The sequence below is a fragment of the Cydia splendana genome, chromosome 1, assembly GCF_910591565.1.
Source record: "Cydia splendana chromosome 1, ilCydSple1.2, whole genome shotgun sequence".
NCBI lineage: Eukaryota > Metazoa > Arthropoda > Insecta > Lepidoptera > Tortricidae > Cydia > Cydia splendana.
The window spans coordinates 25,856,588-25,965,770 of NC_085960.1; the positions used below are offsets into that span (position 1 = coordinate 25,856,588).

At 37.4% G+C, this 109,183-nt stretch overlaps 4 protein-coding genes and 1 long non-coding RNA gene across 6 annotated transcripts; 2 read left to right on the forward strand and 3 right to left on the reverse strand.

The window, feature by feature from the left end:
- Positions 1-1,241: 1,241 nt before the first annotated feature.
- On the reverse strand, positions 1,242-19,402 carry LOC134792293 (pancreatic triacylglycerol lipase-like). Its single transcript, XM_063763566.1, has 7 exons — positions 19,257-19,402; positions 18,360-18,405; positions 7,047-7,314; positions 6,409-6,557; positions 5,504-5,730; positions 2,208-2,364; positions 1,242-1,749 (listed from the first exon to the last, which is right to left on the reverse strand). The coding sequence occupies exons 1-7, from the start codon at positions 19,300-19,302 to the stop codon at positions 1,611-1,613; spliced, it is 1,032 nt and encodes a 343-aa protein (XP_063619636.1). The 5' UTR covers positions 19,303-19,402; the 3' UTR covers positions 1,242-1,610.
- Positions 19,403-24,207: 4,805 nt separating this feature from the next.
- Positions 24,208-79,070, reverse strand: LOC134792320 (serine/threonine-protein phosphatase 6 regulatory ankyrin repeat subunit B). The gene is made up of 19 exons (XM_063763592.1): positions 78,449-79,070; positions 63,713-63,814; positions 57,994-58,095; positions 57,538-57,654; positions 55,758-55,850; positions 35,191-35,404; positions 34,918-35,114; positions 33,926-34,024; positions 33,700-33,844; positions 33,436-33,593; positions 32,124-33,351; positions 31,833-32,032; positions 31,215-31,751; positions 30,911-31,117; positions 30,118-30,808; positions 28,292-28,512; positions 26,805-26,933; positions 25,776-25,911; positions 24,208-24,434 (listed from the first exon to the last, which is right to left on the reverse strand). The coding sequence occupies exons 1-19, from the start codon at positions 78,779-78,781 to the stop codon at positions 24,211-24,213; spliced, it is 5,133 nt and encodes a 1,710-aa protein (XP_063619662.1). The 5' UTR covers positions 78,782-79,070; the 3' UTR covers positions 24,208-24,210.
- Positions 44,063-45,486, reverse strand: LOC134792328 (uncharacterized). The gene is made up of 4 exons (XR_010144406.1): positions 45,361-45,486; positions 44,908-44,998; positions 44,588-44,671; positions 44,063-44,156 (listed from the first exon to the last, which is right to left on the reverse strand). It is a non-coding gene; the product is annotated as an uncharacterized LOC134792328 (long non-coding RNA).
- Positions 79,071-84,471: 5,401 nt separating the features above from the next.
- LOC134797297 (medium-chain acyl-CoA ligase ACSF2, mitochondrial) lies at positions 84,472-100,962 on the forward strand. 2 transcript variants are annotated; one of them, XM_063769528.1, is made up of 13 exons: positions 84,472-84,682; positions 85,406-85,583; positions 85,825-85,953; positions 87,083-87,303; positions 87,544-87,656; positions 90,270-90,376; positions 90,749-90,876; positions 91,210-91,375; positions 91,502-91,615; positions 91,977-92,119; positions 92,722-92,863; positions 93,142-94,650; positions 95,672-95,811. In XM_063769528.1, the coding sequence occupies exons 1-12, from the start codon at positions 84,624-84,626 to the stop codon at positions 93,367-93,369; spliced, it is 1,728 nt and encodes a 575-aa protein (XP_063625598.1). In that variant the 5' UTR covers positions 84,472-84,623; the 3' UTR covers positions 93,370-94,650; positions 95,672-95,811. The 2 variants fall into 2 exon arrangements, with proteins under 2 accessions (XP_063625598.1, XP_063625603.1); XM_063769533.1 differs by lacking the exons at positions 84,472-84,682; positions 85,406-85,583; positions 85,825-85,953; ... (6 more) ...; positions 91,977-92,119; positions 92,722-92,863 and adding exons at positions 96,367-96,495; positions 96,981-97,198; positions 97,281-97,393; ... (5 more) ...; positions 99,896-100,037; positions 100,650-100,962 and having other exon boundaries at positions 93,453-94,650; positions 95,672-95,837.
- Positions 100,963-103,080: 2,118 nt separating this feature from the next.
- On the forward strand, positions 103,081-108,508 carry LOC134792335 (cytochrome P450 4C1-like). The gene is made up of 9 exons (XM_063763606.1): positions 103,081-103,472; positions 104,044-104,156; positions 104,329-104,419; positions 104,580-104,765; positions 104,858-105,225; positions 105,360-105,428; positions 105,514-105,685; positions 105,841-106,011; positions 107,950-108,508. Exons 1-9 carry the CDS (start codon positions 103,319-103,321, stop codon positions 108,120-108,122), a joined length of 1,497 nt encoding a protein of 498 aa, XP_063619676.1. The 5' UTR covers positions 103,081-103,318; the 3' UTR covers positions 108,123-108,508.
- Positions 108,509-109,183: the final 675 nt, after the last annotated feature.

A 109,183-nucleotide genomic window follows, 5' to 3' on the forward strand; every position in this document is an offset into this window, starting at 1 on the left:
AACTAGTCGGTTCTGGTTCGCTGTTTGTTTTTCGGTGATCGCCGCGCCTTTACGGGTCGGCCACGATATTGCGCGACTGGCAGCGGCGGCGGTGGCAACCATAGGTTGGAGCGAGACACAGCGATCGGACCTTTCGTTCCCACATATGGTTGTCGCCGCCGCAGTCGTGGCCGGGCCGTTAAACTGCTAGGACTCCGCGGACAGGGTGTTGCCTAGTTAAGCTGGCCGCAGACGTCCGGAATTTTCCATACAGAATGACATGTGCAATGTGCAAGCGAGACAGCGCAATGGATTTGTAGAGCGACGTCCCGTTCCCACCTGTCATTCCGTACCTACTGAAACCGAATGAAAATTCCGTTCGTCTGCAGCCAGAGTTTAAATTAGTTTTAACTGAAATTATTTTTTGAGCTGTAATTAATTCTAGTTCTCGTGTATTGAGGGAAAACGTGTTTAACTCAAACGGGTATTTACGGTAACATATAAATATGTTATGTCGTAGTTGTAATGTAATAGCAATTTCTATTTGTAATGTAATTTATTTGGATTATCATATTATGTTGCCAAAATTTAAAAATATTTCTAGCCTTAATTTAGCTGTAGGTATATTGTACTATATTGTAAATAGTAAAGATTTATTAAATGAAAACAACTTTTTACGTATTATTTTGTATTTATTAATATTCCTAGATTTGATACAGTAACTTTTAACATTACAAAATATGTATAAAAACTAGTTTATTGTCAGAAATAAGATAACATTTTACATATTTTGTTCAACATCAACATCATGATTGGGTACCATGAATTGATAAGCAAAGCACCTCGTCAATAGGGTATTATACTGTATTTAAAATAAATTATTTTACACCATGCATGAAATAAAGCACCACATAATTATAAGAACAACACAGATAGGAGTTATTTTTAAACACAAGTTCTATTTAATAAATCGGACCGTGACGTCACGATGTAATGTTTCATATAAATTCCATATTAGCAACACATTTTGACAGTTCTAAAAAAGTAACTGATTTGACTAGTAGGAAAATACCCTATTGGAAATTAAAACCACTCTTGAAGCTTCACTTTTCGATACGTTAGCAAATATTTACGTTACATCCCGTCGTAATAAACTATCGAACTGCAATATTAAGTGAATTTGCCACTCTATTTAAAACAGCAGTTGGGATTGGCAAAAACGAAGTCCATTTATAGGAGCATGTAAGAGAGTAGGTATATGACACCTAGGCCTAAATCTGCCTAAATCGGAATTATTAACTTGACATCGGCACTGCAAGCTTTTAACACCTATGATGATACCCTTATGAACAGTTCACATACACTCTATTATCAATACTTTATTATCAGCCAGTCTGTGCGACCTCAATACTCACTGTATTTTGATGAATTGGCTAATATAATCCGATTCAGGATCCGGATCTGTATACACCTGCGTTTTTGTTGCACTAAGGTTTACAAATTGTCAGTTAACCGTGGGGACACTGGTACATCACTAGCACTAGAAAACGGGCTTACTATCACGTATAAAGTAATCTAGTCATATAATAATAGGCAGTCCTTCGAGTTGTCTGCACTGTGTTGGCGACGTATCACCTGAGGTACTTGAGCAGGCGGGTGAGGGTCGAGCTCCGTCGTCTCCTCGTCTGGTTGTCGTCGGGAATGAGGCCCTGAGGCCCCATGCTGTAGGGCGATGTTGGCCCTGTGGTTAGGAAATAGTCGCCCGAGGCACTGCAAACACAGGAAGTTTGTTACCAAACTGAAGGTTTATCGGATAGTCTGGAATACCTAATCAGCACAAATCAATGATAAACGAAACAAACGCCCATGATAAATGGCCTTAAAAGCTACCGATTTTACCCCCATTTCTACGAGTATGTGCTGTTTCGGAGAAATCGGCAAAATTTGGTTCCATATATTGATACTCATCAGAACCGAAACTATTAGTTTCCGCTGAACATACTTGGGGATAGTAAATCTGTAGCTCTTAAGGTCCCTTTAACCTTGGCCTTCGTTAGCGTTTACTGAAAGCGACACTGTTTATAAAATCGGTGGTTTGTTGCGATCAATAAAAGATTTAGGCAAGTTAGTATGACACGCTAGTCGTTTCCATTTTAGGTATCATACGAATTCCTGTCTATATATACTACTATGTAATGGTTATGTTAAAGTTAAGGTTGTCCTCTCACCGCGTGTTGACCAAGTCTCCCATGTAAATGGTGTGAGCGGAGCGAGCGTGGTGCCTTGCCCAGGTGTCGTAATCCGGCGCGAACGCGCTCGGGAAGGCCGTGGGCGATTGTATCGACTCCACGAACAGCCGCCAGGAGCGGTCGTGACTGCACAGGTCTGGAATGTGCCATTATCAGGTTATCACTTATCGATCGATGTTTATATTTTATACTCTTTAAAGTAAGAATCACGAGCCAAATCTGTCTAGTGGAATCTGATACCTGAGGTTTAATTTTTTGAGGAAAATCTCTTTCTTATGGACGATAAACTCTAGGTGTGCGTGTGTAGTTTGCTCCACATGCCTACTTGTTTCGTGCTTCAACTAATTATAGCTCCCAAACATGGCTATTACCATTCAGCTAATAGGCCACGTGGCTAGGTTGAGATGTTTAGATGCTTATTTGTATGTAATAAATATATGTTACGGTAAACCAGAGTGCTACCGTTAAACACTGAAAGTGGCTAATTGCTATATTACAATCTAAAATACCGGTGTCAAAAGTTTTAAATATTTTTGCAACTCGTTTATCACTTATAAAGTAATCTAGTCATATAATAATAGGCAGTCCTTCGAGTTGTCTGCACTGTGTTGGCGACGTATCACCTGAGGTACTTGAGCAGGCGATTGTAAGTTGCAAAAAACTTTAGTCAAATAACATGGAAAAAAATCTGTACTTATTATAATTAAATTTTGACAAGGTACATGTAAAAAATTAAAGAACCTTACTAATGTACGATTATGCGTGTAAACAACCGCCTCCTTTCTGCATCCGGCAGTTAGGAATCAAATCCTTTGATTGTGGGTAAAATTTCTTCTTTAGATAGACTTAAATACCAAATATTATATGAGCCAAGCGTAGTGCTGTCTGGTTTAAGTGCCCATGTTCTGCAAAGCATAGGTTCAACAATATTCTATTTTCAACAATAAGTATCTGGGTGAATCAACTTTTGCTTGTCACTTGTTGCCAGAGTTACAGTCACCGGGTATCTCTCTAAACCCCTGTTTGCTATTTAAAATAACCAAATATACATTTTATATCAGTAATAAGCGTCTTTTCTTTAGTAGAACGTAGTAGGGGAGAGTGGGGCACAATAGATCACTTTTTTCAGTTAGGTATTGTAAAAGAACTACTACTGTTACCCTTAATTACACTATTCACCACTCTCCCCTATAACATTTCTTCTAACAAATAACAAACTATGATACTATTGTCGCCTGGCTGACGGGACAGAATAAGAAAAAAAAAGTTGATCCACCCATCTACTGATTAACTTTAGGTCTTCCTGCTGTTTAAGTATCAGCAGCTAACAACGAGACAATACAATTACCTATACATACAATTTAGCCGGAATAATTTAGCATCCATCACCTTCTTATGAAGCATTCCTCTGATTCCTGCCAGTTAATGACACTGGGTCGTTCACCGGGTCGGGCGTCGAATGCGAAATATAAAGTTTCCAAGCAGTCGACATAGTTTGCAAGCTACCAGAGTGATTTCGCCATTATACGTTACGGTTATAGTTATGGTTCCTGCTGAAAATTAATAGACGAACCGGCATTTGCCCAATAATAATAAAAAAATCTAGTATTACACTTGTAAATCCCCATATAGCCAATCTGCATTGCAACATATTTAAGCTCGACGCCCGCAAATTTATGTCAGCATTCCTAAAAGCGAAGCTTAGGCGCGTTTGTGGTTTAGTGAACTTACTACGCTGAGATATCGTACGCATCTTTTGCATCCGTGTCATGTTCTGAATTTGCTCGGAGGTCAGATAATATTCGGCGAACTCAGAGTTATTATCGTCAAGAAACTCTGAAAACGTAATTGTGTAATGTCAGGATATCTGCTCGAGTTTATGTACATCCACGTAGATAGCCAGGAAGTAGCCATATATTTGATGAATTCATTTAGGTATACATCATACATACGTGGGAACAATAATCCAATTATATAAATTAGGCACACAGGTACTTTTTTATCACAGGCTTAAAGTTGGCGTATTTATATAAATGATTTCTAAAACACGATTAATTTGCGTGGCATTGCATAGATAAAGGACTCTTCTGCGAGTACATCGTAAAGAGACTTGCAGATGTAAAGGTGCCGAGCAGAGGGCTGAATAAATGTACCAATTTTCTAATATTTCATGGCACGGTCCACCCACGGGAAGAAAAACACAGCTGCATGTTGAATTAAGAACAGTGTTCTGACACGGAAACGGGTGTCATGGATTTGCTACTCGATAATTTTATCAGTAGCTCTACGTACCTATTGCATATTAATTGTGGTTATTAAATACGTCAGGATTATTAAGCAAAAGTTTTGAATTCATTAAATTGCTAGTAATTAATGGACCCTCGTATTACTACTGAATGTAACTGGAGTTTGTACTTTATAAGTATTACTTCGTGACTAATATTAGAGTAGGTACCATCGCTCCGCTCCGCGATTGTTGCGCCATTTAGGGTTCTTGCTAAATTGGTTGTTCAATACTTACGCTACAGAATTTCCAATTTAGCAAGAACCCTAAATGGCATAACAATCCCGTGTGGTGACTGTACATTTATAATGTAGGTACTATGTGTGCTTTACTTTTATAAGTAGATACCTACTGGAGTAAATTTGTAATTGCAGTTGCCTCTTGTTGCGATTTGAAATAATCGCTTGGTCACGATTATGATATAGACTGCATTACCCCTTACTGGTTGGACGTTTCTGATGGAACATTGATTTCGTACCGTAAATCTATCAATTTTGATGCGTATCCATTTTACGAATAACAGCAATTATGTTGACGTTGCCCATTAAAGGGTAAAGTACTACAATTACTTGGTTTCAATGTGTTGCAATAAAATTGGCTCTCGCCTCTGTATCTTCACACTGCGGATGAGGCAGCACGAAGCAGCTGCATCTAGTACATTTGGACATGGTTATTGTATTTTATAACGATTTTACCTACTGGTTACTTCATGTCGCAGAGGAGTATTTCTAGGAAAGGTGACCCGTACATTCCTTATTTCTTCTTCTTTACCTATTGTAAAATCCTTTCCTCGTTAGGCTTTAGTTATTTACGATACAAGTGCGAAATATAGGAAATTCGCAACGAGTGGCGAATTTTAAAACACGACCGAAGGGCCATATGTACTGTGAAACGTTGCACGATAAACGTGATGCGAATAGATAATTCGCATCTCGTAAATAGCTATATGGTGATATGGTGGCAGTGGTCGTATAGGTAGAGTTGTGAATACCTTCCGGGTTGAACATGTCAAAGTCCCCATTGGGGCAGCCGGGCTGCGTGCCGCCGCTGCCCGCGTAGTTGGGCCAGAAGTCGACGGTGCCGGCGGAGGTGGTGGTGCCGTAGCCGCCGGGGTCGCTGTGGATGATGTCCACGAAGCGCGCGCACTTGCGGTCCAGCCCGGCGCGCACGCCCAGCGAGCCCTCGAACAGAGCCCGTGCTGGATCTAAACCTGTGATTCTGGATGCGGCAAGTTGTATTACAGTACAGAATTACTAGCCCAAGTGAGTCCTAACAGAAAACCTGGATGAGGCACTTGAACTCTTGAAGTAAGCAATTCGTAACTTTAGGTTTCATTGACATCGGTTGAGTTGAGTTAGACCAATAAAAGTCTGCAACGATGTTTATAGGAGTCGCAGTGAAAATGTTATTTTATACGTCATAATTTCATAGAAGTTTGACGTTTAAAATAACACTTGCACTGCGTGTGCTATCAAAATCGTTGCAGACTTGTCTTGGTCTAACTATAAATATTTTTTACGTGGCAGCCACAGAACATGAATGCTTGGTTTTCAAAATACGTTTAACTTAGGCCGAACCAACTGACCAAGGATAATGATAAAAAATAAGTACCTAAGCAATAGGTACTTAGTTATTTATTCCGGAAACAAACATCACGTTTAACATACGTTATTTGTAACCTTAAAAGAGCAAGGACAATGACTGCAACTCAAGTTTCGTTACGCGTGACAAGAAAACAGTCTTAAAATAAAATAATCATTAGCAGTAGATAGGCACACATGTGAAGAAAACTGTTTTGTTCAGTCTTGAAATAAACCGCCGCTCTGAATAACAATTAGTAGTTTTGTTCGTGAGAATCGTGAGTCAAGTAAATTATGTCATACGGTTACCAGTTACCTTGCGACAACGTGGCCGTTTTCTCTGGCCCGCCTGCCAGCGTACCCCATCACGTGGGCACCCAAGGAATGTCCTAGGAGATGTAGTCGTGTCGTATTCATCCCAGCTCGGGCCAACATTGTAAGAGCTTCTCCCAAATCGTCACCAACCTGGTCGAAAATAATTTAATTGCAGAACCTGTTATACTTACACGTTTCCTACATTACATGCAACTTATTGCATAAAACATTGCCGAAATACAGCCTAACACACTGGTTTATTACGTGTAATTGCATCCTTCTCACCGATTCTTTTTTATTATCCAAGCATGAATTGGATGATAAAACGTCAAAAACCCAACCGCCGCGGTATCTACATGGCTAGTTATTTGGTCTAAATATTGTTGACATTCAATAAATATAGAAAATATACACATGCACATTGTTAGTAGCGACCCTGAAAGTTCATAAAGCGTTCATAATAGCTCTTACAAGACTTTTTATACCCATACCTAACGAAATGGAGACGCTAATCAATTAAAAGAGATAGACGATTTATTCTATCGATAACCGCGAGCTTCATTCGCCCAGATAACATGATGAAGATGATTAAACGGTGCCATAATTTTCTGTGTTCAACATATGTAGGTCGTTACTTACAATTTTTGCATTAGGAACTGCCGAAAATACGTAAGTCATTGGCAGACCAAGAATTCCGACGTCAGCTTCCTTCTCCCAATCAAGGAGAATCACGTTCCTCTTTTTGGTGGCTAAGTAGGCCGAGAGGACGGCGGTAGTAGCCGGTCCCCCCACCTTGCCTCTGTAGCCGAATGTGAACACGATGGTCGGGTGGGCATGGTTGATGCATGTTGAATTAACCAGGAGTTGGGGTTTAGTCAATGGAACCACTTCGAAGTTATCAAGCGTTCTGAAAAGTGAAATGTACTTGGTCAATCTTACGTAAACAATATATCTAGACTAGACTACCTATAAAGGAAGCATTGACCTCATGCAAGCATTGATCTTAGGCAATTCTATTTTTAATGCGTAACTAACAAAATTTAATTAACAGACTTATAAGAGCTACAGATGTAATTTGATTTTACATATTTTGCCTACGGGTTTCTATTCTTACGTGACATTAGTATTTTTTTTTACAGGTAAATTAAAATCAATATTGTTTCATTAGTTACGAAAAAACATAGTTGTACTCGATTCTTTATAAAACTCCGTAAAAATGCAAATGGCTCTTTCAAAATTGGGTTAATTCAAGTCACTATTCCCCATACCTCGAGGTCAAGCCGTTAGGTATGGCCATATTAGTATGGTTCGCTCAAGAACTACTCCTCTGTGCTCGCTGACCCGACGGGAACACGGCCACGTACAGTAGGTACACGTAATGCATTGCATTGTTAGCTACTTATATTTTAGGTTATCACCTACATACAGGTCGGACGGGTTCTTTAACACACATTCCTGATATGTGGACTTATGTCTTAAGTAGTTATTACGAGTTTGTGCTGTTACTTGTATCATCGTACGCGAGGCATGAAATGACACAGTTGCACTTGACTTCTCTTCGTAGCATATTATGCATAAAAATAACTTTAAGTAGGTATGTGCTGTTTTTACATACAAGAGATCCCTAGGTAGCACAAAAAATACCCAGGAAATATGCGGATCTTTAAATGCTTTTAATATTATATTTGGCTGTGTTCAGATAAAAAGTAATAAAAACCGAAAAACTATTCAATTTACAAACGAACAAGAGTTCCCCTATTGATTTTTTTTTATTCCGGTGTGTGAAAATTTTAAGCCACGTTTCTCTATCAAGAATATCCATGAAATATAATAGAATATCCAATAAATCACATCTGCATTAAAAAAACTATAATGTGCCTATAATTTGTGTAATAGCTACAGGTGAGATTCGATTACAAAGACAAATGATCAATATATATGGATTGAGGCAATTGGGCTGGCGCGGTGTGACGGTCAGGGCTGTCACAACGCTTAGCGACCACTTTTCCACGGACGCATCAGCTTAGTCTGACGTGTAGTTGTTACGGACCACCAGATCAAGTTATGCTCGTCTAGGTACTCATAGTCGAGGCAAAACATTATGTCAAGTAGATAGCTTAATGTCGTAAGCCTGGTCTACTTACTAACAAATATGTAATGATTCTGTAATGTAAGTTTATTATTGTAAAGTTAAGTTAATAAATGGTAATAATAGATGTAGTTGTATTGTAACTTTAAAACGCAAATATTAAACGCGGCACGATAATATGTAAGTACACAATGATAAAGGATTTATTTACTACTCGTGATTTCCCATAAATATTAACCAATAAGTCAAAGTTTACTTGCAGGCATCCGATTGCCAACAACTCGTCCTACCTGTTCGCATACCGTTTCTTACTTTGGATTCATTGACTTCAATTCGGGAGTACCTATAGACCTATACTTACTGTCTCTGCACCGTGCCTTTTGCAAGGGTCCTGCGTTGTTAATCAAGATATCTCGTTTGGTTTGTCAAAGTTAGTTGGCGCGTTTGACATAAGTAGGTACCTAGGTACATTTCTGATTTTCAACTCTTTCGGACAGCGGATAAAGCTGCCTAACCTTTCTAATTACCTAGTGTTATGCGACAGTATGACTGGCAATTGGCATCCATTGCCAATTGTGCTAACCCTGATGGTAATTTTTGGACCCATACCTATCTGTCCTGTTAACCAGTTTTAATTAAAGTTATTCCGTGGGGTCATACTAATAATGAACCCTTAGGTTGCCGAGATTAATCTAGCTATGAATAAGTTTTAGCTTATTATAGGTAGCTTTCAATGTTTGATTATAATTTATCACATGAGAAACGTATCGTGAGAGTGATGTATCCCAAGTGGGTTCACGCTAAAACACCAATAGAGCGAATAATGACTAGAAAATGCGTTTCATAAGATCGTGATTAAAACAAAAAGCCTTGGACAATTGCAGTGGACCCGTGTTTGTACGAGTATTGGCAATTGCCTCTTCCGCTCTAGACATTCAGAAATAATTAAAACGTTGGTTACGTCAGGATGCGCAGGTAAACGACAGAATTACCAAATCCTGCTTCCTATAGTTTCATTATTGGACTCTTAATTATACCTACTTATAAATATTATTAATATTGGCGTTGTGCGTGCGTGGTAAAGCCCGTCACAGACGGAGCGATAATATACAGGGCGTCCCACGGTTATGCCACATGGAGGGAAAGTACCTCGAATAGATGGAACATTTTACTGAAAGAAGACATTATTTTAATTTAAAAAACAATTTAAACTGCATTCATAGATTTTTAAATAAGTACATGGTTGAACCGGGAATCGAACCCGCTACACGAGAAAAAAAAATACCCTGTAGCTTTATCATACCGATCGAAAGGCTTCATTATAAGGATTATTTTTTGCTAAATAACATAGTGTCAGAAATAAAAGGAAGACTATAGCCGTGGGACGCTAAACGTAAGATACCGAAATATATCTTAAAGTATACTATAGCTAAAAACCACAAACGACAACGATTCCAAACAAAATATATATCGCTTTCTGTCTAGTGTAATATACCGAGCTGTGACATCTTAAGGTATCTAAAGATGCCTTGCTATAAGATATCGTAACATACCAAAATATATCTATATATAGCTTCGTGTGTGGACTCCATCAAATAGTACGTAAAATAAATCGTAAGATGCCTTGCTATAAGATATCTTTTGGTGTATCATCGTTCCGTCTGTGACGGGCTTAAAGGTGTTCCCCATCACCAGGTCAAGTTTACCCTATGGTTGCAATGACATTGGTATAACAGAATAAATATAATTAATGTCAAATTATAAATCGACCATACCTGTGGAAGTTGCTGAAATTCGTTCCACAAGTACCTATAAAAAGCTGATTAGAGTTGCTAAGACTACTCTCGAAGTCACCTCAGATAGAAATGTAGACCAAAATAGATAGGTACGTTAACATTTCTACATCGTTAACTTGTTGTCGAAATCATTCGCTCACTAATTTATTTATTTACTTATATTATTTATATATGTAATATGATATCTATGCAACTGTAAATAATTTAAAGGAGAAAAAACCCCTTCGGCCGCGTACGCAACCGGAGCTTCGTAACCAGTTGCGATCGAATACTTTTTCGGTCTTGTACGAAACCGATTGCGATCAAAAACTATTTTCTTCTCATACGTAACCAGTTACGATCGAACATTTTTTGTTTTTGTACGAAACCTCTCGACCGTTCGTAAAACCAGCAAAGACTTTCTTATTATAAATTTTAATGTACTAATAATGCACACGTTATACAGGTAATTAAGCCCGTTTAAGCTAACTCTGCACCGTGTTTGACGATGTTTCACATAAACTAACCTTTATACTAGATTAATTTTAGACATATGTAACTTTTTATATTTACATAACCAATTATGTTTACATTTACCTAGACCAAAAATCGGTAATAGTACGTTATTGTTGGGCGAGGCTCGGAAGTAGCTACTTGAGCGCCATTCATTTATTACGTAAGACGATTTAGGGGGGAAGGGGGTCGAAAAATCGCATTTTTTCTTACAAGGGGGAGGGAGGGGGTTTTCATAGTTCTTACGTAAGATAATAAAGATGCGATTTTTTTAATTTCTATGCAATGATGACGTTTAAAATAATACTTCCATAATATATGCTATCAAACACGGTGCAGAGTTAGCTTAAACGGGCTTAATTACCTGTATAACGTGTGCATTATTAGTACATTAAAGTTTATAATAAGAAAGTCTTTGCTGGTTTCATGAACGGTCGAGAGGTTTCGTACAAAAACAAAAAATGTTCGATCGTTACTGGTTACGTATGAGAAGAAAATAGTTTTTGATCGCAACCGGTTCCGTACAAGACCGAAAAAGTTTTCGATCGCAACTGGTTACGAAGCTCCAGTTGCGTACGCGGCCGAAGGGGAAAAAACACTTTCTAGTCTTCATTACTGGTTGCCTGATACCTAATTAAGTAGATTAATATCTGATGGGTACCTATAACATTTTATCAAGACGAATGTCACGATTAGGCGTCACTAACCCGGTTTCACCGAAATCGAAAAAACCGGAAAACCCGGGTTTACAGCCAATTGCCAAAACCGGGTTTTCACTTTAATAAAACCGGCTTTTTCGAGTTTTTCGATTTTACAGTTTTGTAAACATAGTTTAATTATTTAGAAGATCAAATTAAAAAAACAATACATCATAAGTACTAATTGTATAAATGAACAGCTTTTTAGTCTCCAACGTTATATCTATTTGCCCAGTTTTGCAGATAGGCTGCTTAGGTGCTCCTTGAAGTTAAGGCTTCAATCCAGGATGCTTCGGAGATATTTAGGAAGGAAGTTGTGTCGGAGAAGATTGCCCCTGAATTTTACTCTCAGCTCCTTGTTGGCTAGTTTGTTGCATTGGTGAAAGCAGAACACCTCGGTCTTGGAAGTGCTGGGGCACAAACGCTACTGAGAGAAATAGTCATCTAATAGATCCAGCTCCTTTTCCAGGCTATTTAGTTCCATTTCCAAGCTGTCTTTTTGTGTCACAAGGGGCAGGTCATCAGCATAAGCAAACTTCCGCGATGTGGTGTTAGGCAGGATACGACTCAACCATCGGTATTTTCAGACCTATGACAACCAATACTAGGCGGTGTTGAGAGTGTGGAAAATCCGCTAGCATGTACAGCTCGGCGGCCACTGGGGTACCGTCTATTGCTCTTGTTGTGAAGACTAGGTCCGGGTGGTGGTCACTTCTTCGTCGAGCTGATTTGAACGTTCCTTTGCCTTTGTGAGAGACGACTAAAACAGTGTTGTTCCTGTCTGCCCAGTCTATGATCGCCTCCTCGTTGGCGTCAGATTTCCTATATCCCCAGCTGGTATGGTGGCTATTCAAATCTCTAATGTAAAGGGATGGGTGTTCCAAGTAAGGAAGGCGTGGAGTAGGCCAGCAGCTACGTGGAGGCTTATATATGCTGCATATCCGCGTTTTGCCGATTTGAATAATCGTGGTGGCGATGTTTTTGCCATCGATGTTATTTGAAATCACGTTGACCAGGGCAGTAAGAGAAGACCGGCCGTATGTCGAAGTTCTATATTAATTGTTTATGGTATAATGCCGCTCTACCAAATCAAATCCCGGTATTTTACCTCGTTTAGCGAGCTGGGCATCATCAGCGGTGTATTTCCAGAAGGAGGACTATGTCAAATAATAGGTTGCTTATTGCTTAGGCATTCCGTTTTAGAATTGCTGCTTAGTTCAAAACTTTATTGATGGATTTGGATTGATTTATTGATATGGTTTTGGTAAAGATAAATTGGTAAATAGAAATGTCGTGGAAGACTATGTCAAAGCATTGATCCTAAAAATACTTGCTTATTTTACAAATTATACGTAAAATCGAAATCACCGAAAAAACCGGAAACCCAGTTTTGCAGTTACACAAAAACCGAAAAACCGGTTTTCTTAATTACGCTTGTGATTATTAAACCGTTTGTGACCCCTAGTCACGATTGTATTCAGCCTGCCCGGCTTGATGGACACAGCATGCAATAGAGTCTGATATTAGGTACACGTACAGGTAGGTTCCCAGTGAGAGATATACCATCTTTACCTGCGCACTTCTCCCAAAATAATCTAAGAATGGTCTATCTGTATAATAGTAAAATCAAAATATTCACATAAAATACAATAGGTACATAGATAGGTACGGCCAGGTAACATTTAGAAGTTTCGGTTACGGCATAAACATTCAGCCGCGCCGGCGCGAAACTTACAACATTGTCATCGGAAATGTTAGTCCCAAAAATCACGAAAGTACCAGGCTTTTACTTTTAAAATCCCGGTTCTTTGCTTGGCTCTAAATTCCAGGAATTCCCGGTAGTTTCGGTTCCGGTATGCCCCGGGAGCCAACCCTAATAGATACTTTTGCCAACACTGATTTTCATTGGCTTGCAAAATTGATAACTGGGTTTGATTATCGTATAGAAATAATAACGGTGTACCATTTATATTTCATTAAATTGTCAAAAGGGACTCCTTTACATCCGTTTTCGGAAAAAAGATTACAAACATGCATGAGTAAATAAAATACGTGTAGGTTAGCTTGTTTAATTTGAAGTATAAGATAACAAATAGACCAGTCTTGAGGTGCGTGCGCAGGCTAGGGATGCCAAACGGACTATTATAATCTTAATATATGTGTAACACTATCACTGGCAAAAAAATATTATCTGGCGGGTGTTTGAATCAAATAAATTCAAGAAAAAAACAATCCTTGAATCAAATAAACTTTGCACATTTAGAGGATAAAATATAACTTTTCCCATTGATTTCAAAGATTAAAACCCTCTCCGAGCGTGAAATTGAAGTTTTTTTTCTATGGATTGCAATAAGTTCTAACATTAATTTAAAGTTTCACCTTTTTATAGAAAATATTTATTTAAAAGAATTGGTAACCCTAGCACTAGCGCCGCATGTTTATCAACAAACCTGCAAAGAAAGCGGGGCCACCCGATTACGATCCTCGGCCGCGTGCGTTGTATTACGTATAACTCAAGGTGCTCTAATGGTCCACTTTGGTAACCTAAACTGAACTTGTCATAGCACCATAAATTTTCCCAAGTTTCCTTACCTACGTAACGTTGCCTATTCTAAAATCTTTATGCCTTGACGCATTTAAAAGTAGCAGGATGTGTCTAACAAAATAAGAGGCTAGCGCAAAATAGTAGTTATTATATTGAACGATAACATTTACCTACACATTTTTATCAAGGGTAAATGCCATGACAAAAATTACACGGAATCTAGACAGACTAATTATTTGCGAGGGCAGGCTACAAGCAAAACCTTGAACGGTTAAAGTTGACTCGATAGAAAAAATCACTAAAACATGTCTAATTTTCAATTATTTTTAATTGTACAGCAATATAATTTTAGTACAAAGTAGCCAGTACTAGGGTTTCTGCTTTCTCGACCTTTTTTTTTATTTCTCGAGGCACGGGAATTCTCGAACACGATTTCTCGAGTTTCTCGAGTATCTCGAGAAATTATGAAAGTTTAAAAAAACACTGTTTTTTTTTGGCTTTATTGCAAGTTAGACTCATAGGAGTCGTAGGTTAGATCAAAAATCAAACAAATGGTAATTTTATTGTTACTACAAATGATCAAAAATTCAACAACAAACAAGAAAAACTATAGGTGCAGGCATGCGCGCCGGCGCAGCGATGTGATATCCTTTAGTGTATTTCATTAGATATTTTTATTTAACAAAATGTATACAAACCGCAATATAGTATTTTATTAGGCAATTAATTTAACTCGATGTTATCACATCGAGTTAAATTAATTGCTTACAGAAGTTTTACTACGTAATATTAATACTTACTCAACTTAACAATGAAGCTGGCAAAATTGAGCTATTTTGCTAATAGGATAATACTTATATCGAAATGATTAGATTTATCATAAGGTATCTAGTTTTGTAATACAGTGAAACCTGGTTAATTGGCACCTGGATAAATGGAAAACCTCAATAATTGCAACCAAAAGTCCGGTCCCGGTCCCTTGAGACCAAAACGCCTCTATAATTGAAATTTTGGAACCTCTATAATTGCAATTTAGATTTTAGTGCTTTTCGTAATTTTGCCTCTGTAATTGACCATATCGCAACTAAGACCTCTATAATTGACACTGTGTTAAAAAAATCCGTTATTTTTGTTCTTTTTTTTACCTCTATTATTGAAACGAGTCTTACTTATTACCTCTGTAATTGAAATGTAGTTGTAGACAGCAGAAACAATATTTTAATAGCAATGATCATTTTATTTATATCTTCATCCAGAATTCAATTTATTTATTGGGTATCTATCACAGCCTGTAGTAAGTGAAATAGTTTTGTTGTTAAAAACAAAGTATGCTTTTTACATTCTAATAAAACTTTCTTCTACAATTCAATGGAATTTTTTAAACCCAAATTATTAATAAGAAAATAAAGTAGTAATTAATGTAGTGTAAAAGTGCAAGTATTGACAGAAGCTATATATATATAGTTTATAGACTAGAAACCCAGAACGTAAGCGTGTAAATCTACTTTCGATGGTTATTTGCACCTCTATAAAAGAAATTTGTCATAACGCAACCTCTATTAATGAAAACCTCTATAATTGACACAACGATTTTTTTAACCTCGTTAATTGACACGACCTGCATAAATGAAAAACCTGGTTAATTTACAAAAAATGGCCGGTCCCTTGAGATTGCAATTATCCAGGTTCCACTGTATTTGTTATTAAATGGTCCCATAATTAGTTTTTTTAGCATTATATATAAGATAAGCAGTTCGCCTGACGTCTCTTTTTATTGAAAAACTTATGAATAATATGTCACGGCAAATATGTAACAATTATTAATCATATACGATCATTTACATTAACGATTTCTTTAATAGCGTTAATAGCGTTTTTCAATAAAAAGACACTAAGATTGTTTACCTTTTTTCTAATGATAAAAAAAAACGAAGTATAGTTATGAACCTAAAACGAGACGAATTATTTACACACAATAGTAGTTCAAAAGTTTCAAAACATGAAAATCAGCTGAAGCCAGAACGATAGGCAACGGATCAAGGCAGTTTTTTATTTAATTGGTTAACTAATAAATGTTTGAAGTACTTACCGGAAAATGTAAAAAAAAAACGTTGTTTACATTTATTTAACTACCCAAAAAATACACTATAGACACATCAAGTGTTATACGCGTTTTCTTTTTATTTATGACAAGAGATTTATTTCTCGAGTTCTCGAGGCATTGAGTATTTTTTTCCCGCCTCGCCGAAAGACAAATTTCTCGAGATTTCTCGCCTCGAGAATTCTCGAGGAGAAACCCTAGCCAGTACAGATGTAGTGCATAATTGTTTCCATCGTATTTTCCGGGAAACGTTCGTATTTGTCATACTATTTCAGTCAAATTCAGTACTTTTTGTACCGAGACTGACTGAAATAGGAAGACACGTTCGTACGTTTCCGTGAAAATACGATCGATAATAATTATTCACTACATCTGTAATATAGTCGAGGGATTTGAGTAGCAAAATTTTAAACCGAAGTATACTTTCAGAGTTATTGGGGTGAAACGTTAATAAAACCCGCGCGATCGCCAAATGTACCGTCGCAAGTTTCGCGCTGTGCGCCACTTATTTTGTTCCTTTCTAATTTTCTGGCTTTAGCCCCCATTCGCACGGGACGCGCGTTAAAAAAGCGCTTGAATCTGTCTGCACTCTAAATTCGATTTAACGACCAAGGCTTAAAGTCGAAAATCCAACAACGTTTGATAAAAAGCGCCACCGTTGTCGTGTGAATACATATATGGTTATCCATTTGTGTCATTCAAACGCTTTTTTAACGCGCGTTTAAAAAGCTGCGCGGCGAACGGGGCCTTACGTCCCTTTTTAAAACCAACCTTTGACATTTCTTTAAAAGCAGATTTAATAGCAATCAGCAAAATACGAATTTAGATTTCTATGGTATGATTGATGATGAATGATTATTATTTGGTCGAAGACTTTGTAAGATGAAAACATGACTAGAAAAAAATGAATAAGTAGTAATATTCTAAGCTTGTTTATTCCTTATACCTTTACTACTACGGTATACGTAGGTACCTTAATCTATTTTTAGTAGTTTTTTGTTAAATTGATTTGAATACCTTACGAGCTTAGCAATTTGATAGACGTGATTGACATTGATTGATTGATTGTAATATACAATGGCACAGTAAATCAAAGTATAATAAGCTTTGTACATACATATATTCAAGATCAAGAGCTTTAGCCATTAACATTTTTTTAATTCTTTGTTTTTTAACAAGATAAGCTAGTGTAGAAGTAATAAATTGAATTATATTTTGATAAGTAGCGCAAAATGTATGTTGTTTGTATTTATTTTTCTAACGCTGTGACTTAAACACAACTAGCAACTGACAAGTAGTTAATACATACTTTCCTATTTTCAAAATTACTTAACGGTTCAACTTTGGGGAGCAACGTCGAAGTCGAATACGAGTAGGTAACATAAATATGTGTTTTCTTTTTTTCTTACGTGACCGAAACCTTGATCTCACCGAAATATTTATAAATGACATGATTATATGACAACTCTGTTTGGAAATGTATTCAGCATCGATTATATTTGTGTATCACCTACTAGTATAGGTATTATGTAACTGTCTGTTATATGTTATTATGTTATTATGTTTCTTCAGTAAATGAGTTTAACGTTAATTATATAGTATAGCTAAGCTATATAACAACATTAATCGTTTGCGTGGAGTGTATGTGGGGTCAAAATAGTTTTAATGCAATTAAATACACCACAATATTGCGGTTCTTGAAAAAATCGCAATTATTCTGAGTGATTACATACTAATATCCAATACATTTACAAAAAAATACTTAAATGAAGAAAATACAACTAGTAGTAACTGGTATGTAGAACAAATTTAAGAAGTAGAGTCGTATGTATTTTTATACCTACATATAGTCATTCTATTTTTATTACAAAAAAAAACACACATTTCTTGAATGAAAACTACCCTTTGTCCTTCCCCGGGACTCAAACTATCTCTATACCAAATTTCAACTAAATCGTGCACCAGCGCCGGTGCTACACCGCGCGGGCGGGACAGTTCCTATTGACAAAGTTTGTTGTGCAGTTGTTGTTAAGTCCCCGAATCAATATCTGGATTACGAATTGGCATCTGTTGGTGATTCTTGATATTTATATCACGTCGGTGGCAAACAAGCATACGTCCGCCTGATGGTAAGCAGTCACTGTAGGCTATGGACGCCCGCAACGCGTTACATGCTCAATATTATATTGGTGTAACTCTGTACTGTACTCGTAGGTATAAAATATACTTACCCCTTGTAACAGCGTAACCAAGCCGCTTGCGTGCTATGAAAAATACCTGCAAGGTGGAGGGAATTATAACATTTATGACTTACAGTTTAGCTAATTGGGTACTTATACAGAAACTACAGCGGAGTAAATACCTATTCCTATAAAAAAGTTTATTACTTTATGGCTATTCTTTTTTACATAAAAGTTATGCATTAGATCCAAATCGTTTTTTACATAATCACAAAAATATATCAAGTCCAATTATGATTTTTATTTCTATGCAGTAGGTACTAATTGAAAATTACCTACTCATGAAATAAATGCACATTTTTTGTATTTATGGTTTCAAATGAATATTACCTAAAATATTTTAAGAGACGTCAAACAATTGTAAAACGTTTTCACTGTCTGAAATTCACTTATACGTATTGTTTATATGTTTCGACTGTCTGTTTTTTGTCAATATAGTTTAATAAATCATAAATATCATAATATTTTTTTAGTTAGTTATTCGTTTATAACTTTCGTTAATTTTAACTATTTATTTAGACACGTTGTTGGAGTTTTGCATAGCCCAGTTTTGGTTAGGATTCGGTATAATTTTCTGCTATATTTATTACGATGAACGAACGAGTTATGAATGTTAAGATTTGAATTTCCCATAATAATGTTTTAATTAATCATAAAACTGTTCATAAACATATTCTTACTTTAATTATTTTTCCTAAACTTAGTTTTAATAGTGACAACCTTTGGTATGTATGTATGTAAGTTCAGGTACAAAATAAATGCATAAATCAAATGCCGGCACAACTAAGTTGCCCAATTAGTTTTTCAGAAATTATTATCGACTATATCATCACTAACACCATAACCTGAAAATCAACCCTACGTGACAGAAAATAAATAAAAATGTACCTATAAAAAGTAATAATATTTTCCAGTGGCACTTTTCACTACACATTTTGTTTTGTTGACACTGTACGGGGGTCGTGTGGCGCGGGCCGTGCGCACGTTTAGCAGCGTCTGCGCACCCTACTGATATGAAACGACGCAGCGAGCTCACGAATGTATTTTCATTTGCATTTTTGCATTCTTCATTATTTCTTCCTTTCTTATATTGTGTGTCAAAGTTAGTTTAAATATGGATGGGTGCGCATGAACGGTTTATATTAAATAATTACTAATATATATGTAGATGTAGCACTTATTTTAATTATCCTTAGTTAAAAGTAGGAAAATAAAATACCTACATTATTGTTGAAATTAATGAATGTGTGTGTTTCTGTGTTTATAACTATTCAAAAGTGCTGCTTCAAAATTTTATTAGTGGTTATGTACGTTCACATTTAATAGTGGGCACCCTGTGGCCTGTAGTGGTTATCTATTATGGGCTCGTACTTTTGAGTTTGACAATTATATAAATTGGATAATATTCTTTTGGTTTCACGCAACGATAATGGCTACGGACGTAAATGTTTTTTTTGTATTACCTATCTTTAGCTCCTATTATACCGGGTGTGGCCTGTAACATGAGCAAAAAAATTTACTGTAAGCTGTACTCCTCATACTGACCAACATTTGTTCAGCGACTTTTAAATATAACTCGTGGTTTGATTTTTAATACACTTTAAAGTATAGACGCAATGTATTGCGAATTTTGTTATGTTTAAGGCGTGACAAGTGACAATAAGCAACGTCAATCACAATGATATGGCGTGGCGATGGCGTCCATTGAAGATAATATTTATTTTGTATGAAAAATAGGAAGTCTAAACACTTCATAATTTTTAAAAGTTGTTGAACAAAAGTGTCACCGTTTGAGGAGTACAATCTATGTTTTAATTATTTGCTCGATTTCAGGGCACACCCGGTATAATAGAAATATTCTAAGTCAGATATAGAAGAGACCTTAACGCATGGTTAGGTGCCACTCTTCAAAGGCCGATGTTGTTCAGAAAAAGTAAAGGTTATGTTGAGGATAACTTTGTTTGTAGGTTTTTTTTTTACATAAAATATTTAGACTAGACCTTTTCTGTAACACTACTTCCGTCATTATCCCGTACAATATTGGCATTGGGAGTTAATAGAAAATATCCCCATCAAACACGTAAAATTAAGATTATTACCTAATACCTATGTTTTAAACTCCAGAATATTTTTTGACAAGAATTTCATGTTCGATAATAGTTATTTGCTTTACAAGGGGGCAAAGTTGTTGTTTAACCGCTCGTGCTAATATTGATACCCGAGCAAGCGAAAGATTCCAAAATTGAATTCGAAAAATGGAATCTTGAGCGTTGCGAGGGTTTCAAAACACGAGGGTTAAATAAAATTTGCCCCCGAGTGAAACACAAAATGTTTTACCACACCAACCCAAAGTAAATATTAAATGTAAAATATGAAACAAAATCAAACCAAATCAAATTAAAATGCATGTTATTAAATATTATCATATCATCCAAAATCATCATTTAAAAGTCAATTCTACCAGCAAACATAAGAAAATAACTCAAAATTTGCATTTGATTACTTTGCCTCACATATGAATTACTGATAGCAAAGTGCAACTATCCGTTTTTTAAGTGCAAAGTAAGCCTTTCCGAGCTGGTGTGGTGAAAAATATTTTATTGCTCACTGTACTTTTCTTTAAACAGTCAACAACTAGGTACTCAATGAGATGATTTTAACAAACTCAAGCTCAATATGATTTCGTTGTTTTATCACTTAGTTTATATGACCAATTTCGGTCTCTACTATTAGATCAGCTCGAAGGCATGATAATATTGCATTGACAGCGGCCGGGCTTTCATATATATATAATAAATTTGAACGATAATATTGTTCTAGTACTTATAGCTTCCAAGATTTGACCCACAACTACCTACGTACTAAATAACACGAGGAGTAAAAGCTTTTAAAAAGGACGGTAATATGTACGGGACGGTAATAGATGTAGAATTATTTCTCTCTTTATATTATTAAAGAATGCAAGGTTGTCAAAATAATCAAGTGCTTTTTAAGTTCGTAGCAGTTAATTCGTTCGACCGTGCACAGCCATGTCTACCGACCTTACTTGCATAGACACGCACAGTCCCACACCGCAATGTGCATAACGTAGGAAGGAAGTATGTTCACATTAAAAAATATGATCGTCTGTGGGTTATTCCGTACATGAACGTATTTTTTATTTATTCTACCTTCAGCTACAGTGAACCATTTGCTATTGGAAATAAAAGCAATCGCTGATTTATCGATGAAGTTAACAATATTATAGCGTTTGGAAAACATGCTCGGGTATGGAATTTCTGGCAGACGGATTCGTACCCATAATAAACCTCGTATACGACCCTAGTATGTAATTTTAAGATCGCACAGTGATCAATATAAGGTTTGCTTGATCTTTCAACTCTAAAAGAGGTATATATAAATGTAACCATGTCAATGAACTACAAAAATACCTCGTTGTAAACCTGTTTAAATTTACTCTTCCGTTATTGATTCCTAATGAACGAAAAGTAGTGTGACTACTTGTAAAAACACAAATTAAAATATTTTCATAAGAAATGAATTTAATTTTTTCTTAGAATAAAACTAATGCGTTGCTTCAGACATATAAAAAGTCACACATTATAAAATAGAAATCGTGATTCCCCTAATTCATAATTGGGAAATACATAGATGTACATAATAATATATAGAAAACAAATATGTACCTATACAATAAAAGAAACAATACAAATACACAAATGCACAACACGTTTATTTACAAAAATATGATTAGGTTTCTAAAAGAACAAATAGGACAAGTTTAATTGGTTTAATTATCTATCTCTACTTTATTACAATACAATATCTACTTACTTACTTAATTAGATGGAAAAATATTATTTTCACTATCACAAACATTCGGTCCATATTAAAAGTATCTTATTATATAAGTAATTTTAAACAAACTTAACTATAAATGTTAAAGGTAAAATACTAACTTATTTACTTATTGCTTTAAATCTCGACTATTATTATTCAGAAATCTAAAAGTTAAAAAAGTTATTGTACAAAATGTTAAAAACTAAGATTATTTTTATATCTACCATGCATTTTATATTTACAATAACGTAGATTAGATAACCTAGTGCTTGACACTGTACCAATAGTTGCCACCTTTAACTTTAATTCTTAAGAAATTAGATGTGGTAAACATGTTCTTGACAACTGGAATTAGGCACCTGTCCGACTGCGGAAGAAATCGACTTGCGATGGACTATTTTCGCACGAAAAAAGGACATGTAGATTTAGATCCCATGCGAATAAAATACATGTTATTTGTTTTAATCGTTAGACTGTGTACACTTCGTATACAACCAAAATATTTAATAGCAGAAAATACTCAATCGCAAAGAAAAAAACATTTAAGTCATTTCATTTCTCACTACTCGTTGGCATCGGCACGCTTGGCTGTCAAACACTAGGATGTTTATCTTATATCTATTCTTGTTATTAAATTATTTTGCTGCCACCGCAAAAAGAAATTTGCGGTTTTGATTTACACTGGTGAAAACATAAGTATCTAGGATGCGGTATCTTCAATTTTGGGTCATGTATTAGATATTAACGACGGGTATTAGTAGACAGATATCTATATTTTTCATTAGGTGATTACATTATTAGTTCCCATTTCCATGTAATACATATGACGAAGTCATGATTTTTTGATTTTTGTTTGCGATTAATTATACAAACTATTAATTTGAGTTCCCTTTTAAATTTTAAGTTCGTAATTTTTCGGCTCTATTACCTACAATGTGTAACCGATATAGATGCTATAATTTTACATGGTTTCGTAGCGATTACTTTTGCACAATAAAAGGGTCAGAATATATAAGAATGATCCGCATACAGCAGCATGGCGCTAAATCTTTTTTAGAATAGTCCATTACACCAATTTAAAATATCCAATGGAGATCAGAAAATGCACCAATCTTTATGCAAGTTCAAGTGCCTTTACATACTAAATGCACAAAAAATAATTGTTGCAATAACATATTGCGAAAAATTCGGCCCGCATTCACACTTGAGTGGGGCACCCTTGACATTGGTCGCGGTGATTGTGAATTTGCCGAGGTTGACGATGCACGATAAATAGGTAGTCAATGAAAACAAAGAATAGGTAGTAATGAAAACACATTACGACGAGTTTTAGGCTAAAATGTAACAAGTAAAAGTAAATTGAATAAAAAATCGCTTCGGTATCAACCTAATTCTCATAACTTTCATACAGGCTGTTTTTGTTTTGTCTGACCATACTGTGAAGGGTGAATATGTAGGTTATACTGAACAACTTTTTTATGGGGCCAACCCCGAAATCGCGAAAAATAATCAGCTGTTTCATAGAAAACATTAACACATGGTTAGCAGAAATTTGACCTCATAGTAAAAGTTGTTCAGTAGGTATGTTTCATAACAAAAACACCCTGAATGTAGGTACAGTTAGTAAATATGAAACTTATGATTTCTTCATATTATATGATTTGTATGTAGTACAAGACATGGACTGTATAAAAGAGTTACTTTTAAATACCTATATTGAAAATTAAGTAATGTCCATTCCATGAGTCTAGAAGTCAAGCGATCTTACCGCCATTATAAAAGGCGACCCAGACGCCGTCCAACCAATTCAAACTGTAATAAAAAATGAAGAACTTGAAAAAATTAAGAATAGTGTTCACGTTATAAAGTGTTCCACCAAACTCCTGGTCAGATCCCGACACTTCGCCCACGATTGCTTGCCGCGCAGGCCACTTCGTGGTAAAGGTGGACGTGACAAATTTATCATATTTATAAACGCAATCCTCACTATTTTCCTTTGACTTCAAGGCGGAGCCCCTACATTGTTGGGGACTATTTCTGACGTGTTGTCGGCCTCCTCCAAGTCGGTATCCTTAAGTACTGGCTCCTCGGGCTCGTCGCGCATGAGCGCGCGGTACTTCTTCGCTATGATTTCCCAGTCCACGACGTTTTCTATTCTCGTCATGTTGTTGAAGCTCATCTGGGAACCCAGTGGGCTCAGGTGCACCACTGAGAGACGTGTAGAGTCTAGAAGTGTAAATTACAATATGCGTTTTATGATTTTTTTATAGGTGGAAGATAGGTAGGAGGTATATTAAAAAAATATACAGGTAAGTATGTTATTGAGCGTTCTTCTGAGAAGTCTTGTAAAACGATAATAGGGTTTTGGTATCTTTTTTTCTCGAGGCACGAGAATTTTCGACCAGAAATTCTCGGTTTCTCGAATATTTCGAGTAATTTGGAAAATATTAAAATAAAGTAACGGTTTTTTTTGCTGTATTGTATATGCAATATTACAAATTAGACTTATAGATGAAATCAATGAAATCAAATCTTATTCAGTAAACATTGCATTTTTAAAGTTTGAGTTTCAATACTACCTATACGGTCATTCTGTCGATGTTGGTTTATAATTTTGACAGCTTTGTATTTTTTGATGCAGTTAGTCCTTTTTGGGGTTCCGTCAGGCGTCAGTCAACTAGGAACCGGTATAGTCAAAAGTGCCTCGCCTCGAGAATTCTCGAGCAGAAACCCTAGACAATATACTCGTAATAAGCTTACATGCATTTTAACAGTCCACCAATTTGAATGTTGAGCGACTTTGTACCTTGCTATAGTGTCAATGACTTGTCCTCTCGGTTTTCATATGAATTATAATTGCGACAAGATACAAAGTGGCCCAGAAATCAAATTGATTGACTGGTTCATGTATATAATTACGATTTTTTCCCAGAAGGATGGGCAGAGATCACAGACCTGATACACATCGTTCACATCACTCATGCATTATCGTCGAGTTGAGATGCTGTAGACCTGACCTTTCCTTAGAATTTCTCCGGTTTGATGGCAAAATATTACCGCTAACAATAAATAGCGGTTATAGAATACTTTTTGAATTAAAAAAGGTACTAGAACTGTAGAGTAAGACCTACATAAAACCTAATATTGACTTACTTGAACTTTGCCACTTAAAGAACATTTTTAGGGTTCCGTACCCAAAGGGTAAAACGGGACCCTATTACTAAGACTCCGCTGTCCGTCCGTCCGTCCGTCCGTCCGTCCGTCTGTCTGTCACCAGGCTGTATCTCACGAACCGTGATAGCTAGACAGTTAAAATTTTCACAGATGATGTATTTCTGTTGCCGCTATAACAACAAATACTAAAACCAGAATAAAATAAAGATTTAAGTGGGGCTCCCATACAACAAACGTGATTTTTGACCGAAGTTAAGCAACGTCGGGCGGGGTCAGTACTTGGATGGGTGACCGTTTTTTTTTTTGCCGTTTTTTGCATTATGGTACGGAACCCTTCGTGCGCGAGTCCGACTCGCACTTGCCCGGTTTTTTTTATTTGCTAGCTTGATTTACCTTTGGGCACAACTTGTCCCCTCTTCACCTTGGACAGCCACTTGGCACCGGCCTTGGTCCTCGCGCTCATCTGGTCCTGCCTCTGCAATCCAATCATATGCACCAGGCTTGGACGCTTCTTCTTTGCTATGCGACCCTGTGCAATGGTATTAATGGAGCGTCACTAGGTGGCGTGCGAGTGCATATAATTGTTAATCAAAATATAGGTATAAAGTAACGATGGTTAATGATCAAAAATAATAATTTGATCATCGAACGGACGACTGATTTGTGCGAGTGGCATCTGACTATACATAGGCAATGCGTGAGTGCCATAAACGTCCCGTTAGTGACGATTGTTTTCAAACAAAGGATTTTGCCAATTGAATTATTCATCCGTTCATTAAAAATAAAATCTCGTGTTCTCATCCATATAAGAACAAAAGAGCCAATGTGTTGTGGATATCTTCAAAGTTTTCTGTAGTCAACATGGGGACTTCATGGTTCGTCTATGTAAGTACTCTAAGTACGGCAGTGATGATGTAGTGTACATAGTGATTCTACGAGTTGATTTTCAGCTACTTAAGTAATTTATTTGCATTTAGATCATAATGCAATTTGACTGCTTGTAACTTTAAGTGATACTAATGTAAATTGCATTTCCCGAAAGACGATCAATTTTTCTGTTGTAAGCGTGATCATTAAATATTCGTTATTAATAAGTTTAAATACAATTAAGAATTCTCCCGACATATAGTTCGGTGTAATACCCGTCTTTGAAGTATGATGCATGATGTAACAAAGTAATACTTGTATTATTTGCAGCGGGAGTTAAATAAAGATTAGACATTCTTTAAACCAATGTGCAAAGGGTGTTTTTATTTAAATCTCAATGTGGGCTATTTGCACAATGGTGGCAACGCCTTTTTAGCCGAAGTTGTCACCGCTTCAAATAAATTATATATGTTAGACGCGTCCTACCTCTATACGCTTTCATATCCTTACACATCGCCTCAATAAATGTGTAAATAATTGAAGAATAATAGGAACCTTGCACTTTTGGATGAGCCACATGAGCCAGGTGGTGACGAGGTTGAGCGGCGACGGGGCGGTGGTTGTGCGGTGCATGTTGCGGATCAGCTTCGACAACCCGTACTTCCACTCGATGTCTGACTGAGCCTGTAAGCCACCCACGGCTACGTTATCAATTCTTATCATTAGGTAACATTATTGACAATGTGCAGAAAACTGTACTTAGCCGATTCTAGTCGGTTTTTGGTTTGGGATTTGGGACTCGATCTTTTGTCATACGAAGTCGAGGCCTTGGTTATTTTAAAAAGATGCCTACATTTGGTGCCTCGAAAAGATTTAATCTGAGATTAGACGAAACTTTTTAAAAATACCTCAGTGATTTTCATGCATGCATTACGTGTTTAGAATTTTCATTAAATTTTAACCATAATAGTTGGAATTACCTTTTTAATATATTAATAACGGTGAATGTTTAAAACCATGCGCAATAAAAACATGAAGGATTTTTTTTTAAATCATTATGTATTACTTAATCAATATTAAATTTCGTTACCAATTTGCAGACTGGTATCAATTTATAAAGGTGTTATTTTATTAGACTGAGTTCAATAAATAAAATATATTTGACTGTAATATACAGTAGGTACCCGGCGATAAAATATTGCACATCGGTCTGGGAAGGGTCTCGGTTAATTTCGGCTTCGTAGAGCCTTGTCACACTTTGTCACACAATGCCTATGTGACATTTGTCATAAGATGATATGTTATCGATTTGACATAAACGTGCGTAAACTGATAAAGTCTATAAAGTGCAGTATTTATTTGATACGAAATGACACCTAATAAATACGATTGATGGACGGTCGCCAGTGTTCGGGAATCGTCGTAAACAGCCAATTGTCTCTTTCCAAAGACCGGCAATACAATATTTATCACCTTTTACCGCTCATATGTATTTGCCAAACCACACGGTTCTAGCTTCTGTAGTAAGTATATAAATGAAACTTATTAAGTTTTATAACAATTTACTTACTATAGGAGCTCGAGAGCCATGTTTTTGACCTATACTAGATTCTCATTGATAGCATAAGCTTAATTTATTTTTCCAATAAAAATAATAAATTCTAATCTAAGTAAACTTGAAGAAAGATTATTTCTTTCTTTCGACATAGTTTATGTTTAACTTATTTAATCTAAGTTGTATAACTATGCTGTATCTAATACAGCTGCATCGAAAGTTTTAGCTATCAATGATATCCATCATTTATATCTATGTGTCGGTTTAGTATTAAAAAAATTGAATGTAGATTATGAGGTTATAATTATGTTCGGTCAGAGAAGTGCGAAAACACGTGTAGTAATACCTATGTATGCGTATGGCATAGGTAATTATTTATAACAGTTTAATTTATTTAGCCAAATTTATAGTTAGATTCATTGTTAAGTTATGGCATGTCAATTCGTAATGCATAAAGTATACGTGATTTGTATCCCACGGACGTTACCTGAATACGCTGGTACGTATCTGACATCATAGCGATGAGCAGATTGATCAGCACGACCACGGACACCAGCATGTAGATCCCGAACACTATTTTGAAGAGATAGTTGGTCCAGAGCGGCTGCACGTTGCTGTCGTTGCGGTGCACGCGCGTCTGCTCCGTCGTCGTCTGGCCGAACACCGCGAAGAACAGCAGCTCGAACGAGAATATTGGATTCATGGTCACTGTGAACAAATGTACACGCGAGGTGACATACGTAGTTACCTGGATGCGCTGATAAGTGTCCGACATCATCGCAATGAGGAGCGTGACCAACACCACTACCGACATCAGCAAGTATCCTCCAAACACGAACTTGAACAGGTTCTGGCTCCACAGGGGCCGCAGGGCTGAGACGTAGTTCAGGTCCGACAAGGTGAGCTGGCCGAAAAGGGCGAAGAACAATTTCTCGAACGCCTCGATCGCCGACAATGACGCTAGAAGACAATACTCAAATGGGCCACGTTTCTTTCGGTTCTACTCAAACATCAAGACACGAATAGGTTAGGTTGATGCAACGCTCGGTGATATTGTTCTAGAGCCGTTCCTTGTGAAACAGAAAATGAAGTAAAACATCACTTACTAAAATAGAAAATAACACATTCGGCAACTTTGGTTTGAGCTAACACATAGGGCTGTGAGGGATCTTGGATAAAATCTTTAAATGATCGTGTAGGAGATAGGATGGGGCTCACTGATACTTTGGTTTTAAATAATGAAAGAAAATCTATAAATTTTGAAAGGTATAACTTGTGCGATGAATGATATGATTAGAATAGAAACTATTTTAGGCTTAGTCATTACGATGTCAGTGTCAATTAGTATTAATTTTGAGTCATTGCATCAATCTATCCCGTCCCTCTACTTCAGCTAGGTGTCACAGACATGGACAGCGTGCGCGCCCGGCGCCACATTGAGGACAATCAGCCAAACATATCCGAAACATAAAAGTGCCTCAAGAGCCAAGACACTGGTGTAAAGTAAACGCAGGACATAAGCCAGCCACGGCATGCGCAAAAAAACTTGCTCCATCAAATGCGTGAGGTCGGCCACTCATTCCACTAAATCTAGAGTTGTGACGCGCAATGCATGTTCTGTGTCGACATTAATAAGGTACATACGAGTAGGTACTAAACGTTTTCATAAAGCGCGCGCATAGCTCAAGTGAAGCAGAATATGCATTGTTTACGGGGTCTTAACAATTAGGTACAAGACAATCTAAACCACTTCGCTGCCATAACTCATATCGCATTTGTAAATTCACGACGATATAAATTATAGAAAACGGTATTTTGTATATTACAGTTCCTAACACATTCCACATGAGGTGTTTGTATAGCAGCACAATAATCTAACAAAACAAAAATATTTTACATTTATTTCATTCAACGATGATAACATTCTCGATGTGATATAACATTAAAGCTTTTAAGCGGATGCATGGGTCATTAGAAAATAAATAAAATAAGCACATCGAGATAATATGCGATCATCGTATGAAAGTAAAACATGTAGACTGACTCTGGTCTCTAACTCGGACTTACGTCCCGTCGGCTGCCCCTGTTTCCTCCGGTATGATTCCCCGGGCAGTGGGTATGTCCATTGTTCATCATTTGTTTGTCGTTTGGTTCGAAGATTAACATCTATCATGTAATTTGTATTAATAACAATAGATACATAATTTAATCACACCACTTTCGGACATTCCAACTTAACTACAGTATAATAAAAAAACATATATCTAAAAATGATTATGAGTTTATTAAATGATGTAATAGATTCACACTCACCGTCGGAAAACAGTTTCCTCCGAGCCGTTCTTGCAATTTTTGCGTCCTCTGGTTTGACAATATTCCTGAATGGCTGGTTTAACGCGACGATATGCATCGAGAAACCAAATACAAATATCGCTAACACTGCGAGAAACCTTCCCAAGTCTTTCATGAGATCACCGATGATAATGGCCCATGGCCCGAACAAATGATGGAATGACAAGAAATCCAGGATTTGAACACAAGCTAGTAAAAATGATAAGGCGAAACACTGATTTCTACAGTACATTAGAGTTGGCCAGTATTTTTTTTCGACAAATATCCAGCCCACGACATGCGCGGCTACCCCTATCATACCCAACATTAATACTGCTATTTTAATCCACCCTAAGCCTGATTTGTCACTGGGGTTAGTTAGCTCGAACAAAAGAAGACCACTCAACCAGATGAGCAGCATCCACTCGTACCATCTCGGTACTAAACTTTCCCTAAATATAGAGTTATAAATGGGCGTAATTGCCACTAAAGCTAACAATATCATGAGGTAAATGTGAGAAGTCAAATATGACATGAACTTAATAATTGGAACCTTATTGTATTTTAAAATTGGAAGAGAAAACACCATCCAAACAGGTGGACAGATTATAAATGCGAAAAAAAGGAACATAATTTTGATGCCAGTCCATTTGAGGCTCCCTCTCCAGAGTTCCTGAAACAATACAGATGTATAATTATAGTAGTAATATATTCATGGTTTTCTTGAGTAAGCATAATGTTCTTTGTAACTTAGAAAAAGTTACCTATATTTTACCTGCAGATATCTTTGAACAACTGTGTGAGCAATGACTTCTTTTTGTTCATTCTCAATGAGAACATCGAGGAATTCGATGTTTCGGTTGTCGGTGGCGGTGAGGATGTGCCCGGCGGAGTCCGCGCCCGCCGCGAGCGCCAGCAGCTCGGTAGCCATCGCCTCGCATTGTTTTCCCGCGGCGATGAGGTCTTTGGCACGTTCCTTTTCCTGTTACGGACACACAATGCATGTTAAATACTTGATGCTATCTGCACGTATCTAACTACACTATGCCAAGGTCCCCAGGTACAAACAATGACATTACCTTAGTAGATAAATTAATGTAGATGTTGGATAACTTAGCGGCGGTATCAACGGGCGCTGGTGAAACTAGCACGAATTCCTCTATTGGTAGATTGTTGTGATTTTTTGAGCACACCATGAGGTTGTAAACGAATCGTTTGTCGTCCATTAAAGATTGTGTGTCATGCTCTTTGTGTAACAGGTACTCAAGGACGTCGTTGTGATTTTCAGATGCGGCGAACCATATAGGTGCACAATTTAGATTCGTTTCACTTTTAGGTGATGCCCCAGATTCGCATAGAAGTTTGACAACGTTGAGGTGGCCGGCTTTCGCTGCACAGTGTAATGGTGTCCAACCGTTTTTATCTGTTGCATTGATTTCTGCGCCCTGGCCGAGTAACACCTCAACCATCTGGTAATGTCCATGGGTAGAAGCTATATGCAACCCAGTTTTTCCATGCCGATCTGTGCTTTGTAGTAACTCCGCCGATCTACTGAGTAAAAGACCGACGATCGACATATGCCCACCGAAGCATGCAAGATGGAGTGGATTATAGCCCTGAAAAGATTTTCGACACGTGTTTTATTTACTTATAATATTATTTTAATCAACAATAAAACGATAAACATTGACACTGACATTTTCTGTACTAGCGGCGTCCACTTGCACTCCCGCCGAGTTGAGTAGTAATCGCACAACGTTTTCGTTGCCGTTGTAGGCCGCCAGGTGAAGTGGAGTCAGGCCGGACTCGGATCCTAGTACGGGAACAAGGGATACACCGGTTGGGGCTTCCGACTTTACAGTCCCCGGGACATAGGACAGCAGCTCGCGGACGGTTTCTGTGAAAAACAATAATTGATACTTATCATATAGCACAAGCTGCATGGTTCTAGTACATTTTGCAATATTTTAAAAAACAAAACTAAGTACCAGCTTGTCCGTAATACGCTGCTATGTGTAATGGAGTAAGGCCTAGCTTTTTACTCGATATCTTCAAAGTGTTTGTTGACCTCATAACATCTAATACATTAGTATGTCCATGTTCAGCAGCTAAATGTACAGCGGTGAGGCCTGCTCTGTTCTCATCGGTACAAGATGCACCCGCTCTTACGAGGACTCGGACCACGTCTGCATGCCCTCCCTCTGCTGCCAACTGCAGCGGAGTAGAGTCGTTCAATTTATTACGAGCGGAAATAACACCAGTCCGATCGAACTTCATGAGTTCTTCAATCACTTTCACTGAACCTTGAATAGCAGCTATATGTGCGCATGTATTTCCGTCCTTTGTAGTGGCCATTACTAGGTTTGGATGTTGCTGTAAAAATAACTGCACGACCTCTGAATAATTGTTTTGTGCAGCGGCATGTATAGGTTTCTGACCTAATTCATCAGTAGCATCGATATTTGCCCCGAGCTCTAACAAAAGCTTACAAACTTCTATTTGTCCGCTAGCCGCCGCTAGATGTAACGGCGTTTGCTTTTTTAGTGTAAGCACATCTATCATGGCGTTATGGTCTCGTATTAAAAATTTCACTAAGTGCGCGTACCCATTCATTGCTGCCAAGTGCAGTGCCGTTCTTCCGTTTCTGGCTTTAGAATTGATAAAGGCTTTATTGGTTAAAAGTGCATCACAGACTTGTAAATAACCGTGTTCAGCTGCTAAGTGCAAAGCAGATCGCCCTTCTACGTCGAATACATCTACCCTGGCATGGTTGGATAATAGCGTACTGACCAGTTCCATATGTCCTTTATGGCATGCTATGAGAAGCGGCGTCCAACCAACAGAGTTTTGTTTGTTAAGAGCTCTACCAACGTCAGCAGCTGACATATGTGTTATCATTTCTGTCATCACATCATTATTTCCCGCAATTGCACAAAAGTGAAATGCCGTTTCATGATTATGTTTTGTTATAAGGGTTACATCAGCTCCATTTTCTATGAGGCATTTGACAACTTCTCTGTCAGCTGCGGGAATTTTTACTTCTTCTTTTTTGATTTTGCAAGCGTAGTGAAGTGCGCTGGCTCCATCATCATCTACGGCGTCCAAGTATGAAGTCGCGACGCTTTCGCCTTTATGTTCCTTCACAAACTCTATGAGGTGGCGTACGACGTACGGTTGACAACTTCTGCAGGCCATGTGAAGAGGCGTTTCTCCAGTCTGAAAGTAATTCATAATGTTGTCATTTCTTGTTCAATATTTTAATGTCAGCATAATAAAAGTAGCAACACTAATAAGTCTTGCCTTAGTCTTCTTTAACGGGTCTCCTCCATCTTCTAATAAAAGTACTAAAGTTGCCAAATTTCCATATCTAGCTGCCACGTGAACCGGTGTCATTCCATCCTCGGTTGCTTTGTTTGGCCCGGCTCCAGACTTTAAAAGCATCAATGCGCACTTATCACCTGAAAATTTGTATTAAAATGTAATATGTATTAATGTCTCAACCATTACCATCAATCATTATGTATCTTACTAACTATATCTACAAGAACCACAACACTAGTATACCTTCAGGTATTCTAGCAGCAATGTGTAAGGGCGTTTCTCGCTGCTTCCCTCCTCTAATGTGAACGTCAGCTCCATAACCGAGTAAGGTCTCCACCACAGCAGGTTTGCAGGATTCCACCGCTATGTGGAGAGCCGTATAGTTATCCTACACATTGGAAATGGTAAGCATATAATATTTATATTTAATGAAATATTTAGATAAACATTGTAAAAGTATGTATCTTACATTAGTGGTCACGTCCACGCTTTCCCCCTTTTGCAGGAGGGTGTTGATGATTCCAACATGTCCATAGCGTGCCGCTGTGTGTATGCTGCGGGCTCCATCCTGTAAAATCCAAATAAGGATATTCGGTTAGCGCAGTTGGTTATCAAAACCGTCGTTTTGCATGACTTCTTTGTCTTATTCGTCTTATTTTTGGTTATTCATCGTATTGTATACTAGCTTCTAGCTTGTTGTAGCTTGTAGGCGCTGGTGGCCTAGCGGTAAGAGCGTGCGACTTTCAATCCGGAGATCGCGGGTTCAAACCCCGGTTCGTACCAAATAATTTTTTGGAACTATGCGAAATATCATTTGATATTTATCAGTCCGGACTAATCCCAATAAGGTCTAGTTTACCCTCTGGGTTGGAAGGTCAGATGGCAGTCGCTTTCGTAAAAACTAGTGCCTACGCAAATTCTCGGGATTAGTTGTCAAGCGGATCCCACCCCCAGGCTCCCATGAGCCGTGGCAAAATGCCGGGATAACGCGAGGATAAATGATGAATGAATGTATACTAGCTACTGCCCGCGCCTTCATCTGCGTGAGATTATGATGATAATTGATAAAGACTATCCTATATGATATATAGATTAGATGTCCTTTCTCGTAAATAATTTATGTATGGAAATGATAGCTTTTCGTTTCGTTTTCTGAAATCGATTGACAACGTGGCTACGCCTCCAGACGGCCCAGACCCTTTAATGTAAAGAGGTCAGGCAGCAGCAGGACAGGCAGGCAGGCAGACAGACAGACAGACAGACAGACAGGGTTACTTCGCATAAATAATATTAGTAGGGATTCACAGAATTCAAAATTAAGTCACAAATTACAGATTTGCTTACCGTTTGTATTTAATATAATACATGTAATTGCGGGTTAAAATAGAAAAACGCATCTAACTGATTTGCAAGACCGAAGTGATAAAGTTTTGCACGGAATACTAATAAAAATCATCAAACCTTGTTAGGCATATGGAGATAGACTCCTTTCTTGAAGAGCATCATAGCGCAGTCGGCGTGGCCATTTAGGGAAGCGATGTGCATGAGCGTGCTGCCATCCTTTGTGCGCTCGAAGATAGACGCCTTGAACTTGTCCGCCAGCAGCTCGATGATGGCCGCGTGCCCGTTCTCCGCCGCCAAGTGCATCGGAGTCCGGTCTGCAATTGATAGGGTTTCATTGTTTTAGTTCAAGCTTCTAAGATGTTGAAGACAGTTTAAAGTTGCAAAATTTACCTTCATTATCAGCAATGGCTGCATTAGCCCTGACTCCGTAGAAGTACTTGACGAGCGGCTCGTCGCCCTCGGCGGCGGAGATGTGCAGCGCCGTCATGCCGGCCTCGTTGGTGGCGTCGATGGCGGCGCCGTAGTCGACGAGGATGCGCGCCATGTCGACGTCGCGTCGGCGCGCTGCCAGGTGCAACGCCGTGTCGCCGGCGGGCGTCGATGCCTGACAATATACCATCCAGCTTTATTGTAAGTAGGTACCTACGCGAAATACAGATCACGGATGTTTCCTAATAATGTGCCAGAAATACATGTACCTAATTCGTTCATCGAAATCAATTAAATCGCAGAAGTTTCATATTAATATTAATTTCGCTTGATACTGTTCCGAGTGGCTGAGTTAATCGAATAATGTAAATTTCAGCGTTCGATTGTGTAGCGTGCTAATTGATGTTTTCGCTAATTTATCGATTTAAATTCGATTTAAAACTATTTGATTGTTATTGTAGGCAGGAATAAAAAATAGCTATAATTGGTGTAAAAATACAAACTGAAATAACGTCATATACGAAGAAAAAGTAACCGAGGGCTTATTGCTATCGGAGCAGGTGTCTCTTGAAATTAACACAAATTTTTAAATTAAGTAGGTAGGTAGGTACTTTCAAAAAGTAATTTGTTTATACTAATTGTTGTAATAGAATAGGTATTGGTGTGTAGCTTATAGCTCAGCTTATTTTTGCGATTTGTGTTTTTATTGCGTTTAGTATACTCGTAATTTGCTCAACTTACTAATAAAAAAAACGGCCAAGTGCGAGTCGGACTCGCGTTCCAAGGATTCCGCACCTACAGTAAGTCCGACTGACGCTTGACTGCACATTTCTAATAGGTTTTCCAAATTTTTTGTCTATTTTATTAAATAACTTCTAACCTATTTATTTTAAAATTATAAAAAAATATATTTAAAATTCTCAAAATGAGCTCTTTCATTTGATATATAACACGATATAGTTGGAAAAACTTTATTTTTTAACTTTCTCATTTAGCCCCCAAAAGTAGCCCCCATGTTTGAAATTCATTTGTTTATGTTAATACATGTCCGTCTTTGGGTCACTAATTTAATTTACATATGTGTACCTAATTTCAACAATTGGTCTAGTAGTTTCCGAGAAAATAAGCTGTGACAGACGGACAGACAGACGCATGAGTGATCCTATAACGGTTCCGTTTTTTCCCTTGAGGAACGGAACCCTAACAACCAGGATAATAAAAGTATTTTAAAAAAGCTATGCAAACCTACCGCCTTTGCAGTGATTCGTGACACGAACATGTACGGGCTCAAAAGTGTTCGTACTTAAAGTGCAAGAATATTGATTGTGAGTATTGTGACCTTAAGCATATGCAGGCGTTAATGCAAAGCGTAGGCAAAGAACAAGTACCTTCCTAGAAAAAACATCTACAAGAAGTACCGACCGCAATAGGTAATATTTTTATTGACCTTATATGCAGATGTGGAATTATATCTCAATATGTTTCTGTTGCTATTTTTTATGAGTTGTTATCGGTCTTTCATACGGGCACAACACAAAAAATACACTTTGAATAAGACAATAATAACTACAAGAGCAATTTACGCAGCGTAATTAAATTGTAATAAATACCCATTCCTGAAATTAGGGGATGCACACTCAAACGAACTTAACAGTAAATTGTATAAGATAACTAAGTAAATAAAAAAAAAATATACGCGTCGACTTGAGAACCTCCTCCGTTTTTTTTTTCGTCGGTTGAAAAATAGTTACCTAGGTAGGTAGGAACTGTGACTAGTCGTATGCCTATTGCCTAGTATTAACCACCTTTTTCATTGAAACACAGAAAATAAAAGGAAATACCTTGTAAAACTAAAGACCTCTTCAGTCGCATATTTCATTCATGATTCCATCGAATATTCTAACAGTTGAAACTTGAAGCAATTCCATGGTAATCCATAATAGGTATCACGTGTCTTTCTTTCTTTTTTATCTTTATTTTAACTTAGAAATAAACAAAATAAACCCTCAGGAAATAATCAACAACAAATTAGTATTGACGTTGACAATAAAACTGTCATCAGTTAACATCAGTGACAGCTCAACGTTCCGTTACGCTGATGCTCTAGTACAATTTCGAAACATAAAATCTAAAAATTCATCAGATAAATAAAAATATTAAAATAATTAATTCTCTAAATTCCGGATGTCTTAAATAATATATTTGATACTAATAAACATAAAATACTTCAATACAGGGACGTTTTTCAGAAATAAACTTAAAATATCTCAAAGTAAAATAATGCTTACAAATTCGTACGCGATGAGTTTTCGAACGTTCCCTTTTATCGTAATTTAGTCTACTCCAACTGACTACTCGACTATTGCCTATGAATGTGTGCGTAGATGTCATTAAAAATAGCTCCGTCTTTCTCTAAACTGCGTGAGTAAAAAGGACATGATTTATATTCTGAAGTAAGCAATAGTGAATCTTAATATTTAAGACATATGGTTTAGTAACCTGGAACTTATGATCTTTCTTCTTGAATCGAACCTTGTTACACGCCACGAGGTTAATGACATCTTCCTCAGTTCTGGTATCCTGGTACTTTTGGTAAACGTTTGTCTCAATAAGACACCAGTTGTTGGTTATCCGCCCGAGGCAAACGACCTCTTCTGCAATTCTGGCATCCTGGTACTTTTGGAATAGTGTTTATGCCATTATGTCGCCGTTATGTCGCCATTCAGTCGCCATTCAGTCGCCGTTATGTCGCCATTCAGTCGCCGTTCAGTCGCCATTCAGTCGCCGTTATGTCGCCATTCAGTCGCCACTCAGTCGCCATTCAGTCGCCATTCAGTCGCCATTCAGTCGCCATTCAGTCGCCACTCAGTCGCCACTCAGTCGCCGCTCAGTCGCCATTCAGTCGCCACTCAGTCGCCACTCAGTCGCCAGTATCTTTGTTTTGATTCAGTCGCCTCTCAGTCGCCATTCAGTCGCCGTTATGTCGCCATTCAGTCGCCGTTCAGTCGCCATTCAGTCGCCGTTATGTCGCCATTCAGTCGCCACTCAGTCGCCATTCAGTCGCCATTCAGTCGCCATTCAGTCGCCATTCAGTCGCCACTCAGTCGCCACTCAGTCGCCGCTCAGCCGCCATTCAGTTGCCGCTCAGTCGCCATTCAGTCGCCACTCAGTCGCCACTCAGTCGCCACTCAGTCGCCAGTATCTTTGTTTTGATTCAGTCGCCTCTCAGTCGCCATTCAGTCGCCGTTATGTCGCCATTCAGTCGCCGTTCAGTCGCCATTCAGTCGCCATTCAGTCGCCATTCAGTCGCCACTCAGTCGCCACTCAGTCGCCGCTCAGTCGCCATTCAGTCGCCGCTCAGTCGCCATTCAGTCGCCACTCAGTCGCCACTCAGTCGCCAGTATCTTTGTTTTGATTCAGTCGCCTCTCAGTCGCCATTCAGTCGCCGTTATGTCGCCATTCAGTCGCCGTTCAGTCGCCATTCAGTCGCCGTTATGTCGCCATTCAGTCGCCATTCAGTCACCATTCAGTCGCCACTCAGTCGCCATTCAGTCGCCATTCAGTCGCCATTCAGTCGCCACTCAGTCGCCGCTCAGTCGCCATTCAGTCGCCGCTCAGTCGCCATTCAGTCGCCACTCAGTCGCCACTCAGTCGCCAGTATGTTTGTTTTGATTCAGTTGCCTTTCAGTCGCCATTCAGTCGCCGTTATGTCGCCATTCAGTCGCCACTCAGTCGCCATTCAGTCGCCATTCAGTCGCCACTCAGTCGCCATTCAGTCGCCATTCAGTCGCCACTCAGTCGCCATTCAGTCGCCATTCAGTCGCCACTCAGTCGCCATTCAGTCGCCATTCAGTCGCCATTCAGTCGCCACTCAGTCGCCACTCAGTCGCCGCTCAGTCGCCATTCAGTCGCCATTCAGTCGCCACTCAGTCGCCACTCAGTCGCCAGTATCTTTGTTTTGATTCAGTCGCCTCTCAGTCGCCATTCAGTCGCCGTTATGTCGCCATTCAGTCGCCGTTCAGTCGCCATTCAGTCGCCGTTATGTCGCCATTCAGTCGCCACTCAGTCGCCATTCAGTCGCCATTCAGTCGCCACTCAGTCGCCATTCAGTCGCCATTCAGTCGCCACTCAGTCGCCGCTCAGTCGCCGCTCAGTCGCCGCTCAGTCGCCGCTCAGTCGCCGCTCAGTCGCCGTTATGTCGCCGTTATGTCGCCATTCAGTCGCCATAGTAAAAGGTATAAAAGGCCGGTGCGGAGCGTTGGGAGGGGCATTCATTCTTCGACCGGGCTAGCAGTGACTCTGGTTTTCGGGTGTAACGTAGTGCGGGGAAGTGAAGTTTCTCCGCGACTTTTTCTGTTTGTTTTTACTTGGAATTATCCTAGTGAATTTAAACTTAGAATTTGTGTCTGTGCTTGGTTTTGCGGGGATTTTAATCGTCGTAACGCTAAGTTTAGACTGTTGTGGAGATTCTTTACTGCCATGTGTGGGTTTTTAGTTATTGTGAAGTTTTCTCTACGCTGTGTGTTCTAAGTGCCGTCATGTTATGCAGGGACAATGTCAATGCATAGCCGGGGCTAGGAATAGTGTCTGTGTTTGGTTTTGCGGGAAGAAATTCTCGTAACGTTAAATATAGATGACAGTGTTTAGGGGAATTTCACTTTTCTGTTGAGTTAGTTTAATTTAGTGATAACTTAGTTATTTTAGTGTTTTTCTATGGGGTATTTTTGCTATTTTAAAAGCCAGATCATTGTTTGGACTGACAGTTTGTCCAGCTAAACATTCACTCCGCCTAACGGTGCCAAAGGATTGGATGGTTAGGAGTCTATTGCTCCAAGTTTGAGAGGACTTGGCGTCTCTTTTATATCAACATAAGAGACGAATTATCTCACTAGTCTCAAGGCCCAGCTGTTTAGATGGATGTGGGGACGTCACGTGCGCGTCATCCGGAGTAATCTGGGCCCACTGAAGTCGACAGTAATTGAGACTAGGTCTCCTATTAAATTTATTTATATATTTCGGTGCTCCGGTTCATGCTAGTGCTGGTTGCGGGGACAGACTTCTGTCGTGACTGATATTACACTTAGTCTTTGTTGTGGCAGAGTTTCCCTCGTGATTAGTGCGTGTGTGTGCTAGGGTACTGATCCACTTATATACACGGAATAGGGCGACTTATTCTTATCCACCATGCCCGCGGGCGATAAGGAGGGAGTCAAATACACTGGCCTGTAGGTTGCCTTATCGGTCTCGCCTGCCGAACTTTACAGCCTCTCGTAGGGACTACACTTGCGTATATTACAAAGCATTAGGTCGATGGTAAGAACGAACTATGCTTTGAATATACTAGATTAGGGACAAAGGGTAGGATTAGGGTAGAATCACACACTTGTTTGATGTCTATTAACGTTCTTTTTTAGTTAGGGTCTATAAATTTGAAATGGTTGATATATATTTATCTTTAAGGGTTTTAAAATATGGTTTCTTAATCCTAAAATATGTGTGTTTAAAAGGTAAAGAGTTTAACTGCCTAAATCTTTCTAATTTCTAATTTATATGGGGAAAGAACTAATGTTTCTATAAAATTTTATTTCTATTTTTCATTTCTGGTTGTCTGGTGTAGGGACGAGGTACTGAGTAATATAATCAGGTAATACATACAACAACATACAACATAATTTCTTAATTATCAATCTGGATTTAGGAACGCAGACTATTCTGGGATTGAAGAACGGTTTGCTTTAGGGAACCTTTGTCAGGCAAGAGCAGTACAAAGCATACATTGAGTGAATACTCAATTTCGGCTTCGATTAAATATAATAGTTAACAAATAAACTCGGTGCTTCGTTTATGCATCTAGAAAACCAGGAATTCTGTCTAGATTATCAGTTTTGGGGAATGGGATTAAGGGATTAGCATCCCTAGCTTTTGAATATAAAAAAGATAAGTAATTATGATGATTGATGGATACTTTGACACTTCTTTTCATCATCATCAAGGTGCGCTTAAGTTACGAAGTGTTGGTCATAGCCCGTCTGGCTAAACTGGTAGGGTAGGTGTTCCGATTGATACTTGCAAATCGGACTAAGAGCTTCCAGACCTGCATCGGGCATACGGAGTAGCACGTGTGATTAAATTACACATCGTTTAGAAGATGATAGTTAAGTATAATTAACCTAGAAATGCTAGGGCGTAAAAGAGCTTATCTCAGGAGTGCTGCTTCTATGTTATCCCGGAAGCTTAATAGGTGTGGCAGGATTTTACCAACAACATTTTTATATATTTATATCATCATATATGCTGTAATACTTAAATACATCATAGTAAATTTACACCATCATTTACGTTGCACTAATAAATTCTGAATAATTTTCTATTTCTCTGAATAATTTTCTTTAGGTTATTTCTTACTTCCATAAATAATTATATTTATTACCATAAATATCTGTTCTCAAAATCTAGGTAATAATAAATAAAGTCAGAGTCCAAAATTTAGCTGATACTCATTAAAGAATTTGAGGTTACCGCGGTTCACTTCAAGGGGTCCTAACCACTAGCTAGACGATCACATGGCCATATTTTAAGGGTAAATCTAAAGGGGGTGTTTATATTATGGGTAAGTTAAGTAAGTAAATAAGGGGGGAGTTACATTTTGGTGAAACCGTGACGCAGGATGTAGTTTACCTGGGTTACTACGGTTCTTCAAGGTATATGTATGTAAAAGTAGCCTTCCAGGCTACATTTTGCTGGCGTGAAATGGAATGGGTACACTTGATTTTGGACTCTGTTTTTATTATGGTTTAAATAAAAGTCATAAAGCATTCATTTTATTATTCAATAGTTATTATGTACACGTAGAAAAGTCTTATATAAAAGTCATGAAACATTAAGTTTATTATTCAATAGTTACTATGTACGCAAAGAAAAATTATTACTATTCCACTGTAGTAAGGGTTATCTATCCGCAGACGAAAAGAACGTAATTATATCAGTCGGCTTATTTATTAAAACGCTAACTATGTACAATTACTGATAACTTGTGCGTAGCTGCTGAGACCTCAGCAGGGGTATGCACTTATGCAGCCAACCAAGCATTAATCTTCTCCTAACATTTAAAAACGATTAGTAATTTGCATCTCGGATATCAAGATTCTACGTTGACACATCGTTGGCGCGCTCTATCTCGGAGGTGGCGCCATCTCTTGACGAGTTTGGTACTACATTTTTTTACTCGTTCTCTGCGCGCCGTAATTAGGGATTTACTTTCATATTCCTCAGCTTAAGATGTTTGTCATCACTACTAATGATCCATCTTCTTGCGTCTTTGATATCTGAAAAATAAAGTTACAAAATTAAACCCTATGTAGTATAACATTAGCACTTATTAACGCTTATTTTAAGCGAAAACAATCAGTCTTATTTATCTCCTGTCATACATTTATTAAGAAATTAGCTTCATTGCAGGTACCAATAATAAATAAATAAATATTCCAGAGACTATCTTTCACATATCAACTTTGCCATTACTTGGAAACGCATATTCGTGGTAGACGCGCCTTTGCCAGGCAGCATTTGTAGACAGGGGTACTTTAGTTTGGGTTAGGAGGTTGTTGCCATAGTCTAAAAATAAGATTAGTTTACCTAAGTTAGCCTAGGTTATGGTTAGATAAGATATCTAGTTGTGTAAGAACATGTACTTTAGTCGATAAATCATGGGGGCGTGAAATTGTTCATTTCACGTAGGCTTACTTGTAATATTACAGAACCGGGGGCGTATTACAAATATATACATTAGTTGTAAAATTATGGGGGCGTGTAATTGTTCATTTACACGCAGGAATACTAAGGCATAGGGGGCGTATTTCACTACTTTCTTATGCTCCCGTCTTAAAAGCCGGCAACGCACTTACAATCTCTCTGGCTTTACGAGGAAACGGCAATCATTCATCACCGGGTATATGTCTGTTAGTTTGCCTTCTATATCATAAAAAAAAAATAGCTAGGTACTCGTGTGTGATAGATAACATTGGAGTTCCATCTTTGTTACATGCTTTGTTTACTGATAAGCTGTCACTATAATAAACTAGTTAAGTTACAGATTGCATAATATGTATGTACGGTCCTGGATAGGCCTGTCGATCATAGAGTAAGAGTAAGAAACAGATATTACAGATAATTCTGTTAGGTTTTATTTGCTTCACGTGTGGGTCCGAATGACAACCACACATGCCAGTAATAAGCTTAAATTTCATTAATGTACGAAAACATCATACATTTGCTACTGTAGGATAAGAAAAATGAGCATATATGTATGCATGAGCTTGGATTTGAATAGGAAATCGTATGTTAAGACTATTTTTAGACCAATTTATAGATATTTAGGTTAAGAAAAGAGTAATAGTACATGCTGCAATCACTATTGGAGCATAAGTAGAACATACACATTTGTATGAAAGTTTATCTACATATTTTTCAGTACGGAACCCTAAGAGTCACAACATTTATCGAGAACAGCGCTGAGATATGTATAGTTTACTGGTTATAGTTATTACTATTATCTATAAGAGCTCCTGCGAGCTGCCTTGTGTACCTTATTGTCATTATTTAAGCCGCTCAAATAATTTCATGAAAATCAATTGAGAAATGCAACGCGCCAATTAGCCGGACGAACAGCGTGCATACAAAGACATATTTGTAGTATGAAGGTAGCCTGTTAACTTATGATTACAGTACAGTTCTGCTGACGGTACTTTTCAATCGTATTCTGATTGCTATTAAGTAATAATATACAATAATTGGTTAAGCTAACACGCTAGTACCTAACATTTCTTTCTTGTATCCATTGAAGACTAGAGCGACCTTAGCAGCAAATTCTTGAGATACGGCCATCAAACAGGAGTGTTGAAGTATTGAAGTCAGAGGTTCTTGGTAGCCTGGAATAAATTAGGCAAGTATTAGGAAACCTTAGAGAAAAGAGTTGAATAAGTACAATAATAGTAGTAAAATATCAACAGTCATTCATTAGAGGGGGCGCGTCATTATTTTATTGTCAAATACACTCATAGGAAATATTAGGTTTCACAAAAGTAGACTAGACAGTACTTAAATTCTTCAAAATCCAAAAAAGTTTGAGAATCTTTGCCTTACAGGGCACATTTCCATAAAGTGAGGTCACAAATAAGCCAGATTAAGTTACTTAGTCAACAAAATCATAATAGGATGTAAGGTTAATGGCAGTTTTCATATCTCCGATCTTTCATCCGGAACCTCTTCGCTCATTATTTTGAAATATTAGAGTCAGACATAAGTTAAGAGTTTTTATAGCTTATGATAAGTTTGGTATTTATATAATGAAATAAAATACCTGTCATGACTGGAGACAGTCTATAGAAGTACATTGAAGGCAGGCATATTGTTACTGCGGAGCGATGCCATTTCTCCGGGAACTCTGAAATTGATAAAGTATAAAAGTTAGCTAAAGTAGGGTATATTTAAGAGAACCTATTCATAAGTCTCATTAAAAGTGTTTATTATTTAGTACAAGTAGGGTCTTTACAGTCAAGATAAAAATAAAATCAATTTTTATTTTATTTTTGAGAGTGATGAAAAATTTTGAAGTTTGTTTTTCTAGGTACATATGTATATGTTACAGTAGTTTTCTAGTAGCATGGGTGTTATACTTACTAGGGGACTGTTGAAAGGCTCGGAAGAACCCATGAGGGCATCAATGGAAATTTGCTCCGCTCACTGACAACTAGGTATTGGGTTTCGGTTGCTGAAAAATAACAGCATAAATTGTAAGATGTATTGCAAAAAGAGGAATATTTATGACAGGTCTAGGGTTAGGCCCACAAATTATATTAAATTTACCGGAAGACTGCGGGATCCTTTTGTAAAGAAAATACATATTTATTAACAAATTTTCATTACCATGCAAGAAATCCTGTTTATTTTTAGTTGACATTATCATATAATTATGATTTTTATAATATGTTGCACTTCCAAATTTAGGAAGCTAGTATTTCCGAAAGAAATTGACCCGGGTCATCTTTTTAGAGCGACAACATTTTTCAAATTCCAAAAGCAGTATGGTCAAACCAGTGAGTAAATGTCTAATAGTAGAAATATCATACTTACGTTTCACAGTTGTTTTGATTCATCGAAAATAGCAAGGGAGTCATCACAGCAAAATTTCAACTTCTTTTCTTTCGATAACGATATATGTATACCGGGGTTCATTCTAATAAAGTTGTCAGCTTGCTGAAAAATCAAATATACTTTGTAAATCTTATTGCAGCAGAAAACAAACATGTAGTGAAGAACAGATATTGCATTAGACAGACAGCATAAAATCAAAAATCAACATGTCATTCCTTTAATACTGATTTTTACTTTGATCACTTTCAAGTTTTCATTTCAAAAAAATGTGTTTTGTTGCTGAACAAAGAATAAAAATAAGGCAACTCACTACATTAGGTAAAAACATTACAAGCGTAATGATATGAAATTAGGGAAACCTTAATGTTTGTCTGTATTCGATAAGACCAAATAGAACGCAGATTTATTGATAGATAGGTCAATTTGTGATCAATTACTTTTCACTAGTTGATATTCTAATAAGCAAAACAGTTTTTAAATAGGAGCAACTTGTTTAATGAAGGAAAAAGAATAAAATCTTACCTTGCTCAAAGCAACAGTTTCCACATTTAAGTCCATTCCATTCGCACTATCGACAGCTAGACTCATTACGCATCCTTTGTACTAGATAGTTCAAACACTAGGTCATAGATATGGGCACTAGGTTCACAGAAAAATAGAAGACGCAAGCTGAGAAAAGGTCAGCCATGCGGCGACGAAACAGAACTTTCACTTCATTCGTTTTATAGTAAATTCTTCAAGGGGCTATATTTTGGAAACCATTAGGGCATTCTTGGAGGCAATCCTTACTCGCTACATCGGGTAAAGCTTGCGTCGTGGTATTTTACTGCAGGAAATCATTGTGAAACAAAGGCAATAGCTTGTATTCAAAATGGCGTTTTAATTTTGTTCTGAGCATGTTTTGAGCGATTGTCAGATGTTTAGGTATTTGATCAAAATGTCACCGGAAACTGAAGTAATTTTAATCATTAACATCACGATTAGTTTACTTGTATTAAGGATAAATTAATTATGTTTCAAAAAATAAGCATAATCTGAAATGACAGCAGTTGTAATTTGCCAAAGACAAAATTTCGTTTCACTCATGTTTCATTGTTGAACGTTTATAATTCAGTCTCGAATAGTTATTCAAAACCACTTAGTTATTCACGCCATCTATCGGAATTGTTACTTAAGAAGTCGTACTAAGAACCCGACCAAATTGAGTGGGTTGTGCTTGGTATGTTGCCGGGAGTATTAGAATGTGTTTTTGATTTTGTCGCATTGCATGAACGCACGCGCACCCGTTTACACTCTCGTTCCGTGTCTCGTTTCGCGGCTCGTCTCGCCGCTTGTCTTGTACGCGTTTGTAAATTGGTTATTAGTATTTTGTCTATGCGTAAAAACTTGTTCACACGAACGATTTCGTTTAGTATTGATAATAATTGCAAAAATCAATAGATAGCGATGGTAATGGTAGCCCCTCACTAGGTGACAGAACGGGACAGTCTTACGTATCTTTCAGTAGGAGTGGCAGCGAAAGCGCTATTATTGGTTGTCCTTGTTACGGTCTCGTGTAGTTGCGTATGATTTGTCCCTCACGGACGCGCGAGTATAGCACGTCTATAGGATTCTACCATCTATGACGGAAGATCATAGAATCGGAAGATAATGGATGACAATCGTAATGGTGTTGCTACTTACAAAAACAATTATTGAAGAGTTATAGTTAAATTTATTCGCATTTCTATAGGATCCTATTCTAATCGTAAAATGAGACTGTAGATGGTTTAATAATGGAAATCCTTATGTGAGATAAATGAAAATCATTGTGAGGTTTAGTTTAAGTGCATATCAACAAACCGGGGCCATGTTGTCTGGACTCTGGTCAAAACGTGTTAAAATAAAATATTGCGGTTTCGTAAACGAAACAACTTTGGTTTGAACGGAAATATTTATGTTATTAAGAAGTGATAAAATAGAATGGACAGTGTTTAGATACTAACCCGGAAAAGGTCCATAATTGAGTGCAAATGTGTATTTGAGCGAGAAATGGTTAGTTTTACGTGCATTTTGCGGACGCAAGTAACGAGTGCATTTTGAAAACAAATAACAAAAATCATGTAGTTTTCTGTAGTAAATCTATATTGAATTAGTAGAATAGTGTAGTGGGTGAAATTAGTGACGTGATAAAGTGGTGAAAATAGTATTCATCTGCAAGAAACGTGCGTTCAACAAATAAACACGTGAGTAGAAATTTTGGCAAGCCTAGAACAATTGTAGGATATATTAGTATATAAAACGCATTATAGCTTGTTTACATTATATGAAATAATACTAAATTGACGTTCAGATCTTTCAAGCGTTTCAATATGAATATAATCACATGCTTTCTTGGTTTTTCTAAATGGAATTCGGTTAGTAACACGTTTTCAATGGATTCCATAATAATGTGTTCGTAGGTATATACATAGGTATTTGCATTATATGACATGGTTTTCATGTGATAAATAAAATTCTTTGTTAGTAATTTAGTGCGAAAAACACTTGAAAAATAAAACAAAGCAATAAAACACTTTGTTATAAAAGCCATTGTTAAATTTGTCGTCACTTGTAACCCTCCCGTGGTCTAGTGGCTCTCAAGGTGGACAAATGTATGAAGAATATTTTAAGAAGGACTGGGTTCGAATCCTGGCGCGTAAATATTTTTTTTGTTTATTTTAGTCCTGTGGTCTGTTTGTTTACAAAATTCTTAAAAACTATGCATAAATAAAATTTATTTTGGATATGTATCTACGAGTAGCGTTATAAAATAAACTGGAGTTTTGAATAAACTTATGTTCAGTAGGCTATTTTTTAAAAATAATTTACACAAATGAATTGTTGCACAATGTTTAGATAAATACTTACCTACTTACTCTTTATATCAAAGATGGATTCATTACCTACCTAACCCTTCCAATGCAGTTGTATTTGTATTAGGAGCACCTGGGTATTTAGTTCTTAAAATACCTAGATGTTCACTCACGTATTTTTAATCACTGGCGCGGATGTTTTAGGGTGCCTAGGCCTCCATTTTTAAGCACTAACACTAACAGTGCATAAACGAGTTAGTACATCTCACAATAGTAATTTGAATAACATGGCTAATAATATTATGATTTGGATTTTTTTTATAGGTACGTTAAGTCAAACGGTGTGTGTTTTATAATGTAAATAGGCTGGTAAAAATGCATTAAAACGGATAATAATTTTATAAAAATTTAAAAAATTATTTAAATATGTTTTGCAGCATTTATGTTACTATACTTTATGATTCGTCGCTACTATAATTTTTGATTTATCATCATCATCATTCATAGAAATCATCATTATAAATGTCTTATAAAATTTATTTTTATTTATTTGTGAGCATGTTTGCATTATTTTGGCTGGCCAATGGGCTAATTATATAAAAACAACGTACAAGTAGAGTCTTTCATTATGGTTTTAAATGTATTAATCGCATAATCGCTTTAGGTCAGTTTTTTATATATTCATGGCTGTGCCTGGGTTTTGGGGTAGTGAGATTAAGGTCGTTTAAAGGCTATACAATGTACGGTTATGAGCAATAGTTAGATGTTACAAGCAGCCGTGTGAACTGCCATGGTTTGGCAGCGGAATGGTTAAGCGCGTTTCAAGTTCAACTCGTCATTGTCTGTATACTTCCGCGGTGGTTTATTGCATAGTAGGTTTTTTATGCCGCGCGTTGAACGGCAGTAAGTGAGCGAAAGATAGGGATTATAGAGAAATTAATCGCGGAGCGTTATCATAAAATCTAACAACAAAAGTGCAGATTTTTCATTATGTGCGTATCATTTGATTCTAATACTTAGTGTCAAAGTACTTTTAACTAGTAATTATTAAATAAATAAATCAACATAAAATAATATATATTAATTGGAAAATTGAGAGATATTAAAATCATCTGGGAATCATCTAGAAATGTTGGGCTAGTATGGGGTTAGGACAAAATGAGTAAGTTTTTTTTTTCAAATGAATTCATGGCTATAAATATAAATTCTCATTTTGATTACTAATCGACGCGTTGGCTGTCTGTAGAAATCAGTGTGAAAGTGTAACAGAGGAGGAATGAAAATGTGTGTGTATTGAGTGTTTATAGTTATGACTTTGTGGTGATTTATGAAAGAGATGTATGATATGAGATGACGGATGCTAAGTGGACGTATGTACTTTTATTGGAAAGATTGGATTGATACAGATAGACAAAAGCTGGAGGGTAATCAAACTAGATGTGTCGGTATTTGCAGGGGAACAAACTGGGGAGGGAACGGGATACACAACTAGCCAGAAAAATCTTATCGGTAGGTTAAAATTTCGACCCATTCACAAGGGTAGGTTTTTATGGCTAGTACTACACAAGGTAATAAGACCCTTACGAAACCCACACACTCATATTGGGTGAGATATATCTGACACTCGACATATTTTAAGGGCCGTGAGCGTCTAAAAGGACGAGGCTCTTTTCAAGAGGTTAATTAGATACAATTACATATATTATGTTGCTTTCAATATGAGGTATAATAATAATAAGCAAATATTTTGTTTATTTTGGTATATTTTTTTTTTGAAACAAAAATATCTTTATCACACCATATTGGGGTATTTGCTTATGTCAATTTTAAGTTTGTTTATATATAAAAAAAAATACACATACAAACAAACTTAAACGTCGGTATATTTTATTCAAGTATGAGACACGCGCCAAGAAAACGTGGTTGAGGGTGATAAGGCAATGAAATTGGTTCGAATTTTGGCGATGGAACTTGAAAGCTTCGTACTTATAAAAATTAAAGGTCTCTTCGTTTTGCTTGGGGAGTTTTTGCTGTCTCATCAGATGCTCTTCTACGGAAGTGTACGGCGCAATTCGGGTAGAGACAAGAGTAATACTCGACGCGGCCGGGTTGAGCTGGCAAGGACGGGTTAACTAGTAGCCTATTAGATTCACAACCTAATATCTTTGGTGGAGCGAGGTGACTGGGGAAAAAGTTGTCATGGTTCATTGACGGAATTCTGATGAACTAATTTCAGAGCTGAGTCATTAGCGGTCACTTAGTATTGAGACACACACTACACGTTTAGAAAAGGGGGGATATATCCGACTAATCTAGAGTAGATTGAAGTCTTTTACAAATTACTGTAGTAATTCATAAAACACTTAAATCGGGGGCGAACTGTGACTAGTCGTATGCCTATTGCCTAGTATTAACCACCTTTTTCATTGAAACACAGAAAATAAAAGGAAATACCTTGTAAAACTAAAGACCTCTTCAGTCGCATATTTCATTCATGATTCCATCGAATATTCTAACAGTTGAAACTTGAAGCAATTCCATGGTAATCCATAATAGGTATCACGTGTCTTTCTTTCTTTTTTATCTTTATTTTAACTTAGAAATAAACAAAATAAACCCTCAGGAAATAATCAACAACAAATTAGTATTGACGTTGACAATAAAACTGTCATCAGTTAACATCAGTGACAGCTCAACGTTCCGTTACGCTGATGCTCTAGTACAATTTCGAAACATAAAATCTAAAAATTCATCAGATAAATAAAAATATTAAAATAATTAATTCTCTAAATTCCGGATGTCTTAAATAATATATTTGATACTAATAAACATAAAATACTTCAATACAGGGACGTTTTTCAGAAATAAACTTAAAATATCTCAAAGTAAAATAATGCTTACAAATTCGTACGCGATGAGTTTTCGAACGTTCCCTTTTATCGTAATTTAGTCTACTCCAACTGACTACTCGACTATTGCCTATGAATGTGTGCGTAGATGTCATTAAAAATAGCTCCGTCTTTCTCTAAACTGCGTGAGTAAAAAGGACATGATTTATATTCTGAAGTAAGCAATAGTGAATCTTAATATTTAAGACATATGGTTTAGTAACCTGGAACTTATGATCTTTCTTCTTGAATCGAACCTTGTTACACGCCACGAGGTTAATGACATCTTCCTCAGTTCTGGTATCCTGGTACTTTTGGTAAACGTTTGTCTCAATAAGACACCAGTTGTTGGTTATCCGCCCGAGGCAAACGACCTCTTCTGCAATTCTGGCATCCTGGTACTTTTGGAATAGTGTTTATGCCATTATGTCGCCGTTATGTCGCCATTCAGTCGCCATTCAGTCGCCGTTATGTCGCCATTCAGTCGCCGTTCAGTCGCCATTCAGTCGCCGTTATGTCGCCATTCAGTCGCCACTCAGTCGCCATTCAGTCGCCATTCAGTCGCCATTCAGTCGCCATTCAGTCGCCACTCAGTCGCCACTCAGTCGCCGCTCAGTCGCCATTCAGTCGCCACTCAGTCGCCACTCAGTCGCCAGTATCTTTGTTTTGATTCAGTCGCCTCTCAGTCGCCATTCAGTCGCCGTTATGTCGCCATTCAGTCGCCGTTCAGTCGCCATTCAGTCGCCGTTATGTCGCCATTCAGTCGCCACTCAGTCGCCATTCAGTCGCCATTCAGTCGCCATTCAGTCGCCATTCAGTCGCCACTCAGTCGCCACTCAGTCGCCGCTCAGCCGCCATTCAGTTGCCGCTCAGTCGCCATTCAGTCGCCACTCAGTCGCCACTCAGTCGCCACTCAGTCGCCAGTATCTTTGTTTTGATTCAGTCGCCTCTCAGTCGCCATTCAGTCGCCGTTATGTCGCCATTCAGTCGCCGTTCAGTCGCCATTCAGTCGCCATTCAGTCGCCATTCAGTCGCCACTCAGTCGCCACTCAGTCGCCGCTCAGTCGCCATTCAGTCGCCGCTCAGTCGCCATTCAGTCGCCACTCAGTCGCCACTCAGTCGCCAGTATCTTTGTTTTGATTCAGTCGCCTCTCAGTCGCCATTCAGTCGCCGTTATGTCGCCATTCAGTCGCCGTTCAGTCGCCATTCAGTCGCCGTTATGTCGCCATTCAGTCGCCATTCAGTCACCATTCAGTCGCCACTCAGTCGCCATTCAGTCGCCATTCAGTCGCCATTCAGTCGCCACTCAGTCGCCGCTCAGTCGCCATTCAGTCGCCGCTCAGTCGCCATTCAGTCGCCACTCAGTCGCCACTCAGTCGCCAGTATGTTTGTTTTGATTCAGTTGCCTTTCAGTCGCCATTCAGTCGCCGTTATGTCGCCATTCAGTCGCCACTCAGTCGCCATTCAGTCGCCATTCAGTCGCCACTCAGTCGCCATTCAGTCGCCATTCAGTCGCCACTCAGTCGCCATTCAGTCGCCATTCAGTCGCCACTCAGTCGCCATTCAGTCGCCATTCAGTCGCCATTCAGTCGCCACTCAGTCGCCACTCAGTCGCCGCTCAGTCGCCATTCAGTCGCCGCTCAGTCGCCATTCAGTCGCCACTCAGTCGCCACTCAGTCGCCAGTATCTTTGTTTTGATTCAGTCGCCTCTCAGTCGCCATTCAGTCGCCGTTATGTCGCCATTCAGTCGCCGTTCAGTCGCCATTCAGTCGCCGTTATGTCGCCATTCAGTCGCCACTCAGTCGCCATTCAGTCGCCATTCAGTCGCCACTCAGTCGCCATTCAGTCGCCATTCAGTCGCCACTCAGTCGCCACTCAGTCGCCGCTCAGTCGCCGCTCAGTCGCCGCTCAGTCGCCGCTCAGTCGCCGCTCAGTCGCCGTTATGTCGCCGTTATGTCGCCATTCAGTCGCCATAGTAAAAGGTATAAAAGGCCGGTGCGGAGCGTTGGGAGGGGCATTCATTCTTCGACCGGGCTAGCAGTGACTCTGGTTTTCGGGTGTAACGTAGTGCGGGGAAGTGAAGTTTCTCCGCGACTTTTTCTGTTTGTTTTTACTTGGAATTATCCTAGTGAATTTAAACTTAGAATTTGTGTCTGTGCTTGGTTTTGCGGGGATTTTAATCGTCGTAACGCTAAGTTTAGACTGTTGTGGAGATTCTTTACTGCCATGTGTGGGTTTTTAGTTATTGTGAAGTTTTCTCTACGCTGTGTGTTCTAAGTGCCGTCATGTTATGCAGGGACAATGTCAATGCATAGCCGGGGCTAGGAATAGTGTCTGTGTTTGGTTTTGCGGGAAGAAATTCTCGTAACGTTAAATATAGATGACAGTGTTTAGGGGAATTTCACTTTTCTGTTGAGTTAGTTTAATTTAGTGATAACTTAGTTATTTTAGTGTTTTTCTATGGGGTATTTTTGCTATTTTAAAAGCCAGATCATTGTTTGGACTGACAGTTTGTCCAGCTAAACATTCACTCCGCCTAACGGTGCCAAAGGATTGGATGGTTAGGAGTCTATTGCTCCAAGTTTGAGAGGACTTGGCGTCTCTTTTATATCAACATAAGAGACGAATTATCTCACTAGTCTCAAGGCCCAGCTGTTTAGATGGATGTGGGGACGTCACGTGCGCGTCATCCGGAGTAATCTGGGCCCACTGAAGTCGACAGTAATTGAGACTAGGTCTCCTATTAAATTTATTTATATATTTCGGTGCTCCGGTTCATGCTAGTGCTGGTTGCGGGGACAGACTTCTGTCGTGACTGATATTACACTTAGTCTTTGTTGTGGCAGAGTTTCCCTCGTGATTAGTGCGTGTGTGTGCTAGGGTACTGATCCACTTATATACACGGAATAGGGCGACTTATTCTTATCCACCATGCCCGCGGGCGATAAGGAGGGAGTCAAATACACTGGCCTGTAGGTTGCCTTATCGGTCTCGCCTGCCGAACTTTACAGCCTCTCGTAGGGACTACACTTGCGTATATTACAAAGCATTAGGTCGATGGTAAGAACGAACTATGCTTTGAATATACTAGATTAGGGACAAAGGGTAGGATTAGGGTAGAATCACACACTTGTTTGATGTCTATTAACGTTCTTTTTTAGTTAGGGTCTATAAATTTGAAATGGTTGATATATATTTATCTTTAAGGGTTTTAAAATATGGTTTCTTAATCCTAAAATATGTGTGTTTAAAAGGTAAAGAGTTTAACTGCCTAAATCTTTCTAATTTCTAATTTATATGGGGAAAGAACTAATGTTTCTATAAAATTTTATTTCTATTTTTCATTTCTGGTTGTCTGGTGTAGGGACGAGGTACTGAGTAATATAATCAGGTAATACATACAACAACATACAACATAATTTCTTAATTATCAATCTGGATTTAGGAACGCAGACTATTCTGGGATTGAAGAACGGTTTGCTTTAGGGAACCTTTGTCAGGCAAGAGCAGTACAAAGCATACATTGAGTGAATACTCAATTTCGGCTTCGATTAAATATAATAGTTAACAAATAAACTCGGTGCTTCGTTTATGCATCTAGAAAACCAGGAATTCTGTCTAGATTATCAGTTTTGGGGAATGGGATTAAGGGATTAGCATCCCTAGCTTTTGAATATAAAAAAGATAAGTAATTATGATGATTGATGGATACTTTGACACTTCTTTTCATCATCATCAAGGTGCGCTTAAGTTACGAAGTGTTGGTCATAGCCCGTCTGGCTAAACTGGTAGGGTAGGTGTTCCGATTGATACTTGCAAATCGGACTAAGAGCTTCCAGACCTGCATCGGGCATACGGAGTAGCACGTGTGATTAAATTACACATCGTTTAGAAGATGATAGTTAAGTATAATTAACCTAGAAATGCTAGGGCGTAAAAGAGCTTATCTCAGGAGTGCTGCTTCTATGTTATCCCGGAAGCTTAATAGGTGTGGCAGGATTTTACCAACAACATTTTTATATATTTATATCATCATATATGCTGTAATACTTAAATACATCATAGTAAATTTACACCATCATTTACGTTGCACTAATAAATTCTGAATAATTTTCTATTTCTCTGAATAATTTTCTTTAGGTTATTTCTTACTTCCATAAATAATTATATTTATTACCATAAATATCTGTTCTCAAAATCTAGGTAATAATAAATAAAGTCAGAGTCCAAAATTTAGCTGATACTCATTAAAGAATTTGAGGTTACCGCGGTTCACTTCAAGGGGTCCTAACCACTAGCTAGACGATCACATGGCCATATTTTAAGGGTAAATCTAAAGGGGATGTTATATTAAGGTAGGTTAGGTAGATAAATAAGGGGGGAGTTACAGTACCTACTTAGAAACAAATCATTTTAAATTTTAATCCTGTCGCTTAGGAACATTTGAAGATCAATTAAGTGGTATTTGACGTTAGTTTTGTAACTGGTTCAGAATTGTTTACATTATTTTCAATTTCTATAGACACCTTTGAAATATTATAGACAGCCATTTTTAGGATGTCTAGGTAAAGCAGCGCCTCAAAAAGACATGTTCGTGTGTTCAAAACTAATATTGCTCCGTGCGATTTGTCAGGCGTCAATCGAGAGAGCTTACCTTGAGTTGTTCCGCGGTCTGTGCGCTGAGAAGCTCGCGCACCATGCTCTGGTTGCCCGCCTCCACCGCCAGCAGGAGCGGGATCTTGCCCCTCTGCAACACCACGTCGCGAATTAACTTTTTCCATTCCTTCTGTCTAGCTCTTTCCTTATTCAACTCTATGAAACTGAGTTCAAGCTTCTGCAAATCTTTCGGCTGCAGAGCCGAAGTGCCGGGCGGGCTGCGGGCGCCGCCGCCGCGCAGCAGATTCGCACTTCGCGGGGGCTCCGGCCTGCCGTCAGACATTATCGGCACCGGGCTCGCGCCAAACCCGCACTGAAGTGAATGCAGTTTCCATCCATACAGTGCAGCTTACTCACGGCTGCGGCGAGGCGCGGCACGAACCGGCCGCTAACTGTCACACCACAGACAATACTTCCAAAGTTATGTGCAATCTTCGTATATGGGGAATGCCAAATCGATCGACTATCGTGCTTCACATTGAATTCCGATGCATGCAAAATTGGAAACATAGCGACGGATCACCGACGGGGGATATACGTACGTGGTCCTCCATCGAGCCAGTCTACTAGTGCCCGGGCACGAGTCGGGGCATAGCAGAGGTCTCGTCCAGCTCGCGCCCAGGGACTGACTGAGACTTGTTGTATTATAATAAGTAATTTTGAAATTCAGTTCTGACGTTGTAACTAATATTCCGCGCCTAATTTGCATTGTAAATTCGTGTTGTGACGTTTGCCCGTAGGCTAAAGCTCGCGGATCTTAATTAGCTAGTTTCTATTCGCAAGGGAGGCACGTTTTACTACGGGGGCATGTCCTTGCGGCCTTATGTAGTTTGTTGTTTCGATTTCAGATTATAGGAACAAGTAATTAATTTTAGCCAGACTGTATGCGTGTAGGTGAAAACTCGGCTGAAACCTACAAAAGTTTTATTAGTTTTTATTCATTTACAACGTTACGGGTCTCGGGCTAGAAGGGGCTTTGTTTACAGTGGAGGGCGTTTTGGGAGGTAGTTCCTGAACGCGGCGGATGGCGGTGCCAGGCGACGCCGCTGCACGCGATGCCGCGACTAACGATGCACCGCCACCCAATCTGTCTGCGAAGCTTCTCGATTAAACAACTCTATTTCAATTACGTACAATGCAATATCCTTTACCTTTAGTCAAAATTGAAGTGCTCATGTAGCGTTTCGTTCATTTCGTTCAATTTGGAATCTGCATATCGGTCTATCATTTCAGGTTTATTTGTTAGACGCATGATAAATGACTATACTTAGGTACCTATGTAAAGAAGTTGTAAACGTTCCTTAAATTCTTGGATTCTTCACCAACTGCATAAGTATATGAGTAGGTACTTACACAAACCAGTTAGTTTTGGTTGGTAGAACACGAAAAAAGTTTCTGCAATGAGATAGTCAGGGCAATGAACCGTACCTTATATACATAGGTACAATGCCGAAATAGAAATACCAAAACTTTTTATATCGATATCTTGAGAAACAGTAAGAATTTGATGTAGAAACGGGGAGTCCAAAAACGTTAGTCAGTCAAGCAGTTCATTCGACTTGCCATTTTATTATTTTACCTTCCGAGAGTTCAGAGTTATAATCTTATAAAAAATAACCTAGTAATACATACCGTTCGTTCATTTAAGCACTTCAAAATGTTGTCACCTTAAGTACCTACGTTTCGTTTGAAACGGATATAAATATAACCCTATGTTTTTGTGAAGGACGGCCTATTCGTCATTTTTTCTTTACCTCTTTAAATAATGCTACACTTACTCCGTCCGCTCGCAGCCGTATGTCCTTCCCCGCTGCCGTGAGCAGCGCCCGAAGAATGCTGGTGGCCGTGCCGGTCTGTCTGCTGGCCACGAGGTGGACCGCTGTCTGTTGCCGGCTCTATTACAAACAAAACTGTCAGTATTTTGCCAGTAACTTATATAGGTACTTGCAGTACGTAGGTGTAGTGAACTTCTGCAATGCCGACCATTTAAGTACTCGTATATTCTTTGACATAAACTCAAAAATAAATGATAACTAAATGAAATATTCCTTATTATTAGGCACGAGCGGCCAGATTTTCACGTTACTAAAATAGTTTCTATAAGGTAAAATTACTTTATATTTTATTTAGAAAATAGGTTTAAGAAAGAACTGTAAAGACAATGGGCACATTTACCCTTCAGACAAAAAACGGACGGTTTCACTTTTTAATCTGTTACAAAGTCAAGAGCTTACCCCTCCGGTGGCAAAAGGATCAACCCCTCGCTTGGAGAGTAGCAGCTTAACGATGTCCTCACGGGAGTACATCGCTGAGATGTGCAACACATTGTAGTTGTCCTGCCAAAAACAAAATTAGATAAATTAAATCTAGAATATGGACACAAATTATTACGTGACGTCTGCGTGTTGTGTTAAGATGTCCGAATTTTACTTAAGAATTGTTCATAATATTCGGACTTCTTTACAAAATCTCACTATACAGGGTCTAATCGTTAAGTGTAGCCAAGCTATAATTCCGTAAATATAACAGATATCAAAAAACTTCAAATTGATATCGAAAGTGCGTTACCCAGTGAGTAAAATTACATTAATAACTTTTTTAAATAAAAGCAGAAATATCCCAAACATTAATTTCAAACCCTCCCATACATTTAGTACGACGACTAACCCCTCAAAGAACGTCGGCGTCGTAAGAGATAAAACTGCTTGAGATTCATTATTGGCGATAATAAACTGTACTTAATAAAATAACAAAACTCCAGTTTATGAAATAATAAATCTAACATTAATTTTTTATTACACCGCATTTTACAATTTTTTTAAGAAAAGTTCATTTAGAAACATTTAAGAGGGGGCCCGTCAATGTATCGCATAAGAAGGGCGTCACTTCGAGCAATTGTAAACAAAAAATATAACTTCCTTAAAAAATTAATGTTAGATTTATTTTTTCATAAACGGTAGTTTTATTATTTTATTTACAGTTTATTATCGCAAATAATGAATCTCAAGCAGTTTTATCTCTTACAACACCGACGTTCTTTGAGGGGTGAGTCGTCTTACTAAATGTATGGGAGGGTTTGAAGTTAATGTTTGGGATATTTCTGCTTTTATTTAAAAAAAGTTATTAATGTAATTTTACTCATTGGGTAACGCACTTTCGATATCAATTTGAAGTTTTCTGATATCTATTATATTTACGGAATTATCGCCTGGCTACACTTAACGATTACACCCTGTATAGTATTTTTGATACTTTACTGATAGGTACCTTTAAATGAAGTTAAATGTCCTATTCGTCTTTTATGTTTTCTACGTGTAATAAATTAATGATTCTGCAATTGGTTTCAACATAATTATCAAATTAAAACGGTTTTTTTTTCTCAAATTATGGACAACAAGGCGCAATTTCTTTTAGAACAGACCGAAATTAATTTAACATCGAACTAAAGGAGCTCTATTACTCTAGTTCATGGTAAAATATTGCCAGTGTTTAAAACTGATGTTAAAAAGGTAATTTCTTTGAAAAATACATTTTATGAAAGTTAACGACTCTGGCAGGTTTTCTTATCTTTCTTTTCCGCTTGAAAGGGTGAAGCATAAAATATATCTTTTCACGCCACTGTTCGGAAATGTGGCAATAGATGGTCTAAAACCAAGCTGGAAAGTAGGCAATAGCTGTAGCACCTGAACCACCACTACTACAATGTTTCATTGTTATCATCAACTGTCATTGGTGACGGTTCGCTACAGCAATGAGTATCATAAAGGTCTTTTATGGCGCAACTTTTTCCTTCAATAATAAAATTAGGTTATTTAAATATAGGACCAATTTCTTGTTTGTTTTTTGTTTTTTAATTCGTTTAAAAATTCATTCAGTCAGATCATTCAATTCACGCGTAAGGCGTTTTTTACTTTTGTAGTTGTTTGTGGTTTTTTAGCAAAAACGCTTCTAAGTTTAGAGTCGGTTTGAAGCAAACAACAGAAAAACGCCACTTAAAGTGATAAAAAAGTAAAAAACCGGACAAGTGCGAGTCGGACTCGCCCATCGAGGGTTCCGTACTTTTTAGTATTTGTTGTTATAGCGGCTACAGAAATACATCTTACTCACATACTATCACGGTTCATGAGATACAGCCTGGTGACAAACAGACGGACGCACGGACGGACAGCGGAGTCTTAGTAGGGTCCCGTTTTTACCCTTTGAGTACGGAACCCTAAAAAGGCGGGATCGGAAAACATCACTGAATTGGATAGTGTAAATTGTGTTTGACTAAAAAATACAAGAAACACGTATCTACGCTCACTATAAAAATGAGTTCTTCTAGTGAAGAAAATTATATTCTTACGCTGACGTCTACCGAAATTCAAGAGACAGCACAGGCAGTGGCTAGTAATTTGCTACCAGAGAAATCGCGGGCTAGTACTTATAGTTATGCAATTTTTTTCTTATTTCCTCGCAGTAGTCGTGAAAAGCACTATGTAATGCCTCGGCCGGAAACGCTAAAGATGGACTCGTATTATTTGAGGGCCTCCACTGACGTGTCGGCCCTCAAACTCACTCGTCCATATTTTTGCGGTTTTCCGTCCTCTACTACAATGTACTATTAAATTCTCTGTAGCATGGTCTAATAAAACATGGTCTTCCATTCCCAGAGTGACACGGGCCTACGTCACAATAACATTGCCACTTTATTTCAACATAACATGTTACATGGGTACATTATACCTATGGTTAATAAGTTAAAATATTTCTTTATAATTTTATAGTTTTCATTTATATGTATTTTAGCTTAAATTTTACAATAACACGTCATTTTTAATTACTTAATTAGCAATATCTTCCGATTCACGAAAGAAATTTCAGACTTTCGGGTAATTCTGTTTATACTACTGGCAACACAGGATAGCGCTGTGCACATTTGACAATTCGGATCTAGATAACTTCATGCCCTGACCGTCATCCTTGTCGAACGCGTGTTAATTGTTATTTCCTTCTCGCTCAGTGTCAGCAGTCGCAGTGTTTTCCAAACTTTTCACGTCGTAAGTTTGGTAATTAATGTGTAACTGTGAATTAGTTTTTTAAACGTTTGTCTTGTATAGATAAATAAAGTTTAATTTAATAAGTACATTAGATTTGTTTTATTTTACTATGTTTCTACATGAATAACTTAAAATTAATGCCGTTAAAATAATTTTCACCGTTGGTTAAAATTCTCCCACATTTCAAAGTTTGAGAACCTGTAAACAGCATGATGACGTAGACGCGTGTCAGTTAGGTCATACGCGAATCTCGGAATGGAGTACCAGGCGGAGTATATTATTATACCATGCTCTGTAGGTACTTTGCGATCTCAACATGAAAGACGCGAACCGCGCGAACGAGGCAAGCATACTATAAAATGTGTATTATTCTATGTTCAGAATATATTGGAGCTATATATAATTGTACAGAGTTGGGTCAAATAACAGAATCATATGCAATGACCTTAACAACAATAATTCGTCTTACCCTCTAACCCTGGCTTTAACTATAATGTAGGCATAATTTTGCGGTTGCGTGCGTCTCCTCGACCACCTTCGGGTTTTACAAGTGATGTCATTTGTGAAGTCAATTCACTCAATTCATGAGTCAGTCGTGAGTAAGGATGTGGCATTTGACGCTGGTCAGCGCCCAGAAAAGTTAAGGCAAGCGATAAGAAATCAAATTGCTGTGTCTGAGAACTTAGTGGCGTGCAGTGGGCATTATAGGTCAGATTACCTCATTATATAGTCGGCATTTTTATGCATGTTTGATATATGTTCAATCATTTTATGTGTTTATTATGACTTGCTCGGTTGTAATATTTATATGATTGTACAGAATAATATCCTTGCAAATAATACTCCCATGTTTATACAAACGTGTGCGGTGAATGAAAAATTCAGAACAGCCTGTGGTAAGTAAGCTCTGGCGGCTTGACCCCTCTAGCCCACTTCTTACACCCCAGTAAGGTTATTTAAACAAATAATAGAAGTGGCCTTTTTATATGTATTAATTAATCAATTACCAGATTACAGAGCCTTTACCATCCCAACATTACAAAGCCTTTACCTGCAGTGCTTGTTAAGCAGTTAGGTACTGACGTCTACGCCGTAGACTTCTACGATTTGATTGGAGTTCGTAGCGTCATCTCATCTCTTCTCTGTTCAATTTCACTGAGTCAAATGTCAAATAGATTTGATTGTTTTTACTACCTATCCTATATGAAAACATGATCACAAGTATAATCAGCATATACAAGTTCTGGCCTACCGACTTGAAGTGCTGGTTCAAGACGACCGGTCTGGCCTAGTGGGTAGTGACCCTGCCTATGCCTATGAAGCCGATGGTCCCGGGTTCGATTCCTGGTAAGGGCATTTATTTGTATGATGATACAAATATTTGTTCCTGAGTCATGGTTGTTTTCTATGTATTTAAGTATTTATATATTATATATATCGTTGTCTGAGTACCCACAACACAAGCTTTCTTGAGCTTACCTTGGGGCTTAGTCAATTTGTGTAAAAATGTCCTTAATATTGATTATTTATTTATTTATTTATTTTATTTATTTTTACAAGTCAGGTATCTCTACAACAGTAAGTATTATGTTTCTAAAATTTTAGATATATTATAACAAGGTTCAAACAACTATCTTTCGCAGTTCATGGCGCGTTTTCAAGTAGATTAAAAATATTTTACTTCTATTTCTCAAAATATTATATTAATACTTTTAAAGGCCTTTACGTTATGGTGGAGGTGTGTTCAATATTCATTTAAATGCCAATATTATACAAATTCAATATGTGTACAACTGTACAAATCCACACTCATCGAATACGTTTTCGATATCATTCCGATACGCGAATTGCACATTTGAGAATAAGCCCTGTATGTTATGGCAAGCAAGCGGCAAATTGCCTCTTTGTTCCACTTCAGCAAGACGTTGGTTGTAGGTAATTACCGGTGTGTACCAAATAGCCAGTACCCTGGGCCAAGCCAATCGATATCACACCCACTTTTTCATAACATGCAAAATTATGGCCACCACATTCGAGTAACCCAATTGCAGTATATTTATGGACACTCCGGTCTCCGGTATTAGGCACGCGTGCCATAGGTAGTTAGGTGGGTATATTGTTTAGTTTTCGTGCGTCACATAATTAACGACGATCTTTGCTAATATAAATTTAAGGCGCCACGGGAATAATTATGTTCGTATGATTAAGTAAATGATTTCTATATTGACAAAAGAAAAGCGATTTTAGATGGTAGCCGACTTACTTTGACGATTCGAATAGGTAATCATTTTGCTTTTATTACAAGTACCTAATGTACATTTGTTTAGATAAATTATTAGTGCTGTGGTGATGCTATTGTATGTATTTCATGTTGGGTAGTAGATTCTAATCAGATTATAATGGACGGTGTCGTTGTTAATAGATATTCTTTAACGACGTGAATTAAAAGTTGCGACATTATGGAACATATATAATTTGGTTCTGTAGCGTGCAACTTAACAAAAGGCAGCCTGGACTAAAGTTATATTAGGACTTAATCAATAAAATAACAAAACAAGTTAAAATATAATTGAAATCCATCGTCTGGTTACAACTATTAAACCTTTGCCACACTCCCAACTCTAATAAATGTAACGACACTTCACACGTGGAAATCCGTCTATATTAGTTGCAATTGCGGCTGCGGCATGTACCTATGTACTAAAGAAATTCAAACAATCAAACAGATCTACTATCATTTGCCCTCATTTGAAATCATTTGTCCATGCATTCCACGTACTTATATATTGTTGCGAGTAATAACATATATTAATAATAGATTTTTTAAATTTGAATGTCGCCGTTGAGCGCTCATGGTGTTATGGTACTCGTACCCACTGCTCGTACCATTTTCTAGTGTTGTATGAATACTCACATTGTTTCTCGCGCCGACGTCTGAGCCCAGCTCGATGAGCCGCTCGACGAAGGATGTGCGGTTGTCCTTCACGGCGTACATGAGCGGCGTCATGCCCGTGGTCTGCGGAATGGAAAAAAAATCTCTCCATTATAATTATAAGAGAAACCTAAAACTAGGTACCATAAAGTTTGTCCATTCCCAACATACATGCACTTACTTCCTTTAATGCATTGTATATTACTTCTATAGATCTATCATAGGGTGACTGCTATAGTTATATATTGGCTAGTATATAGTAATTGGCCACTCTTAATAATAAGGGTTCAAATGTTTCAATTGGCTTGTTTCTTTCTGATTTGTAAGGAGTGACCAATTACTATATACTGGCCAACAACTATAGCAGTCACCCTATACGAATTACTCATAGGCGCTTGCTTAATGCTTATCTACTTATCAATAGGTACAGGCAAAACCCGACTACGTTTTTTTCGTATAAAAATTATTCCCGTTCTTAATCGAACTGTAGCCTAAATATCCTCGTTATAACTAAAACAAATCTATTGACCCCTCGCCAAGATCAGCTCATTATTATGACTTTACGGTGCAACACACGACACCAACATACCCGATTATGATTGAAACAGACACCCACACATACACACAGCAAGTGTTATGATTTTAACAGTGTATGTATATTGGATGTATGTAGGTACTGTATGTACATACTATTTGCTATCATGGGAGGTCAGATCACATTTCAAAAAAAAATAAGGAAATATTATGACCAAACATAGCATTAATGATTTTTTTTGGCATATTAATTATAGTTGTTTTTACATCGAGTTACTCCATCTTGTGACGGGTTCTTACTATAAAAAAGGATCCGGGACGTGAGAGATTCATTAATACGAATAATAAATGATATTAGGTCACCGTAGTGATACGGAATCGGCCTTCCCTGACCTTAACATTATTTCTGTTCAAGACGTAAACAACTTTGATATCTAAATTAAATTTGAACCAATCTAATCTTGTGGTCGAATCATTACGGGTTAATATCGCGTTTTATAACGGAAGACATATAAACATTTATAAAAATATTTAATGTTACGATGCTGACTGTCTGGAGCTTCTTTTCAGAGTTTTCGTGTTTTAGGACTGACCCCGCATGACTAATGTCCCTCAATTCTAGTCAACTTCATTGCCTTTTATATAAATCATATATTCGATCACTTAGAACGTCAGTATTTTGCTGTATCTGAAATTTGTATCCTAAATTATCATTACTTGTCAGTTCATTGTTCTCTAATAATCGGGAAGCAGGTTTATATATTATATGTATGTACACGTAAGTATATTATATCAATATGTACATACCTATGTTTAGAATTATATAATACTACCTAGGTATGTTATTTGGTATAAATATTTGTATTTAGTATTACATATTTAATTTCTCTTATACCTATTGTAAACATTTTCCGCACGTATTACTATTTGATCTCTGTTTGGCCCAAAGATCAAATGGTAGAGAATGCCTTCTGCCAGTAAATTCGCCTTTTGTTCAACTTTTACTGGTATCGTCTTGGGTCATTCGTCACAATCTTCGGTGGCTTTCAATGTAGAATGAGTGACGAAAGCAGAATAAAACTATATTAACTTAGTGAGGAAAAATTCAATAAATCAGACCTAATGAAAATCCAATAATGAACACTATGCATTAGGTATTTAACGTCTTTTTGCGTTAACTTTAACGCTATTTTGTTATACGACGGGAAAATTACGTTTTAACATTGACATAGATATCTAGGGACTGGCCTTACGGGCAAGAATAATGAGGCATGATAGGGGCCAGTACAGCGGTGTGACACCGGTACAACGCGATTGGTTGATGAGTTCGCATCACGCGTGCTATTGGTCGCAACTAGTTGCGTTAGACTGCACGATTGGCTGGAATTCGTGAGTCACACCGCTAAACTAGTACCATTTTTAGTGCCCGTAAGTCCAGTCGATAGATATATACGTTAATTCGTTTTAATTTGCATAGTTTTATTAATGTGGTTCATTAAGACACGTCCTTGAGGCTGTCACGACGAGCTTCACGGAATAATCGCTGTTAATGTTTTCAGTTTAGAGTAGCAGAGCGGCCCGAGCTTCCGTGCCGATAACAAGCGGCCGAGCTGTCCTCCGCCGCGAGTCATACGCTCAAGCGGGCTTCTTTTTAGGAGGCGGTGGATACTTGCATAGGACATGAGTGACATGACTAAGCTCGACTTGCACCATTTCACTAATCCGGGGTTAACTGGTTAAACCTGGGGTTACTACGGTTACCAGTACAATTTTGACACTGAGTTAACGATTTAACCGCTTAACCCCGGTTAGTGGGATAGTGCAAGAGGCCCTTACCCGCTTATTTATAAAACTTTACAAGCCTCGGTTAGTTAATTTATGTTTTAACCCTTTTCTACAAATACATTTAGTAGGTTGAGTAAGGTCATTTAGCATGCACTTTAGTCTCAGGCGATGCCGGTTGGCACGATTGTTCCTTAGGTCAAACAAAGCTGATTTGCCCCGGTAGCCGGGAGATCGTACCATGCAGACCCCCCAAAAAGGGGGGGTGAAAGGGTCGGCTCCCAGGTCCAATCTATGCTATATTCCTTCCTAGTCTTAGCAACTAGGGCAAGTTATATATCATTTTCGTATAATGTAGGGACGGGGACATTTTCGAAATAATTATTGTACCTTTCCATACGAAAAAAAAATTGTACAAAAAATGAAAATATTATGTATTTTTTTGTGACAATTTTGGATGTTACAATCACAGTGTGGCGATTTGCACTAAATAAAAAATTTGACGATGCAGCCCATGTATTCTTTATTCAGAAAAATATCACTTTATAGTAGGCATTCATACATTTTACCGTAATAAAAAAATAATTTATAGCGCGTGGCGGTAACGATTTCCATACAAATGGTACTATGCCCAAAGTAAAAGATTAAAAATGTTTACCAAAACACTGAATTTGGCATTTTAAAAGTTTAAATATAATGTTTTAATGATTTTTCCATGCGTTTTTGCCCTTCTTTGGTACAAGTTTGTTGTTTTTATTTTAATTCCATACAAACTATCTCCCCCCCATTTCCCAACACAAATGTTCCATACATTTGTGTTCCTTACTAAACCTACATTAAGGCTCATTTGCACTATCCCACTAACCTGGGGTTAAGCGGTTAAACTGTTAACCCAGTGTGAAATTGTACTGGTAACCATGGTAACTCCAGGTTTAACTGGTTTACCCCGGGATAGTGGAACGGTGCAAGTGGGCCTAAGTCTAATTGGTAGATAAGGACAAAGTATTAATAGGTAATTGACGCTTGTAGTGCGTTTATGAATAACGCCATAAGACTTTGCATCCAAACTTTCACTTTCACGTTTCACTTTTTTTGCACTTGTTTCTTTCTGCTTAAATCGGATTTTACGTTGAACTAAATATTAAAGAAACATCTAAAAAAGTAAAAAAATATACATGTAGGTATTTTCGAATATTTTGACCTAGAAATTACGAGCCCTGACAATTTATAGGTAAAAAAATATTGTCTCCCAGATGACCACATATTTTCTCAATTAATGTTTTGATCATTCAATTTTTTTAAGTCGGTCCTTAAAAATAGCAAAAAAAAGTGCTATCTACTCAGATATACTTGGTCGGATCTCTCAATGTCATAGTCGCTAAATTTGCTTGTGTACGGTTCCCGCTCTCGCTTGCAACTCGTTGACTACCTTCGGAATTAGCAGCACTCTTCCCATGATTGGCTGAGAGTGCGCGTGGCCTCGCTTTAACAATTACTCTAATGATCTCTCACACAAACAGTTATTAACTACATTTTGATTTACACTTTAAACTGAACGGAAAATGTTTTAAAGCCTTTATATTAGGTACAAGTTTACGACGGCTTCGGACACCTTTTCTTTATATCTACCCGCGGGGTGGTTACGAAACTGTAAACTACAGGGGGCCTAGCCAAGACGACAATCGTACATCGACAAACGCCAAGCGAAAAGAAAAAAAATTGGTATCGGGATGACAGATGCTACGAAAAGTCACGTGACTATTTCCATAAGTACATTATTTGTGTTTCGATTGGCGTTATCTATCAACAATTGTTATCTTAGTTATATAAGCCCCCTGTTCTGCGACTTCGCGCGCCTAAATCAGCCCGGTAGACCGCCTGGGCCCTCTTTCACCAACGTGACAGGTCCGACAATTGTCGACATCACTGTTACTGACGTCACATGCCTCCATAGGCTACGGTAACCGCTTACCATCAGACGGGCGGTGTGGTTGTTTGCCACCAACATGTTAATAAAAAAAAACTCCACTATCTCGCCAGTTAATAAGTATTTATTTTGCGAAGCTAATGACAATTGTCACAAGAAATACGACAATTGTCACGAAATTCCGACATAGAACTCATTTGCTGTCAAGAATTACTGAAAGTTCTTTGAAATCTTGTGACAGTTGTCATCATTGTCATCATAAACATCGCAAGAGAAATACCTGTTTTTTGCCAATATAATAAAGTTTTTTTAAATAATACAATGATGGTGACAAACAGGAATACGGCCCGCCCGATGGTAAGCGATAACCGTAACCCATGGATGCCTGTGACGTCAGCAACTATGAGACTTGTCGAATTGTCGCACCTGTCACGTTGGTGAAATAGGGGCCTGGTGTTATAAGGGTTTTACAAAAAGTTATAATTCGGGTTGGAGTTTAAATAGGTATGTAGGTAAGTAAATAAGTACCATACATGATTAATATACCTTGGTACCCTACAAATGTAAACCGCTCATTTAGTTAAGAAATAAAAAAATCATAGACTAGGTCACATTTTAATTCCCATATACTATAATAGATGGGATAGGTCTAGACACACCTAACTCTTGCATTAGAGCTAGTAATAAAGGAGTGGAATCACCCGTAATGTAGCCGTAATTTAGGCAGATACATATAGCTCATGTCGAGGACGGCCTTGTATATTCTGTAAAATGTTAAGTAAATTACTGCGCAAGGTGAGTAAATTTGTTTGATATGCTAAAATAATACAATAGAAATATTTATGCCAATGTCAGTTAATTCCTTGAAACACTCTACTTAAATTAATTAAAAGAATTCATAATATAAAAAATTTCTTCCCAGCTGTGGTACTCAAATTGGCAAGATAGCATTAATCACATTTCATTCAGTCTAAATTTAAACAATAAATTTATGTAAAAAAACATAAATCCAAAAAGCTAAAATAAGTAAAGTCCTTGTTAGGTCAAACAAAAAATCTATTAAATTACTTATGCAAAATCTTTATAATGCCAAAGCGAGGTTAGTTGATTATTGTAAACATATTACCTATTCTACGTTTTTGTAGATAGGTACAAAAAAACTAATCATCGCTAATCGATCCCCCTACAAGCTAATTTCCGTAGGTGTCCTGATTTCGCGAATAACGTCGTGGCGGGGCGCTTCCTGAGCATTGCAATATCCGCTATGTAAACCCTTTTAGTAAATTGTCAGACCCGATTCAAGTGTTGACCCTTGGCCCCGATTATGAAAGCTGTAATGCTTTCGCATTGGCTTTAGGTGGCAATGTCATGGCAATGACAAATAGACGACCGGATAATTTAGGAGAACGGAAATTAGGCTATTCCATATTCGTAATGTAATAATACTCGTAATGTTGGAAATATCGATTAACATAGGTAAGTATATACTATTCAGAAAAAGTAAAATACCGGGTGTTCTGTGTTTTATCATTTTGTGTTTTTTACCTTAACGATAAACGATAACACACGTTACGCTTGTCACTTCGTTCGTCGTTATCTTCTTTGATTTTGGGATGCTTAGTCCTTATTTATGGGCAACAAGACGAGTTACTTGTGATAACACTATGCCTAATTCTACCCTCTCGCCTCATTCATCGTCGCATTGAACTCTAGGATATTATGATTATTGGTCGCTAGAGAAATTTTGGCGGACATTCTCACTGTTTATAGACAAAAGCGATGGTTTAAGAAATAAATAAGTTTTTGTTGATGTTTACACAGTGGAACCTCGATAGCACGAATCTCAAGGGAAACAACATCAAAAACTTCGTGTTAATGAGGTTTCGCCTTATAGAGGGCATCAACTTAGGGATGTTCTTATAGGATTTGGTTCGTCCTAAAGAGGTTTCGAGTTACCTCCTAGAGGTAAAACATTTGAAAATTTCGAATTATTTAAAGAGGTTAATTAATAGGTATACAAACTCGTAAAGTACAATATATTTTTCGAGTTACAGAGGTATACAGTTTTTATTTGTATTGAACTCTAACAAAATTTTGGTGGTAACTATGTATGTATTAGGAAAAATAATCCCACCTTCTACCAGCGGTAACTAAACTACTAATAATTTCCAGTAGTTACCACCAATTCGGTTTGGGATTTTTTTCCCAGTAGTTACCAGTGGTAAAGGGTGCGAAAAAATCCAAGTAGACAACTTGGTGGTAACTAGAAGGACTAACCCAGTTTTTTGACAAAATCTGATGAAAGCTGGGTGTGAATTGCAAAAGCTTTTGCCTATCGACTGCTAGGACTTTCCGATATTAGGTAGGGTTAGGGTTACCAGATGACAGGAATTTTCCTGACATGTCAGGAATTTTGGCCTTTTGTCAGGAATGGGGACGTAACACGAAAATATCAGGATTTTTTTGAATTGACAGACTTTTTTATAAAGTACCTTTTTATTTACTTAAATTAATCCACAAACATTGTGAAAAAATATTAAATTGCACTTCTAGGGCTGCATACCCAGCGTTGACCCCATGGCCCTCTCCCCGCCGTCAAAAATATGAATGTCAGGAAAAATATTCGGAAATCAGGAATTTTGTCAGGAAATTCTAAATTTGTATCTGGTAACCCTAGGTAGGGTTTAAAGAATGCAAGGTCACATCCGCTGTTTTATTCAGCTTATCAATTAGATTGATGAACTTCCGGGAAAGCTAAATGATAAAGAAAAGTTTTTTATCATAAAACTTCGTGTACCTACATATCTACCTGTAGGTAAACAACACTATAAAATATTGTTTAGATGTTAGTAATTTTTTGTTATGTAGATAAAGCGTTACATTTTGTACATAAAAAAAGGCTGGATTAGACTAATTTTGATTTTTAGTTTTGGGTAGGTACATTTCGCCAAATAGCATAAGTTTGGGAAGCTAAAAAAATACGGTCTGTTATTTTAGGTCACTCTATAACATATATAAAAATAAATCATATCGGAGCCGGACAGTTGGACATGTTTCCTTGTTAGTTACTACAAAAATCCTCTTTGACAATGCACGCGTAGGTGTAGGTAATTAACAAACTTTTTGACTGTACTCTGGTCACTTCCGTCATGCATAATTGCATATTAATAAAGAATTTCGAAAACGAACTAAAGTAAATAGTTTTGCGAATTCCTCAAGACTTAACCAAATTTTCACGCAGTTTATAGCTGGAATACTTAAGTTTATTAATCATACTTGCTTTGTGCTAAAAATTTATGAATTATTCATAAGGTTACGGCAGTTTGTTCTTGTCATTATAATACAAATTCGCAGCGAGTGTAAAATTAAAGGAAAATTGCGGTAAAGTGTTGTTTATCAGGCAATTAACTGGCTATTTTATTGCAGTTTTTAGTTTGACAGTGTACGAGTACCTACTACTACTACTACTATTACCTATTGTCATTATTTATTAGGAGTGTATGTTGAGCGGTGTCGGCAGATGGGCACTGTACAGTATACGACATCAACGCGACACGAGACCTGAATTGCTCAGAAAGACAACACAGTGAGATCGTCTCTTCCTTGTCTTGTCTATATTGTACCTAGTTATAATCTCATATCTAATAATACATCAAATAGGAATTCTTATACCTCACTTTATATTCTTGCACTTTAGGATATACTTAAAGATAACTTTGAAGATCATTCTTATTTAAAAATGCCATGTAAGCCAAAAAAAAAACTTAAAATTAACAAATATAATAATAAGCATACGAGTATCAGATAAATTATAATAAATTATAATATTAAGTACCGTAGAACGGGGTGAGTAGGTTTCGCGGGGAGAGGTGGGTCAAAATGGGGAGAGAAGGTTTGAGAGGGGGGTGAGAAGGGATTTTAAGGCTACTGCTACAAAAATAATTTATTCCAATTTAAAATGGAGCTATAGTAAGTGGGTTTTCCTCTTTATGAAATGGAACTACCCAAAATAAAATAAAAACTAAAATACAAACGTCCGCAACACTTATTATATACACCATTCAGTTTTCATATATAAAAATAAAATGTTATCGAGGTTTGAATTTCAGTTTTGACCCTACTCACCCCATTTTACGGCCTCAGATAAATTATAATAAATTATAATATTATAATTTATCTGATACTTACTCGTATACCTACTTATTATTATATTTGTTAATTTTAAGTAATTTTTTTGCATTACATGGCATTTTTAAATAAAAATGATCTTCAAAGTTATCTTTATGTTCTTAAAAACATGAATAAAGTATAAAAAACAATGTTTACAAATAAATAGATAGGTCAACGCCAAGGTCATTAATCCTATCGATTAAGCAGGCGCAAGCCACACGCAAAACTCCTTGCCTTGACACACAAATGGTCAGCACCACTTCCACCAATTTACATCTGAAATTATGTAGGCCACACCGTTTGCTGCCGGAAACGGGCCGATCGACGTGCTGAAGTATCAACGGTTACATTGAAATCTTGGCTTTTATTTCAATTACTGAACTGAAACGGATTAGGTACAGAACTTTGCTTATTGTTTTTCCTTATTTATTTTATTTAACATTTTAAATCAGGCAACAAGGCCCATATTACAAATACTTACCTTACATATAAACCTTTACCTTTTTACCTTACTTATAAATGCGTGTTTATTGTATGGGGAGTATTGAGGAGTAAGGAAAGAACAGACACATTTACGAATAAGGAATAAAGTGTAAATACTTTAGAATATCTATTACAAAATTTAACTCCTTTATTACTACAGATATCACTACACCTTATAAGACAAAGTCCCCCGCCGCGTCTGTCTGTTTGTGTGTAAGTATGTATGTTCGCGATAAACTCGCAAACTACCGAACGCATTTTCATACAGTTTTCACCTTTCAATAGAGTGATTCTTGAGGAAGGTTTAAGTGTATAATTTTTAACCCGTGCGAAGCCAGAGTGGGTCGCTAGTATAGGTATATATATATTTCCAAATTGGTTAGATATTAATTCGACTGATATTTGGTAATATTGCCATACACTACCAAAGAGCGAAATGAGCTGAGTAGGTATAGGTATAGGTAGGCGAGTGAGCCGAGGTATCTCTAGTACCTTAGTTGAGTGCTCTTCGCTTATTATCAGTAATCGTTAATTTTCCAGCAATTTTGGTGCAGCATAGTAAAAATAAAGGATTTTCTTCAATTTTTTTCTAGGGAGAGGATTGGTTAAGGTTAATATTACTGTTATTAACCCTAATTATCTATTCTAGGGCATATAGATGCACCAAAATTGCTGGAAAATTAACGAACACTGCTTATTAGGTATAGATGACTAAATACGAAGACAAAACAAATGTTTTGATTTTATCGTGATTATAAAAAAATAACTTGTTTGTTTCGTAGAATCGGCGCGTACTAGGCTATTATTTATATTGCTGACTCATATTTCGTTAAACTAGTATAATCGTGATATCATATTACAAGCAGTGTTAACGAATCGTCAGGTCACGCTCATACCCAGTTATCCGAGCGAGTTGAGTAAGCGACGGGAGCTGCAGTCCCGCGGCTTGGCTCCTTTGCGAGTTACGAGTAGGTGTATGGTATGGTAAGCAGTCCTCGTTACGCCCGCCGTCTGACACACTTTGCTCACGCTACGCTACGGGAGCTGCCCAGTAAAGATTTACTTTTTAATTGAGCCACTGGCACGCTTGCCGCTATCGTAAACGACTATTGTACGGCCAGAAATAGACGGCATGTAACTAAATTTCGTTTTTATTTATTATTAAAATGAGTGTTTTGAATCAGTGGACGCCTTCACCATTGGCAACTTTGTTGCGCAGTGGGCAAGATTATCTCAGTTTTGTTTTATGGTTTGAAATAAGTAGTTTTTTTTTTCTATTGAAATTGATCACGATTGTGATAATTATCACGTACAAAAATGAATTGTCGATAACTACCTAGTTTGGTTTTATGTGCAACGGGTTAGCAGGTTAGCACTGATTGACTAGCGCGTTATCTTTTCGCGGATTAGCAAAGTAATATTTTTGGTTTTAATTAATATGGATTTCCGCAAAGTAACGCCTGATTCTATTCACTATTTATTTGCAATGTTAATTTAGTCTCTTTATGAAAAATCTTGTAAGCAATATGATGAAAGATGGATATGGGAACTCTATTATAAAATAACTATATGATTCCTTCATATAATTAATATAATTAAGGGTTTAACCTCGCTAAAATCAACGCCATGATCAAACCAATGAAACATATAAGCTTCGCTTATATACGACTAATTGTTGATTTATCAAGAATACAACGGTAAAATGCGGACAAATGAATCATTTCACTGCCATTCTTCTTACATAAAATATATAAATATCACCCGAGCTTTAAACTGTACACAAATTCATCCTCTTTTTTTTAGATCGGGGTAGTTGTATTATTTCTCTGAATTCCCTGATAATATATTCTAATATAAGGAAAATAAAGAGTAGGTACCTACGGGTAGTTTAAACTGACAAAGAAAGTTTCTTAAAGCTACGTTAAAACGCGGTTCGTCCTCCCTCCATGTTTATGTGATATCTTGGCAACGGTCGCGTGCAGCGAACAGTCATCTTTACTCGTTTTTACTGCCGATGCCGGGAGTCAGTTTACTGCGAGATCGATCAACCATCCCTGTATGATTTGTTTTGGTTTTTCGTGATACACGAAACGAAATATGTACTTATTTAGATTGAAAATTAATCAGTGCACTCATTCCGGTTTTAATTTTTTTGATGCTTAGGTACCCACCTAGGTACCTACTAAATTTGATAGACCACAACCAATATAGAAAAACAATAGATAAGTGGCAATATGGAATTAAGTTCCTTTCACGTGCTATTGGCTCGTTCTTAAAATAAAAAATGAAAACAGTATCCCTATTAGGTCTACCGGGTGTGGCTTGTAACAGGAGCAAATAATTAAACTGTAAGCTGTACTTAAAAACCGGGCAAGTGCGAGTCGGCCTCGCGCACTAAGGGTTCCGTACCATAATGAAAAAAAAAATGGAAAAAATGCAAAAAAGAAAAACGGTCACCCATCCAAGTACTGACCACGCCCGACGTTGCTTAACTTTGGTCAAAAATCACGTTTGTTGTATGGGAGCCCCATTTAAATCTTTATTTTATTCTGTTTTTAGTATTTGTTGTTATAGCGGCAACAGAAATACATCATCTGTGAAAATTTCAACTGTCTAGCTATCACGGTTCGTGAGATACAGCCTGGTGACAGACGGACGGACGGACGGACGGACGGACAGACGGACGGACGGACAGCAAAGTCTTAGTAATAGGGTCCCGTTTTACCTTTTGGGTACGGAACCCTAAAAACCGGTGAGTATAAGTAGGTACTTATCTTATTTTACGAAGTAATTAAAACGAGTACTTAACTAATAATAAGATGAGAATATTCCACGGCTATGTGTGTTGAAATTCGTTTATCAGCTTTTAGTGTTATCTAAAAAAACACTAATGGTGTGTTGTGATTTTGATAGCTATTACCAGATTTAATGGTGTTTGTACAAAAGCACAAGTAAATGATGCCTGATACATTGACTATAGATATAAATTATCAAATTGTATCTACTCAAGGTAACTACTAAAACACATATCCAACCATAAACATTATTTGTACCAAAAATGCAAGTCTCGCAACGCTATGAGTGCGTACTACAAAAAAGTTTTGAGACGTAATATAAATCCGATTCGGTTAATTTATTTAATACGGTTCTATCTATCTACCATTCCATAGAACACAAATGTTATAAATTGTTACCTAATAATGATTATTGATTAATTATAACTACAACTAATTAGGTAGGTACATGTACATACCTGTTATAGTGACCGCATCAATAACAGTTTTTTTTTAATAAAATGAATAGGCGACACGCTTTCAGTGCCCATTGATCAAATATATAAATAGATAAATTGTCGTTAACTTCATTAAACGTGCTTCAAGCCTCAAACTACTTGTGTTATTAATCGTTTGTCTTAAGTTGTAATTTTTACTTATGTATTTGTAAGAATTGTTTAAAATATAAACTGACTGACTGAATTTTCTAAAGTTTCGTGTAGGTATAAGGGGGTTAGTATCTAGTTACTTGATTCTAGTAAGTACGGTATTAAGACAGCATATAAAATGTTTAAGCTGGCTTAATTTTATATGTGACAATCCTCCGATGAACTAAAGTCTTGTTCATCTTAAGATCAGCTGCCCCTAAGTAGAAAATAGGTACCTAATGCACTTGGAGCGGTACCTATTCTGATTTTACAATTAGTTATATTTTTGATACTGAATATGTATAATATCTTGTAGGACAATCTTATAAATATATTATATAATATTTATAGACTGTCCGATACACAATTACCTACACATGATCCATGATCCTAACTATCGACCTTGAATCAGTTCAAGCGAGATGTCTTATGGCACCACTTGCACCAAGCGCGAACAATGTTAGCATATCAATGTCAAAACAATACCTAATAGATTTTGAAATCTGAATACCGCTCTTGATAAAAAAATCCCACTTTTAATAAAGGCAAGCCTAAAGGGGCTCACAGATTACCAGTTCGCCGGACGATATCAGCCTGTCAGTTGTTCGGAACTGCCAACTTTTGCGTTTAACTGACAGGCCGATATCGCCCGGCGGACTGGTAATCAGTGGGCCCCTTAAGTAGCATGTGTGCTACGACGTAGCACTTAGCTACGGCTTTGGTACAATGGCTCACCACTGCAACCAACACCGGAAATTGGACGGGGATCCTCATTATACCTTATATTCGAATTTATTTCAAAATTATTTCAATATTTGTCGTACTTCTAATCCGGATTAGATTCCAATTAGTCTGATTAACGGATCACTCAAACATAATACGATGTAAGTAATACCCAGAAATTAGGCTGCAGTGTCTTTCACTTTCGGGACTTTCCAGAGACTCAATTCAGACTCATATACTTATCCTTAACATTTTGCAACAGGAGGAAGTAGGTATCAAAAGTTTAATTTGTGCTTCTATCTGACTCTAACAATTTATGCGAAGTGTGAACATTTTTATTTAGTGTTGGTGGAGTGGAGTGCAGTTGCACAAAACCAATTCGATTCCAAATCATATTTAGTTGGTAAAATGCTCCTTATGGGAATTGGTACGTAAAACCCACCAGAGTTTAAAGGGAGGTAGAATTTACTGTGGTACCTATCTACAGTCATCAGCATCAAAAAATAGTGTACTTCTTTGGTTCTCACTATTTGATGTGATTTTTGTAGTGATTAGTGAATATCTGTTTTCCCTTATATATTTATTTCTCGAGTCTGCTTCAATATGTTAATTACTGTACTATTTTTACTATTTGCATGTTTAAATTTGCTAAAAAAATAAATAAAAAATTGTAGGTATGGATATGAGACTTAGCAATATGTCGACCTCGCGTTCTAACCAAAAATATTAAAATTATGGTTGACAATTCTTAACGATATTCATGTTAAATAATTTCAGATATGGGTAGGTAGGCACTATATAGGTACTTAGGTATGTCTTGAGGAAATAAAAACTCCTATAAGTAATTAATTGCCTAAATAATTGAATGAATACAGCGGTACAGAACTTGATTAACAGTATTCATACATGCTTATTGTATTTCCTGGCATCGATATGCATAAGTGAGACGTATTCGCTATTTATAATTCCTTTAAAACAGTGATTTGATTTCGTGTCTAAAGCTACATTTGAAAGTTTTCTACCCCGATAAAACAAAAAGTTTCTAGGGTAAACTTAACTTCTACGTAGATTTTTATCAACATTAAATTGCACCTGGCCAAAGTTTGCGTCTGATAACTGATTATACATACATGCTAGAGCGCAGACAAGACAACATAACTGCTTGTTTTTTATTTTTTATTTTCTGCAGTGAAAATAATAAAAACCTATTTACTTAAACCGGCATTTCGCTGAATTCTTTTGATCACTGTTGAGCACGAATGAGATGTATTTTTTATAATATACGGGTATTGAAATATGTACGTATGTGGATAGATGATTATTGATTACAAACTACACCTTAAATTTTTTTTGGAAAAGTAATTCATAATAGATATAAAATACATTATGATTTTATTTTCAAATACAATAAACGAACGCAGTTTATTTTGCAAATGAACGTTGGCTTTAAAGTGTAACAAACTGTAATGCAATTTAATTTCTCAGACAAGAAAATATTCACAGTCATTTCTAACTAAAGTAAACAGCGTAACCGTACCTAGTCGTAATATCATTACTAAATAGTTTGCTAGAACAACGAAATAACGCTTTTCATTTGTTATGTTTTCCGAATCTTGTGTAATTTTCTCTACTGGAGAATTCATACTGTAATTTATTCACAAGAATGATAATTGCTAACCGGATCGTGTATGCCCGCCATGGGCACGGTGACGGCGTCCTCTCCGCCGGCCGCCACCAGCTTCTCCAGCACTTTGAGAGTGTTCTCCACCGCCGACCATTCTGTCTTCTGGGCCAGCACCAGCACCTTCGCTGCCGCCTCCCGCATGTTGACCCCCGCGCTGGGAGGCTTTGGAACGTCTCCATTGCTCTCCTTAATCTCTTTCTTATCACCGTTGGCGGAGGACGTCTCATCCTTATCTTCCGTGACCTTCGCCGCTGCTGATTTATCATCTTCGGTGTTTTTCTTAGGCGGACCCTTTCCGCCTTTTTTGCCGGCTGGCGCTTGAGACATCCTCACTTCATAACCGGGCCAGGTTCACGATCACTTCTTCATCACTACACTGTGGCGTCGCGTATCACCGTGCTCGGTCTGGGCTATGTTGAGCGCAGGGCGGGCGGGCCATGACTGCGGCACGGTTGCGTAGCTCAGCCGATTTCTTGCATGATTCGAGTATATAAAGGCGAAGGCAGGTGCGCGAACCGGATTTACAAACAAACTTGAATCGGCGATGTCTCAAAACGTCACATGCATTGGCTCGATTTTAACTTTTCTGTTATCGGGGGATCGCTGCCAGACTTGTAGCTACCTATGATGCGATGCACGTTGGAAAAAATAATGGAATTTAGAATACTGAAAGAAAACCAGTGGGTGTAGATATAGTACATTGTGTATTAAGGGCGGGAAATAAGAAATTACGAACGAGTGTCAATTTTAAGCCCGACGCGAAGCGAGGGCTTAAAATGTTCACGAGTTCGGAATTTCTTTACCGCCCGTGGCACACACAATGTTTTTCATCACACTTGTAAGGAAAAAAAGGAGAATTAATAAAAACAAACTTCTGTATAAAACACTTTTCCGCCCTAGGGCGAAAATTTCAATTTCCCGCCCGCAAGCCCTACGTGTAAATAAGTGTTTTTCATCACACTTGCTCGGAAAAGATTTTTTCCGCCCTAGGGCGAAAATTTCAATTTCCCGCCCGCAAGCCCTACGTGTAAATACATCTTTTCCGAGCAAGTGTGATGAAAAATATTTTCCATAACATAAGTAGTGGAATTAAAAACAGACTGGTGGTTATCTAAAGAATTCGCTTTAAATAAACATCCCTACGAAATGTTTAGTTTAGGTGGGTGGTAAATATAATTGCTTTTTCTAATTTAGGAATGCAAGTACACAGCTATCGTTGTCAATAGATTACATTTTGTTGATTACATTTATAGTAAATTGGTAAAACGTGCCGAGTCACGTACTCGTAGAGCCGGTTTGAAGGTATCAAGACTTTGACGAGAATATCGTAATTTCAATATGCTGGAAGATTATCCATTGAAGAGGATTGTGCTGACATCATATTTCAGGGACTCCAAAAAGCCGCATTCGGCTCACGAGCCGTGGTTTGCCAACATTACACGCCCTGAAAATAATATCTGAAATATAAGCACAAAAACAAATTTGAACTAATTTAATTCCAATTAGCAATTAAGCCTTTGTAATGCGTAAGGTCTTCATTCTTAACTTCGCGGGTATAAATGATCAAAGATGAAGATATTACTTATAAATAGAACCTTTATTGTTACACCAAAGTAAATTAAAAAACCCCTTCGCATTTGTTATGCCTCCACCACTAGGCAAATCTCGCCAATGTGTTGTGAGTCGTGAGTCACATAATTTACACTGTGAAATTCGGGTGGAAACAATGAGTATTGAGTGTACAGTCGCCATCACGTATATGTTCACAAATTCCTGAACACGTTAGAGTGCGTATTCAGATATTTGTGAACTTAGGGAAAATTGGGGATAGGTCAGGAATGCTGCGCAACGTTAATTACTTATGTAATGTTTAAGGATGAATTTTAACTATTTATTTATTTAAGTAAAATAGTAACTAATAACAGTTTAGCTAAAGGTAATTTTAGGATTTATAAGAAATGACCTATTTATTGAGTATTTTCTCAAAAATGGACGGCAAAGTCGACTTTGCCGTTTAAAAAATAGGTCGCGAAGCGCGTAGTTTATGGTCAGTCAAAAATTAAAAAGTTAAAAACATTGCAGTCTCGATTTTGGGACTGCAATGTTGCATACAAATTCCATTATTTGTCGAGTTCCAAACTTTTTAAAAGTTGAAATGGCCATATCAAATGAAGGCACAGGCCCATTAAACAGCCAAACAGATGATTAGTACCGCGACTATTTAGCTGTCTCAAATAGGTTGGCGTATTTTCGGCAGAAAAATACACTACTATTTTTTAATTAAAAAAATAAAAAGGCGGCAAAGCTAATTTTTTCAATTGTTTCTACTTTTTTCTGTGAAAATATATACGTAAGAACGTTGCTTTTGTAAAATATTTCTATGATATTTATATTTCTTGCACCATTTTTGCGAAAAGCACTATAGGTATATGACTCGGCTGGAAGGCTACTTGCTGGCTTCGGATTCAATTAAACGGACTCCCAAGGTCGTCCGTTTAAAACGAATCCTCAGCCTGCAAGTAGCTACTTCCGAACCTCGACAATAATGTACTATTATTCAACTGTACACAACAAGATAAGAGCGTCTACATAAGTATGGAATAAATGAACAGGTATTTTACTTAATTTTTGTATTAGATACATTAATAACTACTTATAGTCCATCTATTTACAATAGTGGATTGAACTCTACTCAAGAGTATCAATATTAATTTACTCCTTATCAGCACCTTAATTTATTGCCCAGTTGGTTGGCCTCGTGCATCCTCGACCTTGTTTGGGAAAATTGGGGGAAAAATACGGACGCGTTTTCAGCTTCGATTTGTATCGTGGCCTTAAGAGGTCGAGGAAATTTGCATGTTTCGTCACAGGCGGGGGTGCGCGGCGCGCGGGGCCGTCGCGTGCGCTACACGCGCCACTTCCGGCGCCACGGGGCACGGGGGCAGGGGCGGGCTCCGCCACGGCCTCGATTCTGCCACGGCTATGATCAGATACGGAGGAACACAAGGGCTTGACCAGCGCAGCGGTCTGGTTTAACATTTTTATACAATAACTAGGCAAGTAAGACTACTCGTAGTACGTTCTTGTATAAATCACTAAGGAAAACGAGACAAAGCTGTTAAGGAAAGCTTGTGTGTGTATAATACTCGTAGGTAGTAAATATAGGTGTGCTATTTAAATGTATCAAAGGCGCCAGACCTGATTTTATTATATCGACTACATACTTTAAAACAGATTTAATAGATGCCTATATTGCAAATAAAAAAAAAGGTAATGGATTTCTCAACCGATATCTGAGTTTATTAACACCGTATCTTTATGAAGTAGATATACCTTCATATCAAACAACGACTAATACTTCAGTCATTTAACGAAACGCGTTTCAGATTAATTCTTTATTAGCAGTACACTTCACGTTAGTTCACTGCATAATAAGCTGTCACACTTTAAACAACATTAATGGGCAATAAACAAAAATAATCTTTAATAGAAAAAAACCGACTTCTCAACCGAACCGGGTCAAGATCCGGGTCCGAGTCCAGCTCCGGGTCCAGAACCAGGTCCAGGACCAGGTCGAGGTCCAGGTCTAGGTCCAAGTCCAGGTCCGGGTTTAGGTTCAGATAAGAGCCCGAATCCAGGTCCAGGTCCGACTCCGGGTTTGAGTCTAGGTCCGGGTCCGAGGCCGAGACCGGGCCCGAGTCTGAGTCCGGGTCCAGGTCCCAGCCCCAGTCCCAGTCCAAGTCGAAATCGAAATCGCCAAACGTGTACTATGTGTCGTTGAAGAGTTCTGTTCTGATCATCATCAGCAGTTCCACTTCATCAAATGCGACAGTTTTTAATGAAAATGCTTGATTTCTAAAATCTCTATAAGTACGCATGCCTTTAAGATTTGAGGAGTTCCCTCGATTCCTCATGGATCCCATCATCAAAACTCGAGCTTGACAAAAATGTGGATTAAAAACTGAACTTGCTTAACAAACATAACAGAGGACAAATCGCCAAACGTGAACTCGCGTCGTTGAAGAGTTCCGTTCTGATCATCATCAGCAGTGCCACTTCATCAAATGTCACTTTTTGAATGTATATACTTGATTTGTATATAAAAACATAAAAATGACTATATGTATGCCTTTAAGATTTGATCCCTCGATTCCTCATGGATCCCATCATCAGAACTGGGTTTTGACAAAAACGGGACTAATCTGTATGCATATACATACAATCAAAAAAATAATTTTCAAAATCGGTCCAGTAATGACGGAGATATGGAGTAACAAACATACAAAAAAAACATACAACCGAATTGATAACCTCCTCTTTTGAGATTTGGAAGTCGGTTACAAAATCGAGACTACTTCGTCATTTTGTAGTTCAGCCGGAAATCCAAATATTTAATCACCAAGATACGCATTTTACACTTTTATCAGATAAGTTTTAAAATGGCGATTTAATATCTATCTTAATCAAAACTGTAAGGAGTTGAACGTGTTTAATGTTTAAAGTAACTAAACACAATATAGTTCAGTTGCTTCAGTTTGTTCGAAAAACTTGTTTTTGGAGAACAGTGAGATACTTAGCTGGTTTGTTAGTGCACACCGTTGTATGGGGACCTTGCACTTTGAGACTATGTGCTGAAACTTGGCACAGTTGATTGTTAGCTGGTCTTGAGCAGATACAGACCGGTACACATCGAGAGCCACGTCTCATTTAGTGGGGGGGAGGGGGGAAGTTCGACACCGCCGCGCTTCACTTGGAGCAACATTTCTCTAAAACTATACCTATTAGGGCATGTGATATATCATTTTCGGATAAATTAAGGATAAGAAATCTAGTTTTGGAACAAAAACAATGCACTTTCTAACAAAAAAAAAAGCATAAAGTAGAAAAAACTAAAAAACGTATTTGAGTATTTATTTCCTCCCTTCAATGTTTTTTTTTAATATTGATCTTACCGAGAAAAAGTAGCACTTATTTACTTTACTTATAAGAAATCTGAAACAGATTATTTACGTAAAAGATTATTTTTTGCTGTGGGCTACCGTTTACGAATACTTACGAAAAACTAAAAAAATAAACGATTGTAGAACAAATTATAAGTAACTTTCCCACATTCATAATATTTTGTATTGAGATCACTCTGAGTCTGACCCACGCTTAATATTATTTTTTTTCTCCCATTTATCAACAGTTTTGTATAATAAACTATACATTTTCTTAAACGTTATAAGTGTAGCTTTACAACTGTATTTTTTGTTTTCAGATTCCTGCTACACTTAAAAAAAAAATGGTAATTATGAAAAAATCACAAATACGTTGTTTAGTCTTTTCTACTTTATGCTTTTTTTTTGTTAGAAAGTGCATTGTTTTTGTTCCAAAACTAGATTTCTCATCCTTAATTTATCCGAAAATGATATATCACATGCCCTAATAGGTATAGTTTTAGAGAAATGTTGCTCCAAGTGAAGCGCGGCGGCGTCGAACTTCCCCCTCCCCCCCACTAAATGAGACGTGGCTCTCGATGTCTACCGGTCTGTATCTGCTCAAGACCAGCTAAGAATCAACTGTGCCAAGTTTCAGCGCATAGTCACAAAGTGCAAGGTGTCGTGCACTAACAAACCAGGTAAGAGGACGACAATCAATTCGCACCTACCTTATTATAATACTATGTTTGTGTATATTTATAAATTATAATTGTCTTAGTAAATATTAACAATACAACAGCCCTACTTGCATTATTTACTATTTACCGATTATAGTATTTTTCACATAGATTTTGGGTACGATGATATCTGTGATCTCAATACATATTTTTCGGTTTTGAATTGTACGGAGATGTCGCCTGTCACCGTACCCAAGCTATATGAAAATACTAACTTATTCGTTAAATTAAAATTATTTAATTTTAGTTACCATTAATATATTATGATTAAATTACTTAATTAATAATTGACAATCCTACTCTTATCCAATATTATGGTAAGAATTGCTTGTTATCATAATAGTAACGGGCTTATTCTCTTTAATAACATGCAATTCAAATTATTTAGCATAAATACATACAAAACAAGCTGTCATTGAACCAACCAGTACGTGCCGTAGACTGGCGGCGATAACAGTGTCTTGAGCGCCAGATAAGTGAATAAGTACCAATAAATAAACTAATTAAACCATGTGGATTAAACGTTTTACTTACGAGTCATTCAATATCATCTTTGGGAAAAATATAGGGTAAGTTCGTTTTATATTATGTCGTGTAAAAAAAAATAACCAGTAGGGTTAAGATGGTCGGCTCTTTATCATTTGTCACCAACTCACCATGCCTTTCACGTTCTAATAAATATGTAAGTGCAAAAGTGACGCATGGCATCACAGGATTCACAGGTGATAAATATGCGACCATGATACCGCTTCTGGTTTAGGTTAGATTTGATCTTGATTCATTCATTAATATATAATCTTCCTTTGAATCGCAGTATTAATCTTACGTTAATATTTATGGTCATTTTCTACCTAAATATGTATATGTATGGCCAGAATTAGAATTCACCTATCATATATTATTTTTGAAGTGAAAACTTCTTTAGCGGCGCTGTGCACTTTTTGTGATGGGGAAAAAATGTTAAACTCGCGACAGGTCACGTGACCGTAAGATTTGTAAGACGGACACGTGACCTGATCGAAAAACTGTTACAATGTCATTGAGTTTTCACTTCTGCCGGCACTCCCGGAGTGCAACCCGTTTTTTACTTACAGCCGGCCGGAATAAGGAGATTGTTATTATCAATTAAAATATGAGACAGCCGTGATATTTTTTATATTAAAAGTCATAATTATATACTTACACAACATAGCAGGAAATAACTTTTTGCAGGGATTGTTATCAAATCACATAATAATATTTATTGTGAATGAGTATATTTATTTGAGGTACCTAAACCTCGATATTTTCAGGCAAGCCAGTCGCACACTTTCCAATGCGAGTTATCTGCACAACCCCGGCTCCGAGCCCCTGACTTACGCGACCATAGGCCAGGCAGTTGAGGCTAGCGCGCATCGCTACCCTGGCCGAGTAGCCGTGCGCTCTGTGTACGAAGACCGCACCCTCACCTATGAGCAGCTACTGGCAGAAGTTAGTTAAACACCAACAAGGGCCGGTATTCTGTTCAAACCATTTTGCATTTAGTGAATTTTGGTTGTCACCTGTCACCTAAGAATGTATTTTATTCATGTACCTACGCGTAAGTTTAATGCGTGACTAATTGACTATAGGTATAAAGACCCTCTAGTAGCTTTCTCGTCAACGGCCAGATAGGTCCCTTTAACGACAGTGTTTTTGTTAATTTGTTAAATATAAAGTATTTACTCTACAGGCAGATGCTTTGGGCTGTGCCCTAAGGTCTCGAGGGCTGGAGAAGGGTGACCGGGTGGGCATTTGGTCGCACAACAACGCTGCTTGGATCGTGGCGCTGGTCGCGGCGGCGAGGGTCGGCCTTATCTCCGTAAGTCGTACGGTTCATGTTTTTCTTCTTTATTTAGTTGGAGTTGGACTTTAACCATTAATTCTGATGCATACTTGGATTAAAAAAAAGTTATGTACCTGAAGTAACACATAGCTGACATAGCGAAAAACAGTTTTGTACCTGGTGCAAAGGTGGCCATCGCTATCCAACGTGGTAACTCGGCAAGTGTGAGGGGCACCTTTGTACCCGGTACAGCTCGCGGAGGTCTTTTTGAATAAGAAATTTTTTTTTAGCATTGTATTCGTAGTTTATTAATTAATTAATTAATTTATATACATTTAAGTTATTGTTTAGTGTGTACTTCCTAATTTATTAAATATAGACATATACCTAAATAATTTTCTAAATTAACCAGTCATTAAATCTCTAGCAAACTCATCTTTTCAAATTAATCAACTTTCATAGAGCATTCTTTATCATATTAATTGTTATTATAGAAGGTGTTGTTTACAAATAATTCATTTATTTTGATCCGGGGAATAATACACTATCTATAATATTCTGATATTTATAATATTTGTTATTCAGTCAGCGTCAAAAGTAGCATATCAGATTATGTATCAAAAGTAGCTATGTAGATAACTAAATAGCTTACCTAACCAAAAGGGATATGTCTCTATATACCTATGTAGAACAATTACCTAGATTTTGGCAGATACTTTTCAATTCGAACTGTAGATATAATATCTCTATTTGGAAATGTACTCCAGGGTGGCAGATATTTTTGATCTTTCTACTGAATTAATAAAATATCTTCATTACACTTGATAATAGTGTCCCAATTGATTCTAATAAAGAACGTTTGATAATAAATCACAGCGTCACCATATTAATGTTTTTATACAATTATAGTTCGTTTTTTTAGCATTAGAAAAAAGGTAAACAATCTTGATGTGTCTTTTAACGAGTGTTTTTCAAAACACGTTTTAAATATTAGTCACTGCAAATATGTAACAATTATGAATCTAATGCGATCATTTATATTCTTCTGCTTTCATAAGTAATAATTACTGATTTAAATAAACCGTTTTTCAGTTAAAAGACATGTCAAGATCGCTTACCTTCTTTCTAATGCTAAAAAACGAACTATAATGCTTTTTATTTTCAGGTAGCTTTAAATCCAGTGTACGAGAAACCTGAATTAACATACTGTATTAAAAAAACAGAGTTGAAAGCCATCATTATAGGTGATTCTTTAGAGAAGGCTAACTATTATAAGACAATAGAACAGTTGATACCGGAAGTACATCGACAAAAAGCAGGATCCATAGAGTCCAAAATATTCCCGAGTTTGAAAACCATCATCACGTGTGATAAAAACGCATTACCGTAAGTTACTGATTCGGTCAAACTAGAATACCTAAATTTATACATTTTTTAACCATCCCAAACAGAGTAACAGTAACAAAATATTGTAACTTCGGTTAGAATCATGACATGTAGGACATCAATATCCAGTAATAAAATCTCGTACAATAATTTATCGTTAGATTTCATTTTAGAGGCGTCCTGCTTTCTACGTACCTAGTCTATCTACCTACTTTAAACTCTGCGTTACTTGCGTTACAGAGGAACATTTACATACGACTCCCTGGTGGCAAACACGCATGATGCATCACGGTACGGCGCTCAAGTAGATCCAGACGACGGCGCCATCATCCACTTTACATCTGGAACTACTGGTAACTTCATCAAGTACTTAATAGTTTTCTTATTCATTCTTATAACATAGTGGTGAACTGTACGGTTACCATCAGTTTGTCACTGACATAAACGCCGTCGAGAACGTAATTTACTTTCTATACATCTCACTCGCACTCGCATATTAGTGCAAACGGGATGTATAGAAAGTAAATTACGTTCTCGACGGCGTTTATGTCAGTGACAAACTGATGGTAACCGTACTGATGAGTAATCGAACGAGCGAGCGAAGCGAAGCGAAGTTCTTACATTCGACTTGGATCACGCGGCTGGCTAGCGGCACGTCCCGGCATTTCGATGTTTTTAAGCTGAACTGTCAGAAGATAGTTTGATACTCAAGAACTTAATAAATTTGTTCTAATTTAAATGAAATTGAATAAACGTGTAGTCGAGGGCATTATATTATAGTCATTAAATTATGAGCAGGCTCGATCAAGGGATTATTGAGCTAGAAGAGCTTAGAAGGCCAAAAAGCTGTTTGTGAGAGGTCTTGCTATTCTGGTCATTTTTTTGCAAAAAACATGGTCGAATTTTAGTATCAAATGAAAGTGCTCGGTTTGCACTTTTATAATATCGTTTTTAAATTTACCATTCTGAAATAATTAGCAAGATAAAAATAAAATAATATAAACATAATATAGGTATTTGACATTTGACAGGAAATATTTCGGCTTAGCACAGATTATTTTAATCTCTATGATTTCTATGATGACTTAAATCCAGGGGAGGGACAGTCGTATATAAAGCACTTTATTCGAAAAAACAGCGACATTTATATTACTTAACGCTAAACTTTTTTTTTTTATATGGTTTCACTTAATGTCGTCATAACGTCTTAAAAGTCTTGTATCCAGGGCATGGATCAAACAAAAAAACATCTGTTGAACAGATTATTTATGGCCATCGTTGCCATGGAGGCGATTGTCACAAAAAAACAACTTTGTCAAATAAAACTCAAAATATTATAAAACCCCATTTATTGTCTGTACTACGACATAATTCAGATAAATAAAAATACTTTCAGTTTTACAATGTCAAAAGAAACAAAGTTTTCATACGCCATCATTTATTACCAAAAAATTTAGAAAAATATTTGGCGGGTAGATTCACAACCTGCTGCGTGTAATTGTGTTTCGTGGTCAATTGTGTGTTATTCCAGCCGTGTATGATAGGTAATTTATTTACATCAACAGTCAAGTTAAAAGTACCTAATCTGATTTCGTGTATTAGTAAATATCCTGAAGCCTTTCTTCAAAGTCAAAGTTTTTTACGTTCGCAACATACTTAGACGCTATTTATGCCCTTCCCCCCCTGATATTGACGTTGATATTTCTGGTTAAGAATTACAGATGGCACTTCAAAATGGATGCAAAAAAGTTCCACGAGAGGGCTCTCTTTGTCCTATTTATTATACATACTACTCTTTGCTTAAATCTATCAGTCAAGGGCTCCACAGACCTTGCAATAAATCCAGGCGATTTTTGATCCATTCAATCCATTGCTGCCTATAGTGCGACATAATAAAATAGTAGAAACTAGTGGCTCTGTGAGCTGTAGACCTCGCGAGCAGAGCTTGAAATAACATGGTGCTAAGAGCTTTAAATATAGTAAATAAAAAAAAAACAATACGAAATTGATGTGTAAAAAAATACAAAAAGTTATAATATCCCAGCATACAATTACTGGGGATCGAACCCAGACCCTCTGTGCAAACAGAAAAAGCGAACGTTTACAAACTGAGCCAAATAGTTCTTAGATGGGTTGACGAAATTTAGCTACTCCTTCTCAAATTAAAATTAGTTAAAATTAAATATCTCAATACCTCCGAAACCAGCGAAATAAATTTTCTGAATTTTTGGCCATTTAATCTATAAACATATCTCAAAAAGAAAACACTCGTATGGTACCGATACCACTATTTGTTTAGGCGCGAGCTATCACGACTCCGCCATTTTAAAAAAATTCAAAAAACCGGATGGACAAAAAAATTTTATTTAGACATAGAATCCAGTCACAAAATTTCACGAGATTCGGTTAAGAATTGCGACCTGTAGAGGAGAACATCCGGACATACAAAAGCAAAATGCTCCAGTCGAAACGTAGACCTTCGCTACGCTCCGGTCAATTAAATAAAATGGAACTCAAAAATGTCCATACTAAATTGTTGCCATGTGTGAGCATTTTACATGCATTTTACGTCAACAATGTGACAGTTACGTAGAAAGTGGTGCCCTCATTTATTTTCTACTATAGTTGATCAAGCAGATCTTGTCAGTAGAAAAAGGCGGCAAATTTGAAAACCGTAGGCGGGAAGGAATATCGTCCCATGGAAAATTTGAATTTCGCGCCTTTTTCTACTGACAACATTTGCTTGACCAACTACATTTTATGTCGCACTATACGAGTACCTAAGTAGGTGCAACAAAGTCATTCGCTCTATAATAATTTTTGGTTAACTGCGAGTTCTCAGTTCGGGGCGAACTAATAATCTATAGTGCCGAAACCTATAATGGTCTGACTAACGGGCACAAATGTGTAGTAGTAAATAATTATTTCATAATTACTATCGTATTAAAATTTATTTTTTATTACAGGTGATCCAAAAGCAGCGTTGGACTCGCATTTCGGAGTTGTGAATAATTCTTACTTTATGGGAAAACGGCAAAACCTACACGAAGGCCATGAAGTCACGTGTGTTCAGGTACACTTGTTACTATAGTTAAACATAAGATATATAAGTATATATTTGAATATGAAAATGACAGTGCAGATTATGTGCATACCTTACAGCTAAATAGTTCATGCTCCTAACTGAACAGTAGGTAGGTAATGATTTTCAGTCATGACTGTCATGAGTTTGAAGTCTCAGCTCGAAACGAACTATGTACTACTACTTAAGTACTTCATGTACTAATTCTGTTATATAATACCTTATATAACAGAGAAGCGAGAAGAACAACTTATGCGTAACAACAGTTAAATATGCGATAACAGCTGTGTTTTGTTAAGACCCGCCCGTCTGTCCGCCAGTTGCAGTTGGTAAAGCCCTTCTTTTTATTTCAATCTGTTTCAGTCTCCGTTATTCCACGCCCTGGGTTCGGTCATCACGGTGGCCTCTGCGCTCCGGCACGGAACGTCGCTGGTGCTGGCGGCACCTACGTACAACGTCGAGGCAAATATGAAAACTCTGCTATCTGAGAAGTAGGTATATTTAAATATGTAAATTAGAAAATATTATAAATTCAACTTCAAGCTAATAATATTGTATTTATGTAGGTATAATACCCATGAGTATTAAATAACAGCTTTTTTACGGTGTAAGACTGTAGGTACTTTAATCTAAAACGCTGATATGGAACACGGAGAGATTGATGTACCTACAAAATAGTACTATGAAGACACTATTACCTACTATGAACATCAGATCTGTAGTGGGTGTGGAGTTACAGGTGCTTTGTCTTATTATTTCTCCGATATGCTGGTTAAGCTCTGTTGTAGGTATATATGTGACTGATAGTAGGTATCTTGTTGTAGATGTACCGTGGTAAATGGCACGCCGACAATGTTCGTGGACCTTGTGTCCCTGGCGAGGAAGATGGGAGTGAGCACCAACCTGCGCGTGGCGCTGAACGGCGGCGCGCCGTGCAGCCCGCAGCTCATACGGGACATTCAGCAACACCTCAACGCCCGCACTGTGTCGGTATAGTGTATTATATGTTCCGCGGATCAAGTATTCTAGCTAAAATATACATAGTGGCCACAAATCTGTGCCAACAACAATGTGTTTGGCAGATGACAGAGATTGAAACATCTCCTTTCGTTACAGAGTTTATTCGGAATGACAGAGACTACAGCAGCTGTGTTTCAGTCGCTGCCCGACGACAGCACTGATGTGGTTGCCGGGACAGTCGGCTACATACAAGACCATGTTGAAACAAAGGTAATGTACCGACCTATACCAATAGACTAGGGGTATCAAACTTCACAAGATTTTAATAGATTTTAGTTTAATACTCTCGAAAATGCCCAATTTAAACGTAAGTAAGTACTACTGATAAACATGACTTACTCTGATACTGATCAATTTGTATTTGTGGATTATTTTGCCTTTAATTTTGGTTGAATTGTACTTGACTGAAATTTGCAAAAGAGAGATAAATTCGAGGAGATATAGGTAGGTACCTATTATTTCCACAAAAAATAAACCAAAGTATAAAAATCTAGCAAAATAATTCGAATTGATTTTATCAGGTTTCAGGTAGTTAGTTTTTTTTTAAATAACAAAGTTCTATTACCTGAAGGTAGTCGACGAACAAGGTAAAGTGGTCCCATTCGGCAGTTCCGGGGAGCTGATGGTCAGGGGGTACAACACCATGATGGGCTACTGGGGGGAGCCGGAGAAGACCAGGCAGGCTTTAGGGGAAGATGGATGGCTGCACACAGGGTAACAGCTTTTAAAACGATTACATTAGCAGACCTCGTCGGTGACAGGGTTGGTCAGATTTTGTTTAGGGCGCCGTGAGTTCAGGTCCTTCTCCGAACGCAGCTCGCTGAACACTCAGGGTACGGCCTGCGTGCGCGGGATCGTAGATATCATTGTTTTTAAATTGTTATTTTTAACAAAAAAAGTAATCTATTATATGCGTAATTTTATATCTGACCGAACAGATATAAAATTACGCATTTTTAGAAGCAATTTTCGTGTTAATAGATTTATGAAAAAAAGTTAAAAAATTAATGGAGCGTTTTAGACCATTATTGGTGATTTTTTTCCATCAAGTGAAAGATGTTTAATTTAGTTTCGAATTGATTGAGTTACTAGAGAAAGGTCTTAAAATTGCTATTCATATTTTTTGCAACCGTATTGTGATCTAAAAAAACGCTACAATTTTTCAAAAACTGCTGGGCTGGCCGGACCCACTGCACCTTAAAGTAAATTTTTCTTACTTATGTTAGGTGAAGCTGGTCACCTATGGTAAAACCAGATGGGAGGGTTAGGGCCAACAACATTTTATAACTACAAACATATTAATTTGTGTAATACAGCGATAAGTTTACTCTGAGCGAAGATGGCTACGGGCGGATAGTGGGTCGGCTGAAGGACATCATAGTGCGCGGCGGGGAGAACATCGCGCCCAAGGAGATCGAGGACCTGCTCAACACGCACCCCGACATCGTCGAAAGCCAAGTACCTACCAACTTATTTGATATCTAGGAACCCTAAGTGCGGGTTAAGTTGCACAGTCATATCATGCTACAGATACCAAATAGATACTGTCAAACTGTCCATATTGTGAAATTCTAGCGAGGTAAACAATAATTCGCATAACATCCGCATATTGGAATACGAGAAATCTTTGTAGGTAGTAAACTCTCTTCTTGTAACACAACGTCATTGTTATCAATCATATCACTTGCTGTGTGTATTAAAAAACATATTTATCATTTTATCAATCTTATCAACAGGTGGTAGGAGTTTCAGATGAGAGGCTTGGAGAGGAGTTGTGCGCGGTATTGCGTCTGCGAGATGGTTCCTCTGTTACTCCTGAGGAGGTGACCCGATACTGCTCGGGAAAACTGGCTAAATTCAAGATCCCTAGGCTCTTGAAAGTCACAGACGAATTTCCAAAAACTGCGTCGGGCAAGATTCAAAAGTACAAGCTTCGAGATATGATCGAATCCGGGGCACTTTGATTTTATTATAAACTAATATCAGTAATTTAATCAATGCCTATATTATTCTATATTAGAAAGGAACACTATAAGATAAGCAAGGACCTGGGTATATTATGAAATCTAAATTTTAATAATAATAATTTCCTTATTGACTAATCTTTGTTGACTACCGTAACTATAAAAAAAATAAGTTCTATAATAACACACAATTTAACTATAGATGGTCAAGCAAATCTTGTCAGTAGAAAAAGGCGCGAAATTCAAATTTTCTATGAGACGATATCCCTTCGCACCTAAATTTTTCAAATTTGCCGCCTTTTTCTACTGACAAGATCTGCTTGACCAACTATATTTAACATTTTTAGAGCTGGCATTGTAATTGTCAACGAATTAGGTCACTGTGTTGTGTGATACACACATTGTACCTTCAACTGTGTATGTATCGATGTATACTGATCAACATTGTACAACTAAGTAGGTAGTTTCTTAAAGATGTATCCTCAAGTCCGCCGCATTATAAATACAACAGTCAACTTATTTGAATTAACCCTTTAGGCCAATTCGAACGTGGACCTGACATTAAAACGATGTCTAAATGATGTCAGTTATCATTCATTAATATCATAACTCATTCGCGCGTTGTGCGCGAGACGAACGGGCGAATTAAAACAAAATTACTTTATTTAGATATCGTTTTGATGTTAGGTGTAAGATTGAATTAGCCTCTTCTAGTAGCTAAACGATGTAACTACAGATCTAATGTCCTACCTAGTCGTCAAGAATACCAATAAGTAACTAGTACCTACCTATTATGAGATTCCTTTATGGGAAAAATGTTTAGTAGGTACAGTGGCGGCATTGATCACAGTGACCTTCGGGGCGTAGGTCGGGTCAGAAGATGGTCGAGCTAAACGGCTGAATCGACATTTAGCGGTGTTTTACATCACTACCATAACCGGAATGTCACATCACTAGAGGTGGTCGTCCATCTTAGATTGGTTCTGCGCGAGAGCGTCATCGCATATTATTTTCAGATCTATACTCTCATATTTGTGATTCCCTAATAAATATTGTTATAAAGTGGTGCTCTGGTGTTTTTACTCTTACAGTACATATCTGTTGTAGTTAAACCTGTAATCTTAGTACCTAGTTTTATTAATGTATATTTATCAATTTGTGACGCAGTTTACATGCAGCTGTTGAGCTCACTAGACTGATAACAGTGTATTGTCATATGTTTAATATGATGTTTAAAACGGCGCTGTCTGGTTCAAATATCATTATTAATAGAAGTGTAAGGTATGATATATGTTCATATACATTAATATAATATTTACCGACTTCAGAAATAAAAAGGAGTTTCTAAGTTCGGGTACTTACCTATATTTTTTCATATAACCTAACCTAACCTAACTTGTAAAAGTCCGCTTTTTCTTCAGCCAAAAATATCACTTTTGAGACTAACAGATCGTATCCATATCAAATTCATAACCTCTTATTACAATCAGAATACACCAACAGGACTTCCAACGATAAACTACAGATGCCTTCGCTGATCAACCTGTATATTAAGTTTCGACTTTTTTGTACCCGGTTTTTATTTTTTAACGATTAGTTTGTTTTGAATAAAGGACAGTTCTCAGGTCTAATATAAATATTGTACATCGGTCTTTGGAAAGAGACAATTGGGTGTTTGTGAAGATAAACACTGGCGATTGCCCATCAATTATTGTATTGATTAGGTGTCGTTTCATAACAAATAAATAAAATAAATAATGCGCTTTATGGATTTTATTAGTTTCCGTCAAATCCATGACAATGTTTGTACCTAAACTTTAAATTATAACATTTTGCTACAAACGTCACAAAGGTAGGTAACCTAATAGTCTGTGCCAACGCTATACGAAGCAGAAATATTAAATTTACACCTAATTTACTCGGATTGACAGATGTTTTTCACACATAATTTGCCTACATAAATATTGTACAGCCGGCCTAGCCAAGGTGTCAATCGCTATAGCTTCGACAATGAAGCGCTTTGTGTCTCTCTAACACTCTTTCAAATTAGTGCGACAGTGACAGTCGCGTTTCAATCGATACGAAGCGTTAGCGATTGGCATGCTGTCTACGGGCCCAGTTTCGGGTTCCCGTCAAATGTCAGTTTCGTCTGAATTGCTCATGTACGACTACAGGCGTAGCGTAGGGCAGCACTATATATCCTCATTAGGCACCGTAAGTTAAGAGGCCTTAGGTGATCATAACGGACAATTGTCTACTAAATTATCCAGGGGATCATTGTCATGTAACTTTATAATTTCAGTCGTTTAGCATCAAATGGGTATCTGCACAACCCCGGTTCCGAGCCGCTGACTTACGCGACCTTCGGCCAAGTTGTTGAGGCCTCCGCTGACCGCTGGCCGGGGCGTGTGGCCGTCCGATCAATCTACGAAGACGTCACGCTGACATATGAACAACTATTGAATAAAGTACCTAAGTATTTTACATTTAAAATATTTATTAGTGCAGCAAAGAGCACTTTCCGTGCGTATATTAACAGGGCCATAGGTACTGTAAAACATTGTAAGATAATACGTGCGAATAGGTAATTCGCAACTCGTGTCGATTTAAAACACTCCCTTCGGTCGTGTTTTAATTTATCGCCACTCATTTGGAATTTCCTCTATTCCGCACTTGTATCGTAAATTTTCTTTTATCTTGACAAGTTGTCATGTTAATGCTAAAGCTGCTGCCTACTATTTGAACCTTCTCGTACCTACCTTGTTAAATCTGACTTCGGAATCATGTTTATTTGGTGTGTAGATAATGGGGTATTAAACGTGGTTTACGGGCAGGCCTCATTCTTAGATACAGTCATTGTTTGCGTACAACTGCAGTAATAAAAATAATATCTCTGTACGAAGGTACCTACTATATAATCAATATTGAAAAATACTACATTTTGAGAAACTACTAATTATTTAACCATAAATAAAATGTACCTATGTTTGATTGCAGGCGGACTCTTTAGGATGTTCTCTAAGGGCTCAAGGCCTAGAGAAAGGGGATATGGTGGGCATTTGGTCGCACAACAACTCGCAGTTTATTGTCACCCTGGTAGGCGCTGCTCGAGCGGGACTTATATCGGTACAGTATTTTAAATAATTATAATAAAGAATATCGGTTCCTCATCGGTAGCTTGGGCCCTAGCCACCCTTGGTTAGGTTTTTTGTAATGTGTTCATATGTATTTTGTATTTTTTTGTGCTTTTATATTTTACTTTTATATTCATATTATTAAAAAAATCTAATCTAAGATGTAAAATGAATATATATAAATTACACTGGTTATGGATAAAATCCCAATAAACAGATTGACTGATTACAATAACGGTGTCTTGTCACCCTTCGGGTACGGAATCCTAAAAAAATCATACAGAACGAAGATGCAGTTAAAGTGTTTACGTTTGAATTCTGTTATTATAAAATTAACTATGAAAAATCTTCTACATTGTAATTTAATAATTATAAAACATTGATGATAATAAAAGACAATTAAATAATATGACTTGACCTTAATTGTTATTCGTTTTAAAAATGTTGAGACATTGTATAATTACTTTATTTTTGTAGGTATTGCTCAATCCTCTCTATGAAAAACCAGAACTAAGTTTTTGCATACAAAAAACTGGACTCAAAGCAATCGTAATAGGAGATACGGTTAAAAGAAACTACTTCAAGACTATAGAAGAATTAATACCAGAAGTTCACAAACATACACCTGGAAACATTGAGTCCAAAACCTTTCCTAGTTTAAAATCAATTATATCATGTGACAAAATGGAATTGCCGTAAGATAATTACCTATGAAAACCGAAATATAATAAGATGTAAGTAATTTTAACATCTGTAATAATATAAACTTATTTTTAGTGGCACTCTCTGTTTCGAGTCCCTATTGACGAAAAAGCAAGACGCCTCACGGTTTTGCAGCGAGGTTGAGCCTGATGACGGAGCTGTCATCCATTTAACATCAGGAACCACAGGTTAGGTGCTGGTTACTTTTTCATATTTCCATGTGTCTTCGGCTGCTCTATTTTATATGATAACAGTGACAAAATGCTCTTGTAAATGTGTAATCAACTGTTTGGGTACAATTTTACTGCTTACAATAAGGCGGAAAATGTTGATATCGTAATTTTAACAAGGGTGCAATTAGTCCAGATAGAAACACATTAATTGAAAATATATTCTGAATGAAAAGGCTTTTTTTTTACAGGAGACCCCAAAGCTGCATTAGACGCGCATTTTGGATACATTAACAACAGTTATTTCATAGGCAAGAGGCAAAAGTTACACGAGGAACATCACACAATTTGTGTCCAGGTTAGAGTTCTTACTTGGTAAAGAAGGGACTCTTTCCACATAGGTTTTCGTACCTTGAGCCATCTGTCTTATTTACTTATATTGCACGCGCATAATTATATTGCTGTCCCACCCATGATGCCGGTTGTCAATGTCACTGTGCAAACTTGACATCAATATAATTATGCGCGTGCAATAGATCTTATCAACAGAAGTGTCAATGTACGAAAATCTATGTGGAAAGCGTCTCTTCTCTTCATACGCCCATAACCGCTGGACAAATAGCGAAAATCCGCGAAAGGCTATGTAAAGTGGCGTTCAAAAGTGCATGGATAGATGTCGACCGTAATGCCTTAATATTACGGTTGAAACATCACCCTGCACTTTTGAACGCCAGTGTACCTACCTACTCATGTAAGTATTTTCTTATTTCCACAGGCACCACTGTTCCACGCCATGGGTTCAGTGATCACGACGGGCGCCGCGCTGCGTCACGGCGCCACGCTTGTCCTAGCGGCGCCTATTTACAACCCCGACATGAATTTGAAGGCTCTGTTTAATGAGAAGTAAAGTGTAGCTTCATCCGAAACTACAAAATGTAAATTTGCCTAAATGGGCCTCGTGACAATTGAGCTCTAATTAAGCTATATAAAATAGTTCTGATTGGGCGCTTTCATATTTTATCTTGGTCGTCCACTGTAGGTAACGACACGATTTATGGTCACGACATAGCAGGGGACCAAAATGTATGAGATTGTATGCATTCGTTTTTAAACTACCGTGAACTCGTGAAATCATGTCGTTACCGTGAATGGACGATCACGATAAAGTATACCTAATACCGGCCATTTTTACTCGCTGCCTTATTTGAATGAGACACTGTCTAAATGTCATACCTACCGAACCTCTAATTTCCTAATTTTAGGTGGTTATAAATTGAAGAGCGGTTTCCCATGGCCGATGTTAATAGATGCTTTGCTACAGTGCCTAATCCTGCTTGACTTGAAAATTAATCTAACCCTGTCTCTCCTGATTGATGGAAATAGGCAGAAATCCACACCAAAGAACCGTGATACTTTGTACAATTCGCGTGTAATTTAATTGTAATCAATGCGTTTAGATGTACGGTACTGAACGGCACGCCGACGATGTTCGTCGACATACTGAACTTGGTGAGGACTGCTGGCGCGAAGCCCAACCTTAGGGTCGCGTTGAATGGAGGGGCTCCTTGCAGTCCGCAACTTGTAAAGGATATTAAAACGCATCTTAATGCCGATATGGTTACGGTAAGGTTTACTAAATATAATTTGTCTAATTCCGTATAAAAATGGGCCTCCATGGTGATGCGTACACGATGCGCGGCACAAAGTGTTGTATTATGTAGGTAGTATGTTGTTTTATGTTGGATTTCGATTTTAAGGAACGTACTTATTCTTTTAAAGTAGTAACATGTATATAACTGTCCTAAAAAGATACACATAGTCTATGTCATGTTGCAGAGTTTATTTGGATTGTCGGAGACCACAGCAGCTGTGTTCCAAAATCAACCGGACGACAGCACCGAGCTTGTCGCCAACACTGTTGGTTATATCCACGATCATGTCGAAGCGAGGGTAAAATTAAAATATTATTTTTGTTTAGTTAATTACATGAACAAATATAAAATTGGGTCTACTATTACGTTTTGAACGATTTTTCGTCCTTAGGTGGTCGACGATGATGGCAAAACCTTACCCTTTGGTAGTCCTGGCGAGTTGATGGTAAGAGGCTACTGCAACATGATTGGTTACTGGGACGATCCAAAGAAAACAAGAGAAACTCTTAGAGATGATGGCTGGCTGCATACCGGGTAAGCATATTTTAACAATATCAGTTAGCTGTACCTAGGTACTGTGCTATAAAAATCAGACCGTTATCGTTACAGCTAATGATCCCATTATAATAGTTAAGTATTTAAAATTATTGACATGATACAAAGCTTTATTAATTTTACGAGGATCATCGAGTAAGTCTCCATGGTCCCCCTGTATAATAAACCATTTGATGTAGGTAAGAGGAGTATAGGACTAGGGCAACGATAAACGTCGTCGTCGTCAAAACCTACTGTCCTCCCAATGTAGGCAATCATTGGACACACGGTATACACGTTTATTTAGACAATTATATATAGATTTTTATTGTAGAGACAAGTTCATCCTGGGCGAAGATGGCTACGGGCGGATAGTGGGTCGGCTGAAGGACATCATAGTGCGCGGCGGGGAGAACATCGCGCCCAAGGAGATCGAGGACCTGCTCAACACGCACCCCGACATCGTCGAGAGCCAGGTACCTACTCTGCCACTCCTATTTTATTTAGGGATTATATTCAGCCTGGGGTAAAACACGTGGATAATGGATCGGCTAATAGACATAATGTTATAATGGCGACTAAGGAGATAGAGGACGCTGCCTTTAACTAGGTGTACAAACTTTGCTATAAACAAATGAACTTGGCCCCCCATAATTAGACATTGGCAATATTTTACCAAAAAAGAGTCATAGAGAGCTGCTTAAATTTAACGTTTAATTAATTTAGGTTTGTTATTTTGTTGTATTCAATTGCAGTTAATTTTTTTATACATGTTGAAAACATAAAAGACGAATAACACATTCAACTATTAACGCGCAGAGCGATTGAAGTTTTACAGGTTTCAGTGAAATATCAAAAATACTCCAAATTTTCTCTTAAATATTTCATGACTGGTGCCATGACTATGTATATTAGTTTAAATTTCATGCAGCTATAATGAGCAATGGGAAAAAACATAACACTTTCGCAATGTTGGATATATACTTACCTACTAAGTTGTACATCTGTTAAAATATTTCACTGAAGAGCAATGAAAACAAACTAAAGTGTTGAATGAAAGCAAAATAGTTTATTTGTATAATTCCCAGGTGGTAGGCGTCTCCGATGAAAGGCTGGGCGAGGAGCTGTGCGCCGTAGTGCGCGTGCGCGCCGGCGCCAAGTTCAGCGCGGTTGACCTGCGCCGGCACCTCGACGGCCGCCTCGCCAAGTTCAAGATCCCGCGCCTGCTGAGGGTCGCCGAGCAATTCCCCAAAACCAACTCCGGGAAAATACAGAAATTTAAGATTCGGGACTTGATTGAGTCGGGGAAGCTCTAAGCTTAATTAGGTACCTACACCATACGTGCTGAATATAAATATAATGTATTATTTCCAAGAACTACGAGTATGAGACAGTACTATGAATAACCATGGATTGTTCTATAGAACAACGTTAATTAAACACTGATAAATCAGGATTTTTAATCAATATTATTTCACTACCCCCAACCATAACGCCTAAAAAAAAAGTTGATGCCAAATTTTGCCAGTCTCCTCCGAGACCACGCGGGGATAGCGCCGTCCTCGCAACGTCAGAGGTAAATTAAAAACTAAATTTTACGCGATTACCGTCGTTGTGAATAATAACGTTAATTAAAATCTTATTTTATTACATTCGTCGTGTTTAGTTATTTACCTATGTATGGTAACCCCACATACTCGTACTAACAGCCTATCAAAAAGCCCCTGGCTTTACCGGCTTATAAAAGTTTCATCAAAATTTCCGCCTTTCTGTATCAAATAAAACGTAGGCCAGCATACCTACTAATATGTAAATTTATACGCGCGACCGTACATTCGGGGTCGTTTAAGGTGCAGTAGGCTCAGGGCTCAGAGAACGGAGTTTTTGAAAGGTCGTAGCGCTTTTTAGATCAGAATACGGTTTTAATTAGCAATCTTGAGGCTTTTTTCTAGGGACTTCAGCGATTAGAATCCAGAGTTTTTGACTTTCGCTCTATAGAAAAAATCACGAAATGAACAATACACTTTAAAAAACTATAAGTACCTACCTAATAAATTTTGCACAAAAACTAAAAAATTATAATTAAGGTCACTGTGGCGAAGTCCGGCATACTTTTATTTTTTTGACTTTGGAGTGATCTAGTTCCGTTAATTATTCACCTATGTTACTGCTTGTAATCGCAGACGATGAAGATAAGGCAGAGGGAATATATTTCCCACCTGATTTTGAACTTTATTTCAAAGTGATGGCATTCTATTTTGCATAATTCCTGACACCCTTATGCCTTATAAAGGGTTAATAATTAATAGTTTAACCTTAGTGACAGATAATTTCCAGCACAAATTAAGCAAAAACAATGGCATTTTTTAAAATTCGGCGAGTAGACGGACTTCCCGAGCAGTTTAAGGGAAGTCCGTCTAGTTATGATATCAGCCAATCTATGGGTGCGTATATGTTCGTAGTCAAATTCCTAAAAAGAACGGATCAAGACAATGAAAAGTGTATTTTAAACTTGTTAATATACGGTTCAGATTCGAAATAAACACCATTTTTCTAAAACAAAGGCAAGTCCGGATATACTACCAAAATGGGGTCGTAAACCTTTTTTGGCAAATAATTAAACATAATTATTTTTTTTGATTTCCGAAATAAAAGATCAATAGTAATTTTAAAATGAATTTTAATCGTTTCTTTTAATATACTGACATTAAAATTTAACAAAGTAACATCATGCGCAAAGTCAGGAGGATTTTTTGATAACTTATCAAATTGTTATAATATTAAAGTCGCAAAAACAGTTGGTAATCTCTGATTTAACGAAAGTATTATGACGGACTTGCCTTGAACATAATAGACGGACTTTCCAACTTAGTCAAATTTTAATATGATAAATTGTGGAACGTATAATTACAAAACTAAGCTAATTTCTGATATTTTAAAAATAGAATAAAGACAACTGGTTCTTATGCTACCTACGTAGTTACTTTCTGATGCACAATCTTTTCAAAAACTATTTTTTTTTCGAACGGCTGTCGCACTATGACTTCGAGTTCAAAACACGAAATGACTTGTTGAGGCGGATTGCTCTGAAGTTGGTTGTCACAGCGCCATCTGTTTTACAGTGACGGAACTAGCACGAAAAACTGGTTAATCGACTGGACTCCAAAGTCGCATACGCCTTCAAATTCAAAAGTTGTAACGTGTTGACGGACTTGCCTTGTAGACGGACTTGCCCACAGTGACCTTATTTCTAAAATTGAGCAATATTATGCTTGAGGGAACTCAGCGATTATATTATATTATATGTATAGTAGGTACTAATAAACACAAAAACTTAAAAATCAAACCATTTTTGAGTTTTTATATGTTTTCCGAGCAAAGCTCGGTCTTCCAGGTACTTGATAGTAAAATTAGCAAATTACTATTGTTGGTCAAACCAATTTGTCAGTCAGTAAGAACCAGGAAAACTATACTCATCCTTTTCTTTTGGGTGCTGTACTAGTGTAACACAAAGATAGTATGATTCTCTCTATGATTCAAATGGGACAGTCCTTTGACAAACTATACTTTGCCAGTGAGGCTTAATTAATTAAGGTTCATATTTGTGTATCAACTCGCACTGTGACCCAGACGTCATGGATAATTTATTGCATTATAATTGTAAACGATAAGTACGAGTATGTAGAAATTATTAAGTACATATATAACAAACGAATGCGCCAGTCGTTGCCAAGTTTTGCATCCGGGCAGATTCGCGATGTTACTGTGTATACCGTTATTAATTTTAGTGTTATTTATTGGGTTGCATTTGCACATTAGATATAGTCATGCAGGCCGACTAATCGCCAAAATTCCTGGACCAAGAGGGTGGCCTCTGATAGGAAACATCTTTCAGGTTTTATTACCGCCAGGTACATGTTATTCTTATTCACTATTACTTAAACGAGTCGAAAACGAAAATCGCCATGGCTAAATAAAGGCTAAGATAAAATAAACGGTATGAAAACCAATAATATATACCTTTGTGTGTGTGTGGCATTGGCATTCCGGGGGTTCTGTGGGAATTTGCCGAATCTTCAAGATTCTTCAAGATTCGGCAAATTCCCACAGAACCCCCGGAATGCCAATGCCACACACACAAACATACCGTAAACTGGGCCGGTACAATTTTTGGAGTAAAACCTAAATAACTCCATATTTTATATCAATTTTTTTTTTATATAACAGAACAGTTAACGCAGTGCACCGCTGTGCTGCTAGTCATTTGAGGATTTTAAGATAAATATTATTGTATAAAAATAGTTTCCATAATGTTAATATCCAGCTAGGAAGGAAAATGGGGACTACGTTTGTAAGGAGAAGCGGTTGTATCGACTATCTTCTTAAGTCTGAAACGTCTACGTGTAGTTATGTACTTAGTCGTCGTCGTGTTGTTATTGAACTTCGGTACACGCGCGTATGTTATGAACATTATGGTTTCAGATGAACTATTTTTATTTGCAAGAAAACTGCGAGCTGAGATTAAAGGACCAATAATAAAACTAACTTCTTTCAATGTTCGCGTTATTAACATTTACGACCCACTGGATATCGAGGTAAAATAGTTACAGTCTTATGATTTGCAGAAGTAATATTAGGTACTTCAAACAATCAATCATGCTATTTTTAGGGGTCTGTAGTTTACATATAATACTATACCTATCAGTATAACTATTGAACTTGTTTCTAGTATTGAAGGGAATTATCATATTCGAAACTGTTTTTCAGACAATACTGTCTACAACCCGTTTTAACGAAAAACGCATTCCGTACACTTTCCTAGCACCCTGGCTCGGCCAAGGATTACTAGTGAGCAACGGCAAGTATGGCGTTCCGTGATATGGTCATATTTAATTACCATAAATATTAAATACCATGTTAGATTTTATGGGATCTTGATGGATTATGATTATATAATATATTTACCATTGACATATTCTTAAATTTAGCCATTACAATGTAATATCTTGTACTAATAGGAAATAAATGGCACCAAAGGCGAAAGTTGCTAACTGCGGCGTTTCACTTCAACATTCTGAAGCAGTTCAGCCATACGATTATCGAGCAAACGGAGGAGCTGGTGGGCTGTGTGCAGGCCGACCTCGGCAGCCCCAGGACCGATTTGCTGCCTATCATAACCAAGGCAACTCTTCGCATTATGTGCGGTATGTTTTAAATATAGGTACATATACGTATACATATAGCAGTTTGTTAAAGTGGGATAATAGTAATCATGGACATTTGGTGCATTTTTTAGAGACTTCCATGGGTACGTCATTACGTGAAGGTACAGAATCAAAAAAATACTTTTCAGCGCTCCATACGATTGGTTATTGTATAGTCAACCGAATGATCCGACCTTGGCTGTATCCCGATGGAATATTTTACCTCTCTGCATTTTGGAGAATGGAAAAGTCTGCCTTGAAATATTTACATAAATTTACAAACCAAGTTATTCTAGAAAGGAAATTTTCCAAAGCTACTAATGAGAAAGTTAATGACGGTTCGGAAGTGCATGGTCAAAAAAAGAAACAAGCATTTTTGGACTTGCTTCTTGTCAACGAAAGGGATAACAAAATAGACGAGACTGGAATTAGGGAAGAAGTGGACACGTTTATGTTTGAGGTGAAAGATTTTCTTATATAAATACATTTTCATGAAGAGATTTTATAACAAAAAAACTTTTTTTCGCATCCTTATACATTATATTTATAAATATCGGAATCTATCACCAATTCAACATCATATTATGATTTCAGGGTCACGATACAACTGCTATGGCGCTTTGTTTTATGATAATGAGGATCGCCAACGAACCAATTGTCCAAGTATATACGGGCTAACTTTGTTTATTTGACTTTCCTCACAAAGTTCTCCGGAGTTGAAGTTGTTTATAAATATATGTTTTTTCAGAATTGTATTTACGAGGAGCTGCAACGTATATTTGGAAACGATAGTCATCGACAAGTGACATTCGAAGACCTGGGCGAGATGAAGTATCTGGAGTGCTGCATCAAGGAGTCCCTGCGCCTTTACCCCAGCGTGCCATTTATCGCTCGCCACATGACTGAAGACGTTACATTAGGTAAGTAAAATATACGTAATGGGTAGGTACCATAATTACTATAAGTAATCAGCAATACAATACAAGTGACCCAACAAAAATACAATTGGGATCACTACGGTGTTGTGAATTGGTTAATACACGTGTGTTTCAACTTTCATTTCATGTATTTTCAGGAGGCTATAGAGTACCAGCTGGTACTATTTGCCAGATCAACGTCTTCGATATCCACCGAGATGAAGCTCTTTACCCAGACCCTGAACGATTTATACCGGAAAGGTTTTTTAATGGAAAACGACATCCGTATGCTTACATACCATTTAGCGCTGGACCAAGGAATTGTATAGGCAAGTAATTTACTACAATTATAAGGTCAGATGGGGTAAGTCCAACACTGGGAGTCAAACAAGAGTAACACTTGTAGGGAATCCTCATACTGTTACTCTTGCCCCGAGTACAATAAACTATGTTTGTCTTACCCTACATAACCTTAACTGGTGGCTCACAGAGCTTATAGGTGGCGAAGCCCAGGCTTCCACCGTGGCGTGTGTTGTTGAGTCTTCTCCGAGACCACGGGGACAACGCTGTCCTCGAAACGTCGGAAGTAAATCTTAAAACTTAAATACGCGATTAAGTCCCGTTGTGTAGTTTTGATAATGTACCTAGTTAATTGTAAATCGGGTACCTATTTAAAATATTATTGATTTATTCTACTGGTTTGAACAAACTACTTTTCAAAACGTTATATTGTTGAGTCTGAATTGTGTATTGTGTACTTAGACGAAATACTGTAGCACAAAGTTGAATGACCAGGCGTAACATAAGGACCACGGACGCTATAAATAACGGGCCGAGGGTTCCTCTGATAAGGAGGCCAGCTATTCCTTTGTCCTACACATTATTCAAATGCAGGAATTTATGCAAATGTCTTGTTATAGACAAGTAAGATTATTACATGTTATACATTGTACCTATAGTTCCAAGGTACCTACTGTAATTTTAATTATTCAAATCAACTGTAGTTAGCTGTCTAAAATATCGTAATGGTTTCATTTATTTCTTTATTTTTTCATACCATTGCATTGTCAACAGCAATAAAGTTGTATAGGTCCTACCTAAATCATCTTTTAGATTAAATTCACGCCTGACACCGGGAATAAATGTAACACTTAATAATCGATGATAGGTCTAGGAGGCTCGACTGGCAGTACCTATTTGTAATGCGTATAGGTAAATTAGGTAATTAAGTACTACATCTATTCAAAATGTTTTTCATATCTCATGCTCTAAAAGTGGGTCGTTGTTGTTCTAAAAGGTGCGCAGAAAGTGATATGTTTATGCTCTAGCGCAGAAAAGTGGTGTACTCCTCTGCGTACCCGTCCCACGAACGACTGGGTGGAAACAAAATGGAAAAATAATGTCTTTATTTCCTCGCCTGGAACAATTGGTAATTGTTTAATTTTACTAATCCCACGTTGATCCTTTTTTTATAAAAAATGATGTAAGTAAATTGTTAAAAACAAATTATTCTTGATTTCTTTCGTTGAATTCTATTTACTCGATTTCATAAGGCGGGAACCAAAAGGAATACACCAAAAATATTTTTTTAAACCTTACACTTGCGTAAATGAGCAAAGGCAGAATCTTATACAGCCACAGTTAAACGTTTCTACGGTATTAAATTGGTATTTAAAGTTATTTAGCACTATATTCATGAAAATAAAATAAAATACAAGATAAAACTTTCTCATATTATTAATTAAATTGTTATTTAATATTTAAAATACTTTTATTATGTTATTACGTGGTGTGGCGCACCAAGTTCGCGGTGCGGTCCGGTAGTCTGTTGCGGCTTTTAGAACGAAAAAGTATAAAATTAAAAAGTAAGAGGCAATCCCGCTGCTTTTCATATTATAATGAACAAATAATTTTAAAATTACTGCAGTTTGTTAAAAAATGTGTGCTGTCGTAAATATTGCAATCTAAATGATTTTCGCTAGGGGTTATTAATCTTCACACATGTAAAGTCTCTGATTGCAAGTAAGTAAGTTGTAAGGAAAAATATCATGGCCGTAGGTCTATTAGGTACTTCAATTACTGATTTTGCGAAATTGCCTTGTCTTGTTTGGTTTCCTCGCATTCGATATGAAAAGTAGAGTGTTTAACTCGGGTGAAAGGCACCATCTCTGTCTCGGACTATTGGCGCTCTCACTGCGTTCGAGCGCCAAACTACCTCGACAGAAATGGGTGCCTTTCAACCCTTGGTTAACAATCTACTATTCCAGGTATGAAGTTCGCTATGATGGAGTTGAAAGTGGTGATGTGCGGGCTGTTGCGGCGGTTCCGGTTGGAGCCGGTAACGCGGCCCGAGGATGTGAGGTTCACCGGCGACCTGGTACTGCGGGCCGCGCACCCGCTATACGTCCGGTTCGTCAGTCGGGACTCCAGCGACTGCTGATGTGCGAGGTACTGCGGAGGTTCCTACTGGGGCCGGTAGCGTGGCCCACGGATGTGGTGGATATCCTCGGTTTCTCCAGAATCCCACAAGAAATCATCATACCGGTCCCACCGTATTCGAGAAATCGGCAAATATACCTACCTACATTTAAAACACTCTAATGGCCGCAATCATAAACGCATTACAAGCCTGAGTTTGCTATGAATCGTTTGCATTTGTAAGAAAGGGATAAAACATAATTTAACCTATTCAGGCTCGTAAAGTTTTATGAATAAGGGGGTAAGACCCCGACGAATTGAAAACCTCCTTCTAAGCGTTTATTACACTGATGCCGCATCCGATTGGGGTGAACAGATTTTAACCTACAGTCATGGTTCCAGTAGGAAACATATGTGACGTCCCACGGTCAAAGGTACCTTATGGCGGGTATGGAGTTATGCATACCCCAGTAATCTACAATAAATAAGCTATCGATAACACAAAAGATCAACCTTCTAGGTTGCGTAGTTACAGAGATATGATTTTTTTTAAATAATGTTGTGAAATGAGCAACTTTACGATAGAGAAGTTTTAAGTTTAGCCGCCTAAAAAACTATGTTCCTGAAGTAAGTTACATAGTTGACTACAAATAATAATGCCTTATATATCTGAGATTAAAAAAATATTGCGACTTGTTCTGTAATGCAAATAGAAACTTTTGATATCGACTGATTTATGTGTATACTAACCAATCTCTTGAAAATAAAGTTTTATTTCATTTTCACGATTGATTGCAATGAGCTCTCAAGATTTAAATTCTGTCTATTAGAAAACGACACTGACAGACAGTTTAAGCAAAAAACAATACCGATTTAGAGGTGAAAATGTATTTTCTGACTTTTTCATATAAAATCACAAAATTGAATATTTTTACTTTTAATGTGACACACAATCAATTTTTCTGAGCACATATGAAAGAAATTCTGTCATTCAAATGAAATAAATCCTAAAACCCCAACTAAATACTATATTTAACCCCTTATGCCACTTTAAACTTACATAACAATAACAGTATTTGCTCC

Coding starts and splice junctions, on each gene's coding strand:
- LOC134792293 (XM_063763566.1), bottom strand. CDS start 19,302: ATGTGTAGTGAAAAGTGCCACTGGAAAATATTATTACTTTTTATAG. Junction 18,406..19,256: donor AATATTATTACTTTTTATAG/GTACATTTTTAT, acceptor TCCACCTTGCAG/GTATTTTTCATAGCACGCAA. Junction 2,365..5,503: donor TGACATGTTCAACCCGGAAG/GTATTCACAACT, acceptor GGCACATTCCAG/ACCTGTGCAGTCACGACCGC.
- LOC134797297 (XM_063769528.1), top strand. CDS start 84,624: ATGTGGATTAAACGTTTTACTTACGAGTCATTCAATATCATCTTTGGG. Junction 84,683..85,405: donor ATCTTTGGGAAAAATATAGG/GTAAGTTCGTTT, acceptor CGATATTTTCAG/GCAAGCCAGTCGCACACTTT. Junction 87,304..87,543: donor TGTGATAAAAACGCATTACC/GTAAGTTACTGA, acceptor CTTGCGTTACAG/AGGAACATTTACATACGACT.
- LOC134792335 (XM_063763606.1), top strand. CDS start 103,319: ATGTTACTGTGTATACCGTTATTAATTTTAGTGTTATTTATTGGGTTG. Junction 103,473..104,043: donor TCAGGTTTTATTACCGCCAG/GTACATGTTATT, acceptor TTATGGTTTCAG/ATGAACTATTTTTATTTGCA. Junction 104,157..104,328: donor ACGACCCACTGGATATCGAG/GTAAAATAGTTA, acceptor ACTGTTTTTCAG/ACAATACTGTCTACAACCCG.
- LOC134792320 (XM_063763592.1), bottom strand. CDS start 78,781: ATGTCTCAAGCGCCAGCCGGCAAAAAAGGCGGAAAGGGTCCGCCTAAG. Junction 33,845..33,925: donor GCGTGGACGTGACCACTAAT/GTAAGATACATA, acceptor TCCAATGTGTAG/GATAACTATACGGCTCTCCA. Junction 31,118..31,214: donor ACATTAATTTATCTACTAAG/GTAATGTCATTG, acceptor TGTCCGTAACAG/GAAAAGGAACGTGCCAAAGA.